At 36.3% G+C, this 144179-nt stretch overlaps 4 protein-coding genes and 1 long non-coding RNA gene across 7 annotated transcripts; 4 read left to right on the forward strand and 1 right to left on the reverse strand.

The window, feature by feature from the left end:
• Positions 1-11462: 11462 nt before the first annotated feature.
• On the forward strand, positions 11463-42168 carry LOC134529726 (histone acetyltransferase KAT8-like). Of its 2 annotated transcripts, none has more exons than XM_063364108.1 (8): positions 11463-11861; positions 19899-20010; positions 22568-22712; positions 23101-23319; positions 24650-24880; positions 25630-25874; positions 30769-31001; positions 36292-42168. In XM_063364108.1, the coding sequence occupies exons 1-7, from the start codon at positions 11630-11632 to the stop codon at positions 30986-30988; spliced, it is 1404 nt and encodes a 467-aa protein (XP_063220178.1). In that variant the 5' UTR covers positions 11463-11629; the 3' UTR covers positions 30989-31001; positions 36292-42168. The 2 variants fall into 2 exon arrangements, with proteins under 2 accessions (XP_063220178.1, XP_063220179.1); XM_063364109.1 differs by lacking the exon at positions 11463-11861 and adding an exon at positions 13224-15095.
• A 12338-nt stretch (positions 42169-54506) lies between these two features.
• Positions 54507-102206, forward strand: LOC134529728 (histone acetyltransferase KAT8-like). The gene is made up of 8 exons (XM_063364111.1): positions 54507-54884; positions 61188-61299; positions 65986-66130; positions 71117-71335; positions 76275-76505; positions 77259-77503; positions 81594-81824; positions 94965-102206. The coding sequence occupies exons 1-7, from the start codon at positions 54653-54655 to the stop codon at positions 81820-81822; spliced, it is 1413 nt and encodes a 470-aa protein (XP_063220181.1). The 5' UTR covers positions 54507-54652; the 3' UTR covers positions 81823-81824; positions 94965-102206.
• LOC134529727 (uncharacterized) lies at positions 71816-75443 on the forward strand. The gene is made up of 2 exons (XM_063364110.1): positions 71816-72357; positions 73063-75443. The coding sequence occupies exon 2, from the start codon at positions 73074-73076 to the stop codon at positions 74808-74810; it is 1737 nt and encodes a 578-aa protein (XP_063220180.1). The 5' UTR covers positions 71816-72357; positions 73063-73073; the 3' UTR covers positions 74811-75443.
• A 5974-nt stretch (positions 102207-108180) lies between the features above and the next one.
• Positions 108181-117829, reverse strand: LOC134529730 (uncharacterized). 2 transcript variants are annotated; one of them, XR_010074683.1, is made up of 3 exons: positions 117550-117829; positions 113329-115657; positions 108181-112420 (listed from the first exon to the last, which is right to left on the reverse strand). XR_010074683.1 is itself a non-coding variant. In XM_063364112.1 (2 exons), the coding sequence occupies exons 1-2, from the start codon at positions 117801-117803 to the stop codon at positions 114628-114630; spliced, it is 1284 nt and encodes a 427-aa protein (XP_063220182.1). In that variant the 5' UTR covers positions 117804-117829; the 3' UTR covers positions 108181-114627. The 2 variants fall into 2 exon arrangements, 1 of the variants encoding a protein (XP_063220182.1); XM_063364112.1 differs by having other exon boundaries at positions 108181-115657.
• A 14401-nt stretch (positions 117830-132230) lies between these two features.
• LOC134529731 (uncharacterized) lies at positions 132231-138118 on the forward strand. The gene is made up of 2 exons (XR_010074684.1): positions 132231-132368; positions 137216-138118. It is a non-coding gene; the product is annotated as an uncharacterized LOC134529731 (long non-coding RNA).
• Positions 138119-144179: the final 6061 nt, after the last annotated feature.

The raw sequence follows: 144179 nt of genomic DNA on the forward strand, positions 1-144179 counted from the left end.
GTTCAACCTGTTTAGTTGATATTAGATTTTCCAGTTTTATTTCGGGTGATTTCAGTGACAAAAAAAAACAAGAAGTAAAAATGTAAGTTAAAACAATTTTAATGTACAGGTTGAGTTGTGAATATATAAATGTAATATAATTTTAAAAAGACCACTTCCTGCCTTTTTATTTTTTAAAGCTTATATTCTGGATACTAATTCGCTTTTGATTGTACCATTTGATTTTAGTTATTTATATATTGACGAATAGAATGAATTGACGTGTCCCGGCACCGTGACTGGTGCTGGAGAGGCTGTAGGTGGGGGTGAAAAACCCCTGGGGCTGGATGTCCTCAGTCGTTACTGCCGACCAGCTCCTGGAGTCGGGCAGCGAGTCTGGCTGAGAGGGGCTGTGGTAGAGGTGGGTCGCAGAGTATCAACCTGATACTTTGTCACTGATACGCGCCTGTATCAGGTACTTCAAACGAGTACACTATTCAAGTATCAAGTACTTTAGTATCAGTGTAGAATTCGCCTTGAACAACACCACGGCCAATGTGCGCAGAACCCGATCGCAGATGACGGTCACTTGGGCGGAGCTTGTAAAAAGGGGAGGGAGCGGAACGACGAATAAGGGATAAAGAAGGTAAAGAATGTAGGGGAGGAAGCGCAGGGGAAGGTGTTGAAGGAGAGGCGCAGAGCGAAATTGTTACGAGTCGTTTTGTTTATTGTCCCACATCAAAGTACGCTCAGTGCGCAGTGCGTGCACCGTCTCGTTCAATAATAACCCTAATGAAATTTTAATATTAAAAAGTACATTAATACAATATATAGTATTTATATTTGTGCACTTAACAACTATGAAAATGCAAATAAATTCTCAGTTGACCCTAATAACAGATGTAATCAACATATGGACTTTCTTTTTTGAAAACAATTAGTAACTAGTGTTTTCATACATTAAAAATTTACGATTTTATCAAAAATTAAAAATAAAAAACAGATAGGTACATTAGTGAGCATACTATATCAATAGACATTTGAGTTACATCAGGCAGATAGCAGTGCCAATATCGATAAAAAAAACACTTTGCAAGTTCAGTCACTATTTAACAAATAGTATTGCATTATAACTCAATTTTACACTTAGCAAACTCATTATTTTCCGTAAAAAAAAAATCCACACAAATGAAGCCTTTTTCCTGCACTTATCCATTCCTTATTTTACTATAAAGATACTAACTACAGAGCATGACAGCCCGCAACAATGTACCTACGTGGTAATAGACGGCCAGGACGAACTGCAGTGAATGTTGAACTGATTGATACTGGCTGCATTTAGGCGGGCATGAGCGTAACAGAGGTAGAGTATTACCGGGCGTGATAAATAATGTATCAGAGACACCGATACCTTTTTACGCTGGTGATGACGGCACGGAGGATGTGTAACCTGTAACGAGAATGCTGATACCTTGTTGCTTCCTGGGAATGCTACTGCTCTATCTGATACAGAAGTATCAGATACTTGTAACTAGTACATTACTGTATCAGTATCAAGTTGGAACAGATACCTAAAATTGCTATAACAACCCACCTCTAGGTTGTGGCCGACCCTTTTACTGGACATGGCGAGGTGTAGAAGGGGAGTTCCCGCAGGCTCCTAGAAGGCTGCTCCAGGGGAGAGAATCTAATGTAAATTCCCGAAGGCTGCCCCAGAGGGAAAGCATTCTAGAGCCAGCTCCCAAAGGCTGTTCCAGAGAAGGTAGTGAGAGCAATAAATTTTCCACTGCAATTCTCACTGCATCAAGTTTAATAGTCATAACCTTGATGTGAAGCACTGGCTTAGTCGCCGTTTCTTCATATGCTCGGCCGGGAGCGTGTGACAGTGATACCAGGAACTATTATGTTCCCATAACTCGCTATGTGGGAAGTCAATTCAAGATTGCGACCCCATCACTTTATTCGAATCATTAGAAACGACGGCGGGGCGCGAAGTGTGCGATTTTAAGATTAATAGTGGCTCACGGTCCTGCAAGTAGTTAAGTGAGGGATGGACGATATACATCGATGTATTTTAAACACTCGATGTATCGTATTGAACCGATGTATTGTTAACACTTCAGCATCGAATATATATCGATGTTTTTTATTCGATGCATTGAATACGCAAATTAAAACCAAAACAATATGGCCGACTGTGTTTCTGCTGTGTAATAATATGGGACCTAAAAAAAAGTTCAGTTTGGCAGTTCTTTAATAAAATTGATGATAATAAATCGAAATGCAAACTATATCAAAAGGATATCAAGTCTGCCGGAAATACGACGAACTTAATTGGGCATATTCGTAATGTTCATAAGGCTGCTTAGCTCTTAATTCAGCCGAAACAAAATACATTTAATTCAGTTAATAAAACAGAAGAAGAAATATCGAATCCTCCAAATGCCAAGGATATGCCTAATAATAAAATTGATGTTGGTGTACCTACTTCAATCTAAACCAATTCCTTCTACAAGTGGCAGTGGCAATTAAAGTTCCTGTAAGCCGTTAAAGGAAACCTTAAATGAAATTATTGATTCGGACTTAGACGAAAACGTCATCCCTTTAAAACGCCAAAAAACAATACAGGCCGCCTTTAAAGATATTTCCTCTTACTCCGAATCTGGAGCGAAGATAAGGAAACTGAACAACTGTTTATTATTCATGATTTGCAAAGACCATCAGCCTTTCTCAATTATTGAAAACAAAGGCTCCAGAACTCTAATGAAAACAGTTGCTCCTCAATATAAACTCCCGAGTTGAACAACTCAAAGATGCTGGCTGGACGAAAAATATGAAGCAATTTCAGAAACAATTAAAAAAAATGCTGTCCTCTATGGAAGACATAACCTTTACAACGGATATTTGGTCGGATATCTTAAACATGAAACGTTTTTTGAGCATTACAGCGCATTTCGGTCACTTTAGGCGTGTACGAATTGGATGAAAGACATACATCAGATTATCTTTCTGAAATTCTGTTAAAGGCTGACGCCGTCCCCGCTACCTCTGACTATTTAGACGTGATTTTTGCTTGGGTTCGTGATCTCAGGGAAGGTTCGGCCTTGTGGCTAGAGGTAGGGGTTAACGCAGTAGGGCCCCCCGAGCTGTTATGGCCACTTGAGATGCCTGAATAATAACACAAAGTTTCTGGAAGATATTTGGTGAATTTAATACAGCACAGCCCAATACATATTGCTGCCCGTTCTGGCCGTAACAGTTTGCCCGACGCGACTAGTCACACGCGCAGCTCACTTCCTCAGTGGCGGCTCACGATTTTAATGCGCGTGAGGGGCGGACTTGTACACGTGATGCGATAGTTACAAAAATACACTCTGACATAACGAACGATATCTTGACGAACAATACACTTCACTATTACCTAACACTTTGACATCGTACGGCCGAAGGCCACCCCAAAGCCCGACCTGCACCCACCAGTACTCGGCCCCGCTAACGGAAAGCACCCCAAGCCATGGCCCACCTGAGTCAAGTGAGCGGACCGCAGCCAAAGGTAGAGAATAGCGAACCATTTTAATTACGAATGCAATGCACTCCCCGTGCCTACAAAATTCCCCACACAATAATAAAGTAATCAAAAACAAATAAAAGCCCCTAATTAATAGAGTGCGACGTAGGAGTGCCCGGGTCACTCACGTGTAGTTTTCTACTAAAACAGCTGTGAGTGCAACCCTTGCAGCCTTCAGCCTAAATTCAGTAGTGAAACGTGTGACGTAACGCAAACCGCCCCAAATTAGCATTATCATTCGCCACTGGAGTAGTTATCAAGAAACAGACAGTCTCCAGCTTGACTCTAATATTCAAACTTATTTTAGACAAACTTATTAAATGGCAATTCTAAAACATATATAGATATTATGTTAAACATTAAGTTTTACTGTATGAATTAAGAGCCACTTGCTTTTTATTATTAATGTACTTTTTTACGAATAACGGAACTTTAGAAACTCTGGCGCGACAGGGAGCTCACCCCTCCCCTCGCACCAGGGCTAGACGCGAGTACAGTGCGACTCGCGGACAGGGACGGACGCACGTCCCACGGGGAGCCAGCATCTCTTTGTTTCACCGAACGTCCATCTGGTAATTATAGTCACAACCAAAACCTTTTTTTAAATACTCCCCGTGTGCGCCCGGTCCTTTTCCAGAGTAGGGCCTAACCTAGCCGCGTCAATTTAACACGCCCCACACAAAGCATTACGTGGGGCCGTGCAGTATACGGTACGGGCTGTCTCCCTCCACCCCAGAACTTTAGTTAATCGCCCAGTGCACAAGCACAGGCTACATCCAAGCTTAAACGTGTCTTTAATTTAGTAGCGAGCCGCGGTCCACACATGTGGGCCCGCGCGTCGCAAGTCACCGATTACGATATTAGCCGATGCTAATCGAACACTCTCCCTCAACTGCGACTGGCGTGAGGACTTAATAAGTAAACACACGTAGAGGCACGCAGGTGTCCCTCTCAGATAACGTGTGCAGTGTAATCGTGTACGTAAAAGCACCACAGAGTGCCGTTTGGTCAAGTGTAATTGTAATAATAGTGTAATAAAAACTTCTACGTGTTCCGACGCCTCATTGGCAGTCATGTACCGCCGAGTAGACCTCGCGCCCAATGTAATGACCCAGTGTAAATCGTGAACAATAAAACGTCCACCCCGCACCTCCCGTGCGCGACGTGCGACCCGTAGAACAACCAGAACAGTGTATGTAAATTAACCTAAACAACCAAACCTAATCAGGAAACAAATTCCAGAACCGCCGACGGTTCTAACAGACCACGCTTGGGCAACGCACCCACGACCATCACACGGTTAGACACCGAGCTAGCCTGGCGCCCTCCCGGAACAGAAATCTCTAAGAAAGCCAGCCACCCCGCTAGGACCTGCGCCCGACCTCGAACACGAGACCGCGGCGGACGGCAACTTAATAAACTGGGCTAGTGACACGTAGGCCCGTGTCTCCGGCGACTCTACGTGATACCTAGATGTGTCCCAGGGACTGATTCGTTATTACGTTCGATGGCACGTGTCGCCTGCTGGCTGCCCCGTGCGGGCCAAAACTAAGTAGCCCGTAGTCTAAGTTGGGGCGTGAAGCGCCGACGTAAATTCTCGTAAACTTCCCACAGTACTTACGTATGATATAGAACACTTATCTTGGAGCACTGATTTAATTAAGTTAAATACCTCATGGGCTACCACTGCGACGAGTGTGCCGGCCTATGGCATCGTGACTGCACCAACGAGTGTGAAGGGACTTTGCGGCGCGAGCCCTTCACCTTCACGTGCGCGCGATGTACCGCAGAACGAGCCACCCAGGTGCAGTATTCGGCAGCGACGCTAATAATTCCTCCCCTAATATACGCCGCGAAAATTCACGACATCGAGACACCACTCACGCTGACGCATGACGTATCACGAACGCACGTCCCGACGACATTCGCACCGTCATGTACAATGTTCCAGTCACCTACCGTCCCGATGCCGACGCTCGGCTTCCTAACGCCAGCAATCCCGCTCCCACCGCCTCCTGTCCCGGAGCCACCAACCTCGGCATCCCTCGTAGACCTGACGTCTCCCGACCCAAGTCCGGAAACACCGTCACCAGCGAGACCACGCTTCATCGACCTGACGCCACTCACGCCGACGCACTACGCCTCACATAGGACGCCTTCCGTCCCGACGCCTACGCTCGTCACCCTCTCGCCGACAATCCTGCTCCCTCCGCCTCCGGGCCCAAAGCCACCAGCTTCAACACCCCTAGTAGACCTGACGCCACTCAACATGACTGTGACGACGCTTGACCCGCCGAAGCCGACCGAACGACGCACGACGCCGACCATCCCACCGCAGTCTGTCATGACGTCTCGAACCCGCCTCGTGTCGGAGACACCTCACGACGCCGGGATGGCCTCACCACCGCACCTGACCACCGTCACAGTGCCGCAAAGGACCATTCCGACGCAACCCGCGTCATCTCCAAAACACGCCTCATCTGGTACGCCACCAGACTCGACACCGACACGTCGCACCACACCGTCGCCACGCCTAGCTTCAAAGTCATGCAGCCGTCCTCACTGCCACATGAGTACGCGGTCTCAAAAGGGACGCTGGACAACGCAACGCCCAGGGCCACGACGCCGAGATGCCTGTGCGAGGCCCCACCGCCTGGATTCGCCCCGCGGTGCCCGCCTGGCTTCGAGGCTCAGTCGATACAACCCGCCAGAACGAAACAGACGCGCACGTTGCTAACGCTGTCTTTGTCACCACCTGAGGCGACATCAGGAACGCCCGAGGCGCCACGACGCCACCCCTCGGCCGGCCTGCCACAGCAGCCGCCGAGGCGACTTGTACTCAAGCCACCACAGCCGCCACGACGCCACCCCTCGGCCGGCCTGCCACAGCAGCCGCCGAGGCGACGCGCACCCTGGCCCCCAAAGCCACCGCGCCACCACACCGTGACGTCACCGCGGTTACCGGGTCGCCTGAGCTCCCTGCATCTGCCTGACGCAATGCAGGTCGACACCACGGTACCTGGACGCCCAACCGCCCCACCACCGCACGTGACCGTCACTCAGACGATGACACCTGTCATCCCTCTGGCACGACGGGCCGCGAAACGCCCGCATGTCGGCAAGGCTGAGCCGGGCCGTGCCGAGCGCCGCCCGCGCTTGCTGCCTGCCTGCCGAGAGCCACCTGACCTTGGTCGCCGCCGCCCCTGCCGGCCGGCACCCTGGCCACCACAGCACCGCCGCACGCTGCGAGACACCGCAGCCACACTCGGAACAACTGTCACCCCCCGAGAACGAGTCCGGGGAGGTGCTTAGGGCACAACCGCAGAACGACCACGCCGACACCACCCCCATGGTGACGGAACTGGACGACGAGGACGAGGAGGCCTCTACTCCAAACCCGCCCGGTACACCGGAACAAGAGAGGAGGCTGTACCCATCCACGCCGTACCAGATGCTGAGGGACGACGTCAACAGGCCAGCACCTGGGTGTTCGACGTGGGACGACCTGGGCCCAGGACGCAGAGCCTACCAGCTGCGGCCATCACGGACACCGCTGAAGCGGTGCTGCTGCCGAAGCTAGGGGCGCCCTCACGTGCTGGAGACACTCGCGGCACAAGGTCGGGCTTCTCGAGGGGGGGCGTTTGACATCGTACGGCCGAAGGCCACCCCAAAGCCCGACCTGCACCCGCCAGTACTCGGCTCCGCTAACGGAAAGCACCCCTAGCCATGGCCCACCTGAGTCAAGTGAGCGGACCGCAGCCCAAGGTAGAGAATAGCGAACCATTTTAATTACGAATGCAACGCACTCCCCGTGCCTACAAAATTCCCCACACAATAATAAAGTAATCAAAAACAAACAAAAGCCCCTAATTAATAGAGTGCGACGTAGGAGTTCCCAGGTCACTCACGTGTAGTTTTCTACTAAAACAGCTGTGAGTGCAACCCTTGCGGCCTTCAGCCTAAATTCAGTAGTGAAACGTGTGACATAACGCAAACCGCCCCAAATTAGCATTATCATTCGCCACTGGAGTAGTTATCAAGAAACAGACAGTCTCCAGCTTGACTCTAATATTCAAACTTATTTTAGACAAACTTATTAAATGGCAATTCTAAAACATATATAGATATTAAGTTAATCATTAAGTTTTACTGTATGAATTAAGAGCCACTTGCTTTTTATTATTAATGTACTTTTTTACGAATAACGGAACTTTAGAAACTCTGGCGCGACAGGGAGCACACCCCTCCCCTCGCACCAGGGCTAGACGCGAGTACAGCGCGACTCGTGGACCGGGACGGACGCACGTCCCACGGGGAGCCAGCATCTCTTTGTTTCACCGAACGTCCATCTGGTAATTATAGTCACAACCAAAACCTTTTTTTAAATACTCCCCGTGTGCGCCCGGTCCTTTTCCAGTGTAGGGCCTAACCTAGCCACGTCAATTTAACACGCCCCACACAAAGCATTACGTGGGGCCGTGCAGTATACGGTACGGGCCATCTCCCTCCACCCCAGAACTTTAGTTAATCGCCCAGTGCACAAGCACAGGCTACATCCAAGCTTAAACGTGTCTTTAATTTAGTAGCGAGCCGCGGTCCACACATGTGGGCCCGCGCGTCGCAAGTCACCGATTACGATATTAGCCGATGCTAATCAACACTCTCCCTCAACTGCGACTTGCGTGAGGACTTAATAAGTAAACACACGTAGAGGCACGCAGGTGTCCCTCTCAGATAACGTGTGCAGTGTAATCGTGTACGCAAAAGCACCACAGAGTGCCGTTTTGTCAAGTGTAATTGTAATAATAGTGTAATCAAAACTTCTACGTGTTCCGACGCCTCATTGGCAGTCATGTACCGCCGAGTAGACCTCGCGCCCAATGTAATGACCCAGTGTAAATCGTGAACAATAAAACGTCCACCCCGCACCTCCCGTGCGCGACGTGCGACCCGTAGAACAACCAGAACAGTGTATGTAAATTAACCTAAACAACCCAACCTAATCAGGAAAAAAATTCCATCACCGCCGACGGTTCTAGCGGACCACGCTGGGACAACGAACCCACGACCATCACACGGTTAGACACCGAGCTAGCCTGGCGCCATCCCTGAACAGAAATCTCTAAGAAAGCCAGCCACCCCGCTAGGACTTGCGCCCGACCTCGAACACGAGACCGCGGCGTACGGCAACTTAATAAACTGGGCTAGTCACATGTAGGCCCATGTCTCTGGCGACTCTACATGATACCTAGATGTGTCCCATGGACTGATTCGTTATTACGTTCGATGGCACGTGTCGCCTGCTGGCTGCCCCGTGCGGGCCAAAACTAAGTAGCCCGTAGGCTAAGTTGGGGCGTGAAGCGCCGACGTAAATTCTCGTAAACTTCCCACAGTACTTACGTATGACGTAGAACACTCATCTTGGAGCACTGATTTAATTAAGTTAAATACCTCATGGTAGATTGAGGCCGACCGCGGAACTGTACGTAAAAGTTTGAAAAGATATTACACTATTGAAAATTACATGTCGGTGAAAGCAAAGGTTGATGGTTCCGCGTTGCGTGCAGGCTGCCGGCCTGTTCAAGCTCCGGAAGGCCACTGACGGTGTCGCCGCGCGCGACCCCTCTCCCCCGCCAGCCCTCCCGCGGAAACGTGTGAATTTCGCGGGAAACTGAACCGTTTAATAAAACCTGTGAAAAAATATACATAAATTAATTTTTTGTAGTGCGGCGGAGAGATATGCCTCACCCGGCCGAATCCTTCCGCCGGCGCAGCACTCGTTGCATGGCGTTCGCCTCGTCGCACGCACTACACTTTGCTGCGCGCACGGGCGCGTTCGGTGCACACGCTTTTGCGAGACGTTGATGAGGCATAGCGGTCTATGCGACATAGAGGAGCATTGGCGGTCGGCGTCAAGGCTTGCCAAGACTGGAAAATAGATCAAGAGAATGTGACAGCTGTTGTTACTGGCAACACAGCGAATATAGTTAAGGCGGCCTACTTAGCGTTCGGTAGAAGGAAACACATCCCATGTTTCGCCCATACTTTGAATTTGGTGGCTGAAAGCACAATAATATGTACTGAGTAGAGAAACATTGTTTCTAAAGTAAAAAAAAATAGTAACTTGGTTCAAACAGAGTTGCATTGCTAGTGATGAGTTGCGTAAAGCTGCGACTGCGGAGTCTCCTGTTGGGACAAAATTAATACAAAGTGTGGACACTCGTTGGAACAGTTCATATTACATGTTACAAAGATTTTTATAACTCCGTAGTGTCATAAATGATATTCTCTTCTGCGACCCTAGAGCACCTGCAATACTCAGTGCATCAGAAATATCTACTGTATCATCTGTCATTGTGGTGAATGGGTCCAATAGAACATGTGACTGTTTTTGCTATCGCAAGTATTTTAGATCCACGGTTTAAAAAGATGCACTTCAATGATGCGATAGCTTGTTCGATTGCTGTTTCGAAAATTAAAGATTTAATGAAAAAGAATTTGCAAAGCAGTGAAGAAACTGATTCCGATTCTCACAAGTCCGATAAAAATTAACAGACCTTTTCATTATGGAGTGATCACCATAAGTTAGTGCATCATAACTGGAAAGTTAACAAATCTGAAGATGTTTTGTCTGACGAACATTCAGTTTATCTCAGAGTTCCTGTTGAAAGACTGAACGAAAATCCGTTAGAAATATGGAGGGATTATAAAATACAATTCTCAAAGCTGTACAAAATAGCTTTTAAGTATTTAACAATTGTTGGCACATCTGTCCCTTCAGAAAGACTCTTTTCACAGGCAGGGCTAGTTTTGACTGAGCAAAGAAACCGATTAAAGGGAAAAAATATTAATTAAACTTTTGTTTTTACATATCATTGAAAAAAAAAATATTGGAATATGTAAAGAAAATAAAGCTGTGTTGGCTGTGTGATTGTGAATTTTAATACATATTTTTCCTTGTACTTACCTAGTTTTCTTTAAGGCCTAAACATGTCATTTAGAAAACAATCGATGTTTTAGAAACATCGATGTATGTATTTCTCAATACATCGTATTAACATCGATGCAAATGATCGATGCATTACATCGGAAAAAACATCGATGTACATTTTAAATGTCCATCCCTAAGTTAAGTGGCTGTCGCTGTGGTGCTTGGCTTTAATTTATTTAGTGTAGTTGTCAGGAGAGGGGAAGGTCACCCTTTCCCCCTCAGTTAGGTGGCTGACTGATGTATGAAGGTGTCGTGATGTCTGTATTTAGAGGCTTGTAAAGTGTAGTGTCAAGGGTGGCCTAGTTGGTTTCGTTGTGTGAGTGTGGTGTTAGGCTCCAAGGCCGCGCAAGGCAGCGCAGTGGCCTCCAAGCAGGTATGTGCCCAGCCAGTCACCGGGAGCCATACGGTCGTGCATAGTGTGAGGTCCCGCTGTGGGAGGTGGGTTTGCTGGGCGGGCGACTGCATGGGATTCTGTTAGTCTGCTCCCGCAAACAGCCAGGTAGCACTGGTTAATTAAACTTATACCTAGCTTAAATAGAACTCCTCCATACACTAGTCACTGATACAAGCGATTTATATTCTACACACAGGTCATCATTTGTCCTCCCCAGTAACCCGCAAACAAGGAAACTATTTAATTATTACACACATAGCACTGACACGCATCTTACATTGTACATTAATAAAAAAAATACATACGCACTGTTATAAATGTCAATAATGCTTGATGCTATCTATGTATGAGTTGCGGCACCACTCGTCACCTATACCCCAAGGCTGGTGTAGAGAAGCCTGTGGGATATGGCTTTCTTTGAGAGACGGCCATGTTGGTTTCAGAGGGAGGAAGCCGAGGCCAAATGCAGGACACGACCGTTTCTATATAGTTATGCTATGATATGTTCCTTCTTGACTCTTTTCTATCCTTGCTTGGTTGTTTTTAATACCTGTTGAATCTCTGAATTCGTCGTTATTAGTACACAACATGTTTCTTGTTTTTATTTTGTTCAAGTGCATTTAAATTACTGCTTTACTGAACGGCAGTTTTGAAATTAAATGTAAAATTACTGACGTTACCGACTAAAATTGTCAGAATGTCAGAAATGTTTGTGTTAAAGCCGTTGGATGGAAGTGACCAAGAGTTGTTTGAAGATTCGTTAGGTTTAGATGATAATTTAATGAGAAAACAAGAAAACAGAAACTTTAATATTATGAGTGACCCTAAAGTTGACGGGGACAATGAAGACGACGAGTTTATTAATGGAATCGAAGCACTGGTAGACATCGGTGAACATTATTTGGTTAAAAGACCCGATGACACATGGCGTAAGTAGTAAGCGTAAAAATGGTTATTGTTGAGAGGGACTTTCAAGTGAAAAAAAAAAAATTCAAGAATTGTTTGTTGAATATGTAGTTGGGCGGTATTTGCGAACAAAAAATTTAAAAATCCGAAAATACCTTTATTTTATGCTCTTCAACGTCCTCTTTTCATTAAAAGTGGCGGAGGTAAGAAATTCCAAATACTTTAGGAGATATCGAATTTTTAAATTTCATCATATGTAGTTGAGCGGTATTTCCGAAAAAAAAATGGTAAATATTTACAATCGCGGTAGATGCCAATAAAAATGCTAAAAATCTGAAAATACTTTTATTCTGTGCCCTTTCACTTCCTCTTTTCAAATCAACCGGCGGAGGTAAGAAATTCCAAATACTTTAGGAGATATCGAATTTTTTAATTTCATCATATGTAGATTCGCGGTATATGCCAAAAAAAAATGCTAAACATCTGAAAATACCTTTATTATATGCTCTTTAACTTCCTCTTTTCATTAAAAGCGGCGGAGATTAGAAATTCCAAATACTTTAGGAGATATCGAATTTTTAAATTTCAGCACAAAACCAGCGCATTCCTGTGGCGTGCGTGCACCATTGTTTCTTGTTTACGTACGAGTATCTATTTTTTTTATTGGATAATGATGTCACGTGATAGTTCGTGATAGGCCAGAATTCAAATGAACTAATACGTGATTATTTAGTTCAATTATTGTTTAAAACTGTGTTTAATTACCGCCTCCAACTTACGTGAGTTTTTAACGTTTCTAATTTTAAAGTCTTATTTGTTATTTTGATATTGTTGCGCAAGTAATAAGTAACAAAAAAAATTACGTGAGTTGTTACTGTACATCCTTTGTTACGGGTTTGTTAGGTAAGGTCAGTTACATTATAAATAATTTAAAACTAACGAATAATTAAAATTAATTCACATTATTTTTAATATCACCTTAGTTTTAAAGTATTTATAATGTAACTGACCTGACCTAATCGACCATTTTAGTTTACTGTTCACCCTCTGTCCGGGTTTGTTTGGTCAGGTCAGTTACATTATAAATATTTTAAAACTAAACAGCCATTAAAATTAATTCACAAAATAATTTTTAATGTCGGCTTAGTTTGAAAGTATTAATAATGTAACTGACCTGACCTAATCAACCATTTTATTAATTACGCATTCACGATTCACGTATTCACGTACACGGCAAAATAACAAAAATGGCGCCGCTCGAATGGTTCCACAGGTCTTGTATTGCAAAATTTAAAAATTCGATATCTCCTAAAGTATTTGGAATTTCTTATCTCCGCCGCTTTTAATGAAAAGAGGAAGTTGAAGAGCATATGATAAAGGTATTTTAGGATTTTTTACATTTTTTTGGGCATCTACCGCGACTCTACATATCATGAAATTAAAAAATTCGATATCTCCTAAAGTATTTGGAGTTTCTTATCTCCGCCGGTTGATTTGAAAAGAGGAAGTGAAAGTGCATAGAATAAAAGTATTTTCGGATTTTTAGCATTATTTTTGGCATCTACCGCGATTGTAAATATTTACCAAAAAAATGTTAAAGATCCGAAAATACCTTTATTATATGCTCTTCAACTTCCTCTTTTCATTAAAACCGGCGGAGATAAGAAATTCCAAATACTTTAGGAGATATCGAATTTTTAAATTTCATCACAATACCAGTGCCGTGATGTGGCGGTTAACATTGTTTCTTGTTTACGTACGAGGTACGAGTATCTACTTTTTTTATTGGATAATGATGTCGCGTGATTGTTCGTGATAGGCCAGAATTCAAACGAACCAATACGTGATTATTTAGTTCATTTATTGTTTAAAACGGTGTTTAATTACCGCCTCCAATTTAGGTGAGTTTTTAACGTTTCTAATTTTAAAGTCTTATTTGTGTTTTTGATATTGTTGCGCAAGTAATAAGTAACAAAAAAAAATTTACGTGAGTTGTTACTGTGCATCCTTTGTTACGGGTTTGTTAGGTAAGGTCAGTTACATTATAAATAATTTAAAACTAAAGAATAATTATAATTAATTCACATTATTTTTAATGTCGGCTTAGTTTGAAAGTATTAATAATGTAACTGACCTGACCTAATCAACCATTTTATTAATTACGCATTGACGATTCACGTATTCACGAACACACGGCAAAATAACAAAAATGGCGTCGCTCGAATGGTTCCACAGGTCTTGTATTGCAAAATTAAAAAAATTCGATATCTCCTAAAGTATTTGGAATTTCTTATCTCTGCCGCTTTTAATGAAAAGAGGAAGTTGAAGAGCATATAATCAAGTTATTTTCGGATTTTTAACATTTATTTTCGCAATACCGCTCAACTACATATGATGAAATTTAAAAATTCGATATCTCCTAAAGTATTTGGAATTTCTTACCTCCGCCACTTTTAATGAAAAGAGGACGTTGAAGAGCATAAAATAAAGGTATTTTCGGATTTTTAACATTTTTTTTCGCAATTACCGCCCAACTACATATTTACCAATTGTTTCTTTTAGCATTACGTAATAGTGTAGCTTGATTGTTCTGAAAAATATCGTTTTTGATTTCAACTGGGTTCTAAAAAAATCCCACTACTGGGAATGCGGTAAATATGTATTTGAGCGGTATTTGCGAAAAAAAAATGTTAAAAATCTGAGAATACTTTTATTATATGCTTTTTAAATTCCTCTTTTCATTAAAGCCGGCGGAGATAAGAAATTCCAAATACTTTAGCAGATATCGCCGTTCTTAATTTTGCTATAGAAGATCTGTGTAATCATTCGACAGATGCCATTTTTGTTATTTTGCCGTGAGTTTTTGAATGCCTAATTAATTAATATGGTGGATGAGGTGAGGTCAGTTACATTATGGATACTTTGAAACTAAGGTGACATTAAAAATAATGTGAATTAATTTTAATTATTCTTAAGTTTTAAATTATTTATAATGTAACTGACCTGACCTAACCAACCGGGACAAAGGATGGACAGTAGGAACTCACGTAGTTTTTTTAAAATTATTACTTGCGCAACAATATTCAAATAACAAAGAAAACATTAAAATTTGAAACGTTAAAAACTTACCTAAGTTAGAGGAGGCTATAATTCCTTTGCCATTAGTAGAAAATGATGAAGTAGTTCACCTACATCGCGGAAAAAAAAATTCATACACGTAAACAAGAAACAATGGTGTATGCCGCATGAATGCACAGGTTTGGTGATGAAATTAAAAAATTTGTTATCTCCTAAAGTATTTGGAATTTCTTATCTCCGTCGGGTTTAATGAAAACAGGAAGTTAAAGAGCATAGAATAAAAGTATTTTCGGAATTTTTAAATTTTATTTAACAAATATTGCCCAACTATGAAAATTAAAAAATTCGAAATCTCCTAAATTATTTGGAATTTCTTATCTCCGCCAGCTTTAATGAAAAGATGAATTTAAAGAGCATATAATAAAAGTATTTTCAGATTTTTAACATTTTTTTTTCGCAAATACCGCTCAACTACATATTTACCGGCTTATCTGTGTGGGGGTAATTTTTGGTGATATTCTACCAGAGGGGCTTTTACGTAAAGTAAAAATAAAAATCTGAAAATATGATTTTCGAACACTAGAGATGTTTCCATATTAACGCTGAAAACTGTGTTTCTAAATTCTAACTGGTTTATTAGAAACCACTGTTAATAGGTTACATTGCTTTACCTCATTAAAGATGCAGCCACTATTTTTTGCATTCCCTTGTGGGTAGGTGTGTAGGTATATATGATTTGGATAAATTGATTTAATTTTTGAAAATGGTCAGTTACGTAAGGTTAGCAACATCAAAAAAATACTTCAAAACAATGTGGATGTTTGGGTTAGTATAGCTACATTAAAACTACTTTGAAAACATGTGGACAGTTTTTGACAATTATGTAAACTGACACATAAAAGGTCATGTCAAGGGTTGATGCTGGGTTTGGATGCACAGTTGGGATTCACATTATTATTATTTTTTAGTTATCATTTACGTTACATTGTGTGATGCTATCCTAATCAAAAATATACACGTCTTTATGAGTGGAAATCCACAGGATCAGCAATGCAATTAAAACATATACAAGAGTGGCCGCTTCACTGCATAGTTGTCAAATGTGAACTACAAACAGTAATTTCTGAGAAACCAATAAGAATTAAGAATCACTGTTTACAGGGTAAATAGGGAAACATCTTTAGTAGAAACATTAAAATTTCATTATAATTGCAATACCATTGTAATATTAACTGCTGAGATTTTTAAAGTAATACCAATATTGACTAAAGATCTCGTAAACAAACACACAAACCCACACGCAAAAACAATAAATGGCGAAGGCATTATCATGCATAGGTATTGTAATGTCTCTTAATGCAATGTAAAAAATAATAATAATAAAATTCAGAAAATACTTTTTTTCAGGAACTATAGATGTTCCTGTATTTACTTTGAAAACAGCATCTATATAATCCAACTGGTTTCTGAGAAATCACAGTTTATAGCTTATGCATTGATGCTGCTTTCGCCATTGTTTTTTAACGTTCTTATTCCCGGAAAATCACAGAATCGTCAAACATAACATTCACAACAGTCTATTCTAAGGCCGCGTTTGTGCATGATCAGTATAAATATTACAAATATGTTACATAGTGAGAAGGTCGTTTATATTTGGTTAGATCCGTTAAAAATACTTCTAAATATTGTGGACGGTTAGCTAGGTTAGTATAGGTATATTATAAATACTGTAAAACATTTTTAATGGTTGCTTAAGAATGGCAACAAAGAGTAGCAACCTATTCACTCAAGTCCATTCAAGGGCCCAAATAGTTTCTAAGTTCACTGCTCGCACGAGCAACTTCAGTAGCACATATTACAGGGTAAAAAAACAAAAGATTTTCATGTCATCTTTCACCTTTCATAGACTTATGTGACGGAGAAACTAGAATAGTCAACATATATTAAAAAAAACTTTAAAAAAGTGTGGATGGTTAATTAGGTTATAGCTACATTAAAAAGATTGTGAAATCATGTGAATGATTGGTTAGGTTGTAGCATTAGAAGACCCTGCCTTTGCCAGGTTTTAAAATAATTTTGAGAAATAAATATTATACTTTGTCATTCAGAGAGGATTCAACTGATTTTGTAGTTGTTTTTTTTATTTTTATTTTTTATTTATTATGAATGTTGCAGGTTAGGTCGTCTTCTAGCCGGGCCGATCTGAGTTGTAATAAGGTTAGGATAGCTACGTCTCAAATTGGTAATTCCTAAGCAACCATTAAAAATATTTGACAGTATTTTTAATGTAGCTCTACTAACATAATCAACCATTCACAATGTTTTAAAGTATTTTTTAATGTAGCTAACCTAACACAATTGACCATTCTCAATATTTGACTTAAGTTTTCCAAAACATAATCACACAGACCCACATGGTAAAGCAAAAAATTGTGGTGACCGCGTCAATGCATAGGTATTGTAATGTATACTTTAAACGGTTATATTTCTTCAAAACCAGTAGAAATTTAGAAATGCTGTTTTCAAGGTAGAGGAATGTCCTAAGTGTTCGAAAGAATTATTATCTAAATTTAATTATTATATGTATGGAAAAGCCATGACAAGAGAAATTTACCTTTATTAATAATAATAAATATAATAAAAGTTCCATACTATATATCCTTGTTGATCCATTGATCTTGATGGCATGATCTGATATGATTAATCCTGTGGTACATGTCACTTCTGTTTTATTTAAGTACGTCGAAAGATCCTGGACCTAACAAAACTTGTGTTATAATACTGAAATATGATTATAAGTAGAATACAAAAGAAAAAAATTCCACAATACCTGACATAATTTGTTTGTATTGTGATATTCTTTTTGGATCTTTCGACGTACTAAATTAAAACAGCAAGCATCAAGTATCACAGGGTCATGTCATCAGAATCAAGAAATAAATTTGTATTCATGATGCAGAACTTTTTTGAAGTCAAAACTGGTCATGTGATGGTTATTAAGTGACGTAACAAAGATACTTGCTGCAAATTTCAAATAAATAGCTTACCCCTTAATTTCACTCGACTTTATGGCCCTGCCCAATATCTTATTTCTCAGAACTATATTGAATGAATATGAGAAATAGATTGATATAAAATTGCAGAAGTATATTTTTTATGCAACAGGTTCTGATTTCAAGGTCCCTGCTATAATTAAGGCAAGCTGTTTGGAAGCACAGTAGGAATTCACGTATGGTGGCGGCCATTGTACTGTGAAGGGAAACTTGTTAAAACGGTTGTCTTTATAGCAGCAATCAAGGAAACGTGTTTTAAATTATGTACAAAACTATTTTCATTATTTTTAAAACATCACACTTGACACAAGTTGTACCAAAACATAAAACACTCATAGTTAATATGGTGCTTATCCTATACTGACTTGAACACACCTCTTTACCTATAAATATTCTGCAAATAAAATTGAAATAACCACCTCAAAGGACAAAAAAAAAAAAGCTAAAACGAATGATTTCTAAAGTTTTTTTGCAGAAGCTTCTGAACTATACATTTGGCCAGGGGAATTGTGCGGTAAAATTTATCAAAAAATAAGAAAATTGTAATGCATGAATTATTATAATTGCTGCAGCATAGGTTAAAGTTTGGAGTCCAGCTTTTCCATTAAAAAATAATAATTTGAAAAATTAATTTTTCTATCACTATTATTGTTCCTATTTTCTTCTTAAAACTATGTTTTTGAATTTATACTTAATTCTAAAATACTCAATATTGGAGGGAATTGAAGTAAAGGAAAATTAAGTATGGGATAGAAAAATTTAGGTGGGCCGTATAGGTTCAGTTTTTTTTCTGGTCGTGCTGAAACCAATGTCTGATTACACACACATCAAGCATGATCACATTTTTTTGCCTCAAACATGTAGAAGACAATGCATGTCGCCTCGCATCATGGCTTCGCTTGAAGGTCTTTGGTGGACTCTGGCTCCTCCACAGTACAGAGACTTTTCTCTAGATGCACTCCATTGTCTTTATCAGTCACTATAACACTTCTACAAACTGAGGTTGCCCGTCGGGTAAATGGAATGTGCTTGCTCTGTGCTCTAGCATTTGGAAAGATAGCCCTCTGCTGCTGATATTTTTTCATTGCTCCCATAGCTCTCACAATATTTTCAATCCTCTTGATCTGCTCTTTTTTTTTCAACTTGCAGTTTTCTTTGGTTCTGAACGTATTTACGTAGAATATACTAGTATTGCAAAATTTGGAATTTTCAATTCTGCAAATTGTTGGTTATTGTTGTTATAAACAATATTGGTTCAGGGCTTACCAACGACATCTCCATCTGCGTCGTAGCTTCTCAAGGTCATGAGATACAAAGGTATGAGTACCCCTTTATGACAGTGATGTAAGAAAATTACCTTAATAAAATTCAGAAGATACTTTTTTCGAAAACTAGAGGTGTTCCTGTATTTATCTTTGAAAACACCTTCTTTATAATCTAACTGGTTTCTGAGAAATCACAGTTTATTGCTTACATTATAATACTTCTGCTATGATGCAGCTTTCACCATTGTTTTTTAACGTTCTTATACACAGAGAATCACAGAATTGGCAAACCTAACATTCACAATACAGTCTATTCCAGGGCCGCATTTGTGCATGTTTGGTATAAATATTACAATAATAAAAGTGTACCACTATTGAAATAATGGCTTGAAATGTTTACAGTGTGTTTAATATTTTTTCATGTGTTTCCAATTTCAGTCTTTATTTCATACAAGTTTTCTTTCTATATGTAGCCATTTTGTTATAATAGGTTTTTATTGTGTAACTTGTACAAGCATCTATATACATGAAATAGTGATTGTTAAGGCTACCCTAAATTATTTTACATTGTATGTTTTAATGTGTACAGTATTCATTGTAAAATAACTTATGTACTTGTAAAGTTGCATGGATTATAAACCTTCCTTTTTAATTCTTACTTCAGAGTCAGCTGAAGTGATTCAGAAAAGATACATTAAACCTGATGGCCATTGGGAATATTATGTCCATTACGAAGGTTTTGATCGCCGTCTGGATGAATGGGTTACCCGAGACAGGTATGTATTTTGTGTCTTCGCATGCTACAACAATACTTAAACAAATAATGGAAATTTAATACTTGGTCCGTAAAATTGACTTGATCTCGTACCCATGTCTTATAATTGAAGTAGTTAATATGATGGTGTATTGCAGTTGTAGGGAAATATTTATGGTATTTTCTGTTTGTTGATGGTTTGTCCAAATATCATTGAATTAAGGAAGTTTTTTTTGACATTTAATTTAAAGTAGCACTATATAGTATAGCATCATATAGTAATGAACGATTCATAGGTTACATTAGCGACAAGAAATACTTAAAAATATTGTGGATAGTTGGTTGGGTGAGTATAGCTACATTAAAAATACTGTAAAATCTTGTTACTTTAGGTTAGCAATGTTAAAAATACTTAAAAATAATGTGGGTGGTTGTTTGGGTTAGTATAGCTACATTAAAAATTATGTAAATTCATGTAAACGTTTGGCTAGGTCAGGATATCTACATCTTAATTTCATAAATCCTAAGCAACCATAAGAAATATTTTATAGTATTTTTAATGTATTTATACTAACCCAACTAACCATACACAATATTTGAAGTTCTTCAGAACAAACACACAATCCGACACGGTTAAACAATTAATGGCGGCGACAGCAGTAATAATACACAGATATTGAAATGTGAGCTAAAAAATGGGATTTCTCAGAAACTATTAGGATTTTATTAACATTGTTTTCAGGGTTAATACAGGAACGCCTCTAGTATTGGGAAGTGGTATTTTTATAAATTTATTTTTACACTGCGGAAAAGTAGCTACATAAGATTTTACTGGTATTTTCCACAGGAAGAGGGTTCTCCATTGAATGGGTCTGTCCCACAGAAAGGGGATTTACAATACAGTCAGGAATTTCCCACAAAATAGGATTTTTTTAAAAATTATTATTACATATGTTTCCTCTTTTTTGTTACACTTTTGACTACAATTTACTAATTAATTTTAGACGAGTATTAGCCTGGCTATTATTTACATCTTATTCATATAATTTAAATGATAAGATCTTGATTAGTATATAATTATTTGTTCCTGTGTCAAAGGAAATATAAATAGCAAAGTATTATTGTTATTAGAGTGGAATTAGACCTTTAAACTAAATTTATTAAGATATTCTATTTAAAAATACTTTTAAAAAAATCCTTGATTTAAAAACCATGTGCAAAACCGTTGTTTAAACCACTGTGATTTAATTCAGCCAACCCTGCTAATTTCTAATTAAGAGTTTAAAACTTGAAAGAAAAAAAAGGTTAAAACATGCAGCGCGACCTCACATGGCAACGTCCAAGCGACGACTGACAAGAAAAAAAAACACAAAGTATTGTTACGATCGCGCTGGGCTGCAGTGCTTGGCATTGCCGCGCTCATACGGCCTGTCTGCGCCCCCTTCCACCTGCATCCTCTCCCTGGTATCTCGTGTCATATTATCGCGCGACATCCTGACCGTCGCAGCGCGCACCTGCCTCAGATCGAGTTACTTAAAAGAGGCCGCACTGCGGAATAAAAGGACCCAGACATGTTTATCGGCGCGTTTTGTGGGAACCCGATGCTTGTTGCGTTTATCGGCGTTCTTTGAGCAGCCGCCGCGTCCTTCGACAGGACTTACGACGCGTTTCTGGACATTTCGACGGCGAAGGTCGCGCAATATCTCGGAGACATGCCCGATTGTTCTGGACAGGAACCCAAGGGCTATATAAAGAGGTTGGGCCGACCTTCGAGTCAGTCAGAGTCTGAGTGGGGAGTTCTCCCGCGGCAGAGTTTCCGGGCGATAGTGCCGCGGGTGCGGCAGAGTGGCGAAGTCCTTGGACGAAGGTTCCAGGGCAGGGAGTGAGTGAGTTCAGTGGAGTCGGGAGTTTCTGGGCGATAGAGTCGCGGGCGCGGCGGAGTCCCAAGTGAAGTTGCGAGCGAGTCGTCGTGTGGGATCTCGGCGAAGAGTGTGACCGCGGCGGCGGAGTGCGGCGACGGAGTCCCGCGGCGGAGACCCAGGAGGGGTGCTGCGGCGAGAGTTGCGCCGGAAGTGCGGCCCAGCGAGGTGTGTGGAACGAGTGACTGGGGAATAGACATTTCTTTAAGTGTAGTTAATTATTTGCCATCTTAGAAGATTAATTGTAAGTGACAAGTAGTGGTGATAAATAAAACTGTGTGTGTAATAAAAATCTTTAATTGGGCTATCCTTTACAAACCCGCAGGTAAATCGTAACAGTATCAATGGGAACTTCCCCAAAAAGCTGCTTTCCTGTGGGCTACAAATACTTTTCTTACAATTACTACTCTCTGAGTTCCCAGTCAGAGAGCTCTCCTACTGTCTGTCCTAGCAAATGTCTCCATCTCCAACACAGGCAGGATGCAATAAAATATTGTCTATAATTTCGGCACAACGCATCTTTTGTTCTTTATTTTACAGACACCAAATGAATGGATATATAATGTAAAATACATGTTTTTGTTAACTAGCAGTAATTAATTTGAAACTTTTTAATTGCCTTCTTTGCATAAAACTCATTTTTTTGTTGTTGTTTTTTAGGATTATGTGCTCTCAGTTTGAAATGGCAGAGCATGATTGTACAAATGCTCAGAGGCTCATCTCTGGAGACGCAAATGATAAATCAGATAGGAAAATTACAAGAAACCAGAAGCGTAGGCATGATGAAATCAATCACGTCCAATTGGTATGTCTACTTGTTATGATTTTAATTATATATGTTTTTTTTAAATATTTGAATAATATCTGTTTTCATTAATCACTGTTATTTTTTTATTGTTTGAATAATGTTATTGAAATACCTTAATTAAATGCCTTGAAGCATTAAACATTTAATTTTATGTTAGAACATTAAAAATAAATTATCTTTACTCAAACTACAACTCTTAAAGGGAATAACGATACACTTATTCTTAAATAATTTTCATTTTACTGTGCAGGGATTATCTAACATTTGGGAAAAAATTTCACTTTCACAGAGAAGTAATTGTATTTTTTGTTTAAGTACTAGTCAAGTTTTATTCCTGCGCTAATCCTAAACTTTTTTAATTCTTCTAATATATGTCTATTTTTAGACATATGCAGAGATGGACCCAACAACTGCTGCTTTAGAGAAAGAGCATGAAGCAATTACCAAAGTGAAATACATTGATAAATTACAGTTTGGTCGCTACGAGATAGATACGTGGTACTTTAGTCCTTATCCGGAAGAATATGGAAAACAGCCCAAACTGTGGATATGTGAATACTGTTTGAAGTACATGCGTCTGGAAAAGACATGCAGGTACCACTTGGTAAGTGTAATGTTTTATTGTTGGCGGCAAATATTGTAAACCGTCAAAATTCACAGCAAAGTTTATTTAACATTGCTGTGTTTGAACTTGCAGTTTATTTATTTGGGAACTGTTATAAAAGCTAAATAAAAGTCCATTGTGTGTACTCTTACAGCAGCTTTTTAGCCTATATTGTAATGTAAATAAGATTCACGAGTTCATCTCTGTTTGTGTGTCTGGGGGTTGAGTGATGCTTGTGCGTGGAATAGATTGTTGGTCAAGACGTTCATGCCTCTTCAGTGATAGTCGTCTGGCCTTGTTCAAGGGAGCCAGAACTGATGCAGTTATGTTGTGTATTAAATAATATTGGATAATTTTGCTGTACCATGTTTGTAATGTTTTGGAACTCGCTGTAATGTTCCACTCTTCCAAAGGAGATGGTGATTTTAAGAGGATATAAATGGGGAGAATTTATTTATTTTTCAACCTTTGTGGAGATGCCAGCGCTCAGTTCATTGCCCACTCCCGATACTGTCACCCCGTATAATTCAACTTTTTATTTTGTGCCTTGTTCTGTAGAACGATGGTACGCCAGTTTGCAGCGCTGCAGGGTTTTCAAGAGGTCAGAAGAGAGAGCGTTCCTCCAGGAAGCGAGATGGTTGTATCGGTCTGGAGTTAGGCTAGTGATAGGGTTTGTAATAGGCACTAGAGTACAGGAAATGCATTAAGCAAACCGAGTGTAGAGTCTGTAGGCCCTCGAGACCTACCGATGTTCGCAGTGGGGTGGATGCTTGCGAGGGAGGTCCTAGGTTCGACCCTCGGGTAGACCTACAGCGACTAGATAGAAGATAAGCTGAAGATAAGCAAGAATAAATATGAATGTCCTTGGAAATACCTGATGTATTAATTGAAATAAACCATGATTAACTCCAAAGAATCCTGTCAAGCCGGCGAAAAGTATGAATATCACAAACCCAGCCCCCCCCCCCCCCTCTCCCTCCCCTCTACTTGTATCCGTAGTCAGCCTTCCTTATGTCCCGTTTACATACGGTCCATTTAACACTGATTGTGTGCAAAGATTACAATATATTTTAGTAATATGTACTGTTAGTTTAGGTTTTAGGGATAGAAATTCAAGAATTTTGAAAATTACTTTATGGGGTAATTTTACTGCAATCCAAACCCTGACGTAACAAAATCCCACTTACATTGTTATATTTGAAACCTTAAGTCTGATTTGTAAAAAATTCATTATTTGAAAAACAACTCATTCTAATAGTTTGATTTTTCTATTAAATATTGTAGTAGTTTTTTCTTACAGTTTTGTAAGCTAAGCATTCTTTTGTTACAGAGTGAGTGTACTTGGCGCCAACCTCGCGGTAAGGAGATATATCGTAAAGGTACTTTGTCTGTCTGGGAAGTAGATGGCAAAGACCACAAAGTTTACACCCAGAATTTGTGTCTATTGGCAAAGCTTTTCTTGGACCACAAGACACTCTATTTTGATGTTGAGCCCTTCATGTTTTACATATTGTGTGAAGTGGACAAACAGGGTGCTCATCTAGTAGGTTACTTCTCTAAGGTGCGTGTCAGTTTACTCCATAAGGTCTGTTATTTTAATTATTAGGAGCTCTTAATCCTCTAAAATTGAAGTAGTGGTAAAGGTAACTTTGCAATTTTTATTTTGTACTATTTCACTGCAATTAATTAAAATGTGCTAAACTGTATATTGTTGTTTGTATGTTTACTTTTTTTTATTTGGAGTAGGTCAATAGCTAAATTGCCAGTGTGTAGTTGCTACTGCTTGTGTGTTTGGGGGGAAAAAAATTGTTACCTCAAACCCAAAATAATAAAATGCATGGCGAAAAAATTTTTGGCATTTGTACTCTGCACATCTACGTTCCAGTATTTAATGCTTTTCAACAGTATTTATTTCAGTTTATTAGAATTTACTATTTTATTTAATTTTTAATACTAGAACTTATAAGCTATAGTCAACAACATGAACATCCATTATGACCAAGCTGTAAACTGCAATAAATTTTATTTATAAATACATCAAACACAGTTTTTCATTATTATTTTTTTGCAACTTTTATTACTTATTCATAGGCTTGAAGATAATTTTGTCAATAGCAGCATGATATTGACAGTAAATCATAATATAAAATATAAGTTATTGCTTATAAATTTTTATTTTTTGATTTTTGTATATGAAAAGGTTTATAAGTGTGTGTATAAATGTGTTATAAAGTTAGAGTGTTGAAATTTATTTCTCCATATGTGTAATCCCTTAAAAATTAAATTAATTTTTGTTTTTGGTTTTTATAGGAAAAAGAGTCCCCTGATGGAAATAATGTTGCTTGTATTATGATACTGCCACCTTACCAGCGATTGGGATATGGGAAATTCTTGATTGCATTCAGTTATGAGTTATCAAAACTAGAATGCACTGTTGGTAGTCCTGAGAAGCCATTATCAGATCTTGGCAAGTTGAGTTATCGTTCCTATTGGTCATGGGTGTTGCTTGACATTCTCAGGGACTTTAGAGGAACTGTGTCCATCAAAGCTCTCAGGTAAATGCTGTTGGTGTGGAAAAATATATTATTAGATTTAGGTTTGTGCTTTTGTGAATATACAGATGAAAGAATTACAGATGTGCATGTGTGCAGTCCAGCTAATCTGTACATTTCATTTTTGCTTTTTTTTTTTATCAGATATACATTGATTTTGTAATGCCACTTGTTCTGTTATGTGGTTATTTGGAATGGGTATAGACAGCTATTTTTTAAGTGGAAATTTGTGCAGTTATTCAAAGGAACTATGTACAGAATTTGATTCCAAAATTTTTAGCTGGAATGCACTAAAAATATCTAAACCATGTAACAGAAAGCAATTATTATCTTTGAATACACAAAGTTTTCTTTAGACAACCGTTAGTTTTGTGAAGGGTAAATTTGTGTTTTCTTAAATGGTGATACGGAAATAATTGTATGATGTTTATCATTACTTCATTACTTTAGAAACTTGAAACTTCTTAATCTGTAGCAAAGCATAATTCATCAAAATATAAGTGAATACAGCAAAATTTAAATAATATCACAGAACAGAATGATGGCAAGCAAGGAAGCAGCAGAGATCTTAGCAGTAGGCTTAATATAAAACAATAAATACCCTACAAAAGAAACAGTGAAATTAAATTTAAAAAAAAATATATCATTATGATAATGAATGAGGATAAAGAAAATATATATCTTAGTTATAAAATAAAAATTACAGTTAGTATATTTTAAATAAGTACACCAATCCCTCACCACGCATGACTTCAGATAGCGCATATTTACTTAGCGTGATGATAATTTTACTCCCCTAGTCTTGAATACCGTATCAGTAGAGATGGTGATTTATAGCATTTAAAATAATGACATTTAGCATTTTGAATTTGAAATTTAGCATTTTGTAGCATTTAAAAAACACAATTTAGCCAATTCTCTCATTTTACATTACTGAAGAAAGGTATATTTTTATAAAAAAGAAACTGTTGCTTGCCGTTTTTCTGACTTATTTCCTTCAACCGACTTCTCGGTGATATTTTTTTTTTTTTTTTTTTTTTTTTTTTTTTGCAGTTTGATGTCCCTCAGATTTAATGTGCTTTTCAAGTAAATCTTTTTTTTCCCATTCCAGATGGCGATTACATAAATTAAAATTGCGCATTAAAATATTCGTATCACTTTCCTTTAACTGTTCACTTTTGTATTCATTTATGCGATTGCGAATGGAAATGACGTTTTGTCCCATTTTTACCACGAGAAATAACAGTATACAACACATTCACGAGTATGCACGTATTTGTAAACACGCAACATTCCACAGACTACACAAGAACACGGCTTTCACGTGAAACACAGCCAGAAAATGGGACTTACAATTGTTAGCGCAACGAAGCAGAGATGTCGCAATATGGTAGCCTAAAAACTTGTACTCTGCAAGATGACGGAAAATCTTCCAGCTAGTTGTTCTTTGCTTTGTTTACAATCGCGAGGCACGGATGGCCATTCTACATTCAATATTTACGAACAATAGTAGTTGTGCTGAATACACCATAAAATGATGGTTTCTTTTGATACTGAACTGAAACAAAATACAATCAGTAAATAAATTGTGTAGAGTGAAGACGAATCTACGTTTTTTACCTTGATTTCGCATTTATCTCGGAATAGTCTAGATTTAGCATTTTATAGCGAAAAAAAATATAATTTAGCATATTTTAGCATCTATTTAGCAAAAACTAAAAATCACCATCCCTACGTATCAGTAAATTTCTGTTAGCAGGAAATCACCACAGGCAATAAAAAATTTGGGTATGACACCACGAAGTCTGCTTCAACTCAGTAAACAACAGATGTACCATTACATACAATTAGCATACAGTTAGAATGCCCATGTATATCTGACTACGCTATCGGCTGTTGTACAAACATCAGCTATGGCAAGATCAGTTGCGGCTATTTGGTGTAAAGGACGAAATGTTTTTGCGTTGGCCGTACCGTTGTTACCTGGCTACAGACCGCTCCGTGATGAACTTCAGTCTAGTCAGTGGCTGGTAACTGTACATTTTCAAGCACCTGCAGTTGGAATCATGGCTTCCAAGTGAGAGTGTAATGCTTCGTGTTCAAGTATTTGAGACAAAACTAGAAGTATTACGACATTAAGAATAACATGAAGGCCACAGTTATGTTGGTTTTACTTTAGTTTTAAGCAAGTTAACTGTGTGTACAATCGTGCATATCATAAATAAGGACTCTATCAAACGTTTATATAAATCAGCAGGAATATGTTTGACATTAGACACCGGAACAGAAATGAACAGATGATTCATGTAGAAAAGGTTGAATGAATGGTGTATTGTAAAAAAATTGTGTCCTAAAAGGTGATACGCAAATAAGCACTTTAATTTTGAAGTACATAACCACCTGCCCTCCATTAACGCAGTAACGTATTTGTCATAAAGGATTTATGATAGGCTTATAAAGATAAATGGCGTGACGTATTTGTCGTTGAGTGTTATTCTATGCATTTATATTACGTGAAGAATATTTTCCCTACACATGTAGGAGTACTATAAGTTAATTAACCTTTGCTATTTATGGAGAATAATGCTTTAGAATACACATTGTCGAATAACACAAACATTTTGAAAAACAAGAGTCGTGCTAAGTGAGGGATTGGTTTACCAAGAATATAGATGGAAATTGACTTTAAATGTATTACAGCAAAAAAAATTAACCAGAAAAAAGTCTTTGTTGTATGACACTGGATCTTTGTTGTCTTTGATTACAAAGCACCCTGTCTAGATCTTCTTTCTCTTTTTTCTCTAGACAGAGAACTACCAACATTCAATGAGAAAAAAAGCTGAAAAAGATTTGCATTACATAGAGTAACAGCTCATAATGTTCCTGTATGGAACTGTTGTTACTTCTAATCAAAACAGAAATAAATTGTAATATTGTTATTGAAATTAAAATTTATTCTTCTCTTTACACAATTAAAATTGAAAACAAACCAAGGAGGAGGGTACCTGCCCTAACCTAACATCAAATAACCTAACTAAACTCACTGGGCTACTAAATTCATTACTGTCAGCAATTTGCAAACTATATCACAAACATCATAACCTTTTATATTATGAAAATAATTATACTCTTATGTCAGCAAAGAGAGAACAATGCCACATTAGTCATAAACTACTTAACATCTTAAATATAATAAATTATAGTAAACCTAATCTTCTGACTTGCAATCAGAAAAAATATGAATGATACTAAATACTTAACTACATGACTGATGACTTTTGGTCCTATGGCCCTCCAGATGATCAGGCCTGCATCACAACATGACGCGATGACAAATGACACACCATCATCATCATTATTATTATCGTTGTCGTCATTTTCGTCATCTCCCCAAAAGCCTACAACATCCTCCGCAACAACCATCCGAACAACAACCAAGAGGCCTATAAATATTCTCAAAAGGAATGTACTTAGCTCAATGTTTAATGATTTCAGCTGCCTCCATTGGCTGGATGTGCATAATTCCACCAAGATTTCTGGTCGACTCGTTCAACATGCACACACTGCCTTCTGTTCTGGTCGAGCCATTGCGCCTGCTTACGTGACACCGGACCCGCTAATCAATCAGTGCCCGATTTCTTGGCGTGACCACTGTTCAACCACCTTGCGTACAGGTCAGCTGGACTAAGATGAACCACCTCGCTCAAGGCTGCAGGGACTTACACAGGTTGTCAGCTGAAACCTTTTCCCCCTGCCTTCGCAGCACGCCGGCACATGCATACGGGTAGCACCGCCTTGTTGTTGACTTCATAAATTCCCTACGATATCTCAATATAAACATATATTTTTGTCAATTTTCCTGACTGATCAGTCAGAACTGATGGACTGATGAACTGATAGCTTTCCATCAAATTGAACTGTGGGCTCGAGGGAACTCAGCTCGAGAGAACTGTCGTGTGTGGGGACAGCGTCTCGCCAGTCCAAGCAGTGAGTCCATCAGTCTCAGCTGGTTGTCGTGGCAGACATCTTTGTTTACACTTTTTGCTTTTTTTGCTTTGTATAATTAATTGTGGAACTCCAACTGCAGCATGCAATGTTTCTTCCATATTCTACGATGAAAGGATACATCAGACAGCAACACCAAAACTGATCGTGTGGGAGGAGGCTTCAGTTCAATCCTAACTGTGGTTTGGACTGTTTGGTACGACTTGAGCATGTGGACTGATTGTGTTTGGACTGAGCAGTCCGAACTGGGAGCTGGACTGATCTTGTGTTGGGGGGCCTTAACTTTTTATTTCTGGCATTCCATTAAATCATATAATATGCTTGAACAGATCCAACATCTTAATATTAAATTCTAAAAGGCGAAACCAAGATGGCAACTTTCGGCTCCGTCTCCATAAATGTTTTTGATGAAATACAACAAGAAGATGCATTATTTCCCAATTAACATTTAAAATTTCCTTTACAGCATACATTGTTTCAGATTTATTTTTAAATGTTTTCTGATTTTAGAGAAAATTAATTTTTCAAAAACATTACATAGTTGTGTCTGAAACTTCCGTCTCTATATCTGGCAACAGTGAGCACTAAGTATTTGCTGTTCCTGAACGATATTGGGTATCAATTGCATTATATGACATAATATTGACGTCAGCCGGGGTCCACTACAAGTAGCCTCGGGTAAGCAGCTATGTCCTCAATAGGTATATAACAATACCATATTTTTTAAATCTCTCTTATAAACATGTGTTATGAAAATCCTGGGTCATCCTCTATCACATACAACATATCCTAACATTTGATGTTTTAGAACACTAATTTTTCTTTTTATTCTTTTCTATGGATAGTTGAAACTATGAGAGTGTAATACTCACTAAAGTTGTTATTTTGGCAGTGAAATGACGAGCATCGCGCAGACAGACATCATCTACGCCCTGCAGTCGATGAACATGGTAAAGTACTGGAAAGGGCAGCATGTGATCTGTGTCACACCCAAGCTCATTGAGGAGTACATAAAGACTTCACAGTTAAAAAGTCCAAGGATGACTGTTGATGTGTCGTGTCTTCGATGGAGCCCACCGAAGAAAGTGCAAGTGAAATTGGGCAAGAAGTGATGTGTTTGTAAAGGTAAACATTACATTGCTAATGGTATTAATATGAAAGCAAGTGCATTAATAAGAGTTATAAATATAATCAATAGATATTTAGTTACACCATGCAAACTTAATCTTAAATTAATTTATTTATATATTTTAAATGGTATCTGATTGGCATCTATTTGGTTTTTTTGGCACAACACAGAGCCCATCCGGGTAGTAAAAATTTTCTTTATTCCTCCACTTGAGATGTAGGATTTCACACAGAAAATCCGCAGTTCAGAAATGCACCTTATTTCACCATTTGAAAATGGGCCTATCGCTATACTAGATGCACACAAAGGATGACTTTCTGTTTCCCAATACAGTACAACCCGGTTATAACATTCCCGTTTTTAACATTTTCCCGCCTATAACACCATAATTTCATGGTCCCGTCATTTCTCCATTTATCACAATGCTTTAATTTCCCGCCTGTAACAATATTAACATTTCTACATTCCCGCCTTTAACGTTCAAATTTGCTTTGATAACTGCCACAATTTTCAGTATCTCTTCCTTCAAAGTCATAATTTAGAGCAAAAACATAGCTAGAAAATACAACACGCATATACAAACATCAGATGTTTACATTTGTGTAGTTCACCATAGACGTGGTACACACGCACTAAACAACTTGCACCGGATCAACTATCAATATGGCGTCCTGTTCGCACATGTTAGCCTTTGACTTGTTCCGTTATACTTATGATGCACATTTTGTGCACTGATACATGGTCGGAAACAGTGCTACTGTATTCTATGGTGCTGGTTTTTGTTTCAAAGGTTTAACACCTTGAGATGGTTAAATGTTCTATGGATATATTCACGGCTTTTGTTTGTGGTTAACCTTTACCGTAATTTTTTTTTTCACTTACTTATTGTAGTCACGGTCGTATTTAATTAAAATACGCAGTATTGAAATTTTATTCAGGTTATTGTACGGCTAAGATGGCCGATAAATATAAACGAAAATCATATTCTGTAGCTGAAAAAATTCAGTTTATTAACTAGTGGACAGGAACCCCAACAAAACGCGTGTTGTGATTGCAAAAGAGTTGAATATTTCTGTTTGTGTCTGAACTGTATCGTACAACACTTTTTTTAGCATATTATTAGGTATTATCTATAAATAAAATTAACCAATTTTCCACTCTATTGCTGTACTTAGTGTATTACTCCTGTATTGTGTTGTTTTACCTATACTCTTTAAATTAATCAATCGACACGTAATTTATACAAAGTGAAGATGTAATTTTATGATTTCCTGCTTATAACATTTTCCTGCTTATAACATTTTTTTAAGTTGGTCCCTTGGAGAATGTTATAACAGGGTTGTACTGTAATATGAATAAATAAAAATGTAGATGTTCATACAATTAAATGATGCCAATCAGGAATCTTTGTTACGGCATATTGCCTCTGTAGCCATGAATCTTTGTTACATGTGTAAGCACTTTGTTTTGAAAACAGTTACTGCGTAGCATACCTCAACTTTCCATTATCTTGTCCATCCTGATTTTTTTAAAAATTACATCCTAATTTTCTATTCGAAACATATTGCCCCTTTCGCATTATCACCCGGATGAATATGGTCCTTAATCAAATGCATTATATTTAAAGCTTTATAATTCTTTTGGTGTATGTAAAAAAGAACTCAAATAACCACAAAAACTTGTTGCAAACCTTTGTGATGGAGTTGATTGAAGAGTCCTTCTTGTGTTAAAGTTCTGGATATTGTATGGATAAGTGTCAGGGTGGCTACAGGCAAGGCCATTCATTGACAGCTCGATAAGCATTTTTAGGTTTTTACCTATTGTACCTTTTTTTTTTTTTTTTTTGAGGCCTTGTAATTAGTAACATGCAGTTTTCCCCAAACGTACTGAAGAATAATTGTAGACAACACATTCATCCTTATCGCAAAACCTAATATGCAGATTCAGCTATTGTTGTTGAGAAATTTTATTCATACTCTCATCTATCCAGCTACGACACACTTGCAATTTTTTATATGCTCATCAAGCAGGTGACTAAAATATGGTGCTAAACTATGAAAAATTGTGTAGGCTATCTTAGTTCATTGCGTTTGGTGTTTGAAGTTATTTCATAAACTACAGTCTAAAAAATATTGTTGTACTAGAGTAAATGTAGTAAAACATTCTATTTTTAATAAAATAATTTTGAAAGACTTAGGAAAAAAACCCAGTATTTGACTTCGTGAGGATTGGATCTGGGAAAGCCAGGAAAAATCAGTGCATTGTATTACTGATTAGAATCTGCACCAACTAGATGGAGGAGTTCAAGCAGTTAAAATCACAAATCCCATCCTGCATTCAGCGCGATATAACTATTCTTATTATGTGAATAGCATGGAGGAATAAAGGAAAATTTACCAATTGCAATTAAATGCAGCAAAAGAGAAGAAACGCTGTGCTAGGGAGATAAGGTAACTAATAGGTAAAAAAAATTTAACTGCTCAGTGAAGTAAATAAAGAAATAGAATTATATCATGAGCACATAACAGCACTGTCAAATGATTAAACGTAGTAATAGTTTTGTAAACTTGTCATTTATTAGCAAAATATTTTCTTAAACAATATATTGTGTGTACATACGTAACATTTAACTTAATATTCTATTCCTTGGAAGTGAGGGACTAAAATATTCTTCAATTTTGTGTATTGAAGTGTAAAATCACAAAAACTGTGAGAAATATTTGGATGCTTTAAAACTAACTTTTAAAATAAAATGTGCTGAAAATGTGTGTATCAGATGCAAAAGTACGTATGTGCCTAAATATACTTAAATTTTACTCCTAATGTCTTCTGGGAATATCTTATATGAATATGTATAGTGACAAGAAGCGTTTCTGAGAGATTAAAAACTTAAGAGAAAGTCTTGCGGTGGTTTTGAATGTAATATATGCATGACATTGAGAATGAAACAGGCTTTATAATTAATTGAAGGTAAAACCTGGAAATAACCAGGAATTTAGAAATCCGTGTAGAATGGCTACCCTAGAGCTCGTCTGTTTACAATCAAGAATCTCCCAAATCTCTTATAGGGATCCATTCTTAAGGACGGGGTGCAACTATTAAGGGTAACCTGTGTTCATCATGGCACGTAAGGGTGATATTTACACCCTTCTTGGTCATCACAAGCCCTCCTTCTACTGCAGCAATGATCATATTGCAGGGGCCTTGGAAAAACAAAATATTTCTGGTAGAAGGGTACTGCAGAATCGATGAATACTGTAATAGAGGGAAAATCTTTTTAAAAGAGAGAGCTACTGAAGTTATATAAGCTTGGAAAGCTGAATGTTATATGACTAGACCTGGTAAGCTACTCTCTCTGAATTTATTATTAAAAATCCTATTTTACTTTACAGGATTTTTTTCATAGGACTTGGTGTGATAAATTAAAATTTTTTTAAATATACAATACATCATATAAACCAATCCCAACATCTGGATGCTGTAAGCAGTGTTATTGTTTATGCAGACGTTAGTACCTTGGTTTTATCAAACACTCTTGTATAGGTGAACATTGAAGTGCTTTATCCACTGCAGCAAAACACACTTACAGCTATTGCCATGGCACATTTTAATTGTTGAAATTATCACTAAGTACTACTACATCTAGGCATTCAAACATTTCCTTGAAACTTAAGCATTCAATGAATGCAGAAACCTTGTGTCCTGGGCAGTTGCAACAAGAAGATTTTGATTCTCAATAAAAGGTCATCAAATATCCATTACGTCAGAAGAAAATTTATATATAACTAGAGAGTTGAACCACCTTATATTTTGATAAAGGGAAGGTGGTGTTCTTTTAAGTTTTTTTTAGTAGTGAGAAGAACTCTGTAAAATAAAACCACACATACTGGAATTTCAGTTCCCTGTCAAATAGTTATTTGATATTTTGCCTAATTGCCATTCTTAATACTGATCTTCGTGCATTGAATATCACCCTTAGGAATCAAGCCTGTAGGTGACGAATGAATTCTATCTAAATTTTAATTAGGAGTCATTTCGAAAAATATTTTTGGGTGATATTTTAAACATTAAAAAAAAGTCATATGTAAATTTTTAATATCTGTTTTGAATAAGCATTTAAGTACTTAATAAACCTTTACCAAAAAAATTATTGTGCATTGATATTTTTGATGGAATATGTCATTAAAATTATATAATGAAAAGTAATAGTATCTCTATATTATTGAAGGATTAAAATATGGGGGAATGACATACAATCTCTATGCCACAGCCTCCACTTTCTGTAAGTCTTTTTAGCAAAAATGTATGGCATATTTTAGTTCAAGCTTATAGTTGTTTTTGTTTGTAAGTTATTATCTCTGAATTTATATAACTATTATAAATAGTGCACCACTAGTATTTGTCATGTGAATTCAAATTCTATGTTCTCTCTTAGTTTTTGTTTTATCTTCAGCTAAAAATCAAACAGTAAACTGGTCATGTGCAGAGCTGCAACTAGAGTCTCTGGCACCCGGGGCATGAATTGATTCAAGCGCCCCCCCCCCCCCCCCCTCTTTTTTGGCACATACCACACCAATAAAGCGGAAAAGGGGGGGGGGGGGTCCGGGAGCCTTCCCACGGAAAAATTGTGTTATTTAAGCTTTTTCCATACCTAGATGTAACAGTTTCTGTGCTACTGTAACTTCCATGTATGAACCCACTACAAGTTGTAGTAGGAATTACAATGCAATCCGGCGATTTCGGCGCCCCCACAGCTATGCGCCCGGGGCGTATGCCCCGCTTGCGCCCCCCTAGTTGCGGCCCTGGTCATGTGAAGCAATCCTGTGTTTGTATCTAAAAAAAAACTTTATTTTTTTAATTTAAATTTTTATATTTGTGTGTGTTATTCTTTGAGATACAACCACTGATGTAATCTCATGCTTATATTTCTGCTTATTATCTTTTTTTTCTTTTTTTTTTGTGCATTTAAAAAATAGCAATCTGCATTTTTTAACACTAATAGCTGAAAATCCAATTTTATATATTTTAATTGGTGTACCAATTGCTTCATGTGTATATAGTAGTAAGTTTTAAGACTAATTAGTGCTTGTTAAATTTACATTTACTATCAAGTAATTGACAAAATGTATCCAAGAGACACTACTGTCTTGGCCTCTAATTGTCTTTGTATAGCCAACACAATTAAATATTAGTTGCACATTTTGGTTTAAAATGTTCTAAATGTTATTTTTTAATATATCTATTTAACAAACAAACTAATTTGTTTAATATTTTTATTTTTTCCAGACTTTATTATCTGCATTTACAAGAGAGAAAATGCTGTGAACGAGGAAGATTACAACTGCACAGTTTTTACCAGTCTGTAAATTTTTATACTTTTACATTTGCATTTCAGGATTTTATTGAAGTTTATGAAGCTGTGAGCTTATTGTTTTCACAGGTTTTATGCATAACCATATATTCATGATGGTATTTAAAGTAAAATCTAAGTCAAAGAGATTTTAAAATGTTGGTTAAAAAATAGATTTGGTAAAAGTTCTGTACCATGTATCCAAATACATCCTTTGATCCTTATGGCATTATCCTGTCTGTATACATTAATTCTGTGGTACATGTTGCTTGCTGCTTTAATTTAGTACATCAAAAGATCCTGGACATAACAAAAAACTTGGGATGAAACAATTAATAATGATTGTGAAATGCATACAAAAGAAAATATTTCCACATGCACTAATGACATAATGTATTTTGTGTTGTGATATACCTGTTCTTCTTATGTCCAGGTTCTTTTGACATACTAAATTAAAACATAGAGCATTATGTACCACAGGATCAAAATGTACTGTATCAAGCCATTAGGATCGAAAGATAATATTGGGTATGTGATACTATATAATTACAGTAGATGTTAATACTAATTGTGCACAAGTCATAAAACTTAATATTTAATATAGCCTCTATGTTTTTTTACCAAATGTGCCAGATACATAATAAATAATTTCTTTAATGAAATAGGTCAGTAAAGAGTTTTATATTAGTTGTTCTAGAAGTTAAGTCTGTATTTTTTTGTTCATTAAAGGGGCTGGAACTTGCATGTTCTGACAGTCAATCAGTAGCGTTTTTAGACTATAGCGGCAAGATAGATGATTGTTAATTTTGTTATTAAAGAGTTGCAATTTATGCAAGTGAAGATGTTAAGTTGTTTTATCTATAATGTATTTTACAGTGGGAGCTGCAAGCTAACGTAAATTAGTTAAAAGGTGCTAAAAAGATACTACTGAAAAGGAAGTCAATAATGTGTTGCCTTAAATTCATCATGTGAAATTCTTTGTGAGAAATGTTCTAAAATGCTGTTGTAATTTTCTTTTTTGGTAAATCAACAAAATTGTAATAATATTTATTGAAATGGGGTTTCAAAATATGCTATCCTAAGTTAAATTCCTCTTTCTTCTTACAGTTGGTAAAAAGTATGCTATAATCAATTTCTCACAGTGAAAATACTAAGCTGTACAAAAGTCGAGTTAACCTATATTTTGTTTGAATTTGCTCGTAAGCCATTTTATATAAAGTTTCATATTTTAGTAATAAGTGTGTTCTTAATTTTGGGATCTTTGTAATATTTTGTAAGTAAATATTATTTTAAGCTCTAGTGTCTGTAAGGTATCTCTCCTTTGACCAATTTAGGATAATAGACATATGACAGTCTCACAAGTGGTCCACTTACAGATAAAACCTTTTCTGTAAAAACATATTTCAACATGACTTTTATAAGTAACTGGCTGATAAAAGGTGTTAAACTGAATTCACAAAGATCTGCAAATGTATTTTAGAAGCTTTGTGTAGGGTTATCTGGGGATGATGTAAAAACTAACCTATTCTAAAAGCATCCATGCCCAAAGTGGGATTTGTTTCCTAATTTATCTTTTCCTTGGGCAATGAAATCTTTTATATTCAATGTATGAAATTAAACTTAGCATTGTTTGCTAATATAATGTGATCTTTCTACTAAGGCATTGTGTGACTCCAAACTATAGTTATGGTGGCTACTAGAGGTTCGTAGAAAGAATGTTTGAAATTAAAGTCACTTGGGTTTCCATTACTGTTTGACAGTTCCTTCTTATGTGCCATATAGCAGCTATAGTATATTCTGAACATAATGTACAACAAATGGTCCATTCATTTTGTGGTATAGATACGTTAAAAACAGGTTTGGCTCCAGGAAGATGTTTTAGGAAGAGTTTTTGTAGGAAGAAAGGATACATATTAGAAATAGGTATAAGAATGCTTACAAATTTATGGTGTCAAATACTGAACTTTCAATGTTTAATACAAATTTTATAGTTTTATGCAACTTTTAATGAAATAAATGTTTATCATGTGAATTAAGGTATTTTAAGTAAATGTTACCATGCCCTCAAAAATAAAGTATTATAATAGAATTCAGGCTGGACAGAGTTTTTGGCCTCCCCACACCTTGGTTCAATAGAAAATGTTTTAAATTTAGCTTAAAAATTTTAATATATTTTTATATCAGGTCTAAATAAAAATAGTAAATATGTCAGCAGAGAGCCAAGTTGCAATTAGGTGCCAGAAATCCTCATTTTTAAATTTTTAATATAATTTTAGTGTTTACAATTAAATGGTAACTTATTTGATAAATTTCTAATGGCAGGTCAGTTAGGTGTAAAATGTTTTGTGCTTTGTTGTCCAAATTAATTTTTTTAGAAACTTATAATAAGATATAAAATAAAATGCTTTTATTAAATGACGAAACTAGTCTCACCTCTAGCTGAACCAAGTAACAATTTTTTTTATAGAATATTTTGATGAAAATTAAAGTATATTCTTGTTTATTACAAAATACACTAATTTCTAGTTTTTACAATGTTAGAGGGTTAAACTAAAAATATGTGTTCAGCTGACTCTTCACACCATTATTATAAAAAATTTTATGAATTCTTCTATTTTTTTTATTCCATACTTACATTGCTAACACTTCTCTTCCAGTAACTGCTTTCTTTTATTAATTTATAAGAAATTGGAATGACTTATTGTTTTAATTTTTTCATTGGCTTGTGCATGGTTATCACATATTTCATTTCCATGAGTTCATTGTGCTATGCACGTTACTGCGCAGTTAAGTCAGCAGTAGTGTTTTAATTGTTTCCAATATTTGGTTGGTAGGATCTTAATTTTAAAAAAAAATATATTGTGTTTGCTCTATAATTTTTATGTTTTATTGTATCTGAGACTAAATATTCATTTCATAAAATACTAGCATTGATCGTCATATAAGCCTCTCCTTCACTCACACACATTTCTCCTAATCAGCTCCATGAAATGCCTTTAGTTAATTCCAATAAATTCTGTCAAATAAGTCATTATATTAAAAAATTGCTTCCATATATTTTGAAATAATCCAAACTAACATAAAAGATTGTCCTGTCTCGAACTACGTTCATCCACAATAGCACACAAAATCTGGTGGTATTTTATCTTAAATGCTTTGGTCGGCATGTACAGTCATGGCTTGAAAAAAAGGAATTCATTACTCCATTAGCTTAGTATACAAAGTTTGTGGTTTGATTATCTGCCTGGCTGTGCAAGTCTGCTTTAATGTACTGTACTTTTTATGGAAGAAAGTACTGACCAAGTTTAAATAAATGAAACTACAATACCTAATCATTAAAATTCTAATTTAGAAGTTAAAAGTATGTGTTGTAAGTTATTTTTTATTTGTTATTAATAGTTTTTACTAAATTTTAACTGATCAAATACCATAAATTGGTGTTTGTTTTATTTTTCTTGTACAACACAAGTTGAGTTTGTAAAACAATTCGTTTTTGTTTGTTTTTAGATGATTTTACAGTTGAGTTGTAGAATTACATAGACCACTGGTTTTGAGAGTTACGTCATATTGTTTTATCTTAGGAGTTAAATTTTTTTTTAAATGGAGCTGTGAAATATGTGAATTTTCTTTTGAAGATTTGTTGCTTTATTGTATGCAAGGTATATAAAAAATGTATTGTTATGGAAGCTAGTAAGTTTTGTAGTGAAGCAGTTGGAAGATAAGTCTGTATTGTTGTGTGTCAAGTCATCTACTATGTATGTCCCTTTAGATTTATTTGAGATTTAGTGTACTTACACTTTTGATATATTCTAGTACAACATAGTTTTTTGCCAATTTTTTTTATCGATGGTTATAGATCCTTGAAATTGTTTTAAAAATAAGGTTTTGAACTTGTGGAAGAAATTCATTTATTCATGAGATAAAACTATGATAGTGAAATCAGTAAAATTTTCAAGCTTTTCTGCGGGACATTATTTTTATTTTTAAACCAAATTCATTTTTAAAATAATCTTATTTTAGCTTTGTGTGAGAATGTTATGACTTTTAATAGAGTCTATTTTTAATATGCCTCAAGTTATTAGACATTTTGTGCTCATCACAGTTTCAATATGGATAATATTTATTTGTTAAATCACATTTTACATTTCACTAAGATCAAGTATTTTATTTAAGTACATGTAGTATGTATTAGTATTGTGTCCCTGTTTAGGCAGGATTAAAAAGACCTTTTTTGCTACTTGTTTGGAAAATTGGTGTTACATTTTCATGTACAACAACATTCTGTAAAATGTTTTTATTTTTGTTTCTCAAGCACAGTTTTCAGATAATTTTATAAGGAAATCATTTACTAGCTACAACAAATGTCTTTCAGTTGTGACAATAGGTCCAAAGAGATTCAGGATAATTCTGATAGGATTTTGTTATTGTTTCCATTAAAGTTCAATCAACAGGGATCTATTGTGGGTAAGTTATCTAATCATTATGGTTAACCTCCAATAATACACCCGTGTATGTTTTTAGGTGTTTCTGTTGACAGAACAAACATTCACTAAAGTAGCAATTGTACAACCCTCACTTTACTATCATTGCAAGTTTTTATTGCCTTTAAATGTTTCATTTGCTACTGAATAATATTCAACCTGTCAGCACTTACTCTAACTAAAATGCCTGAAATACAATTTTTTGGAGTGTAGCTTTGGTAACTTTTAAACCTACTGTAATCCTCTTAATAATTGGTTTTAATATATTCATAAATTGCATGTAAATTATTCAGGATTTTAATTTTTAGTATGTCAGCAGGTTTTTCATCAAAATCTTAATCAATTTTGAACTAGAATATGAAAATATATGCGTGGACTTCACCTAATTTATTAGATAGGCTTATATGGCCATTGTAACAAACTACTACTTGACTTAAGAGTTAGATATCCATCGATACATCAATACGTTCACAGACCCTGCTTAAACCTCGAAGTCATAAAGTATGTACCTCCAGAAAATTGTGAAAATTTTTAAAATCTGTTTACTGAAATTTAATGTGAATTTGTAATATTCAACCTAAAGTTATATTGTTAATGCAATTAATATTAATTATTACAGTAAAATTGTTTTGACAAGTACTCTTGTGACAGGCCAATACACTGTGTTGATGGTGTTATTATTTTTTTTTAGGTAGGCCACCAAATTTTAATAACAAAAATGATTTTTTTTGGATTAATTGAAATATCCAAAACACAGTGACATATAGGAAAGAAGTTTGCACAGCATTATGTTAAACATTATTTTTGGAGTAGTAGATAGTGATCCAATTAATGTTCCAAGTTTAAAATTTTTGGGATATCTAGGTGTAAAATCAGCTTTAGGCATTTATTTTACGGTAATATATTGAGGGGGGTCTTTTTCAACATTTATTAAAAAAATTAAATGTAGAAATTGATTTTAAGTAGCCTATAGTTCATGATTACTATTATAAATGAATTAAAACTTGAATTATCAATCAATTTGCTCTTGAAAAAAATTTCCGTAAGCACCTGCTATTCTGCAACCATTGAAGTAAAAGAAGTAAAAAAAATTCACATAATTTCAACTAAACCTTAAAGTATATGATGTTGACACTTTTTGATTTGAATAGTTTGTAAATATTAGTTCTTAGTTAGAATTGCCTTTTTTTTTTTTTTTACCAAGCTCTTAGGATGTAAGTAATGTATTTGTAAGAAAAAATATCAGATTGTACATTTGTAATGCAATATGTGATTTTTTTGTAAGTGCAAAAAACTGTGATAAGTATTTTGCAATAAATTGTGAACCTTTTAGACTAGTGTTTTTGATAATAGTATTTTTTTTTTCCTTTCATAACCTTTGCCAGAAGAAAAAAAAATTAATGTTGCTACTGACAGAGAGAAGTTAGTAAAGTAAATAAAATCTTCAATGACTTTTTGAAATCACTGTAACACCAGCTTTTACTTGCAAAAATTCTTGATTATTGTTTCTAAATATGCATGATAAGTAGAGACCGGAAAAATTCGCGAATTCATTTTGCGATAGGCTGAAATACAAATAGTTATTCCTCAGTGCTGCCTCTGCTATTGGTTCACAACTCACCTGGATGACTCTGGGCCAATGAGAAACACCCTACCAAAGCTTTATCGAATCACAGGCTGCTACGTTGGGACGTCTCACAAGACAGCAGCCAATGAGTGGGTGACATTTGACCGAAAATACGTAGAACTATGGATTTCATCCTACAGGTCATTGAACCCGCGAATTTTTCCAGTCTCTAATGATAAGAAATGGAAATACCACTCTAGTCCAAATATATGTATTTTAATGACCGGAGCCATTAATGAAATTGACCTGTTTAAAAATCAGAAATTACAAATTAAACCAAAACACAACTTTTTTTTTGATCAGATGTATGCCTTCTACAGGAATAAGACATTCCACACAATTAAAAATAATATAGAGCTTCTTGGTTTTTTGTTAAGTGATGTATCTGTTGGCTGTATGTAAGAGGGGAGGTAATAAGGCCCAGGTACGCTATCCCTCATGACTCCAAAAATATAAAATTGAAAATTAATTAGGCTTGTTTGTTAAATGTTGCCTAAAAATTGTGCTGACTTCTCTATATAATTGTCATGTTTTTTTGTTTTGTCTATTGTGAACTGGTGGTTTTTTTCTCTGACCTGTTTAAATCGCTTTCAGAGTCAGTAAAATCGTATTTAGCTATTTTACATTACTAATAAATAATTGTACTTAAAAAAGTCTGCTCACCAATCACTTGCACTTAAAAATGTTTATTCGTAAGTCATTCAATATCTGTCGAGTTCCACAGTTCGTACTCCTCAGTGGAGCTAGGCTTGACAGTGATTTTGCCCCTTACCTGAAGCCTGTCCAAACACACACAACCTCGCGCCACGCAGTCGCACTCTCGCGGTCCCGTCGCTCTTCGTCGCCCCACTTCCAAGGTGTCTCCCACCTTCTTCCTCGCTATCGCACTTCCCTTCACTTGCGGAACTCTCGGAACTCCCACGGAGGTCGGCATCATCGCTTATATACCCGTGGCGTCCTTCTCGAAGGGGGGAGAGTGGCTGTGACGAGTCGCGTCATCCCGGGTCTACCCAACTCCCGAAACACCCAGAACAGTGATACTTTTTCATGCCACTCCTCGCGGCGGTCTATGTAAGCCCAGAATTCCCAGGTCGCTAGAAGTAGACAATAGCCCGAGGCGGGACTGTGCTTGGACCCTTGTAATCCAGCCAGGCACACGTGTCATGCCTAACATCAACGGATGGCGCATGACGTCAGTGGTCGTGCGGGACCGAAAGCCAGCTCCGAACCTGTCCACCACTAGTAATGCAAGATTTCAAATTCTGTATACATACTTAGCTTATTGACACAGGAATGTTACACTTTCATTATCAGTGTTAATTTTTTTATTTTCTGGTTGTAATTACCTTTTCAGTTTTTGTATTCAAAATTAGTGATGTTCGGATACTTGAGCCATTTGCCTTCCTCAGTCAGGAATACTGAGCGAACAGGAGTGCTGGAAAGGAGTACTGGTGGCACAAAACAGCATAACAGTTAAACTTAACCATGTACGGAAATACTGAAGACGGTGATTGTGTACCCACATCTTACTACCACCAACAGAATAAATTTTATTTTTTCTTTTTATTAGAAATTTCTTACTAGCTAGCAGATATCAAATAATAAATAACACTTTCTAATACCCCCCTGATTTTTTATTAGCACAACTGTGTGGTAAGATGGTCCCTGCGTAAAAAAAAACTCTACACAAGTGGATTTTATGATTGTGAAAAACCATTAACTCAGTATTTACTTTAAGGATAACCTAAGTTTAAGCATTTTCTTGCTGAGTGTATGTTTGGGATAAGTTGATGAAATGGCAGTAGGTGTTAAATATGCTACACCTGATTCCTATCAACTGATTTTGCTGTCCTATCCGTGACCTATCTGTTCCCCTAATTCTGTCTAGATGGAGGATCCGCGCCTGGTGTCAGTAACTCGTATATATTTAATTTTGTTAATATCAGAGGATGTATCATAAATACATCATGTCAACCATTTTGGCCTCTGCCGACACTGTAACACAGTCGGTACTATCTTCTTCCTGAGTGTGCATTGCAGCCCTACACCATCTATGGGAAATACAGTGTCCCCAGACAGGAAGCCTACAACTCACATAGTTTCGGTTCCCTGCAAGAATTTCCAAAGATTTCCGAAGTTTTGCGTTTTGGTATTAACGCCACTTCAGCCGCTAAATCAGAAGTTTCCAATGAAAACAAGCATGTTGTGACTAACCTAGCCTAACCCTTCGATTTTTTTAATTTCAATTTTTGAGAGAAATCCGAAGTTGCACGAACGTGGTAGGGAACCGAAACTACGTGAGTTGTAGGCTTCCCGTCCCCAGACACCCACAGATGACAGTTGTATATATTAATGAACATCATGGGAGATTGCCTTGTAAAATCAACTGCAGTTAGGGACAATGACTGCAAAATTAACATGGGTTTTAATTAGTTTTATATTTGTGTATAAAGGTACTGCCGTCACCCGACCTCTGATTAAGGCCCGGGAGGTACCTGACGGGTGCTACGGGCATCGTGGTGCTGCTGATGTCCGGGGGGCGCCAGGCTAGTGCGATACTCGGCCGTTGATGGTGGGTCGTGGGTACTCTGCCCCTGCATGGCCCGCCAGGAATGCGGCTTGAAACCTATCCTGAGTTGCGGCGCTCTGCCGTGTGGAGGACGGAAGGGTGCAGAATGACGGTAGACGACACAGTTTGTAGTAAACGGGGTTTAATTCACGTACTTTCCGGTGGTACGTGTGGGTACCTTGTACGCCCTACACGTACACTACGCAGTACAAAGTCGCTACACAAACCATGCTAATGAGCTGTGCGGCATCTACGCCGTATTACATTTACAGTTTAAAACAAAACACAACACTACAACAACCCGGCAGTCTGACGGGTACATGATTAATGTTTGCTGGAGACGGCCAGCGCCGAGAGTTAACGAGTCTGGGAGGGCTCGACGAGCGTGACCCTAAATTAGCGATAACATTTACGTGACGTTGGAGCCGGCAGGCGTATGCGCGGCGAATTAGCTAAAAACACTGTGGCTGGAGTCGGCCAGTACCGTAGTGGCGTGATCCGCGACGCGGTGCGGAATCACTAATAAGACGGTCGGGATAGGCCCGGCTCCGCGGAATACACGCCTAGTCGACGTGAGCAGCAGCGAATTAGAAGGTTACATGATTACATTACTTACAGAAGGAGCGGTCGGTGAGCACAAAGGTGAATGCTGCTTACGGACGAACACGTCTTGACCCGGCGCGGAGTGATTGGAGACTGCCGAACATGGCCGCCTCAGGAGGGGGGGGGGGGGGGGGGGGAACTTTCCCTTCCCCTGTGAGACGGCGCCAAAAACTTATAATATATTAATTGGTTGAATTATAACACAAAAACACATTCCAGGAAACTTAAATAAAATCTAGCACCTGGTAATTGGGTGCTTAAGGCTTAACAGCTGTTTTGTATTATTTAAAGATTTGAAATGTCGCACCAAGTTGGCGACTGTGAATATAGTTTCAAATTGTCTCCGTGTAAATTGTTTAGGTTGGATTTCTCCTAACCTGACTTGATCAGGTTCACGGGCACTGTAATTAAGGCCAGTGGCCGCGGCGACTGTTAAATTAAGTTCGTTGCCCACTCCGTGTGTGCGGTGCTCGCACGGATTACCTACGACGCACTTGCTCAATGCCTATGAATAATTACTATTGTTGAAGTGTCTCATTTATTGACTGTTTTATGAAGTCGAGTACCCGGGGTTTTGTGTCCTGAAGTTTATTCGAGTTTATTGAGGTCACGCCCGGGGCGCTCGTTTGACTCATTCCTGCTGGGCTAGGGGCGCGCTCCAAAAACGGGATCCGGTACCGGCGGTGCGGAGCACGGGCTTAGAGGCCATGGTCGGTACGACGTCAGTACAATGCTCAAATCCTTTATGTATATGTGATGTGTAAATGCAGAGTACAGACCATTGTAGCAATCTAGTAGAAATAAGACACGAAAAAAAATTGGTTGTCTGTAAAGTCGGTTTACGGACGATAGTTTAACGTGACAACATCAAAACAAAACATTGATGAAATGAATGCATACTTTTATGAATCAAATTGAAACATTTTTATTGAATTATCAGAATTTTGTATAGATACAAAGGAGGAGTGAAATGAAATCTACAATTTAATTGATACCAAAACTTTTATTTGCACTCATTAATTCAAATATGTTTATTAATTTAACGAAGAGATTATTTTAACTATAACTTTTGTACATGTTTGCTATTTAACTTCTTCCAATCTGTGTTATTCTGTTAAGGATGGGACGATGATAGGAAAAGTAGGAAACGAATGAGAGTGTTTCAAGTTTAATGTGCCTTGAAAAAAATCAAATCGATGGTTGTTCCAGTCGAGTGGAAGAGAGATAGATGCGGCGCAAGTGTACAATGAGCGTAACAGGACAAAGTGTAACGGTACAGTGTGTATAATGTGATGCCGTCCCCGCTGCCTGTCTTAAAATGACTGAATTTAAATTACGTGGATAAGAATTCTGACTCGAGGGCGGGGTTCTTTGCCTCGTGGCTGCAGGCAGGGACGCGTCGACAATGGCCTACCCCCCCCCCCCCCCAAGGGCTATTTTGGCCACCCAGGACGCCGTAGTCAATAAAAACACACATAAAGGAAACTGGATTTGTTAATAAGTCACACGATACGGTACTTCACCCTGTACAGTACATCTTCACGTAACTGGCTGTATCATCGTCTATCTTTTCATCTCCGCACACACGGCCCTCGATTGGCGGTACTGATTCACGTCTAATGGAATTCCGGAGGACTACCACACCGATGGTCGCAGGCTATCCTGAGATTGACGATGATGACTATGAAGGCATGTGGCATATTTAGCTGTTAAGAAGTGGTAGTCCGGACGGTGAGATACAAGGATAGTTCACTAGTCACTTATTAAATGGTTTAGACAAAACACTTGACGTCGACCCAAGTGTCGACCCAGCTCTCACAGCCCGTTATGCCACGCCAACGCCTTTTCCTGCCCTGTGTTGCCTGTGCACCGATTGTGTTGTGCGGCTTGAGGCGGGGGGGGGGGGGGGGAGACAGATTCAACGCCAGGGGAAATCAACTGTAAAATACATAAGGACCAGACGTGACTTATTATTGTAAATATTCATTAACATTCTTTTATTGTAAATAGTTGATTTTATTATTTGAAGTTGTATGTGTTATTAGTTTTATTTGCTCACCGGGCGCCAAGGCCGTGGCTTCCGCCAGTGACCAATGAGCGTGTTCTGCGGGCTCGGGGAGAGGATAGAGACACGGGCGCTCGGGCGCACCAGGCGGGGAAGGAGGGAGTCGTCAGTCAGACGCGAGAGGCAGCGGTCGCGGAAGCGGGCTGCTCCGCGCTAGTGGCAAGGGAGTCGGCAGCTGGACGCGAGAGACAGCAGACGTGTCTGCAACGTCGCTCCGGGACGGTGAGATTGGCATGAGTGCGGTGTCTTGCTGTAGTTCCAGACTTTGCCGAGGAGAAGGGATTTCAGTTTTTGCAGTCGCCTTGTCATTCAGTCGAGTTTGTCACCTCGTCATTCAGTCGCATTTTTCATCTTGTCATTTTTCTCACATGTGTGCTTCTCTGGAGTTTTGCGAGTCGCGGAGTATTTTTGTAAACTGGATATTTGCCATCGCGTGTACTGTGTTTTTACGTATCATTCTGGACATTGTGTTGTCCAGTCAGACAGTCATCTTATTGCACGAGTCATAGCGAATTCAAGTCTTTGCTGCGTGGGTAATACTCGTCACGGGCGGGACGTCCCGTATTTTTCAGTACAATATAAGTGCGCGGAACCGGGCTTCGCCCAATAGAAATAGTCACAGGCGGAAACGCGGCAGCCCCATGTAAAGGGTTCATCTTACCATGCTTAAAGAACCAGGAAACTGTATTTGAGTTGTGTTAATTTTAATTCTGGAGACTAAGTCCCTTGGCCACGCGGCCCGAACCCCCTCTACCGAACCCTGAGTAGCCGGCCAAATAGTATCATTTCAGGGACTAGTCTACCAGCCGACGACACACTGAAATTAAACACTACACATGGCTGATGGTGGAAACTAATACTAACATTTAAACGATAGAAATTACGTAGTACTCAAACGACTCGTAGTCGAGTCACAAACATTTAATTAAAAACCACGCGACACGTCGTAGGTTGATTTAGGGCTGGCCGGGCAGCGGATGAAAAACGATTTCGAAAGTTACCTATTGAAGCTACGTGCTGGATTTGGCGCGAAGGTTGCAGGCACCCCGTGCGCTTAGCTGCCAGCCCTGGTGAGCGCTGGATGGCGACTGACGATTCTCCTAGGCAACCAGGCTAGGGAGGGGGCGATCTCCCACGGAAAGTGACGGAGCGCGGGAAGATAATGCCGGCCAGTTTTGTATACCAAAAGCATTTCCATTTACATTATTAATTATTAAGGAATATTAGATACATCAAAAGTTTTAGTTAATGTTTGTAATTATTATTGCATATGCACTGTCTCTCCATTGCGCATTGCCACACCCGGCCGGGCGCTTTGAACACACAGCCGGCCATGACTTAAGTCATGCCGTTCGAGGCAATGCCCCCCCCCCTCCCTATTCTGCAAGCGCGGGAGTGTTCGTAGCACTGGCCCTAATTCAAGTGTTGAGGACACATAACGGCCTGTGCTCTCAGAGGGAGCACCGACGGCAGCGTCAAACGGGACAATCAGTCATCCATTTTCGTGCATGCAGCCTGCGTTCATCGATATATTAGATGTCACGTCAAACAACTTGGGTTTTAATACTGTTTCCCCCCCTCTCTCTCTCTCTTCCTGTCCTTAGTGGTGGCGACACTTCGGGAACTGCTCCCAAAATACTCCTCTAGTAGCGACTCTTCGGGAATCACCATCTAATTCCTTTGGGTGGTGACTCTTCGGGGACCACCACCACATCTCTACTGGCAGCAAACCTTCTTAAGCCACCCCAGTATTTCCCCTCTTCCCAGTATTTCCCTTCTTCCCTTCTAAACCTTTCCACTTGTGACAAGTCCTGAATTGGTATGTCAAATGAAATTTATGGTGTGAATCTGTCCTGGAACACATTTTTTACGTACTCTTTAATTATTTTAACAAGAAATAATTGCAACTTAAAAAGTAAGCCTACTTGAGAATATTAGAATAATACCATTTAATTTGTGCGATGGTGATGCTGTATCTAAGATTTTGGCTTTAACAAATGTATCGATGTTTGCCAACATCTGTTAGAATACATTGAAACCAGTTTATAGCCTAACGCAGGACACTTTATGGAAACTGTTGCCGATTTTATTCCTTACTGGGATTCGGTTTGGACATGTTCTGGAATACGACCATCGAATTAGGTTATGGTAGTATCCCAACAAGGCAGTGCTTATTCGCTATCATACCCGAACTTCTTGGACCTTTTCTTTAAATGGTTCTCTGTGTTTTTGTATATTACTCTAAAAAGATATTCCATTAAAGGTAAATATTTGTCTTTTTATCAGAAAAACAAGTTACCAATTTGGAAGTAGTTATATAAACTATTTTTTAGCTAAATGTGCACGGAATTGGTGAAGACATATTGAGCCATAAATTTTCATATTCTCCTGGCTGACCTTTAGACTTAGCATAATTAAAATAAATATTTTAAGTATTTTTTTCTGTAGCCTGTTACAGCCTATCAAAATTTTATCCCAGTATTGTACTCTCCTACTTAATTTTGTCTCTGGCTGTTTCATCCACGGGCTCCCACATCACTCAGATCCTGATTAAGCAGGCGCCTCATGTCTCCCCGCTCCTCTGCACGTACGCAAGTGAAACTTCGCGCCCCTTCAGTGCTCCGTGCACGTCCTGCCACATGCTACCTTAGCTTCCGTCAACTCTCTTAGGCACACCCGTAGCTCAAGCTACAGTTGACCGAAGCAACTTTGGTTAGGTTCGCCGGCACAGGTTACGGTCGGTCCCGACACGCCTCGGGAGTCCTGTAGGCGGCCTTTCCCACTATGCGGCACTACCCCCATCCCCTTCCCTTTTCCACCTCTATCTATTCCAGATCCATCCACCTGGATAAACTCCCTCCTGGTCTCTATAACAGACCCAGGCTGGCGAACGGACAGCTTGCGCCATCTCTGGGCGGCATGGTGAACTAAATTACCTTCTCATAGGTGTCAGAGCGAGTGCTCTAGCGGCTGCGACCCTATTTAATCTAAGTTCCTTTCCTCCCCGACAGAGCTCGCACCAAGAGGGCTCCATAGGGTACAAGCTTTCGCTAGTTCTCCCCCACCCCCCGTGGATTCTTCGTACCAACACAGTCAGTTCCTGTTGTCCCCAACATAGCGCTCTGCTTTGCACCTCTGAGGCCCCTTTAAGTTAGGCAATTAGTCCTCTTCATATCTTTTTTTTGGAGGGCGGAGCAAGTAGTCCGCCGGGCTTATTCTAGCCAATCAGAGGCCATTTCTCCCACTCCTAAAGACTCCGGGCCTCTCGCTCGAATTTAAACACATGTCGCCTGGAAGAGAGAGAGATTCTTCCTTCGGCGGTCACCATGAAAGCATCTCGCGTTGGAGCTGCATCGCCCGCGCCTTTTACATATTTAGCCGCCGCAACCTAGTTAAGAGATGTGATCTCTCAAGTTCGGGAGTGTTCCCTAACATATATATTTTTTATTCTTCTGGTTGGCTATTTGCCATTAGTTTAGCCAAGTAGTAATTTCGTATAATGTCTCGCGACGGTTCACCACGACTACCCTCACCGCCTCCCTTCGGGGATTGAGTTCACTTCTCTTCACTTCACTCCAACCCCATATCGGTAAGTAGAAAAGTCAACGTCCTGTTTGACTATTGCTGCCTCCCCGTTATCCTTTTGCCCTAACTTAATTAGTTTACTCTTTTTGACCACTGGATTCCCTTTTGGTTCCAGTGGGGTTCAAGACTTGGTTCAAGAAATGTTTCAAGACTCAAGTGAAGTTTCCTTTCAAGACTTAGTATACCAAATTTACGCCGACCCTTCGGAGATTGAAGCCCAGAACCTCCTTATCATGCTCCACCAGTGAACAGTCCACTATGGAACATTTTGAATACGTACTCCAGCACCAATCAGAGCAATTAAAGTTTTTATTATCATTAAATTTTTCAAGATTAAATTTATTATGGTTTTTATCATTTATAAAATGTATAATAAAATTGTAATTAATGACTTCAAATGCCCAGGACCCCTTTAAAATAATTAATTATTAATGCCAATAATTGTAATTTTGTAATTTCTAAGAACATCAAAATAATATAATGTAGTGACGTCGACCCAAGTGTCTCCTCGGCTCCTTCAGGCCGTTATGCCTCGTCAACGTCCTCCCTTGCAATACTAGTGCACCGACTGTGAAGTGCGGCGAGTAGGGACGCACCCGCGTGCGCCCTAGCATGCCAGTGGGCTTCTTTTTGTGTTGTAAATAATTATGCTTATTATGTATTTTTAAATGGTCATGAGCCTCAACAATTGTGTATATTTTGTAACGTAACAAAACTCTCATGTCTGAAACACTGTGTAAATACTTCGCTTGTCATTTAATCGTAACTAATTAATTCATTTGTAAATTCGCTTTTTAATTAATTACTCACTAAGTTGTGTTAATAATTCTGTGATTTTTCTCAAGTGCTTATGCCATGCTTGTAATGTAATCGCAGCCTGGCGATCGCGGGACGGGCCTCTCCCACGCCGGCCGATTTCCCCTCCCCTCCTCCACGGCCCGCTAGCGGGCGGAGGAGTGCAGTGGTGTTCTGGACGAGATAGAGAGCAGACGTGCACGCCGCTCCGTGCTGCTCGTGAGGCGCGTTTTCTCATCTCGCAGTTCGCCGACAGTGAAACATCACGGGTCGTCTCTGCAGCTGAGCTGCATTCGTTGTATCACTGGCCGTATTCAGGTTTACGAGTTTTTCCGGGACGTCACCAGCCAAACGTCATAGGCCGTGTACGCGCATCTACGTACCACCGAACCTCTCAGTCAGTACGAATACTCATAGGACCTTATTCCTCTTACATGACGGACCGCGCACGCGCTGTGCATCATTACAGAACAATCGTCACCGACGAGAGCTACATGGGCAAAACAGGACAATTTCGCAAACAGGAAATCAGGGACCTAAAGCCGAGGGACGTCAGTAGATTTGAATTAAAAATAAATAGAATAAACTTTAAGCAAACATATTTGTTTTTCACTTCTATTATGTGACGCCGACCGCCAATGCTCCTCTATGTCGCATAGACCGCTATGCCTCATCAACGTCTCCTAGAAGCGTGTGCACCGAACGCGCCCGTGCGCGCAGCTAAGTGTAGTGCGTGCGTCGAGGCGATCGCCGTGCAACGAGTGCTGCGCCGGCGGAAGGATCCGGCCGGGTGTGGCATATCCTTCCGCCGCACTACAACAAATTATTATAATTATGTTTTTCCACAGGATTTTATTAAACATTATTTTTTATTAATTAATAATTAAGTCTTTGCAAAATCATGTTTCAATGTGCGATTTGTCCCGAACCTGGCCGGTTCAGTTTCCCGCGAAATTCACACGTTTCCGCGGGAGGGCTGGCGGGGGAGGGAAGTCGTGCGCGGCGACACCTGCAGTGTCCTTCGAGAGCTCAACCAGGCCGGCAGCCTGCGCGCAACGCGGAACCTTCAACCTTTGCATTCACCGACATGTAGTTTTCCATAGTGTAATTTCTTTTCAACCTTTTGTATAGTTCCGCGGTCGGCCTAAATTTACCATGAGGTACTTAACTTAATTCAATCAGTGCTCCGAGATGAGTGTTTTACGTCATACGTAAGTACTGTGGGGAGAGTATGTGTTTGTACGTCGGCGCTTCACGCCCAACCTAGCCTACAGGCTACTTAGTTTTGGCCCGCACGGGGCAGCCAGCAGGCAACACGTGCCATCCAACTTAATAACGATTCAGTCCCTGGGACACACCTAGTCACCACGTAGAGTCACCGGAGACACGGGCCTACGTGTTGCTAGCCCAGTTTATCCAGAGCTAGGTATTAGTGTAGTGTATTGTGCTTCAAAATATCGTGTGCCATGTCAGTGTCTTTTGTAACTTTCGCGTCACGTATACGAGTCTGCCCCTCACGCGCATAAGAATCGTGAGCCGCCACTGAGGAAGTGAGCTGCGCGTGTGACTAGTCGCGTCGGGCAAACCGTTACGGCCAGAACGGGCAGCACCATGTATTGGGCTGTGCCGTATTAAATTCACCAACTATCTGAAGAGGTTTTGTGTTATTATTCAGGCGTCCCGAGTGGCCTCAACAGCTCGGGGGGCCCTACTGCGTTGACCCCTACCTCTAGCCACAAGGCCGAACCTTCCCTGAGAACACGAACCTAACAAAATCACGTCTATATAATCGGAGGTAGCGGGGACGGCGTCATATGATCCTCCTTCCTAATTCCCATAGTGAGTAATAACTAATATTTTGTTGTTGATCCCTTGTGTCCTCTGAGTAAACGGTAGTTACTGTTTCGCCCACTTGATGCAGCTTCCATAAGTTTCATAACTATAGATAAAGTTTCTTTATTTATACAAGGGGCACAATATTTGCCTTAATTCTATTTTGATATTCCGGGTTAATTTTGTAAATGATGAATTATTGAACTTAAATTTTATAAGAAACCCATTTTTTTTTAGAATAGGAATTGGTGTATAAAATAAAGTTTATTCTTGGGTTTGTTCAACTTCTTAAATTGATATTAGATTTTACAGATTTATTTCTGGTGATTTCAGTGAAAACAAAATAAGAAGGAAATATGTAAGTTAAAACAATTATAATGTTCATGTTGATTTGTGTATATATAAATGTATATTAATTTAAATAAGACGACTTCCTTTCTTTTTATTTTTAAAGCATATTCTGGATACTAATTTGCCTTTTGATCGTACCATTTGATTTTAGGTATTTATATATTAACGAATATTATGTTTATATATAGTTACTCTATGACATGCTCCTTCTGGACTGTTTTATATCTTTGGTGTTTTTTTACCTGTTGAATCTTTGAATTCGTCGCTGTTAGTACACAGAATATTTCTTGTTTTTAGTTTGTTAAAGTGCATTTAAATTACTGCTTACGGAACGGCAGTTTTGTAATTGAATGTATAATTTCTGACGTCGCTGACAAAAATTGTCAGAATGTCAGAAATGTTTGTGTTAAAGCAGTTGGAAGGAAGTGACCAAGAGTTGTTTGAAGATTCGTTAGTTTTAGATGATAGTTCAATGAAAAAACAAGAAAACAGAAACTTCAGTATTATGAGTGACTCTAAAGTTGACGGGGGCAATGAAGACGACGACTTGATGAATGGAATCGAAGCACTGGTAGAAATCGGTGAACATTATCTGGTTAAAAGACCCGATGACACATGGCGTAAGTAGTAAGTGTAAAAATGGTTATTGTTGACGAGAGGGACTTTCACGTGAAAAAAAAAATAATTCGAAAATTGTTTCTTTTAGAATTACGTAATAGTGTAGCTTGATTGTTCTGCAAAATGTCGTTTTAGAATTCCAACTGGGTTCTGAAAAAATCTCAGTACTGGGAATGCCGCTGAAGTTCAGGGAAAGTTAACATTTCTATTTGGAGGCTTTTGCGGGGGGAAAAAAAATATATTAATTGTTAGGGTTATCTGTGTGGGGGTAATTTTTGGTGATATTCTACCAGAGGGGCTTTTAAGTAAAGTAAAAATAAAAATCTGAAAATACGATTTTCGAACAATAGAGATGTTTCCATATTAACGCTGAAAACGGTGTTTCCAAATTCTAACTGGTTTATTAGAAACCATTGTTAATAGGATACATTGCTTTACCTGTGCATTGAAGATGCCGCCACTATTTTTTGCATTCCATTGTGGGTAGGTGTGTATATATGATTTGGATAAATTGATTTAATTTTTGAAAATGGTCAGTTACGTTAGGTTAGCAACATAAAAACAATACTTTAAAACAATGTGGATGTTTGGGTTAGTATAGCTACATTAAAACTACTTTGAAATCATGTGGACAGTTTTTGACAATTATGTAAACTGACACATAAAAGGTCATGTCAAGGGTTGATGCTGGGTTTGGGTGCTTAGTTGGGACTCACATTATTATTATTTTTTAGTTATAATTTACGTTACTCTGTGTTACGTTATCCAAATCAAATATATACTTGTCTTTATGTGTGGAAATCCACAGGATCAGCAATGCAATTAAAACATATACAAGAGTGGCCGCTTCACTGCATTGTTGTCAAATGTGAACTACAAACAGTAATTTCTGAGAAACCAATAGGAATAAAGAATTACTGTTTACAGGGTAAATAGAGAAAAATCTTTAGTAGAAACATTACAATTTCATTATAATTGCAATACCATTGTAATATTAACTGCTGTGATTGTTAAAGTAAAACCTATATTGACTAAAGATCTCGTAAACAAACACACAGATCCACACGGAAAAACAATAAATGGCGAAGGCATTATCATGCACAGGTATTGTAATGTGCAATGTAAAAAATAACCATAATAAAATTCAGAAAATACTTTTTTTCAGGAACTATAGACGTTCCTGTATTTATCTTGAAAACAGCATCTATGTATTCCAACTGGTTTCTGAGAAATCACAGTTTATAGCTTATGCATTGATGTAGCTTTCGCCATTGTTTTTTAACGTTCTATTTCCGGAAAATCACAGAATCGTCAAACATAACATTTACAACAGTCTATTCCAAGGCCGCGTTTGTGCATGATCAGTATAAATATTAGAAATATGTTACATTGTGAGAAGGTCGTTTATATTTGGTTAGATCTGTTAAAAATACTTCTAAATATTGTGGACGGTTAGCTAGGTTAGTATAGGTACATTATAAATATTGTAAAACATTTTTAATGGTTGCTTAAGAATGGCAACAAAGAGTAGCAACCTATTCACTCAAGTCCATTCAAGGGCCCGAATAGTTTCTAAGTTCACCGCTCGCACGAGCAACTTCAGTAGCACATATTACAGGGTAAAAAAACAAAAGATTTTCATGTCATCTTTCACCTTTAATAGACTTATGTGACGGAGAAACTAGAATAGTCAACATATATTAAAAATACTTTTAAAAAGTGTGGATTGTTAATTAGGTTATTGCTACATAAAAAATTGTGAAATCATGTGAATGATTGGTTAGTTTGTAACATTAGAAGACCCTGCCTTCCCCAGTTTTTAAAATAATTTTGAGAAATAAATATTATACTTTGTCATTCAGAGAGGATTCAACTGAATCTGTAGTTTTTCCTTTTTTTTTTTATTTATGTTTTATGAATGTTGAAGGTTAGGTGATATTCTAGCCGGGCCGATCTGAGTTGTAATAAGGTTAGGATAGGTAGCTACTTCTTAAATTTGTAATTTCTAAGCAACCAAAAAAAATATTTGACAGTATTTTTAATGTAGCTATACTAACATAATTAACCATTCACAATGTTTTAAAGTATTTTTTAATGTAGCTAACCTAACACAATTGATCATTCTCAATATTTGATGTAAGTTTTCCAAAACATAATCACACAGACCCACACGGTAAAGCAAAAAATTGCGCTGACCCCGTTAAAGCACAGGTATTGTTATGTATAATTTGTATTATTTTTTTAAATTAAACATTTTATTTTTTATCTTGTTAATTAGCATCATTAGTTTTAATAGTATGTTGAGCAGCTTGTTAATTTTTACTGCAGTCTCTAATTACAACTATAGGTTATATTTTATATTTTATGAACCGCTTACCTTTGTTGAATTGTACCTCTACCATGGGGCACATTTCAACAGGTGGTGGGGTACCTTTCAACAAATAAATAATATTTGTTTTTACTTTCAAATCAATAAAACATTTATTGGAATAAGTAAGTCAAATAAGCTAATATATTTATAACAATATACAAATGCAACAAAATAAAAAATATAAATAAAATTAATATATAGCCTATGGTTAAATCATCTTATTCACTTAAAGCATAACATTTATGTTTTACATTATTTTCTTTTTAACTGAAGGTAAGTTTACAGCAAATGCCATAGAAGAAATAGCTCGAGATGTTCCTCCACTCATGATTGGCTGCGGGAGTTTCATCATGTCACTTCTGTCAACAATGTAATATCATCTTTTTCGGGGAAATAAAATTTCTACGAGTCTTCATTCCTTTGCATGAGTCTAACTTTGTAATTGTTTTCTTCTTGGTCTTCTACTTGCCCTACAAATAGGACTTTGTACTTCTTTCCTGCAAAAGAAACTAGCACAAAATCATTTATTTGAATTACTGTATCATTATTTTCCAAATATACATTTTCTTCAAACTCTGATGTGGAAATCAAAAGTTGATCTATATATCTTTACAATCAGACTCGTCTTGCAAAAGAATTTCACTACCTTCACTATCACAAGATTCGTCATTGAAACATTTTCTTGCAGGCTTGTGTTTTCCAGTTTTGATTATTTTCTCTAATTACATTTTCTTTGTGCCTAATTTTGACTTCTTTTCTAACTTTTTCATTGTTTCCTCTTCAACTCTGTTTTTTTTCCAGTAAGTATTGATTACTTCTTTTTCTTTCTTCCTCCAATTTTTCTTCTTGGTTCTGCTTTTGGAAAAGGCCAAACATCTTCAGGTGTCAGAATTCCTTCAGGTCTACTTGTGTTTCTTTCACAGTGTTTTGATTTTTCTGGTGTGAAGTTTGAAACAGCAGAATCGTCTTAAGACGAGACACTTGCCAAGTAGGCTACATGTTGCTTTAAAAGCTGATGTGATGTTTTAGGAGTAAATGAAGCAATATATGCTGTGTTCGTCAAAGCAGCTAGGTTATGAATGGTTACTGTTTTGCCAGGATTTGATAACCGCCAATCATTTTCTGCAATTTTCAGTTTTGATTTAAATGGTCAATTTAGTTATAATGTAAACACACAGTTAATCCATTATTGTTTAACCCTAATTTTGATATTTTATTTTAATTTTGAGTTGGAATACTGAGGAAACAAAAGGTATAAGTATTAACATTACATAGGCTACACATGCCTAATATTTTAATGATAGTTAACCTTATTTAGGCGTAGCATTTTATTATGGGCCTAGGCATATTGAACTCTACAAAAAGGCTGTAATAGTCCTATGTTATTGCTTAAATGAACCATATACATGTAAAGGGGTACATTTCAACAATGTTGAAATCCACCCCCAGCAGTTTGTGTATATCTGCCCCATGAGCAATCATTGAAGTTATAGTAAAGTTACTACTTTTAGAAACTGTTTTTAAAGATGTTCATATTATTTTTAGATGCAGAAATTCTTATTTAATTGGGTAAATAAATCCTACTTACATCCATCAAAGTAGAGACTGTAAAATGCAGTGCTGAAAACAATAATCACTTTTTACTTTGCAACACATAAAACAGTGTTTACTGAATCACAAAGCACTTATGAAAAGAAATGGAGGGAAATCCATTGCTAGCTGCTGTTCTGTTGTGGAACTTGATTAGTTTCCCATTAACCAATCAAAACAAGGCTCCATTGGTATAAAATTCAAGCTGTTGAAAGGTAATACCTGACATAATTTGTTTGTATTGTGATATTTTTTTGGCCAAGATCTTTTGATGTACTAAATTAAAACAGCAAGCATCAAGTATCACAGGGCCATGTCATCAGAATCAAGAAATAAATTTGGATTCATGATGCAGAACATTTTTCAAGTCAAAACTTGTCCCGTGATGGTTATTAAGTGACGTAACAAAGATACTTGCTGCAAATTTCAAATAAATAGCTTACCCCTTAATTTCACTTGACTTCATGGCCCTGCCCAATATCTTATTTTTAGAATTATATGAATGAAAATGAGATATAGATTGATATTAAATTGCTATAAGTATCTTTTTTATGCAACAGGTTCTGATTTAAAGGTCCCTGTTATTATTAAGGCAAGCTGTTTGGAAACACAGTAGGAATTCACGTATGGTGGCGGCCATTGTACTGTGAAGGGAAACTAGTTAAAATGGTTGTCTTTATAGCAGCAATCAAGGAAACGTGTGTTAAATAAACTATTTTCATTATTTTTAAAACATCACACTTGACATAAGTAGTACCATAACATAAAAGACTCACAGTTAATATGGTGCTTATCCTATTCTGACTTGAACACACCTCTTTACCTATAAATATTTTGCAAATAAAATTGAAATAACTACCACAAAGACCAAAAAAGCTGAAACGATGGATTTCGAAAGTTTTTTTGCAGAAACTTCTAAACTAGACATTTAGCCAGGGGAATTGTGCGGTGAAATTTATTAAAAAGTAAGAAAATTGTAATGTATGAATTATTATAATTGCTGCAGCATAGGTTAAAGTTACGGGGGTCCAGCTTTTCATTGAAAAATAATAAATTGAAAATGTAATTTTTTTAGCACTATTTATGTTCCTTATTTTCTTCTTAAAACTGTGTTTTTGAATTTATACTTAATTCTAAAATACTCAATATTGGAGGGAATTGAAGTCAAGGAAAATTAAGTATAGGATAGAATAATTTAGGTGGGCCGTATAGGTTCAGTTTTTTTTTCTGGTCGTGCTGAAACCTATGTCTGATTACACACACACATCAAGCATGATCACATTTTTTTGCCTCAAACAACATGTAGAAGACAATGCATGCCGCCTCGCATCATGGCTTCGCTTGAAGATTTTTGGTCGACTTGGCTCCTTCACAGTACAGAGACTTTTCTCTAGATGCACTCCATTGTCTTTATCAGTCACTATAACACTTCTACAAACTGAAGTTGCCCGTCAGGTAAATGGAATGTGCTTGCTGTGTGCTCTAGCATTTGGAAAGATAGCCCTCTGCTGCTGATATTTTTTCATTGCTCCCATAGCTCTCACAATATTTTCTATCCTCTTGATCTGCTCTTTTTTTTTCAACTTGCAGTTTTCTTTGGTTCTGAACGTATTTACGTAGAATATACTAGTATTGCAAAATTTGGAAGTTTCAATTCTGCAAATTGTTGGTTATTGTTGTTATAAACAATATTGGTTCAGGGCTTACCAACGACACCTTCATCTGCGTCGTAGCTTCTCAAGGTCATGAGATACAAAGGTATGAGTACCCCTTTATGACAGTGATGTAAGAAAATTACCTTAATAAAATTCAGAAGATACTTTTTTCGAAAACTAGAGGTGTTCCTGTATTTATCTTGAAAACAGCATTTTTATAATGTAACTGGTTTCTGAGTAATCGCAGTTTATAGCTGACATTATAATACTTCTGCTATAATGTTCTTATACACGGAGAATCACAGAATCGGCAAACCTAACATTCACAATACAGTCTATTCCAGGGCCGCATTTGTGCACGTTTGGTATAAATATTACAATAATATAAGTGTACCACTATTGAAATAATGGCTTGAAATGTTTACAGTGTGTTTAATATTTTTTCATATGTTTCCAATTTCAGCCTTTATTTCATACAAGTTTTCTTTCTATATGTAGCCATTTTGTTTTAATAGGTTTTTATTGTGTAACTTGTACAAGCATCTATATACATGAAATAGTGATTGTTAAGGCTACCCTAAATTATTTTACATTGTATGTTTTAATGTGTACAGTATTCATTGTAAAATAACTTATGTACTTGTAAAGTTGCATGGATTATAAACCTTCCTTTGTAATTCTTACTTCAGAGTCAGCTGAAGTGATTCAGAAAAGATACATCAAACCTGATGGCCATTGGGAATATTATGTCCATTACGAAGGTTTTGATCGCCGTCTGGATGAATGGGTTACCCGAGACAGGTATGTATTTTGTGTCTTCGCATGCTACAACAATACTTAAACAAATAATGGAAATTTAATACTTGGTCCGTAAAATTGACTTGATCTCGTACCCATGTCTTATAATTGAAGTAGTTAATATGATGGTGTATTGCAGTTGTAGGGAAATATTTATGGTATTTTCTGTTTGTTGATGGTTTGTCCAAATATCATTGAATTAAGGAAGTTTTTTTTTGACATTTAATTTAAAGTAGCACTATATAGTATAGCATCATATAGTAATGAACGATTCATAGGTTACGTTAGCGACAAGAATACTTAAAAATATTGTGGACATGGTTGGGTTAGTATAGCTACATTAAAAATACTGTAAAATCTTGTTACTTTAGGTTAGCAATGTTAAAAATACTTAAAAATAATGTGGGCTGTTGTTTGCGTTAGTATAAGTACATTAAAAATTATGTAAATTCATGTAAACTGTTGGTTAGGTCAGGATATCTACATCTTAATTTCATAAATCCTAAGCAACTATAAGAAATATATTATAGTATTTTTAATGTATTTATACTAACCCAACCAACCATACACAATATTTGAAGTTCTTCAGAACAAACACACAAACTGACACGGTTAAACAATTAATGGCGGCGACAGCAGTAATAATTCACAGATATTGAAATGTGAGCTAAAAAATGGGATTTCTCAGAAACTAGTAGGATTTTATTAACATTGTTTTCAGGGTAAATACAGGAACGTCTCTAGTGTTGGGAAATGGTATTTTCATAAATTTATTTTTACACTGCGGAAAAGCAGCTACATAAGATTTTACTGGTATTTTCCCACAGGAAGAGGGTTCTCCATTGAATGGGTCTGTCCCACAGAAAGGGGATTTACAATACAGTCAGGGATTTTCCACAAAATAGGATAGACCCTTGAATGGCGCGACCTATCATCACAACATTCAAATGACTGACGATGCTACGCAACTGCCTATAGCCATGCAGGGCAACCACGTGCCCTCACAGACCAATCACAACACAACTCTTACATACAAGGACACAACAATAGACAAATTACACTACCCTCACATCAAAGTGTTTCTGTAAAAACAAACACAATATTACAAAGTTTTTTCTGATTGTCTGTCACCGAACCCTGATAAATTTACAGCCTCCCATGGGAGCTAACACCTGCCGATTTTCCTATCATGAGAACTACATACGGATGTTACCAGAAAGTAACGGTAACTGATCAACTTTCTGAAAAATTGGCTTTGCTGTGTCGCGTACCTGTCTTTTGTCTTTTCTTTTACCAAAAAAATACCAAACATTTTATAAATGTGATAAAAACTTGCAAATGAATCCACACACATAAATAAGCAACATTTAAATGAACTAAAATACTGAAAATCATGCTTATATAAGTAGTAACCTAGTCAGTCTTGTGAAAATCTCTAAAAATATATTTCATTTGCTTTTCCTAAATAAAATAACTAAATAACACAATTAATTTCAAGTATATTAAGAATGATTATATACCAATATAAAACTATGTGCTATGACCGTGCCCAACATAATCAGCTGATGTATTACATTACTGAAACAGCCAGACCTGCCAACATTCAAATTTAAAAAATCATGAGGTCCTCGATAAAAATTTTCAGGCCCATAAATACAGGTTAGATATAAAAACAAACAAATGAGAATCTTTAAATTTAAGTGACATACCTGTACATATGTTACATGGTCTCTGCTTCAAAATTTATTTTAACAAATTATAGGTTGCAGATTTAATTTAGTTGAACATAATTTAGCGCTGTCGTGTAGTGATCATGCAGGGCCGCAACTAAAAAGATGTAAAATAACATTCTGCTCATGTAACACTATTATCACTGTTCACAGCAAAATTAATTTTTTTTATTGGAACACTTCACGTGTTAGTTGTGTTTTTTTGTAGCTACATGTTTCACAATGTCTCCTCTTCCACTATGCGAGATAGAAAAATCAGCACGGCACACGCTACTAAACGCAAAATTGCTTCCTTTACGTGACTCGAGTATTGATGGAAACTCGTTACTGTAAGATTTCGTAAAACTTGTTTTGTAACTTTTACAAACAAAATCTTGGGGCCCCGAAAAATCGTGAGGAAACGCTATTTTGGCGTGAGGGCGTGAGATGGACCTTAAAATCGTGAGTCTCACACCAAAATCGTGAGAGTTGGCAGGTCTGAAACACAAACATTATGTCATAAAAATATTCTGAAAAATAGGGAAAGACAGTGGCCTGCAGTGCCAAAACATATTCAGGCCATTGTTTACGAAATAACCTGCTCCAACATTCGTTAACAAATCAAAAATGGAATTGAGAGATTTTTGAAGTGAAACTTCTTTGCTGAGGAGGCTACAATTGTCAAGCGTTACGAAAATTCTGATTGCTTGAGGGGATTAGTTAGGTACGTGGTGGGGGAACCGGTAGAGCAGGAGAGAGCGTCAGCAGCGACGCCACTCCAATGCATGCACTAGCGGTCGAGTGGGAAGACGGAATGGAGGGGGTGGGGGAATAAGTACGTAAAGTAGCATGCTACATGCTAGTTGTAACAGCCGGTTGGGGAGACGGCAGGGGAAAGGTAGAAATGACGCAGCAGTGATGCCACGGAATTCTCATAACACTGGTTGTGTTTGTATACTCCTGAGTTTTGTAACTACTGATTGATGCTACTTTATTTCTTTTATTTAATTTAAAGTACCTTGAATGTATTTATTCATGTGGAAAAGAGTTATTGATTGGTACATTGACTTTATAAATATCATTCATTTTTATGTGATTATTGTTATTTAAAATGTAAAAAATACTTTGAGACTTAGAGGTTAGCTTTATAAGTGTAATTTTGTTCAATTGGAGTGTTTTTTGTTCTTTCATTTTATCAGCTGGACGTTGCTGTTTAACATCATGCCTAAAAATAATATTACATTTGATATCATACCAGCATCCTTACTATTCTTAATTATATCTCTTATTCAATAAAAAATACGAATAATTTTTCTGTCTCCCTAATAAGCAAGTGTCACTTCTCTTGGAAGTGCACACTTTTATTTCCATCAGATTTATAAATAAAATTTTTAAGTATAATGTTTATTATAATTTCTTTTGTTCATTCACTGTGATCTATATTGTTACAGTTGGGTAAAACAGTTCTGGAAAGGATAGCCCAATTAATCAACCATTTATAATTTATCAGCCTAATTTTTACACTTTCATAAGTTCACTATTCATTCTCCCCACTGGAGCTTATTTGCAAGTTCCTCTTGTTACCTATCATAAATCCAGTTGGCTTTATCTCTGTATGGTCTTACCAGGAATCCTGTCAAGCCTGGATACCATGGTGTACACAGTTTTGAGGAACCACATGTCACCAAGTTGATATGTTTTCACTCCTGCAACCACCATTTCTTCTGTTGGTTCTGATCCTATCTGTCAGGACCATCTATAAAGGTGGCTGTTATGAAACACATTGCCAAGTAACAAAAATGTTTGAAGCACCAGAGAACAAAGTTGGGATTTCGACATAGTGTTAGGCAATAGAGGTAACGAGAGAAATTTGTTTTGCCCCATTATTTTTGGCCCTAGACTTTATTTTTCTTTTATCAAAAGAATCTGGACATTTATGTTAGTAATACAAAATTTAACATTGCTTTTTATCATAGTAAGTATCATCGTTTTATGCTCCATAAAAATGGAATTTAGAAACTATCATCATATTAACTTGGACCAAATAATAGAATGAAATAAAGGTAAAAATAAGTTGGTAAAATAATGCAATTGTGAAAGAAAAAAAACCTAAAGGTCAACAAACCAGACCGATTTCAAAAAATTTGTATCAGTATTCATTTGAATGCATCTGCTAATACAATGAGTAGTGCTTTGATACTGAACTGCTTATAGAACTCTAGTAAATTTATTAAGCATGAAAAATTTAATTTCCTTCACTGCCATAATCTTTTACAGTTCAAAATAAAAGTTACTAACAAAATTCTGGCAAAAAATGTCACTACTATGGAGGGAAATTTTAAGTCTTAGCCAGAAAGTGTTTTTTCCTCATTGTGAATAATTTTTTTTAAGAATTTCACTTGCCTTGTCATAATTCTCGGAGACTTTTAACCCACAATCCATTTTGATCAGCAAAAGTATCACAAGAAACTTTATTAACATTTTTGAGTTTTGTAACCAATATTCTCTACGATTGTCTGCAGTTAAAAATTTTTCCGAGTTTGATTATAATTGTCTCTTTGTCAGACGTAGTTTTAGAAGACACCTTGTACACATAAAGGTTCATGGGAATAAACTAATGTCATCTCTCTTATCAAACAAACTTAGTAGACAGTTCACTATCATGGCAAGTTGCCAACTTTATTTATCTAGATTTTTTTTTAAGAAATGTGACATGACAAATTGGTTATAGTGACAAGGACATAAAAGAGTGAGGACTACCAACAAGACAATCTGGATAGTGCTGTTTGACAAACTGAGAAATTGGAATGGTGTTACATGGCATAAGTTTGTGAATAAAACCCCTGACCTGTAATATACTTTTGATAGTTTGGAATTAGCCACTTGGTGGATATATAATGTTTAATACATGTTGTTGTTAACTAGCAGTAATTATTTTGAAACTTTGCATTAAACTCTTGTTTTTGTTGTTGTTTTTTAGGATTATGTGCTCTCAGTTTGAAATGGCAGAGCATGATTGTACAAATGCTCAGAGGCTCATCTCTGGAGACGCAAATGAGAAATCAGATAGGAAAATGACAAGAAACCAGAAGCGTAGGCATGATGAAATCAATCACGTCCAATTAGTATGTCTACTTTAATTATATATGTATTTTTTAAATATTTCAATAATATCTGTTATGAAAAATCACTTATGTTTGTTTATTGTTGATATAATGTTCTTAAAATACCTTAATGATTGCTTAAACCTTAAATTATTTATCTTATGTTAGGACATTTAAAATAAATGAATTTTATTCAAACTACTACTTTTATAGTGGATAATGATACGGTTATACTTAAGTTTTTTTTTCCTAAAGATTATCTAACAGCTGGGAAGAAATTACACTTTCACAGAAATATAATTGGATTTTTTGGTTAAGAGTTAGTCAAGTTTTTTTTTCTTGCACTAATTCTAATCATTTTTATTTCTTCTAAATCCAATGGTATAGCAACCCCTTAAGTGCCAAGATGTTTTTATCAGTTCAAATAACATTATGACTACAAACATTTTCATAATTTCTTAACCAGTATTCAGATACTATTAAAATAGGTTTGTCTTCTCAACTACCTACAAAATTGAGACTGCAATGAAATCTAAATTTGTTGGTGCTGGTGTGAAGCCAATACCAACATCTAAGCTGCAAGTGTGGGCAAGTGCTAGTTCAGTATTTTTTAGTCTGCAATTTAAACAATTTGTTTCTTAAACATTTGGCCTATATTTGAACATTTGTAAAAAACAGCTCAGAAATTTCCATCGCTATAAAAGTTGATTTTACTTCTGTGATTCCAGCAGTACGTACATAAAAATCATAAACTAATGTGTATTACTGCCTTGATGCCACTAAAAATCTTGAATATATCTATGCATGAATTTGTAATTTCTACTATTTCATCATCACAATAGTAAGTTTAACATGTTAAACAGCTTTATTTCTCTTTTTAAACTTGAAACATCCTTATATAATTCTTTGAAGTGAAGTATTTGTTTATCTGGCTGCAAAATGCAGCCATGTCTTTCTTTGATGTTGTATTTTTTTCCTTTTGCAACAATTTTTGCATGCAGCAGCATTATATATATATATATATATATATATATATATATATATATATATATATATATATATATATATATATATATATATATATATGCGCTATAGACAAAAGTTGTTTATCCACATTGTAACTAAGTAAACAAAAATTTACCTAACAGTACATTCTAAGACAGCTGTATACTTAGCTCAGCTTATTGTGAGAAAGATCCAAGTACTAGAATGATAGATATGTGCAGCAATGTCACAAAAACTGTGATAGAGTTGTTTTGATTATTGCACGAGAAGTCTCTGCTCACATTCACCTTCAGTGACTGTTGTGATACAGTGTGTTTTCCCAGGGTTCTCTTGTTTCCCCTATACATTCTGTCACTTCATCTTACTGTCTCTGATGTCCTTAATGTAAAAAATATGTTGAACCCAAACTCATTCATTTAATCATCAAGTGTCTTTTATATGGAAATGTTTAATTTTTTTATTTGTATCTGAAAGAATTTCACAGGGATTTACTTATAAATTTAACACACTACCTCCGTTGCATTAGTTGTTGTGTTGCAAATACTTTCAGCAGATATTTACTATGTAATGTGGAGGGTGTAAAAAGCTGTGCAAGTAGTAGTAATAATAATAATAATAATAATAATAATGAACACTTGCAGCAAAGTAATGCCACGAAAATTCAGTAGTCAACTTTCCATTAGAGACTGAACCTTATGCAAGGTTTGCAATAGTATGTTGCCTCCATCTGTCATCTGTCCTTCAACACGCAGAGCGATTTACGATACTCTACACGTCATTAAAGTTTTTCAAATCGGTGCTGACAACTGATGATTACATTAATATTGGGAAAAATTTATCTTTAAAGGTAGATTAGTTTTATGTTCATGTAAGCTTATGTAAAATTATACCCAATAGTTTTCACAGTTTTTTTTTTTTTTCCCTAGTTACCCTAGTAATTTATATGTTTAAAAACACTTTCGTGTTTTGATATACGTGTGTTTCAAACATTATTCTTCAAAATACAGTAAACTCTCGATTATCCGTGTTAATTGGGACCTTCCGATGTCCGGATAATTGAATGCCCATAAAAAAAACAGGATAATCCATTTCACCACTTAAAAATGGTGTATTTACTGGCAAAAGAGTGTCTCTTCAGTAGAATTCTATGAGTACAAGCAAAGGCTTTGTATACGGTGTCCCAGCTTATTGAACCGTAAACAATACTGGCACTGTGTTGCCGCCATCCTCCTCCTGTCCCCTTTATTGCTACGGGAGGGAGAGCGGCGGCAGTCCCAACTCAGCATCTCCCTCCACCCTTTTAACGACCTATTATCCGGGTCACTACAAAATAAGTGTCTGAACCACAGCACAATATTATACACCTTTTTTTCCCCCTTCCAGCTATTGCATTTTATTTTTCTACCCCACGCGACAATATATTGTTTCTTGTTAATTCTGCCTATTAAAATTAGGATGCACTTTATAGTCATAACTACGAGTAAGGGATACTGCGAGACCTTCGAAGTTACGAGAGTTTTGAAATGCACCGTCAGTTTGACTACGTAAATATTAATCCTAAACTAATCTGGTTATTACGAGTGCTTCCTTGTTGGCTCTTTCATAAGAAAGAGTGATTTAAATGGCATCTTCAAACAAGGAAAAATACCGTTAGTTGGAAGGAAAAAAAGGTTCACGCAGTAAACAAAGGCTGCAAAGCGAGAGAGGGCCGTGGCTATGCTGGCGCCGGGGCTGTGGACCATGACTCACAGCTAGCTGTCGAGAAAGAATGAAGGCTGTTGTTGGGTGGGGGTGTGGGGGGAGGAAAGGGTGTCTGGTGGCGAACAACATGCTCCCTTTCTCTCTGTCACTCTCTCTCTCTCTCTCTCTCTCTCGGTGGTTTCAAGAAGCCCTCCCTTTCCCATTGTGTTACTGGCTGCTTTATTAATGTCTTGCACGGTTTGGATTCCAATTTCATATTCCTGTGCTAATTTTGCGGTAGTTTTTTCCTTTTTTTAACCTGTTCACAACTTCTAACTTCTCTGCTATTTGCTATTGTCAGCACTTTACGTTTACTTTTACCAGACATGATTACAAAAACAAACGCTTGGGGGGGAGTTGAGCCGGAAGCAGCAGTCAAGGCATTCCTTTTTGGTTTAAAGTGTGACAAATTGATGGGTGAAGGTGGCGAGGGAACGATGGTCTGACACAGCAGTAAAAAAAAAAGCGCAGCGCAGTCGCAGCGTAGCTACACCCCGTCATTTTTTTTACAACTTCATAAAAAAATCAAGCACGGATAACCCGAAAACCGGATAATCGAGAGTTTACGTTTACTGTATATTCAAATACAATCTAAACAAAGTGCAAAGCCTTCTAAGATAATAAAAGTGGAAAGGAATCACCTTTCAAAAATTTTGGAAGCTGTCATCATTAAAAAATTTTAACTGGCCAAGTTTTTGATGAACAGAATTTACGGGCATTTTGATTAGTTGCAGGTCACATGATTAAAAGATGTCAAATGACTTCTTTTAACAGTTTTCATAATGTCCTGTATCAGCTACATTAAAAATATTAAATTGGCTTTAAATATAATTAATACTAAATAAATGTGAGTTACATATAAAATAATTAATTTTAACCAGAAAATTAATCTTTTAAATGCTAAAATTAAATTGCTACAAAAAATTAAAACTGAAATTATTTATACTTTATACAGAAAAACACTACTATACATACAACCAATTGTAGTGTTTGGAAACTCACCTGAACTATTTATTGATGTAATTTCTTATGGAAGTTGAGGTAGAGTATATACATGCTTTTTCTGAACCATACCTACAATGCCTGGTAGCTAATTCTGTACTTATAATAAGACAAAATCATGTTAAAAATTTTGGTTGGAAGTAATTACTAAGCGAGTTATGCACAATAATTATAATTTTTTGTAAATTTTTTTAATTATGGAAAACTATTTGCAGGTAAGCTAAAAATGGTGTAATAATGTTCCATGTAACTGATATATTGTCCCCTTCATTAATGAACTTCGGTTGCCCAACCTTTTTTACAAGTAATTTAACATCACTAAGCAATAAGGAAAAAGTTGTACATGTATTTTCGTTTTATGTTCTTGTAAGTGATCACCTGCAAGATTCTCTCTTTTTTTTTTTGAAACAGCCTCTATGAGTCACTTAAAACTCATCTGGAAACATCTTGTTTCCTTCCTAAGGATAGTGTCCACACTTGGAAATAGGTCTGAAATTTCAAAATCTATTTGAAATCAAACCAAATTTGCTGGATTGTGTTTTATGGTTCAGAGCTCCTAAACCTACTGGGGTCTTGGAGCCATGACCGCTGATGTGTTGTGCTCGTGTGGCGAGGGTCGTGGTTTAGAATTTATGAGCACTGAGTCTGTATCCAAGTGGTTCGGAATATGTTATAATCTTGTGGAGGCCCTGATGCCATAAGCCCTCTGCATAGCTGTGCGATGCAAACCCTGTCAAATAAGACTTCTTCATAGTAAAAAACCATTAACAAATATTTCTTTGCTTTAAAAAAACAACATAGTCTTATCTTTTTGCGAACAAAAATTGTGACTTCCATTTGATGCCATTGAATTTAGAAGTGTGAATTATAAATAAATTCACTTCTGCTAGTGCAAATGCATAGGATGCACTGTTTTAGCATAAATTGCATACAAACATTTCAGCAACAGAGGTACAATACTAGGGATGTACACACTCATTCATTTTGTTCCAAGACTGTCATGTACAAAGGACTGAACAAAGGCTAGTGTTTAGTATGCCTTTTTTATGTCTCAAATGACTTTGTTTTGAACAATATGCTAAGCCTGAATTAAAAAAAAATATTCTTGTCAATATAAAAAGTAGTGGTTAGCTGTTAGGGTAAATAAATTAAAAGTAGGCCTAACAAAAATGCTAAAATTTATTAATGAGAAGTGCCTGCAAGTTTTGATGTTGTCCTGCTTGCCTATATTTTCTTCTAATAGCTCTATATATTTTTTAGACATATGCAGAGATGGACCCAACAACTGCTGCTTTAGAGAAAGAGCATGAAGCAATTACCAAAGTGAAATACATTGATAAAATACATTTTGGTTACTACGAGATAGATACGTGGTACTTCAGTCCCTATCCTGAAGAGTATGGAAAACAGCCTAAACTGTGGATATGTGAATACTGTTTGAAGTACATGCGTCTGGAAAAGACATACAGGTACCACTTGGTAAGTGTAATGTTTTATTGTTGGCGGCGAATATTTTAAACAATCGAAATTCACAGCAAAGTCCTTGGAAATACCTGATATATTAATTGAAAGACACCATGATTAACTCCAAAGAAACCTGTCAAGCAGGTGAAAAGTATGAATATCACAAACCCAGCCCCCTCCTCTCCATCCCCTCTGCTTGTATCCGTAGTCAGCCTTCCTTATGTCTTGTTTCCCTATGGTCCATGTAACACTGGTGGTGTGCAGACATTACAATATCATATTTTAGTACAGGGTGTCTAGCGACCGGGAAAACCGGGAAAACCGGGAATTGTCAGGGAATTTTGAGTGTCAGGGAAATGTCAGGGAAAAGTCAGGGAATTTTTAAAAAACACCTGGAATTTTTTTTTTGCTGTAGCTTTAAAATAGTTTAGGTATCTCACGGAAGATTAGTTTTAAACATTTCTGCTGTCACGGTAATTTACTTATAATTATTGACATTTCGAAGAAACTACACTTTTCAAAGTAGCTTTGTTTTACGTTGGATGTTACCGTCTGCAAAACAGTTGTTTTCTTTTTCGATAACATCGAGGTTAGACTTCTAAGATAGATCGCAATATAGTTTATATCGATTTATCGACTGCGTGTTATACCTTCTACATCTCGGTTTGTTTTCGGTTGTTTTGGTCGTTTCCTGGCTAGCCAAGCCACGCCGTCACAATTTTTAGCTTGCATTTATTGTACTTGTTTCTTTCGTTTTATTTATTGTGGTTATTTATTTTGGTGAATTGAGGTTACGTACTTATAGTCATGCATTGATAATTATCTTGTTACTTTCTATCTAGGCGGCAACTACAACCCAGTGCGTTAAAATGCTACGGTTTTTCTCCATGCTTTCGGTCTTAAAAATGATTTCGTAAATTTTTTTTGTTATTGTTTATATATCTTTTTATTCGTGTTATAAACCTGGATCGTTACGGAGGCCTAATGGTAGTTAATTATACTTAGTTTCTCGACGATCTGCTTTGTTTATTTAACAGGTAAGTGAGCATTATCTGTATTTCTGTATGTGTGTGATTTCACAGAACCTTTTCAATTAATTAGGTTATGAAGTAAATACCGGTAGTTATAATAATCACGTCAGTATGACGTCATTTTAATCTTTTTAGGTTATGAATGCAATTATTTTTTTGTTTGTAAACAGTTATTTTGCATGATGGCCTACTGGATTATGTTTAACTGGAGATCAAATTATTTTTAAACCGTGAGAATGGGTGGGTTTTTCCAAAAGTGAAAATTTTTTTTATAACTTACCTATTGTTCTTAGAACAACACATAACCTAACATACTTAAATGATATTGCAAAGTACCATCAGGTAAAAAATGAAACCTTATTTAAATTAACTGTAGGCTATTTTGGACTGTAATTATCAACAAAGAACTTTTTTTTTGCTGTGAAGGTACAAACCTTTTTTAAATTATAGCTGTGATTAAGTTTGTGATGCAGGCTGCCTGTGAATATACACTTGATACAGGAATAATATATAACTTTTAATAAGGTTATGTTAATTCAGCTGTTACACTCATGAAGTAGGCACTAACCAGTAAGGATGTAGTATGTTGATAAGATTGCAGATATTTGATAGGGTTTTGGTTACTCTGTATCAACTCAAAATGTACTTTCTGTATGTAAGCTGTAATTTTTAGAAAAAGTATTCATTTTTAACATCTGTGTTTGTTCCCAGCTCAAGGTGTCATGCCGCCTTCAAAATTTAGAAAAACGGTATTCAGAGCTGAATGGAGCCAGGACCCAATGTATGCGTGGGTGAAGGGTATTGAAATAAATCCCTATTCTGCATGGTGTGATGTGTGCAAGCAAAAGTTTGAGCTTAGCAACATGGGGAAACAAGCTCTCACAAGTCATGCGTCTGGGGCTAAGCATAGAAAAAGATTACAGGCAGCCAGTAAATCGGTCCCAATTACAATTTTTTGCAAGACAGGGCTATCAAAAACAACTTCGCAAGTAAAGTCAACAGATGTACCTGAAGTATCATCAGAATCTATTCAGAATTCATCAGTTTCTGAGGGTTCAAAGTTATCACCATCACCTAATGTACTGAAGTTGTTAGAAAATGCAGTTGCTGGCTCAGCATGCTCATGTATTTGCACATGCACATCTGTAGAAAAGAAATCAAAGTTATTGAAAACATATTTGTTGAATGATAATGTGACAAGAGCAGAGGTCATGTGGTGTTTGTTTTGTGTAACATCACATAACTCGTTACGGAATGCTGAAAGTAGTGTTTCAATCCAGCGCAAGATGTACCCTGACAGCAATATTGCAGCAAAAATGAAATTGAGCAAAGCAAAAGTATCTTACACTATTGTTCATGGCTTGGCGCCACAACTCGAGCGAGATCTAAAAGCTGCTATATCAAATTGTTCACATATTGTCATCGGTTTTGATGAAAGTTTAAATAAGGTTGTGCAAAAACAGCAGATGGATTTAACGGTGCGGTATTGGGACGATGTCAAGAATGTGACTTGTACTCGCTACTTAACCTCTGTTTTCTTGGGTCACTCAACTGCAGCAGATTTACTTTATGCATTCAAAAGTGCGTTAACTTCTGCTCTTTTACACAAGATACTTCAAGTGTCTATGGATGGTCCGAATGTGAACTTACGCTTTTTAAAAGATCTAAGAGAAGATTTAAAAGAAGGCCGTCCACATGAAGGTGTAATTTTGGATATTGGCACTTGTGGTCTGCATTCATTGCACTGTGCTTTCAAGACAGCAATGAAAGGAACAGAATGGGAAATTATTCCATTTTTACGTGCAATTCACAATCTTTTTTACAATATCCCTAGTCGTCGTGCAGATTTTATCCGCATAACAGGATCAGATTTGTTTCCTTTGAAATTTTGTGCAGTTCGTTGGTTAGATAATGTGTGTGTAGCAAACAGAGCCTTGAAATTACTGCCCTATTTGCTCAAATACATTCAGTCACTTTGTTCAAAGTCTGAACCAAAGTGTGCAAGCTTTATGGTAGTTAAGAATGCTCTTCGTGATAAATTGCTTGGTCCTAAACTTGCATTTTTTTCATCTGTGGCATCTGAAATTGAACCTTTTCTGAAAGAATTTCAGACCGATAAACCAATGGCTCCTTTTCTTTATTCAGATTTTTGTGCTGTTGTTAAAAATCTTATGATAAGGTTTGTCAAACCTGAAGTAATTGAATCAAAACCCTTGTCTGCGATTGATTTATCAGGAACAAATCTTATGTCTCACAAAAATGTTGACCTGGGTTTTGGAACAAAAGCAGAATTGCGTTCTGAAAAGAACTTAACACAGAAAGACATTGAGTTATTCAAGCATGAATGTTCTAAGTGCCTACAAGAACTTGTGAAGAAGATTTTGAATCGCTCTCCACTTACTCTCAGTTTGACTAGGAGCATTTCATTCATTGACCCTTCAGTAGTTTGTATGCAATAACTGGATTTCTGGAGTGCAAGCTGATAAAATTTGTAGAGAATTCAAGCAAGTGTGTGCTGTAAAGTTAGTGCAAGAAAATGTGAAGATATACACACGCAGTAAATTTCGCCTTGATCAGTTTTGGTTTGATCAGTTGAAAATTTGTTCATTTGAGGAAACAAAAAATTTGGCATCTTTCCTGAAGATGATTTTCATCTTTTCACATGGCAATGCTGCTCTGGAAAGAGGATTTTCTGTGAACAAGGAATGTCTGGTGGAAAATCAACAAGAAATATCTCTCGTAGCTCAAAGGAGAATTCATGATAGTGTCTCTGCAGCTGGGGGAATTGATGATTTCCCTGTAACAAAGCAGCTTATACATGCAGCTCGTAATGCACACTCCAACTTTAAAGACTATTTGCAAAAGCAGAAGGAGCTTTCTCAAGAAAAAGCAGAAACTAACATCTTGAAACGTAAAATTGCTGCTGAACTTGCAGAGCTTCAGGCAAGAAAAAAGAAAATTTTAGAAGATGCCCAAAATGAAAGTGCAATTCTTGATTCTCGAATAGAAGCTCTTAAAACGTAGTGCAGTGATAATAGACCCCATTTTGTAGTGTTTAGGCCTACTAAATTCAATCATTATTTTCACAAAAAGACCTAAGTTATTAATATTTATGCTATAATTTTATATTTCTTTAAGATCCATGTCATATATGTTTATATTCATTTATATGTACGTACAGCTACAATTTACTATATAGAAGTTTTTTTTAAGATTAATGATGCAATTTTGTGAATTTGAAGACTGTGTTTGGAGACTGGAAACTGTTTTTGAGACAGGATTTGAAGGTTAATTGTGTATCATATTCTTATAAGCAGAACACATCTTGACATTTGGATAGTTTTATTGTGACTGAATGTAGCACTTCAATAAAGAGGTGAGTCTAAACTTTTTGAGCAATGAAAATTTAAATTTAATTAGAATACATATGTCTGTGTGTCTGTCTTAACATTGTGTATCGTAAGTCTGTGTGCATGGTTCATAAAATAATTGAGAACCAAAATCAAGTAATACTACTGTATTTAAGTTGGCGAGTTAATTGTTTTCACATGTGGTATTTATTATTATTTTTAAGTATGTCTGGAAAATTTTCAATTAGTCTGGAAAACCTGGAAATGTCAGGGAATTTTAAAAATGCTTGGCACTAGACACCCTGTAGTAATATGTACTGTTAGTTTAAGTTTTAAGGATACAAATTCAAGAATTTTGAAGATTACTTTATGGGGTAATTTATACTGCAATCCAAACCCTGACGTAACAAAATCCCACTTACATTGTTATATTTAAAAACTTTTGTCTGATTAGTAAAAAATTAATTATTTGAAAAGCAACTAATCCTTGGATAGAGTATTATTGATTTTCTTTGTAAACATTGTAGTATTTTGTTCTTACGGTTTTTTTAGTTAAGCATTATTTTGTTACAGCGTGAGTGTACTTGGCGCCAACCTCGCGGTAAGGAGATATATCGTAAAGGTACTCTGTCTGTCTGGGAAGTAGATGGCAAAGACCACAAAGTTTACACCCAGAATTTGTGTCTATTGGCAAAGCTTTTCTTGGACCACAAGACACTCTATTTTGATGTTGAGCCCTTCATGTTTTACATATTGTGTGAAGTGGACAAACAGGGTGCTCATCTAGTAGGTTACTTCTCTAAGGTGCGTGTCAGTTTACTCCATAAGGTCTGTTATTTTAATTATTAGAAGCTCTTAATCCTCTAAAATTGAAGTAGTGGTAAAGGTAACTTTGCAATTTTTATTTTGTACTATTTCACTGCAATTAATTAAAATGTGCTAAACTGTATATTGTTTGTATGTTGTTTTTTTTATATTTGATATAGGTCAATAGATAAATTGCCAGTGTGTAGTTGCTACTGCTTGTGTGTTTGGGGAAAAAAAAATTGTTACCACAAACCCAAAATAATAAAATGCATGGCGAAAAATTTTTTGACATTTGCACTCTGCAAATCTAAGATCAAGTATTTAATGCTTTTCAACAGTATTTATTTCAGTTTATTACAATTTATGATTTTATTTAATTTTTAATACTAGAACTTATAAGCTATAGTGAACAACATGAACACCCATTATGACCAAGCTGTAAACTGCAATAAATTTTAATTATAAATACATCAAACACAGTTTTTCATTATTATTATCATTTTTTTTTGCCACTTTTAGTGCATATTCATAGGCTTGAAGATGATTTTGTCAATAGCAACATGATATTGACAGTAAATCATAATATGAAATATAAGTTATTGCTTATAATTTTTATTTTTTGTTTTTTGTGTAAGCAAATGTTTATAAGTGTGTGTATAAATGTGTTATAAAGTTAGGGTGTTGAAATTTATTTCTCCATATGTGTAATTCCTTAAAAATTATATTAATTTTGTTTGTTTTTTTTTATAGGAAAAAGAGTCCCATGAAGGAAATAATGTTGCTTGTATTATGACACTGCCACCTTACCAGCGATTGGGATATGGGAAATTCTTGATTGCATTCAGTTATGAGTTATCAAAACTAGAATGCACTGTTGGTAGTCCTGAGAAGCCATTATCAGATCTTGGCAAGTTGAGTTATCGTTCCTATTGGTCATGGGTGTTGCTTGACATTCTCAGGGACTTTAGAGGAACTGTGTCCATCAAAGCTCTCAGGTAAATGCTGTTGGTGTGGAAAAATATATTATTAGATTTAGGTTTGTGCTTTTGTGAATATACAGATGAAAGAATTACAGATGTGCATGTGTGCAGTCCAGCTAATCTGTACATTTCATTTTTGTGTTGTTTTTTTTATCAGTATTACTTTAATTTTGTAATGCCACTTGTTCTGTTATGTGGTTATTTGGAATAAGTACAGACAGCTATTTTTAAGTGGAAAATTGTACAGTTATTGAAAGGAATGATGTACAGAATTTTATTCCCAAAATGTTTATCTGGAATGCACTAAAAATATCTAAACCATGTAGCAGAAAGCAAATATTATCTTTGAATACACAAAGTTTTCTTTAGACAACCGTTAGTTTTGTGAAGGGTAAATTTGTGTTTTCTTAAATAGTGATACGGAAATAATTGTATGATGTTTATCATTACTTCGTTACTTTAGAAACTTGAAACTTCTTAATCTGTAGCAAAGCATAATTCATCAAAATAAAAGTGAATACTGCAAAATTTAAATAATATTACAGAACAGATTGATGGCAAGCAAGGAAGCAGCAGAGATCTTAGCAGTAGGCTCAGTATAAAACCAAAATACCGTACAAAAGAAACAGTGAACTTAAATTTTAAAAAAAATTATATCATTATGGTAATGAACGCAGATAAAGAAAATATATCTTAGTAATAAAATAAAAATCACAGTTAGTATATTTTAAAAAAGTACACCAATCCCTCACCAAGCACGACTTCAGATAGCGCATATTTATTTAGCGCAATGTTAATTTTACTGCTCTAGTCTTGAATACCGTATCAGTAAATTTCTGTTAGCAGGAAATCACCACAGGCAAAAAAAAATTTGGCCATGACACCACGAAGTCTGCTTCACTCAGTGAACAACAGATGTACTATGACATACAGTTAGCATATAGTTTGAATGCCTATGTATATCTGACTACGCTATCGGCTGTTGTACAAACATCAGCTATGGCAAGTTTAGTTGCTGCTATTGGGTGTAAAGGACCAAATGTGTTTGCGTCTGGCCGTACCGTTGTTACCCGGCCACAGACCTCTCCGTGATGAACTTCAGTCTAACCAGTGGCTGGTAACTGTACATTTTCAAGCACCGGCAGTTGGAATCATGGCTTCCAAGTGAGAGCGTAATGCTTCGTGTTCAAGTATTTGAGACAAAACTAGAAGTATTACGGCATTAAGAATAACATGAAGGCCACAGTTATGTTGGTTTTACTTTAGTTTTAAGCAAGTTAACTGTTTGTACAATCTTACATATCATAAATAAGGACTCTATCAAACGTTTATATAAATCTTATGGTTTTGGTTGTACTAGCAGGAATATGTTTGACATTAGACATCGGAACAGAAATGAACAGATGATTCACGTAGAAACGGTTGTTGAATGAATGGTGTAATGTAAAAAAATTGTGTCCTTAAAGGTGATACGCAAATAAGCACTTTAATTTTGAAGTACATAACCACCTACCCTCCATTAACGCAGTAACGTATTTGTCATAAAGGATTTGATGATAGGCTTATAAAGATAAATGGCGTGGCGTATTTATCGTGAGTGTTATTCTATGCATTTATATTACGTGAAGAATATTTCCGTACACATTTCGGAGTACTATAAGTTAATTTACTTTTGCTATTTATGGAGAATAAAGCTTTAGAATACACATTTTCGAATAACAGAAACATTTTTAAAAACATTAGTCGTGCTAAGTGAGGGATTGGTTTACCTAGAATATTGATGAAAATTGACTTAAAAAAAATATTACAGCAAAAACAATTAACCAGAAAAAAGTCTATGTTGTATGCCACTGGATCTTTGTTGTCTTTGATTACAAAGCACCCTGTGTAGATCTTCTTTCTCTTTTTTCTCTAGACACAGTACTACCAACATCCAATGAGACAACAGCTGAAAAAGATTTGCGTTCCATAGAGTAACAGCTCATAATGTTCCTGTATGGAACTGTTGTTACTTCTGTCCAAAACAGAATATAAATTGAAATATTGTTTTTGAAATTAAAACTTTTATACTTCTCTTTACACAATTAAAATTGAAAACAAACCAAGGAGGAGGGTACTTTCCCTAACCTGTCATCAAATGACCTAACTAAACTTACTGGGCCTACTAAATTAATTACTGTCAGCAATTCACAAACTATATCAGAAACAGTATTTACTATCTGAACCTTTTATATTATGAAAATAATTATACTCTTATGTCAGCAGAGAGAAAACAATGCCACAGTAGTCACAAACTACTTAACATCTTAAATATAATAAAGTAAACCTCATCTTCTGACTTGCAACCAGAAAAAATATAAATGATACTAGATACTTAGCTACATGACTTATGAATTTTGGTCATATGGCCCTCCAGATGATCAGGCCTGCGTCACAACATGACACGACATAAAAAGACACATCATCATCGTCGTCGTTGTCGTCATCTCCCCAAAAGCCTACAACATCCTCCGCAACAACCATCCGAACAACAACTAAGAGGCCTATGAATATTCTTAAAAGGAATGCACTTAGCTCAATGTCAGCTGCCTCCATTGGCTAGATGTGCATAATTGCACCAAGATTTCTGGTCGACTCATTCAACATGCACACACTGCCTTCTGTTCTGGTCGAGCCATTGCGCCTGCTTACGTGACACCGGACCCGCTAATCAATCAGTGCCCGATTTCTTGGCGTGACCACTGTTCAACCACCTTGCGTACAGGTCAGCTGGACTAAGATGAACCACCTCGCTCAAGGCTGCAGGGACTTACACAGGTTGTCAGCTGAAACCTTTTCCCCCTGCCTTCGCAGCACGCCGGCACATGCATACGGGTAGCACCGCCTTGTTGTTGACTTCATAAATTCCCTACGATATCTCAATATAAAGATATATTTTTGACAATTTGGCTGACTTATCAGTCAGAACTGATGGACTGATGAACTGATAGCTTTCCATCAAATTGAACTGTGGGCTCGAGGGAACTCAGCTCGAGAGAACTGTCGTGTGTGGGGACAGCGTCTCGCCAGTCCAAGCAGTGAGTCCATCAGTCTCAGCTGGTTGTCGTGGCAGACATCTTTGTTTACACTTTTTGCTTTTTTTGCTTTGTATAATTAATTGTGGAACTCCAACTGCAGCATGCAATGTTTCTTCCATATTCTACGATGAAACAATACATCAGACAGCAACAGCAACACCAACACCAAGTCTGATTGTGTGGGGGGAGGCTTCAGTTTAGTCCTAACTGTAGTTTGGACTGTTTGGTACGACTTGAGCATGTGGACTGATTGTGTTTGGACTGAGCAGTCCGAACTGGGAGCTGGACTGATCTTGTGTTGGGGGGCCTTAACTTTTTATTTCTGGCATTCCATTAAATCATATAATATGCTTGAACAGATACAACATCTTAATATTAAATTCTAAAAGGTGAAACCAAGATGGCAACATTCGGCTCCGTCTCCATAATTTTTTTTGATGAAATACAACAATAAGATGCATTATTTCCCAATTATCATTTTAATTCCTTTTACAGCATACACTGTTTCAGATTTATTTTTAAATGTTTTATGACCTTAGAGAAACTTAATTTTTCAAATACATTACATAGTTGTGTCTAAAACTTCCATTCCTATATCTGGCAACAGTGCACACTGAAACAAGGATAGCGCTTATGACATAAATTGTGTATTGGAAAGAGAGAGTGAATATCCATTACACTGCACACTGCAAACTAAGGATTGCACATGCTCTACAGATATGAAATTTTTATTGGGTTGTGTTATGTATATGTATCGTAAATAATTTTGCTCTTATTAGGAATAAACAGCAGTGCTGTGGAAATAATATGTATCTACTGGTATTTTCAAAAGAAAAAAGTAATTATTATGTTTAAAAATTGAGGAAAATGTAAAAAGGAAGGGTGGAAAAAATTCCATATTTAGCTATATAAAAAATTAGCGAGGATTTTCAGTATTCACAGTATTTTCAATATTTTTTTTGTATTCTTCTCTATGGATAGTTGAAACTATGAGAGTGTAAAATTCACTAAAGTTGTTATTTTGGCAGTGAAATGACGAGCATCGCGCAGACAGACATCATCTACGCCCTGCAGTCGATGAACATGGTAAAGTACTGGAAAGGGCAGCATGTGATCTGTGTCACACACAAGATCGTTGAGGAGTACATAAAGACTTCACAGTTAAAAGGTCCAAGGATGACTGTTGATGTGTCGTGTCTTCGATGGAGCCCACCGAAGAAAGTACAAGTGAAATTGGGCAAGAAGTGGTGTTTGTAAAGGTAAACATTACATTGTTAATGGTATTAATCTTTTATTTATGTGCCATCCTAGCACTATCAGGGATTACATAAGTTCTCCCTATTTTTGTGACCCATTAATAGTTTTAGGTTAGAATTGGAAGTGACAAATGTGTGTAGCATTTTGTTATTGTGAATTTAGATTAAATTAATCATATAAGCTGCTCCCTGATTAACCTACTGGCATGAAAGTAAGTGCATTAATAAGAGTTATAAATATAATTAATAGATATTTTGTTACTACAAGCAAACTTAATCTTAAATTATTTTATTTATATATTTTAAATGGTATCTGAGTGGCATCTATTTGGTTTTTCTTGGCACAACACAGAGCCCATCCGGGTAGTAAAAATTTTCTTTATTCCTCCACTTGAGATCTAGTACTTGACACAGAAAATCCGCAGTTCAGAAATGCACCTTATTTAACAATTTGAAAATGGGCCTATCTTAATACTAGATGCACTGAAAGGATGCCTATCTGTTTCCCAATAATATGAATAAATAAAAATGCTGATATTTCTACAATTTAATGATGTCAATCAGGAATCTTCGTTACAGCATATTACCTCTGTAGCCATGATTCTTTGTTACGTGTGTAAGCACTTTGTTTTGAAAACAGTTACTGCGTAGCATACCTCAACATTCCATTATCTTGACCATCCTGATTTTTAAAAAACATACATCCTAATTTTCTATTCTAAACACATTGCCCCTTTTGCATTATACCCCAGATAAATATGGTCCTTAATCAAATGCATTATGCTTAAAGCTTTATAATTTTTTTGGTATATTCACAGTGTATGTAAAAAGCTCATATAACTACAAAAACTTGTTACAAACCTTTGTGATGGAGTTGATTGAAGAGTCCTTCCTGTGTTAAAGTTCTGGATATTGTATGGATAAGTGTCAGGATGGCTACAGGCAGGGCCATTCATTGACAGCTCAATAAGCATTTTCAGGTTTTCACTTATTGTGCGAGTTCAAGCAGTTAAAATCACAAATCCCATCCTGCATGCAGCGCGATATACCTATTCTTATTATGTGAATAGCATGGAGGAATAAAGGAAAATTTACCAATTTCAATTAAATGCAGCAAAAGTCAAGAAACACTGTGCTAGGGAGATAAGGTAACTAATAGGTAAAAAATTTTTAACTGCTCAGTGAAGTAAATAAAGAAATAGAATTAATTCATGAGCACATAACAGCACTGTCAAATGATTAAACATAGTAATAGTTTTGTAAACTTGTCATTTATTAGCAAAATATTTTCTTAAACAATATATTGTGTGTACATATATCATATTTAACTTAATATTCTATTCCTTGGAAGTGAGGGACAAAAATATTTTTCAATTTTGTGTATTGAAGTGTAAAATCACAAAAACTGTGAGAAATATTTGGATGCTTTAAAACTAACTTTTAAAATAAAATGTGCTGAAAATGAATGTATCAGATGCAAAAGTATAGGGTAATTATAAAGTCCGTGAAACATTTCAAAAAATCGGTACAGTGAAGTGGCTAAGAATTATGTAACAAATTATATACCACGTGAAAGAAAAACTCTCAAAGTTTTTTTTTTCCACTAGTTATAAAGGTTCTATGTGTTCACCTTGCGTCACACGACACACATCTAATAGATAGTCCAATTCTGCCCATACCCGACCCAGAATATCAGGAGTGATGGTAAGAGCAGCTGCTACGATGCAGTGTCTCAATTTGTCAAGGTTCTATGGTACAGGTGGAACATAAACACTATCCTTGATGTATCCCCACAAGAATAAATCGCAAGGTGTCAAGTCCGGTGATCGTGGTGGCCACGGGAGTAGCACTTGTCATGCGGCCGCCCCACGGCCCATCCAGCGATGTGGCAATGTCTCATTCAGATAATCTCGTACCACATTGTGGTAATGAGGTGGAGCACCATCTTGTTGGAAGATGAAGTCCCTGCTATCAGCTTCAAGTTGTGGCATAAGCCACAATTGCAGCATGTCGAGGTAGGTGATACCAGTGACAGTTCTCTCAGCAAAGAAGAAGGGGCCATAAACTGTCTTGTTTGACATGGCACAGACCACGTTAACTTTTGGCGAATCTCTGACGTGTTCGAGAGTTGCATGTGGATTCTCTGTCTCCTATATGCATGTGTTGTGTCGGTTGACTCTTCCTGACAGATGAAAAGTAGCTTCGTCACTGAAGATTAATTTGCTTGAAAAGTCATCGTCTTCATGACGGTTCTACATGACAATGCAGAACTGCAGTCGGAGCAATTTGTCATCATGGCTGATGGCTTGCAGAAGCTGCAATTTGTACGGCTTCACTCTTAATCGCTTACGAAGAATTTTCCACACTGTTGGCTGAGGGATGTTCAATTCTGCACTAGCCCCATAAGTTGACTTCTTGGGACTCCGCACCATCACGTCCCGTACACAATCCACTGTCTGTTGTGACACGCCTGGCCGACCCGACCGTTTTGCATCGCACAAACAGCCGTCTTCCTCGAATTTCTTGTAACACTTCATTATCGACTCCCGCTCTGAAACGGCTGTGATTAAACAAGAACTCATCTCAATAAAAGAAAGTTTGTTTGTAATAAATAAAAGTGAGATATCTTATAGTCAGGCTTTAATGAAGTCTTCGAGCGACAAAAAAACTGAACGTGTAGCAGCACAGAGCGTCTCGGGTAACGGGCGTCCGTCCAGTGACCTACTTCCGACGCAGCGAGAAAAAAAGCGATGTCACCAAAAACAACCACACCAACCAACATGCTGACTCTGACGGCTTCACCGTTGTCCAAAATGCACGAAAATCCAAAATGAATGTGAATACAGAATCCAAGCTTGAGCCGGAAAGAAAGAAAACACCGATGCAATGGGAATAAGGAATATTCCCACCCTTAAAACGGTCGTCAAGCCTGTTCCGAGAAGAACAAAAGCACTGTTTGTTACTCGTTTTGATCCTTCTGTTCAAGCAAACGAGATAGTTGACTATATAACTAATGAACTCAATCTTTCACATGTTAAGATAGTGAAACTTAGAACCAAATTTGATTCTTACGCTTCGTTTCACATAGTAGTACTTGAAGAAGATTTTAATAGAATAAATAACATAGTATTCTGGCCGAGTGGGTGCTTAATCAGTCCCTTCTACGGTAAACTCCACCCGGAACAAATTACTACCAGTGACTCTACATCAAATAATTCCGTCAGCACTGATAAGACTGTCATCCCCATGAAGCCCTTATCAGCTGGTGTCACTGCAACGAACCTGTCTCCGGTGCCAGGAGGAGCACCGTAATTGGTTTTCGTGCACCCTATTTCAAAGGAATTGGAAATTTTTTATCAAAACGTCCGTGGTCTAAGAACTAAATCAAAAGAATTCTATGAAAACATTATTATCTCTAATTATGATTTTATCTGTCTAACTGAAACCTGGTTCAACGATGTTAGCATTAATTCCCACTACTTCACAGACCAATACTCAATCTACAGAAATGATAGAGACGCCTTGCTGACTTCTAAAGATCATGGTGGCGGTGTTTTGATAGCAGTCAATAAGTTTAAATTCACTTCTATTCAGCCTATTGTTAACCTGGACCACCCCGGAATTGAATCTGTTTGGTTAAAAGTTAAAATGTCTCAGAATAAATCCTTTATAATTGGCAATATATATTTACCACCCCAAACATCACCAAATATTTATTCATCTTATTTTGAGATTTTATAAGATAAACTGGCTGCTTATCAAGATGAGTTAGTGCTACTTGGTGATTTTAACGTCCCAGGTGTTGATTGGACCAATAATCTAACTACCAACATCGTGCACACGCACATCAAGACTAAAGCACAATATCTTATAAACTTTATATCTAGTCTTGGTCTATTTCAGTATAATACAATCTTATCATCCAAAAATCTCTTAGATCTTTGTTTTACAAACATCTCGCAATGTTCAGTATCTCATGCGGATGAAGCACTTGTCACTGAAGACCCATATCATCCTGCCTTAATTATAAAAATAATATCTGACAGCATTCCTTATGTGGTCAGTTCTACTAGAGTCTCTAGGTCCTATATAAATGGTGACTATCTTGGTCTTTACAATGCTGTTAAAAACTATGAATCTACTGATGTTAACTATCTTGTTGATCAATTAACTACTTTTATATGTCACAATATTAATGAATTCATCCCCGTTTTCATTAGCAAACCATCTAAATACCCTGTTTGGTTTTCAAAAGACTTAATTCAAGCTTTAAAATCCAAGAAACATTTTCACAAACTTTACAGAAGAAACAAAAATATGTACTATTATACTAAATTTTCATTCTTTCGAAAACAAACCAAATATCTTATCAAGCGTGATAAAATAAATTGGACCAGAACCACTAACAATAATATCAAGAACAACCCTAAGAAGTTTTGGCGCTATGTCAAATTAATAAAAAATGGTTATCATGAACAGCATTCGTTAAAAGTTAATGATGTTGTATCTAGTGATCCAGTGGTGTTGACTAATGTATTTGCTGAATACTTTTCAAGTGTTTATGTGTCCTCTAATGTCAATTACCAAGTTCCCACCTTAAATTCATTCCTTGATACAATATCTGTTCCCTCTGTTTCTGACAGCCTTGTGCTTTGGGGCATAAGGGCTCTAAAACCCTCAATGTCTACAGGACCCGACGGGATTCCTAATTTTATTCTGAAAGACTGTTCAAATTTATTAGTACCCCTATTAAAACATTTATTTAATACTAGTTTAAGAACCCAAGTTTTTCCAAATAAATGGAAAATTGCAAAGGTCATTCCAATTCATAAAAACGGTAGCAAATTAAATGTGGTTAACTATAGACCAATATCACTATTAAATGGTCTCTCTAAAATTTTTGAAAAAATAGTTTTTAAAATCACTAATTTCCAACTAAAAAATCGTTTATCTAGTAATCAACATGGCTTTAGATCAGGAATGACCACAGCCACCAATCTAATTACTTTCCTCAATCCTATTTTTAATGAAGTCATTAGCAGGGGTCAGGTAGATGCCTGCTATTTTGATCTTGCTAAAGCTTTCGATACTGTAAACCATTCATTACTATTAGGCAAGTTACATAATTTCGGTCTTAGTGACAATTATGTTAATTGGTTTTCTAGCTACCTTAAAAATCGAACTTTTTTTGTATCTATCAACAACTCCAATTCTTCAAATTTTATAGCTAGTTCTGGAGTTCCTCAAGGTGGTACCTTGTCTCCTTTACTTTTTAACATATTTATTGATGATATTACTCAAATTCTGAATCATTCTTCTGGCACACTATTCGCAGATGATCTAAAAACAAGTAGAAAAATTTTCTCTTTTAATGACTGTTTATTATTAAAAACTGACATTAATGAAATTAATAACTGGTGTAAAGCTAATCTTGTGACCCTCAACAAAGGCAAAACAAAAATAATATCCTTTACCAGAAAATACCGTCCTATCAAATACGATTATAAATTGGGCAACACCTTAATTCAGAAATCCTCTTCTCTCAAAGATTTAGGTATAATTCTAGATTCTAAATTGTTCTTTCACCAACATGTTCAACATTTAATTTCTAGTTCCCAAAGAACATTAGCTTTAATTAAATATGTCACATGTTATGCTACCAAAACTGATTCTATCCTCTCACTTTATTTAGCATTAATTAGGTTAAAACTAGAATACTGCTCAGTAATTTGGAACAACATCAATATGTGCGATAATATTAAAATCGAAAATATACAGAATAAATTAATAAATATTATTAATCAAAAACAACTTCCTCTACCCAATCTGATATCTCTCTCAAGTCGAAGAGAATTACTTGACTTTATTTTTATTAAAAAATGTTATACTAACAAATTAAACTGTAAATATATACTTGACAACACCGGTTTAAGAGTACCTCCTTTTAACAGTCGTTTAACTTCCACTTTATGTACAGTTAACAGAAATAATGATATTATCTTTAGGCTAATAACCAATTTTAATAAATTTGATAAAGACTTCAATTATTTTCCTTAGTTCCTAATGATCATATGTGTTTTAGTTCTGTATTGTCTAGATTGTAACGTTTGAATTTTGTTTTATTGTCTTTCGTTATGTGTGTTTTGTTTTTATATGTATTATATTCTATTGTTTTGTGTTTTTCATTTATGTTTATTATTGTGAGTGTATATGTACCTAATTGTGTGCCAACCATTAAAGGCTTTGTCCTGTTGGTTGGCATGTTACAATTACAAATAAAAAAAATAAATAAAATAAAATTATGCTATTGTAAACTGGTGATGTTTTGTTAAACTTGCCACGGAAAGCTCTTTGGAAACTCACTACCGATACGCTACGAGCGTATTCAAGCACACAAAAGGCTTTCTCTGCCTGGTTCGCAGCCATTTTGAGCAACTGCATGCACTAGCGCCCCTGTCGGTTGTTTTTTAAAATAGCTTTTTGGCGCTACATTCAAAAAAATTTTGAGAGTTCTTTTACGCTGTATACAATTTGTTACGTTATTTTTTCCATTTCGCTGTACCGATTTTATGAAATGTTTCACGGACTTTATAATTACCCTGTATGTATGTGCCTAAATATACTTAAATTTTACTCCTAATGTCTTCTTGGAATATCTTATATGAATATGTATAGTGACAGGAAGCGTTTCTAAGAGATTAAAAACTTAAGAGAAAGTCTTACGGTGGTTTTGAATGTAATATATGCATGACATTGAGAATGAAACAGGCTTTATAATTAATTGAAGGTAAAACCTGGAAATAACCAGGAATTTAGAAATCCGTGTAGAATGGCTACCCTAGAGCTCGTCTGTTTACAATCAAGAATCTCCCAAATCTCTTATAGGGATCCATTCTTAAGGATGGGGTGCAACTGTTATGGGTAACCTGTGTTCATCATGGCACGTAAGGGTGATATTTACACCCTTCTTGGTCATCACAAGCCCTCCTTCCACTGCAGCAATGATCATATTGCAGGGGCCTTGGAAAAACAAAATATTTCTGGTAGAAGGGTACTGCAGAATCGATGAATACTGTAGTAGAGGGAAAATCTTTTTAAAAGAGAGCTACTGAAGTTGTATAAGCTTGGAAAGCTGAATGTTATACGACTAGACCTGGTAAGCTACTCTCTCTGAATTGATTATTAAAATTCCTATTTTACTTTACAGGATTTTTTTCATAGGACTTGGTGTGATAAATTAAACTTTTTTTAAATATACAATACATCATATAAACCAATCCCAACATCTGGATGCTGTAAGCAGTGTTATATTTTATGCAGACTTTAGTACCTTGGTTTTATCAAACACTCTTGTATAGGTGAACCTTGAAGTGCTTTATCCACTGCAGCAAAACACACTTACAGCTATTGCCATGGCACATTTTAATTGTTGAAATTATCACTAAGTACTACTACATCTAGGCATTCAAACATTTCCTTGAAACTTAAGCATTCAATGAATGCAGAAACCTTTTGTCCTGGGCAGTTGCAACAAGAAGATTATGTTTGGTTATTATTCTCAATAAAGGTCATCAAATATCCATTACATCAGAAGAAAATTTATATACAACTAGAGAGTTGAACCACCTATTATTTTGATGAAGGGATGGTAGTGTTCTTTTAAGTTTTTTTTTTAATAGTGTGAAGAACTCTGTAGAATAAAACCACATATACTGGAATTTCAGTTCACTGGCAAATAATTATTTGATATTTTGCCTAATTGCCATTCTTAATACTGATCTTCATGCATTGAATATCACCATTAAGAATCAAGCCTGTAGGGACGTATGAATTCTATCTAAATTTCCACTAAGAGTCATTTCACAAAATATTTTTGGGTGATATTTTAAACACAAAAAAAAAGTCATATTTAAATTTTTAATATCTGTTTTAAATAAGCATTGAAGTACTTAATAAACTTTTACCAATAAAATTATTGTGCATTGTTATTTTTGATGGAATATGTCATTAAAATTATATTATGAAAAGTAATAGGATCTTTATATTATTGAAGGAATTGTAGCTGCGCAAGAGGGTCACAACTGAAAACGGTAAAAAACAACAAGGGGTCTTTACAGTAAGGCCCACAGCAGTGGTGTGCTAGTGCTGCAAGAAATAATGTCAATCATACTCAAAATAACAATTTATTTATAAAAATATAGAGGCGAAACATACATATACATAAGTCGTTCACTAGCAATTACTAAGCATTCCTTGTGCATTCCCGCAGGAATCATTCATCAGGTTACAATAATGTTGAGATTAAATGGGCAAACTGGCGACGCGTTTGACGTAGCACAAACCATATGGGCCGCTAGGCTAGGTAAAGTGAAGCTGAAGATCGTTGGCGGAAGTCGGGCACAGCAAGCAAGGAAGGGTAACGGAAAAAGGATGGCGTGCCAAACTAAAAAAAAAAAAAAGAGAGGGAGCCCCAACACCATGCACAAATCCAACAAATACAAAGTGCAAATACAAATTTCAAACACAAGTTCCTAGGAACACAAACATTTAACAACAGGCCAATAGGCTAATCTCATAATAATAGGTACAACAACAAAGATATAATACTGCAACTGGATATAATACTGCAAACAACTTACAACAAACCCATAAAAAACCATTTAACAAAAGGTTTCACCTGGGTTACATGAGCCTTTCGAAATTTAAATTTGCGCCTACAGCACCTTAACAAAAGGGTGTTGGCAACCAAAAACTTGTCGATACAATAAGGCCCCTCATAAGGAGAAAGTAACTTCACATTCAATTGATCAGCCAACTTAGGCAATTTAAACGCTCTACAAAGGACTAAATCCCCAATCTTATAACCATGAGGTGCTCTAGCCTTATTATACTTGTCAGAAACGGCCTTACGGGCCTTATGAATGTTACAGGAAACCGTGTCGAGTACACGTTCCAATGCCTGGGTGTCCAGGCTGGTGTCGAGGGACGGCAAGCCCCACTGCGCTACTCTGCTTTGGCAGTGGTTTTGCTGTGTTTTGCTTGTTTTCTTTCATGACCATGTGCGGCTCGGGAGTCAGTTGGATCTACCGGCTTCACCGCGACATAGTAAGCTCACGGCCTAGGAACGGGATTGAAGGTGGAAAACCAGTAGCTGAATGAAGAGCCGAATTAAGTCCGACATTAATATACTCCAGATCTGTATCCCAAAGAGTCTGATCAGACCGGTAGAAGGAAATCAGGATGCTTTTGAGAACCTTATTTTGCCGCTCCACCACATTGCCCTGCGGAAAATAAGCTGAACTATAAATAGGTTTAACAGCCCATTCAAAAAGGAAATTCTTATAGATAGTAGACTGAAAATACGGGGCATTGTCAGAAACGATCATACATGGAGGACCAAACAACTTAAAAACCTCTTCCTTAAGCACCTTAACGATAGTGGCTGGCAGCCTTCATGTTTCTAAGAGGTAATAAAATAACAAATTTTGTGAAAATATCCAAAACAACAAGCAAACATACATTACCCTTCTTAGAACGGGTCAGAGGACCAAAAATATCAACATGTAAGACATGCCAGGGCGCAACAGGAGGATCAACAACATACAAACCCACCTTAGAATTATGCGGCGGCTAAGAAATCTGGCAGTCAAGAAAAGATCGAACAAAGCTCCGAACATCAGCATGAAGCTTGGGCCAAAACAGGTGCGCTGAAATTCTGCGAAATGTTTTATCACAGTCCTCAGTCACATGTCCAAACACGCAACAGTTTGCACAGCGAGCGCGAGTGAATGTTGGAGCACCCTGTACTGGCTGCGTAGAAGTGGCAACAGCGCCGCCAGTCAAACGCCGGCCCGGCTGGGTAGTGTCAAGAGGCGGGGCAGACGGGTGGCCACCTGGGGGAATTACACCAGCCGCGCCGCCGGCAGGGAAGTGCGCACGCGACCCACTGTGGTGGCGAACGCCGCGCACATGAGCTGTCATGAAGGCGAGGCTGACGACTATTATCTTCATGCGTGCGTAAAACACGAGCGTCAGCATCGTGTGTATCACTGCCACGAAAATCTGAAGTAACCTGTAAGCTGTGAAATCCCCTGTCACGAACACGTGACACGGACATAGACCGAGGGGGAGGCGAGAACTCAGCCTCGTATTTAGGCACCGCTAATAACCACGCCTCTACCTCACTACCCCAAGCACACAAAGCATCAAAGTTGGTAGGTGGAGCTAACATACCACAGTGGGTGAGCACATGGGGCGCAAAGTTGGCTAAAATAAGCTGTACTAACTCAGGCTCGGCGATGTCAATTTCCAAAACATCGGCATAGGAAACAACCTCATCAATGTAATGAGTGACTGACTCATTAGGACGCTGAAACCTGAACATCAAATCGCGCTTACACGCGTCCATGACGCGCGGCGGACACACAGCACAAAGTACCGATGTCTTAAAAGTATGAAAATCTACCTTCTGTACGATAGCCTCTGTTAACCTAGACATATACACACCAGTACACTTACTAAGCAGAGCCTTCATAAAGGCGCCAGCTGACACCAAATTCAATTTAGCGAGGTGCTCAGCCTGTAGAAAAAAATCTAGAATAGGCCTAGGCTCACTACCACTCAACACAGGAAGGGATTTGAGAACAGAGAAAAACAGTTTTTGAGAAAAGGAATTATCGGGAGCCGGACTTACTTCCAGTGTGGGCTGCGCCGTCGGAACACAAGACGAGACGTCACTGACCTCGCGTATGAATTGAACGAGCCGGGCACGCATGTCAGCCACGGTGTCGCTCGCCGAGGCAGGCAGCTGGTTCTCCTTGAGATACCGTATCAGCTCGTCGCGGTGAAGCCGGTAGATCCAACTGTCTCCCGAGCCGCTCATGATCATGAAAGAAAACAAGCAAACACAGCAAAACCACTGCCGAAGCAGAGTAGCGCAGTTGTTGTAGCCGGGCAATAGGGTCACAACTGAAAACGGTAAAAAGCAACAAGGGGTATTTACAGTAAGGCCCACAGCAGTGGTGTGCTAGTGCTGCAAGAAATAATGTCAATCGTACGCAAAATAACAATTTATTTATAAAAATATAGAGGCGAAACATACATATACAACATAAGTCGTTCACTAGCAATTACTAAGCATTCCTTGTGCATTCCCGCGGGAATCATTCATACAGGTTACAATAATGTTGAGATTAAATGGGCAAACTGGCGACGCGTTTGACGTAGCACAAATCATATGGGCTGCTTGGCTAAAAGCAACAGAAAGAAATAAATTACAATTACTATTATGACGCGGCTTGACAAGAAGTGTCCAAAACCATCGTGGCGTGCCCATATACAACCGCAGAAAAGAAATATTACACAAGCTACAAATAGTACTCGGCGTGAGCAAACGAAACTAAGGCAAAGAACTAAATCAAGAAATGACCTGAGGGGTCCAAGATGGCTTACAGACATTACAAATCATGGCAAAAATGCAAATGTGAAAGCGCGGCCACAACGCGCAGGCAAGAATAAGAGAACATACTAATTACAGAAGCTAAGTTTCACAGCCGAGTACATACCGCAACGCGACGCCAGCCCAAGTGACAGCCTTCGAGTCAGACGACCGAGAGACTGCGATGAATGGCCTGGGTGCCGGGTTTATATAGGCCGGAAACAACACACGTCAGAGCGCGCTGGTGGCGCGGCGGGGAAGGGAGGAAGAGGGGGGGTAGGAGGGGAGGTTTGGTGAGGAAGGGGAAAGGAGGAATAGGGAGGGGAAAGGAGAGGAAGGAATGCTGTGCAGTGCCCGCACTGCTTCAGAATAAAATATGGGGGAATGACATGCAATCACTAGGCCACAGCCTCCACTTTCTGTAAGTCTATTTAGCAAAAATGTATGTCAGTTTTTAGTTCAAGCTTATAGTTGTTTTTGTTTGTAAGTTATTATCTCTGAGTTTATATAACTATTATAAATAGTGCACCACTAGTATTTGTCATATGTGAATTCAAATTCTATGTTCTCTCTTAGTTTTTGTTTTGTCTTCAGCTAAAAATCAAACAGTAAACTGGTCATGTGAAGCAATCCTGTGTTTGTTTCTAACAAAACTTTTTTTTAAAATTAAAACCTTTATATTTGTGTGTGTTATTCTTTGAGATACAACCACTGATGTAACCTCATGCTTATATTTCTACTTATTATCTTCTTGTTTATCTTCTTTTTTGTGCATTTAAAAATAGCAATCTTGATTTTTTAATTATCTTTGAAAGATTTGTGCAATGGAAGTGCATGGTTGATGTAAGCTTTAGGACATACGCCATTGCTTAGCACATGTATGTCTATAGAAGAAAACTTCAAAAAAACACAAATTTCTGTTTCTGTTTTAGAAAACTGTTGTGTTTGTTTCGTCTTTTCGTTTGGTCGTGTTTTTGTCTCGTTTTGACTGTTGTGCTGAATTTTTTTTGGGTTCAATATTTTTGTTCTATCATTTGTGGGTTTTTTTTTTCGTTTCTCTTTTTGTTTTTTGGAAAACTATTGTGTTTGTTTCATATTTTTGTTTTGCTGTGTTTTTGTCTCGTTTCAAGTGTTGTGCTGAATTTTTTGGGTTCGGTATTTTAGTGCTGTCATCATTTGTGGGGATTTTTTTCGTTCTGTTAGTCCATTTTTCTTTATTTTTCTTTGTTTTTCTTTTTTTGTTTGTTGACCATATTCCTGTTGTGGAGTATTGTGTGGCGTTAAATCCTGACAACAGCAATTTTTTGCTTAATTTGTGTTTTTGTCATTTGTGTTTTTTTAAGTTTTCTTCTACAGACATACATGTTTAAGCAATGGCGTATTTCCAAAAGCTTACATCAAGTCGTGCATTTTTTAACACTAATAGCTGAAAATCCAATTTTATAAATTTTAATTGGTGTACTAATTTCTTCATGTGTATGTAGTCATAAGTTTTAACACTTACTAGTGCTTGTTAACTTTACATTTACTATCAAGTAATTGACCAAATATATCCAAGAGACACTGCTGTCATGGCCTCTAATTGTCTTTGTATAGCCAACACAAAAAAATATTAGTTGCACATTTTGGTTTAAAATGTTTTAAATGTTATTTTTTAATATATCTATTTAACAAACTAATTTGTTTAATATTTTAATTTTTTTCAGACTTTATTATCTGCATTTACAAGCGAGAAAATGCTGTGAACGGAGAAGATTACAACAGTGCTTAGTTTTTACCAGTCTGTTAATTTTTATACTTTTACATTTACAGGATTTTATTGAAGATATGAAGCTGTGAGCTTATTGTTTTTACAGGTTTTATGCATAACCATATATTCATGATGGTATTTAAAGTAAAATCTAAGTCAAAGAGATATTTAAATTTTGGTTCAAAAATAGATTTGGTAAAAGTTCTGTACCACATATCCAAGTACATCCCTTGATCCTTATGGCATGATCCTGTCTGTGTACATTAATCCTGTGGTACATGTTGCTTGCTGCTTTAATTTAGTACATCAAAAGATCCTGGACATAACAAAAACTTGTGATAAAACAATTAATTATGATTGTGAAATGCATACAAAAGAAAATATTTCCACATGCACCAATGACATAATGTATTTTGTGTTTTGATATACCTGTTCTTCTTATGTCCAGGTTCTTTTGACATACCAAATTAAAACATTGAGCATTATGTACCACAGTATCAAAATGTACAGTATCAAGCCATTAGGATCAAAAGATAATATTGGGTATGTGATACTATATAATTACAGTAGATTTTAATACTAATTGTGCACAAGTCATAAATATTAATATTTAATATAGTCTATGTTTTTTTACCAAAAGTGCCAAATACATAATAAATAATTTATTTTAAAGTAGGTCAGTTAAGAGTTTTATATTAGTTGTTCTAGAAGTTAAGTCTGTATTTTTTTGTTCATTAAGGGGGCTGGAACTTGCATGTTCTGACAGTCAATCAGTAGCGTTTTTAGACTATAGCGGCAAGATAGATGATTGTTAATTTTGTTATTAAAGAGTTGCAATTTATGCAAGTGAAGATGTTAAGTTGTTTTATCTATAATGTATTTTACAGTGGGAGCTGCAAGGTAACGTAAATTAGTTACAAAGGTGCTAAAAAGATACTACTGAAAAGGAAGTCAATAATGTGTTGCCTTAAATTCATCGTGTGACATTCCTTGTGAGAAATGTTCTAAAATGCTGTTGTAATTTTTTTTGTGGTAAACCAACAAAATTGTAATAATATTTATTGAAATGGGGTTTCAAAATATGCCATCCTAAGTTAAATTCCTCTTTCAGCTTACAGTTTGTAAAAATTATGCTATAATCAATTTCTCACAGTGAAAATACTAAGCTGTACAAAAGTCGAGTTTACCTATATTTTGTTTGAATTTGCTCGTAAGCCATTTTATATAAAGTTTCATATTTTAGTAATAAGTATGTTCTTAATTTTGGGATCTTTGAAATATTTTGTAAGTAAATATTATTTTAAGCTCTAGTATTTTTAGGGTATAACTCCTTTGACCAATTAGGATAATAGACATAGACAGTCTCACAAGTGGTCCACTTGCAGATAAAACCTTTTCTGTAAAAACATATTTCAACATGCCTTTTATAAGTAACTGGCTGATAAAAGGTGTTAAACTATATTCACAAAGATCTGCAAATGTATTTTAGAAGTTTCGTGTACTGTGGCCGGCAGTTATCTTGGCGTCTGAGCTCCCTAGTCCTGTCTGTAGGGGAGGGGAGGGCGAAGAGAAAGCGATACCCTATTGTCAAGGTCAGCGGCCAGGTTTGTACTAGCAGAACAGAAAACATTCAGCGCGTGACTTCCTACACTACGTAAGTCTGTATCCACGCCCATGGGGGCCCCAGGGCAGTAAGGCCTTTTGGCTAAGAGCGCTGGGTTACCAAACCAAAAGTGAGAAATCTTATGAATTGTACTTGTACTACATAAGTGTAACATTGTGTAAATTGCAGTGGTTGTGCTCGAATATTTGTACTCATCTGTCAGGAAAAGTAACAAACTATTATCTAAACCTGCAACGTTTTACTTTGTCCCATCAAATATACTTACGGTGTCTGCTAATTATTATGCTAACCAAAATTAATTGAAATGTTGTTAACTCAGTAACTAGCGAAAACCAGACACTATTTATTTTGGAAAACTAGGTCACTTAGTATGTAAAATAAATTTAAAACTATGCTTCTCAATTCATTGTGTTCTCAAAGTTATTTTTAAAAAAAGTCTGACAAGGAAAAGCAAACGACCAAAACATTACGCAATTGTAGTTCTCCGCGCGAAAGCTATCTCACAGTTGATGACGCAGGAACCAGTTTAGCCCTTATCGTTCTCCGGTTTCCGTACCTAAAACGTGCCATTTAGCGCTGGATTTACATTTAACTAAAATGGAGCTTGTTATGTTATATTTGCTGCTTTAACTTCATGTCAGTCGTTTAGGAAACACCTGACTACCAACATTAATGGCATTTAAAAAATGCTTGTGTATGTGTGGCTTTATATTTTAATGCACCTTTAATCAATTATTTATTATAAATATAAATACAATTTGCATTGTACTTCCACTTAAGAATGCATATTATAACTTTCAAAACCTCATATATATTATATGATTTGTTTAATGTAAGTGTGAAGTTCTCTTTCCATAATAATCAATTGTATTAGGTGACGAAAAACAAAATTAAGTTAAAATTAATTACTATTATTACTATTCGATTGTCAGCATTCATAGTGTACAAACAATGCAGAACATATAACTTACAATGTTAAACATTCCATTTAAGCCACTTTTGCGCTTTTTTGGAGTAATAGCAACTTATACCATAGAATAAACGGTTTTTATTATTTCCCGCTCTCCGCTATTTATCACTTTGCCGCGTCTCTGCGAGCTGCCACCTTCGCCTTCCATTTTAGGGTATACACTGAAGGGCGATATTTTCCTAACAGCCACTACACGGCTCTCGGCTACGTGTCGCCTGCTTACCCCCTCTTCTTTCTCCGGTCCCGCTGTCCCCGCCCCCCGCGCTGAGAGACGCCAAGATATCTGCCGGGCACAGTAGGGTTATCTGGGGATGATGTAAAAACTAACCTATTCTAAAAGCATCCATGCCCAAAGTGGGATTTGTGTCCTAATTTATCTTTTCCTTGGGCGATGAAATCTTTTATATTCAATGTATGAAATTAAACTTAGCATTGTTTGCTAATATAATGTGATCTTTCTACTAAGGCATTGTGTGACTCCAAACTATAGTTATGGTGGCTACTAGAGGTTCGTAGAAAGAATGTTTGAAATTAAAGTCACTTGGGTTTCCATTACTGTTTGACAGTTCCTTCTTATGTGCCATATAGCAGCTATAGTATATTCTGAACATAATGTACAACAAATGGTCCATTCATTTTGTGGTATAGATACGTTCAAAACAGGTTTGGCTCCAGGAAGATGTTTTAGGAAGAGTTTTTGTAGGAAGAAAGGATACATGTTAGAAATAGGTATAAGAATGCTTACAAATTTATGGTGTCAAATACTGAACTATCAATGTTTCATACAAATTTTATAGTTTTATGCAACTTTTAATGAAAGAAATGTTTATCATGTGAATTAAGGTATTTTAAGTAAATGTTACCATGCCCTCAAAAATAAAATATTATAATAGAATTCAGGCTCAACAGAGTTTTTTGCCCTCCACCCCCTGGTGCCATGCTTGGTTCAATAGAAAATGTTTTAAATTTAGCTTAAAAATTTTAATACATTTTTATATCAGGTCTAAATAAAAATAGTAAATATGTCAACAGAGAACCAAGTTTCAATTAGGTGCCAGAAATCCTCATTTTTAAATTTTTAATATAATTATAGTGTTTACAATTTAATGGTATTTGGTAAATTTCAAATGGCAGGTCAATTAGGTGTATCTTTTTTGTGCTTTGTTGTCCAAATTTATTTTTTAGAAACTTATAATAAGATATAATAAAATGTAATGTTTTTAGTATATGACAAACTAGTCTCACCTCTAGCTGAACCAAGTAACAATTTTTTTATAGAATATTTTGATGAAAATTAAAGTATATTCTTGTTTATTACAAAATACACTAATTTATAGTTTTTACAATGTTAGAGGGTTAAACTAAAAATATGTATTCAGCTGACTCTTCACACCATTATTATAAATTTTTTTATGAATTCTTCTATTTTTTTTATTCCATACTTACATTGCTAACACTTCTCTTCCAGTAACTGTTTTCTTTTATTAATTTATAAGAAATTGGAATCACTTATTCTTTTAATTTTTTCATTGGCTTGTGCATGTTTATCACATTTATTTCATTTCCATGAGTTCAAAGTGTGATGCACTTCACTGCACAGCTAAGCCAGCAGTAGTGTTTTAATTGTTTCCAATATTTGGTTGGTAGGATCTTAATTTTTAAAAAAATATTATGTTTGCTCTATATTTTTTTTTATTGTATCTGAGACTAAATATTCTTTTCATAAAATACTAGCACTGATCATCATATAAGCCTCTCCTTCACTCACACACATTTCTCCTAATCAGCTCCATGAAATGCCTTTAGTTAATTCCAATAAATTCTGTAAAATAAGTCATTATATTAAAAATTGCTTCCATATGTTTTGAAATAATCCAAACTAACATAAAAGATTGTCCTGTCTCGAACTACGTTCATCCACAATAGCACACAAAATCTGGTGGTATTTTATCTTAAATGCTTTGGTCGGCATGTACAGTCATGGCTTGAAAAAAAGGAATTCATTACTCCATTAGCTTAGTATACAAAGTTTGTGGTTTGATTATCTATGCCTGGCTGTGCAAGTCTGCTTTAAATGTACTGTACTTTTTATGGAAGAAAGTATTGCCCAAGTTTAATTAAGTAAAACTACAATAATCATTAAAATTCTATGTTAGCAGTTGAAAGTATTTGTGTTTTAACTTATTTTTTTTTTTTTGGTGGTTTATAATTGTTAATCCTAAATTTGAACTGAATCAAATACCATTAAAATGTGTTTTTTTTCCCCTCTTGTACAACACAAGTTGTGTTTGTAAATCATAATTATTTTTTTTTGTTTTTAGATTAATTTTTACAGTTGAGTTTTATAATCACATAGACCACTGGTTTTGAGAGTTAGTCATATTGTTTTATCTTAGGAGTTGAATTTTTTTTTTAATTGAGCTGTGAAAAAAAAATTTGTTTGAAGATTTGTTGCTTTAATGTATGCAAAATGTATTGTTATGGAAGCTAGTAAGTTTTGTAGTGAAGCAGTTGGAAGATAAGTCTGTATTGTTGTGTGTCAAGTCATCTACTATGTATGTCCCTTTAGGTTTATTTGAGATTTAGTGTACTTACTCTTTTTATATATTCTAGGACAACATAGTTTTTTGCCGATTTTTTTTATCAATGGTTGTAGAGCGATAGATCTTTGAAAATGTTTTTAAAATAAGGTTTTGAACTTGTGTAAGGAATTCATTTATTCATGAGATAAAACTATGATAGTGAAATAGGTATAATATTCAAGCTTTTCTGCAGGGCATTAATTTTATTTTCAAACCAAATTAAAATTTTAAATATTTTTAATTTTGCTTTGTGTGGGATAATTATGTCTTTTAATAGGGTCTATTTTTAATATGCCTCAAGTTATTGAACATTTTGTGCTCATCACAGTTTCAATATGAATAATATTTATTTGCGAAATCACATTTTACATTTCACTAAGATTCGGTATTTTATTTAAGTACATGCAGTATGTGTTAGTATAGTGTCCCTGTTTAGGCAGGATTAAAAAAGATATTTTTTGCTTCTTGTTTAGTAAATTGGTGTTACATTTTCATGTACAACAATATTCTGTAAAATGTGTATCTTTCGTTTCTTAAGCATAGTTTTCAGATATTTTTAGAAGGAAATCATTTACTAGCTACAACAAATGTCTTTCAGTTGTGACAATATGTCCAAAGAGATTCAGGATAATTCTGATAGGATTATGTTATTGTTTCCAGTAAAGTTCAATCAACAGGAATCTCTTGTGGGTAAGTTATCTAATCATTAATTTTAACCTCTTATAATACACTTGTGAATGTTTTTAGGTGTTGCTAATAACAGAATAAACATTCACTAAAGTATCAATTGTACAACCCTCACTTTACTGTCATTGCAAGTTTTTTATTGCCTTTAAATTTTTCATTTGCAACAGAAGAATTTTCACCCTGTCATCACTTCCTCTAACTAAATTGCCTGAAATACAATTTTTTTGAGTGTAGCTTTGGTAACTTTTAAACCTACTGTAAACTCCTTAATAATTGGTTTTAAGATATGCATAAATTGCGTGTAAATTATTCAGGATTTTAATTTTTAGTATGTCAGTAGTTTTTTTTAATCAAAATCTTAACCAATTTTGAACTAGAATATGAAAATATATGCGTGGACTTCACCTAATTTATTAGATAGGCTTTTATGGCCATTGTAACAAACTACTACTTGACTTCTGAGTTAGCTATCCATCGACACATCGATATGTTCACAGACCCTGTTTCAACCTCGAAGCCATAAAGTATGTACCTCCAGAAAATTGCGAAAATTTTTAAAATCTGTTTACTGAAATTTAATGTGAATTTGTAATATTCAACCTAATGTTTTGTTGTTAATGCAGTTAATATTAATTATTACAGTAAAATTGTTTTGACAAGTACTCTTGTGACAGGCCAATACACTGTGTTGATGGTTTTTTTTTTAGGTAGGCCACCAAATTTTAATAACAAAAATGATTTTTTGGATTAATTGAAATATCCAAAACACAGTGACATAGGAAAGAAGTTTGCACAGCATTATGTTAAACATTATTTTTGGAGTAGTAGATAGTGATCCAATTAATGTTCCAAGTTTCAAATTTTTGGGATATCTAGGTGAAAAATCAGCTTTACACAATTATTTTACGAAATATATTGAGGAGGGTCTTTTTCAACATTTATTAAATAAATTAAATGTAGAAATGGATTTTAAGTATAGTTCAAGATTACTATTATAAATGAAATAAAAACTTTAATTATCAATCAATTAGCTCTTGAAAAAAATTTCCGTAAGCACCTGCTATTCTGCAACCATTGAAGTAAAGGAAGTAAAAAAAAGTTCACATAATTTCAACTAAATCTTAAAGTATATGATGTTGATACTTTTTGATTTGAATAGTTCGTAAACATTAGTTCCTAGTTATGTCAGTAGCCTTTTTTTACCAAGCTCTTAGGATGTAAGTAATGTTTTTGTAAGGAAGAATATCATATTGTACATTTGTAATGCAATATGTGATTTTTTTGTAAGTGCAAAAAACTGTGATAAATATTTTGCAATAAATTGTGAACCTTTTAGACAAGTGTTTTTAATAATAGTTTTTTTTTCATTACTTTTGCCAGAAGATAATACAATTAATGTTGCTACTGACAGATAGATGTTATCTCCATTAGCTATGCAAATTTTTATGTTCATCACGGACCTAACATAAACCAGATGAAGGTACTGGAGACATAATATGTCCAGTAAGTTTTGACTAATTAAGGAGTGGGTGGCATCAGAGTCCAAAAGAGCAGGAAATCATTTTTTCAAATGTTACTCAATATTATCAAACACCCTGCCGTTGGCATTACGAATCCCCTGAGTGCGACAGCCAACCACATGCCCAGTCATTTCAATTATTCCCAGATAAATAGTGCGGTAATGTCCTGTGTGTTTATAGTGAAAACATTTGCATTGTAATATGTCTAAGGCCAGTTGCGCACACTTGGATGTCAAGTGGCCATACACACAACAGTTAGTGCATTTGAACCTGGCTGTTTCAGCCGAGGGAGCATTAAGCGGCACCGAGTCAGGACCAGTTACACTCGAAGCAGTGACAGGCGAGCGAACACCAATAGGCTGAGTTAAGGTAGGTTCACACCTAGGGGTGCCGACAAAACCTTACTGCATGTCAAAGGTCAGAAATGCTCTATGGGTTGGGCGATTTGTGTCCTTAATGGCCAAAAAATCCTTAATTTTTTTCTGTTAAGAAGTGTACTCTAGGTCCTCACTCTACTTCCGGAGAGCCTCCAAACTTCGCACTATTTTGTAACATCAAAGGCGACACATTTCCCAGAATGACCTGCACCAGCTCGGGCTCCAGCAAACCCAGTTCAAAAATACCATTTATGAGACAACAGAATTCACAAACTGAAGTAGAGGCTCTTTAGGGCCCTGAAAACAGAATGCATGGTCTCTTTTGCATGTCTCTAAAACCCGGGGAGAACGTACAAATTGCAGAAAACATTTTGTTAACTGATCCAAGACATGACCCTTTGCAGTAGAGTCAGTTAAGATCTGCAAATAGATATCACGACAGATACTTAACAACGCCTTTATGATTTCACCTGACTGAAGAGCTTCAGGCTCACAACCCGACATTACCCTTAAGGGGTGGTAACGCCTGAAAGGAGGAGAAAACAATTTCAAGCTAAAATGAGTATTGGTAGGACTCACGGAGGCAGGGAGCTGCCGTTGCTGGACGATTTCCAACGACTTGCCGCACATAGCCGACCAACATCGCCCTTAGTTGGACTCGCTGAAGTCGATGGAATTCTCGCTCAAATGCTCCTAGAGATCTACACGCTTCAATTTGTATATACATGCGTTAGCGGGTGTCCCCATGTAGTATGAAACAAAAATTGAAACACATCAGAATCAGAAAATGTCACCAGAGTAGCACAGAGTTAAAGGGGGCCAGGTTCGTTTTCTACCAAGTAACCTCCAGTTCAACACTCAATTAAACTAACGTAGTTTCCTCTATTCTGTAATAGAGACAGAATTGTTAAGTGTGTTTCGAATAATGATGGACTACAAGTGTAATAACATAATAAATGACAAAAGAAAGAAGGCATTGTATAAAAAGGTCTGCAAATTATTTATGAAATTATTTTTTTCTGATTTAAGATATAACCAGTCAACACAATTCCATGCATTTGTCAGGTACATAAATTTAAAGTGTAAAAAACAAAAAAAAATAAAGTTATCAAACAGGGCCACAAAATTTAAGAAGATAAACATAAGAGCCCAGATTAAATTCCATTTTATCCAGCACAATCGTACACGAAGTAACATGATAGCAAGGATACAATCTCTAATAAGAATAAAAGTAACCAGATAAGTATTGATATGGACTGTCTAAAAATGCCATACCAATTACAATGGCATACACTAAACATTAATTTATAGCTACAATATTTTCATATGCCTAAGGAACATTATCAAAATATTAATGCATTATGCCCCTGAATATATGACAAGAAAATACCAAAAATTACACAGATGTAAAATCCCAGGGCAAAAATGGTTTACAAATGAGTAGAAATTTGTTTAGATAAAAGGCAAAGCAAGCCTCGCGAGGCCAAACATAGCAGGCGGTATAGTCAAATGGAAACCTGTACACACGTTATACAAATATGTCAACATTTATGAGGCTAAGATGTCTCACAGAGAAATGAAAATGGGAAGAAACCATGAAGCAGAAAATACTGTGCCCAGTGAGTTTTAAGGAAGGGTTCCTAGCACAATTAAATGAAATCAGTTAGATTGCAGGACTGTGTGGATTCACTGAAGGACAGTCACTCATACATGGTGCTACCATAGCACCCAGCCCATTATGTTGCTTTGACGGAGCACGGCCCTATGCTCTGGTCAACAAGAGAGTTCTAGTCATGACCGCTGATACTATTGCGGTTTTGACTGTATAGCGGAGAGAAAGTCAGCAGGTGGCAAAGCATGGTTACTGATGCGGAAACACTTAAGAGTTCGGTATGTGGCGCACATTATTACAGGATGAATACACGACATGGGACAATCAACACTACAAAAGACACTAAATTTTCTACGACTCTGGTTTAGGTCACGTACGCGATGGCTATGTGATCAGCACTGCGCGTGTTGTAAAGATTCAGTTCGCTAAGTAGAATACTGACACACCGGTGTTGCGGTACAGTATGAGACTAATGTCTGCTCTTAAGCATGAGGAACCATTTTGTACACTTTAATGGCCATAAAAAGAAACAAATGCAACTTAAAAATTATTTCAGAAAATTAGAAGAATACCATTTAATTTATGCCATGGTGCTGCTGTCTCTAACATGTTTGCCTTTACAATTGTATCGATGGTTGGTAAACATCCACTAAAATGCATTTGACGCCAGCCGCCGATGCTCCCTCTGGGTCGCACAGGCTGTTACGTCCCAACAACACTTACTCGTAAGTGCAACGAACACACCCGCGCGTGATGTCTGCCGTGTGAGTTAAAGTGCGCCGCGACGAACAGCAAGTCGACTACAGCGCCCAGCCAGATGTGGCAATGTGCTAGTGTGTAATTATCGAATTTAACAACTAAGTCCAAAACTGGTCGGGGCTGTTTTCCCGCGCTACACCAGTCTTGGCGCGAGGTCGCGCGGCACACTAGCGCTAGTTGCCTTCCGGCGCTCACCAGGGACGGTCTCTCTGCGCCCATCGCGTAGACATCATCGCGCCAAAACCAGCATTTAGGCGACGTGGCATAAGAGCATCCTAAGTAATGACTTTTGTATTCGTAATCCAGCCGCGTCATGGCAGGCTACAGTAACTTTCATGTTTTAGCGTTTATTATCAAGTTAGGCTTTTCTAGGTTCATAGGTTATTTAACATTATTATATTTCATTTGTGTTATGTGCTTATAATCCAGCCGCGTCACGGCAGTCATCAGTAACAGTCACGCCTCGCAGTATATTTTTCACGTACATCTAAACGTATTTGCAATCCATCATGAACTTTGACTTATTAATGAATGTAGTTGCATTCCTGTTTAAGAACTGTTGATTGTGTACTTTTGCCATTTCATATTCAATGGCAGTCATAATGTAAATTTAGTTGCAACTTTTCAGTGCTGCAGTGGTTCGCCGCGGCCTTAGTTTTGTCAGTGCCGGCTTCATGATAGAACTTCTACACGCGTTTGCCGCCTAACCTGTTTGCGCGCAACGTCGGTGTGTTAAACCGACCGTGTAGAGACAGCCTGACAACAGACTCGGCCAGGGTTGGACCAGCAAGTGTATTGACGACAATCGTCGTGCCCTCCTAGACGTAGAGGCCGTACCTGTCCACCGCCGTGTGCCTAAGGGAGGCACCTGTCCTACTTGTGCAGCACAGTGCAGTGTAGTGTTTAGATCAGGGACGCACCCGCGTGCTCCCTACATCTGAGTAAGGACCGTTCATGGACGGCCACGTATTTGTGTTATGTTATGTATTTTATTTTGTAATTCATAATTGATATTGTATTTGTATTTTTATAATTAATGGTATAATGTTATCTCAGTGCTTGTGTTTTAGTTTGTATACCCGCCGCCTGGCCTGCCACGAGCTCGTGTTCTCCTGCGCTGGTCTTCTTTCCCACCCCCCCTCTCCTCCAACCACGTGTAGCGGCACGCGCGGGCGGGCGGAGAGCTCAGACGCTGTCTAGCTGCCGCACGTAGGAGACCTGCGTCGCTCCGCTCCGCAAGAAGTCACTCGTCACGAACACATCACGTATGGTCGAGTATCGTGCTCAGCTTATCATATCACGGGCTGTCATCAGCTGCCCTACAGCACCGCATTTTAGTTATTATTATTAGGGAGTCCGGGTCGTGGTGTGGAAGAAACGTCCGTCTCACGACGTGGTCGGCCAGGCTGTGATAGGCTTTCCCTTAATAAATCTCGTCTACGAAACCGGGCAAGACGTCTTTTTCCTATCGCCTTCGAAAACATCTCCAACTTCTCCTGAACTCCTTTCCCTGTCCCACATATTCCGGTCCCGGCCACGTTAGGCCTGAACTCGCCACTCTCCGGCTGGAGCTACTCGGGCAAAAACGACTTTCACAGGGCGAGCTTCGTCGGGGACTGAGGGACTTAGGGCCGAAGGGACGACAGTATCAAACTTTAATAAAGTGCAGTGACTTTTCAGTCAGTTTACTTTTATTTCAAGGCGTCCTGGGTGGCCTGAACAGCCCAGGTAGTTCACGTGGATGACGCACTCCTGTCTGCAGCCACGAGGTCGAACCCCCACCCTCCCTCCCAACAACTAGATCAGTTTCAATTCAATATTTATTCAAAACTTCATCAGGCAGCGGGAGTGGCGTCACATTGAAACAAGTTTATAGCCTTATGCATGGCACAATTTATTGAAACAGTTGCCGATTTGATTCTTTATTTGGATTCGTTTAGGACACATTCTGGAAATACTGCCTACGAATTAGGATATGGGTGTATGCCAACAAGGCATTGCTTATTACATACCTTACACCAAAGACTATATAGGAGAAGACCGGTAAGTCAATGCTTTATCTATGTACCCAGATTAAAACGTGCGACTTTACTGCCATCTACTGGATGTCCAAACAATCTGCGAGCGCATTCTAGCGGTACCTAACTGAACTAGCTACATCAGCTACGGCCAGGCGGGACTTTTAAAAATACGGCGGTAAATTTGAATGTATGAATTAATTTTAAGATGTTTTTAATGCTGTTAATGCTATTTATTGCCAGTGTTGTTCTATAAACATTTTAATAACACGTATAAAAATTAACTGTACAATAAAAATGGTGAAACACATGGTATAATAAAGGAATCTGTACAGTGGAAGACATTACATTTTGTGTACCAATATTTACACCAGTTAAATTCTCTGTCAATTATTAAAGACGTTCTACAACTTCTCAGCCTTGAAATAGATTTAACAGCATTAAAATATAAATGAAAATGAATATTTTGTGGAGATTAATAAACCAGTTAAGCCCTGAAAGTGAAGCAGCTAGAAATACTTATTAAATTAAATATTAGCTGAGATGATTGTACACATACATAACATTTATTGGTGTGTCCAGTGATGTGAAATGTATAATGGAGTTTTTTTTTCCCAATAAGAGTAATGGGCCCAGTGGCATTAACTGCTCTGAATTTAAATTCTCTGATGTAGCGATGCATTACCAGAACTGATACAGAACACAAAATCATTTGCGTTAATTCACATTGCAGTAGCACAACCACTTCCACAACAGTTTTTACAAATGTGCTCCTCAATGAATGCAGTAGGTCAGTGCTGGAGATTGGCAGATGCATTAAGATAAAGGTGTGGCTCACAGTTAATAGCAAGCAGCTAACAGCACTGCCACCAGAGCTCCATTTGATAATGTAGAGAAATGTAAAATTGATTTATACTGTACACATTGAAATCAGCAGATAAGTGTTCACCTGATGATTAGAACTCTTTAAGGGATACTCTTTCCCATAAAAATAAAACTGAAACAAATAAACATCCAAATATGTATATTAATCAGGTAAATTTATTTCAGACACATGTTTGTTAATACAATTTTACATACATTAACTCAATATTTTATTCATACCATACTATCTTCATGGCACAGTTAATCGATGCAGTGGATTGAAAAGGATTTTGGCCTTTGCCTGACGATTTTTCCATGAAAAATTATGCACACCAAAATTCTGTTATGAGTTGCAAAAGAAAATATCTGTAAAAAAAATTAAACTCAAACGACAAAGAACTACATCAATCAATGTTCATAGAATATTTTCAATACAACTGATTACAATCATTTGTACAAGTGGAAGCATTACACAATTGCAAAAAAAAAAAAGTCTCTAATTTATTAACTAAGCCAAAATAATTTAAAAAAAAAAAAAACTTTTTTTTAAATGGCAGCAGCAATGTATATAGATTTTAACAAATAAAAATGTTACAATAAATTAAAATTTTTCACAAATACATATTATTAATATTTCTTGATTGTTACCAAAGATCCATTTGTGATATTTAATGGGAATTTTGACATAGTTACCAAAAAAAAATTTATCCTGTAATCAACCATAAGGATATGTAAATGAGAATGGATTTGATGGAATAGAAACCTTTGAACCAAACATTTTTACATATAAAATTTTGTTTTCCTTAAAATCATAAAATGACTTAAGATGATGTTAATTTTGTAGGTAATAAATTAAATTAGTTTGAAAGTCAGGTCATGTTCTTTTATTGTGGAAGAAATATATTTTTTTTTTTTATAATATGAAGTTTCACAGAACAAGTTAATTTAAAACAAAACACATTCAAAAAACACACATACATGTGCTTTTACTCTTTTGTATGCATATGCACTAGCACGAAATGTAAATTATGCTAAGTTACAGAAGAAAAATGTGAAACAACTTTTGAGAATGGATATACAATACGCTCTACGGTCTGGCAAGATGTTTTATATCAAGGAAGGAATATTAAATTTACAATTTTTAAAAATTGATTACATGTTAATTTAGGTATTTTTATCTTGAATCTTTTTTTTGCAAAGCAGTTCTGAAATGCCTTAAATAAAAAGTAGAAAGAAATAAATGTGCAATAAAAATGGTCAAAGTTATGTACAGTAGAGGGCCCCTTAATCCGAACTAATTGGGACCGAACCCTGTTCGGATTAGCGAAAATTCGGATTAGGCGGAATTTTCTTATATAATGCCATTTATGGTCTTTATGAGGCGTGGGCTACCTATTTAACATCTGATGTGTCAAATATTAAAGATCAGACACAAAACACACCTTTATTATTTAGCGTATTTAGCATAATATAAATACGTAAATATTTAAGTACTATGTACGTAATCATATTTTTTTCTTTTTAGTTGAAGGAGAAATAGATAAATCATAATTTTCTTATGTGCATATTAATAAACGTAAGACATTACTTGAAAAAAACTTGTTTTTATTTGCTTTTCAAGGTTCATAATTGTTATAAAAATATTTCTTTTTTCGTCCTAGCCCTGTTCGGATTAGGCGGAATTTCGGATTAGCGGGACTCTACTGTATACACAAACATTATAAAATGTACCCCCACCTCAAATTTCAGACAGATCCCTGTGTGATTATTATACCATATTACTATTGTACAGATTGTATTTTTTCCCCCTCAAATTTTCTGCACAAAGACTTGACCTAGTAAAGTATTTGTCTCATTCTGAAAAATGATTTAAGATAAATTTCATTATGTTCATATTGATAAAATCTGCACCATTAATACTGTGAAGTTATATGTTCTGTCCAGTTTTAAAAGCTTTGCATAAATTATATAGCTTAAAAAAAACATTAAATGTTTTATAATATTAAAATTATGCTAGACTTACCAGCAACTACTCCCATATTAATTATCATTGTAATGAATGCATTCACATACTATTCAACTGCTTACACACATGAAGTGGAAAAATAGTTTTGTCTACATAATATGTAAATATATTAAAAAATACTGCAATAGTAATAAAGGACCAGTGCTCAAACATACACAGCAATAATTTGACATTATGACAGAGACATAGCCACTTTCACAGCAATTTTTACTTAATGTACTCCTTGAATGTAATGATGTGATGGAGTTTGGCAGACACATTAAGGAAATGCAGACCACTGATTGCACAACCACTATAGTTGGTGAAGAAAAGTACACGTAAGTTCCACTAACAACATTGATATTAGCAGATCATTAGTATTCACTTGAGGATTTGTACACTGGTAGACTGTTGGAGACTTTCCTTCAATACAAACTGCATGACGCAAATGAATTGTTGACATCAGCATTCTGTTATTATTAAAAAAAGAAAAAAGAAAATGTCTGTAAAAAGTAAAACTCAAATGGCAGCCATGACATTTGTAAATTTTAATTCATTTAATTTTTCCAATTCAACTGATCATGATCACCACTCATTTTTGGTACAAAAATTTCCTGGTATAAAAATTTCCAACATTAGTTACCTACAAATCCCTATTGTAATTGAATAATTCTAAAATCATAACCACTTATTGATTTACCGTATCCCATGAGAACAAAGTGAACAAACATCTGTCTTTTTCCCATTATAAGAACACATACGGAAACTGTCAAAATCCTGCATACAAAAAAGAAGTATAAAAATTTGGTACCACCCCCATCCTTCCTTTTACCAAAACAAATAACAATCTCAGGAAACATAATTGCAGCTTCTAAATAACTACAAACATAACAATATAGTTATGAAAATAATATTGCAATAGATAAAATACTGATAAATGCATTTATATAAAAATATTCTACCTAATAACCTGAAGAATTTGTAAAAACATAGTACAATGCCTTTACTGCATATAATAAATATAAAAATTAGTTACAAGAGTATTTCAAATGCTAAAAAAATTAATGAACTAAACTAGGTCACCATGACATTCAACCAAATAATCAGCTGATCTATTGTACAACTGGAAAACACTCGTGAAAAGCTGGGGAGGTCAGGGGCCCTCCAACACCACTCTCTATCAACTATCAGCCATTTAACATACTGAACAGAGAATCAATAATCAAAATTACTTGTGTGTTAATATGCTAATTTTTCTGTACTGCTGTTTACTCTTCTTTGTTGCAATCAATTTTCTATTCATACGTTTGCACCACCAGCGCACCGAGATTTCTGCAGCTGCTTTTACAATACCCTTTTGAAGATAATCTGAATGTTGTTCGCAGGCAGTCTCTTCAAGCCATGGCATACTAACAATATCCAGAACATGCTGAGATAGTGACAGCAAAAGATTATCAATGTGGCAGTTGACAACCATGAATTCTTCAAATATATTTGCAAACTTTGCAACAAAAGTGACCAAGTTCTTAGAGGGTTAGGTCAGACTGTCAGACACACTTGAATAATCTTTGAAACTTACACCAGTATTACAAAAATCAATGTTACTTCCTAACAAACACACTTTACACTTGTCACACTTAACTTTCTCCAACAGCTTGTGGGCAATAAACCCTGCAACATATGCTGATGACAGAATGGATGCATCTCCTGTTTCAACTGCACAGTCAATTCCATTTACAGCACTGTGTAACATATCTGATGTAAGTTTTGTATAGTCACAAGTTGAATCTTGTTCACTTCCTTGACATTCAGATACAAAGAAACACCGCAAATCATTTAAAATATTGGCATCATCCTTTCGGCAGTTACCCAAGAAACTCTTGAAAGCCAATCCATTAACAATGGCAGTTTTCAAAGCAGCAGCAAACTGAACACAAGTTGGATTGGTGTTTGCACCACAATACGAACGAATCGACCCAAAAAGATTTTAGAGTGGATCTTGATTAAGTGCTCGCAGCTGCAAATAGCTGAAGCCTGCTTCTGATACAACATTCCAAACATTGATGACTGCATTGATGGACGTTATCCAACCCCACTGTGAAGGTGGATGTGAGACAGTGCATCGTTTCTTACCTGGTCTCAATGGTGGTGGTTTTTGTTTTCTCTCACGCCTTAACCTCCGGTCAGCAACAGGATCAGTGCAAAACTGCCAGTTGTGGATGAGGCTTTTAGCTTTTTCTTGCCAATACTCTAAATGTGGACTTGACTCCGACAAGCAGCACCTGAGGGGCTTGCCAGCGTCGGGATATCTGTCAGAACCGTTGGAACTGTCGAACAATTCATCGACATCAGCTACAAACGATGCTGTCACAGTAGCTTCTGGAGGAAGTATATCTGAAAGAGAACACAATCAGTATTACTTCTATGAAACATGTACAATGTATATGTACAAACAAGGGTTGCCACCTAAAAAAAATATGTAAATATATATATGTTTATTTTTTAAAATTTCTAGTAATTACTTTACTGAAAGTTGTTTACCAGTTTAATGGTTACTTAGTTTAATGATTAGTTAGGTTAGCAACCTTAAAAAGCTACGAAACTGTGAAAGTGTTTGGTTAGGTTAGTTACATTAAAGATTTTTTTTTTTTAACTGGTAATAGTTTGTTATTTTAGGTCAGCTACATTTCAAGTACTGTGAAAAAAAGGTGAAAGTTAGACGTGTTTGTAAAAATTCCTGACATTTGTTATTCTTAACCTATAGGCAAAACAGGATCATAAAACATCCCTTATCATAATTCTAGTCCCAACATTTTTTTTATTCGTATTCTGAAATCAAAAAGATATCAGATGCTAAGACATCAACTATCAGAGTCTTACTATTACATTTGAGGAGGTACATTCTTTACAGTAGCAAATTACCAAATTAATGTTAAATCTGACACAAGTGCCACATGGCTAAACAAACATAAAACAGGCAGCTTATGTTTTACTGTAAAATAGCCTAGGTGGAAAAAAAAAAATTCAAATGCTATTCTTGGGAATTTTACAGCCTACAGAGTAAATTATATTGACATACTAATATGTGTGAAATATAAAATGTTCATTTTTAAAAATTGCTTGCAAGAACACAGTCCTGATGTGAGGCTTAGGTAAGGATGGCATAATGTTTCACAAATATAAAATGACTGCTGCTGTCATCAATTAATTTCCAGATAAATTAATAAATAAGCTGAAGCCTTGCTACCCATTAAATTTACATTACCAGATTCAGAATATAGAAAGAAATATTTGATACCCACCTCTACTGACAAAACTGTGGATAGCTGCTGCAACAGTGTGACTCATGACTTGGGCTGCTGTCGATACCTTCATTCGCTCACTTGAAGTTGGAGCCAGATGTCCTTCAGTAACTTTTGGTGCTAGTCTGAAAATTGATTTCTTGTCTTCCTCGTACATTTTTTCAATGTGTTCCCACCTGGCAGCACCAGTGATTGGTATCTCCCCACGAACATTCACACCCCTCACTATGTGTGAAAGAAACATGTTCCTAGTACATTTCAATAGATGTGGCGGATCAAAAACAACAGCAATCTCATGTCCAATGAAATGAAACACTGGGTCTGGAAATTTTGCTCCAAGCTGCTGACACATTGTTGGTGCCCATGTCACAAATTGTGGCAACAATATTTAAACCAACTGCGAAACAGCAAGCTAGTACTTCTTCAACTGCAGCTTTCAGTTTTCCACCTTTCATGCCACCATGTGTGAAATAACAGGCAACTGGCTGTTTCCACTTCTTCCTTAGACCTCGTAACATGAACACCATAGCATAGTTTGCCCAATCAGCACATCGAGAGCTGCCACTGTTAACAAATCCCACAATTTTGTCCTCTTTAGGGCAATATTGAACGTGTTCTTTCAAAGACATTTCATCGAACATTAATGCACAATAACAGACCTGCCAACATTCAAATTTAAAAAATCATGAGGTCCTCGATAAAAATTTTCTGGCCCATAAATACATGTTAGATATAAAAAACAACAAATGAGAATCTTTAAATTTAAGTGACATACCTGTACATAAATTTACATGGTCTCTGCATCAAAATTTATTTCAACAAATTATAGGTTGCAGATTTAATTTAGTTGAACATAATTTAGCGCTGTCGTGTAGTGATCATGCAGGGCCGCAACTAAAAAAGATGTAAAATAACATTCTGCTCGTGTAACACTATTATCACTGTTCACAGCAAAATTTAATTTTTTATTGGAAGCAATACACTTCATGTGTTAGTTGTGTTTTTTTTAGCGACATGTTTCACAATGTCTCCACTTCCACTATGCGAGATAGAAAAATCAGCACGGCACACGCTACAAAACGCAAAATTGCTTCCTTTACGTGACTCGAGTATTGATGGAAACTCGTTACTGTAAGCTTTCGTAAAACTTGTTTTGTAACTTTTACAAACAAAATCTCGGGGCCCCGAAAAATCGTGAGGAAACACTATTTTGGTGTGGGGGCGTGAGATGGACCTTAAAATCGTGAGCCTCACACCAAAATCGTGAGAGTTGGCAGGTCTGCAATAACGATCTGGAGACTAAAGTGATGAAACAATTTCTTTGATGAGGAGCATTACTCGGTTGTCAACACCACACTTGAAGGGTACAGCATTCAGCAAGTTCAATAATGATTTCTTGGATGGCAAAACAAGCATGCGTCGAAGAAGAGAGTAACACGAAGGGCTCCTTTTGTAAATGGAAATAGCTAAAATCTTCTCATCTACTGTCCAACGTCTTCCTTGGGGTTTCATATTTTTGAAGCGTAGCTGTGATGCTAGGAGATGATAGGCTGCAGGTGACATATTCTTGAGCTCTCTAAGCTGAAGGTCAGCTGCCTTATCTACAGTTTCACGAAAAGTCAAATTCTGTTTTCTTAGTTGTTTGCAAACACGTTTCATGGCTTTCACTTTCCCTTGAACTTGTCTTAGTATTTTCTGTTTCTTTGGTGTCAACATAGACATCCTTGAAACACCGTAGGTTTTCAGAAGAGTTGTTCCTGTACATTTTTTGCTCTTAACGTACAGTGGTGTCTGAACTGATTCAACTGTTGTATCAATCAATTGCACAGCTAGTTCTTCTGAGACCTCATCTCTACTGGTGGAGCACATTACAGGATCTGTCATTTGCAGTCTGCAACGTGCTTTCGGTGGACGTACAGGTGTAGATGATGTAGACGGCAAGAACATACTGTTGTTGACAAATGCATTAAAGGAGTCAGAATTAGTACTCTTCTCTACATTTGGCAAAGTAGAAATTTTTGAATAAGCATGCTTAACAGGCAGAACATGTGGTGAGGATGGAGACAAAGTTGTCTGGTACTGGAAAACTGATGGCTGCACCACACTTTCAGTTGTTACTTTTAGCGATAAAGATGAGGCAAGCGCTGCATCAAAAACTGAGGGCAAAACATGGTGGTTTAATTTTTCCTTCTTTTCATTCACAAAATCTGAATCAATGAAGTGATTTGCACAAATGAACTTTGATGAATATGTAAGTGCTTCATTTGGATCACTGATGGAAGGAATGCCAGCTGCAAATTTCGAGACAGCAGAAAGCCATTTCATCAACCTGAAACAGAAAAGATAATAACCATTAGACAAAAAAAATTTGAAGCAATTTTCTCACAATATAGAAAATTTTAAACCTAATATATGTCCATACATAAAGATACAAAAAATAACCAAAAAAATAACACTAGCTTACTAAAGCTACATTTCCCAATAAATTATTGTGGGTGTACTTTTACAACTTTTATGCTCTGAAATCAAATACCGGTTATTTTCTGATGTTGTGGCTGTTCCACAAATTAAAAACAAAAGTAAGATTCTTTCTTTGAACACCAGAAATGGATCAGAATTTACCTTGAAAAGAGAACTCATAAGAATAAGGTAAATATTTACAATCGCGGTAGATGCCAAAAAAAATGCTAAAAATCCGAAAATACTTTTATTCTATTCTCTTTCACTTCCTCTTTTCAAATCAACCGGCGGAGATAAGAAATTCCAAATATTTTATGAGATATCGAATTTTTTAATTTCATGATATGTAGAGTCGCGGTAGATGCCAAAAAAAAATGTAAAAAATCCTAAAATACCTTTATCATATGCTCTTCAACTTCCTCTTTTCATTAAAAGCGGCGGAGATAAGAAATTCCAAATACTTTAGGAGATATAGAATTTTTTTAATTTTGCAATACAAGACCTGTGGAACCATTTGAGCGGCGCCATTTTTGTTATTTTGCCGTGTGTTCGTGAATACGTGAATCGTGAATGCGTAATTAATAAAATGGTTGATTAGGTCAGGTCAGTTACATTATTAATACTTTCAAACTAAGCCGACATTAAAAATTATTTTGTGAATTAATTTTAATGGATGTTTAGTTTTAAAATATTTATAATGTAACTGACCTGACCAAACAAACCCGGACAGAGGGTGAACAGTAAACTAAAATGGTCGATTAGGTCAGGTCAGTTACATTACAAATACTTTCAAACTAAGGTGATATTAAAAATAATGTGAATTAATTTTAATTATTCTTTAGTTTTAAATTATTTATAATGTAACTGACCTTACCTAACAAACCCGTAACAAAGGATGTACAGTAACAACTCACGTAAATTTTTTTGTTACTTATTACTTGCGCAACAATATCAAAATAACAAATAAGACTTTAAAATTAGAAACGTTAAAAACTCACGTAAGTTGGAGGCGGTAATTAAACACCGTTTTAAACAATAATTGAACTAAATAATCACGTATTAGTTCATTTGAATTCTGGCCTATCACGAACAATCACGTGACATCATTATCCAATAAAAAAATATAGATACTCGTACGTAAACAAGAAACAATGGTGCACGCACGCCACAGGAATGCGCTGGTTTTGTGCTGAAATTTAAAAATTCGATATCTCCTAAAGTATTTGGAATTTCTAATCTCCGCCGCTTTTAATGAAAATAGGAAGTTGAAGAGCATATAATAAAGGTATTTTCAGATGTTTAGCATTTTTTTTGGCATATACCGCGACTCTACATATGATGAAATTAAAAAATTCGATATCTCCTAAAGTATTTGGAATTTCTTACCTCCGCCGGTTGTTTTGAAAAGAGGAAGTGAAGGGGCACAGAATAAAAGTATTTTCAGATTTTTAGCATTTTTTTTGGCATCTACCGCGATTGTAAATATTTACCAAGAATAATATAAGTTTCTAAGAAATCACTGTCTACAACTTGCATTGTAGCATTTGTTTGCGTGCTTAAGTTTTTTTTTTTTCTCTGCGTAAAACTTAAAAACACGATCCTTGAATTTTTCGTCAATTCCTCAAATTACTACGATCAACGAAATTTCGTGCTGATGAATTCACTTTTAAAAATAATTTAAAAATATAATAATAATAATAATAATAATATAGGCGCATTTTAGTAAAATCCACTAGTCATAAAAGCATGTATCATGCTTACTTTTCTGGAGCCCTTGACAGTCTGAAGACGAAGACATCTGGGTTGACATGAACATTATTCGCACATGCCGTCTCAAAACATCGATGACTATTCTTTGCCATGATAATGGCAGGTTTAAGAACAAAGTTAATACTTTCTATAAATTTAAATAACAACATAATACCCGCCAAAATTACCCAGAAACACACCAAAAAAATTGCCACAACAAAGCAAACAGGATCTACGTAAACAAAACCGGAGTCAAAATTATGCATTTGGACAGCAACAGCTACAGACGCACACATACAATGCGGCCATGACAGTTTTCGCGTTTCAAAAACATTTACCCAATCATAAAATAGACAAAATGTAAGCCAAAATACAACTACGAAGTCATAAAGGCAAAACGTAAGGCTAGTTAATAATATTAAAAAAAAAGTAAATTTTTATACGTAAAGTTAAAATTATTTAAAAGTCAAATATTATATATATTTCAAAAACAGGTATTATATTATAACAACTCCAGGACTCATACCAAGTATTGGCCGAACATCAGCCATGTACCAAATGAAAGCTGTAACATTTCTTAACAAAACATAGTTTTCAGAATTTTTGTCTGGGCCGACACTTTTAATGCCGACGGACAGCAACAAGATCGCGCGCCCATTTTTCCTTGCAGGCAATAGCTTCACCCGCCCATTACAGGCCCTGAAAAAACCATTTTATTTCTCCGTTTAAAACTGAAATATAAAAATCCAACTACAAGGTCCTAAACGCAAGATATGATGCTTTGTATTTAACTAAAAAAATAGTATTTATTAATAGAATTCTTTAAATTATATAAGGTCAAAAAAGGTACATATTTAAAAAACTTGCATTTTATAAAAACGACTCCAGGACTCATACCAAGTATTGGCCGAATATCAGCCATGTACCAAATGAAAGCTGTAACATTTCTTAATAAAATATACTAATCATAATTTTTGTCTGGGCCGACACTTTTAATGCCGACGGACAGCAACAAGATCGCGCGCCCAGTTTTCCTTGCAGGCAATAGCTTCACCCGCCCATTACAGGCCCTGAAAAAAACATTTTATTTCTCCGTTTAAAACTGAAATATAAAAATCCAACTACAAGGTTTTAAACGCAAGATATGATGCTTTGTATTTAACTAAAAAAAATTCTATTTATTAATAGTATTTTTTAAATTATATAAGGTCAAAAAAGGTACATAATTCAAAAACTTGTATTATATTAAAACGACTCCAGGACTCATACCAAGTATTGGCCGAACATCAGCCATGTACCAAATGAAAGCTGTAACATTTCTTAACAAAAAATACTTTGCAGAATTTTTATCTGGGCCGACACTTTTAATGCCGACGGACAGCAACAAGATCGCGCGCCCAGTTTTCCTTGCAGGCAATAGCTTCACCCGCCCATTACAGGCCCTGAAAAAACCATTTTATTTCTCCGTTTAAAACTGAAATATAAAAATCCAACTACAAGGTCCTAAACGCAAGATAGAACGCTTTGTATTTAACTAAAAAAATAGAATTTATTAATAGTATTCTTTAAATTATATAAGGTCAAAAAAAGGTACATATTTCAAAAACTTGCATTTTATAAAAACGACTCCAGGACTCATACTAAGTATTGGCCGAACATCAGCCATGTACCAAATGAAAGCTGTAACATTTCTTAACAAAAAATACTTTTCAGAATTTTTGTCTGGGCCGACACTTTTAATTCAGACGGACAGCAACAAGATCGCGCGCTCAGTTTTCTTTGCAGGCAATAGCTTCACCCGCCCATTACAGGCCCTGAAAAAACCATTTTATTTCTCCGTTCAGAAACTGAAATAATAAATTCCAACTACGGGATCCTAAACTAAATGTGTAAGGCTTGTTATTTAACTAATTAAATTAGTATTCTTAAAAGTATTTTTTTATATATTTAAGGTCTAACAAGGTACATATTTCAAAAACTGCCATTATATGATAACGAGTCTAGGACTGATAGCAAGTATTGGTCGAACATCAGCCATGTATCAAATGAATGCTGAAATCTTTCTTAAGAAAATATTCCTATCATAATTTTTTACTGGGCCGACACTTTTAATGCCGTCGTACCTAAACAAGTTCACACGCCCTGTTTTCCTTGCAGGCAATAGCTTCACCCGACAAATATGTTGATATTTTTATTTATTTCATTATATTTGAACCACTATTATAGATTTTATTATTTATTGCATACTTAATTATTGTATATACGTTTTTGATATGTCTTACTAATTCTGCAAGGGGTGGAAAATTTTCAATCTGCGCTGCCATCGGAAGAGGACATGTTGTGGAGCTGCTCCAAGGGTTTATGACGAGCGCAACGACCCGACCTTTCAAAGTATAAAGAAAGGTTTCGTTTCTGCTAGGACGCTCAGGCTATAAAAGTGTCAACTCATCTATAAACTTATAGTCACCCGACTTGGCTACACCCGGGAAGCTAAATTCCCTATAGCCTTCTTGTCGTCGGGCGTACATTCGCAAGTTTTCCTTGCAGGCAATAGCTTCACCCGCCCATTACAGGCCCTGAAAAAAACATTTTATTTCTCCGTTTAAAACTGAAATATAAAAATCCAACTACAAGGTTTTAAACGCAAGATATGATGCTTTGTATTTAACTAAAAAAAATTCTATTTATTAATAGTATTTTTTAAATTATATAAGGTCAAAAAAGGTACATAATTCAAAAACTTGTATTATATTAAAACGACTCCAGGACTCATACCAAGTATTGGCCGAACATCAGCCATGTACCAAATGAAAGCTGTAACATTTCTTAACAAAAAATACTTTTCAGAATTTTTATCTGGGCCGACACTTTTAATGCCGACGGACAGCAACAAGATCGCGCGCCCAGTTTTCCTTGCAGGCAATAGCTTCACCCGCCCATTACAGGCCCTGAAAAAACCATTTTATTTCTCCGTTTAAAACTGAAATATAAAAATCCAACTACAAGGTCCTAAACGCAAGATAGAACGCTTTGTATTTAACTAAAAAAATAGAATTTATTAATAGTATTCTTTAAATTATATAAGGTCAAAAAAAGGTACATATTTCAAAAACTTGCATTTTATAAAAACGACTCCAGGACTCATACTAAGTATTGGCCGAACATCAGCCATGTACCAAATGAAAGCTGTAACATTTCTTAACAAAAAATACTTTTCAGAATTTTTGTCTGGGCCGACACTTTTAATTCAGACGGACAGCAACAAGATCGCGCGCTCAGTTTTCTTTGCAGGCAATAGCTTCACCCGCCCATTACAGGCCCTGAAAAAACCATTTTATTTCTCCGTTCAGAAACTGAAATAATAAATTACAACTACGGGATACTAAACTAAATGTGTAAGGCTTGTTATTTAACTAATTAAATTAGTATTCTTAAAAGTATTTTTTTATATATTTAAGGTCTAACAAGGTACATATTTCAAAAACTGCCATTATATGATAACGAGTCTAGGACTGATAGCAAGTATTGGTCGAACATCAGCCATGTATCAAATGAATGCTGAAATCTTTCTTAAGAAAATATTCCTATCATAATTTTTTACTGGGCCGACACTTTTAATGCCGTCATACCTAAACAAGTTCACACGCCCTGTTTTCCTTGCAGGCAATAGCTTCACCCGACAAATATGTTGATATTTTTATTTATTTTATTATATTTGAACCACTATTATAGATTTTATTATTTATTGCATACTTAATTATTGTATATACGTTTTTGATATGTCTTACTAATTCTGCAAGGGGTGGAAAATTTTCAATCTGCGCTGCCATCGGAAGAGGACGTGTTGTGGAGCTGCTCCAAGGGTTTATGACGAGCGCAACGACCCGACCTTTCAAAGTATAAAGAAAGGTTTCGTTTCTGCTAAGACGCTCAGGCTATAAAAGTGTCAACTCATCTATAAACTTATAGTCACCCGACTTGGCTACACCCGGGAAGCTAACATCCCTATAGCCTTCTTGTCGTCGGGCGTACATTCGCAAGTTTTCCTTGCAGGCAATAGCTTCACCCGCCCATTACAGGCCCTGAAAAAAACATTTTATTTCTCCGTTTAAAACTGAAATATAAAAATCCAACTACAAGGTTTTAAACGCAAGATATGATGCTTTGTATTTAACTAAAAAAAATTCTATTTATTAATAGTATTTTTTAAATTATATAAGGTCATAAAAGGTACATAATTCAAAAACTTGTATTATATTAAAACGACTCCAGGACTCATACCAAGTATTGGCCGAACATCAGCCATGTACCAAATGAAAGCTGTAACATTTCTTAACAAAAAATACTTTTCAGAATTTTTATCTGGGCCGACACTTTTAATGCCGATGGACAGCAACAAGATCGCGCGCCCAGTTTTCCTTGCAGGCAATAGCTTCACCCGCCCATTACAGGCTCTGAAAAAACCATTTTATTTCTCCGTTTAAAACTGAAATAAAAAATCCAACTACAAGGTCCTAAACGCAAGATATGACGCTTTGTATTTAACTAAAAAAAATTGTATTTATTAATAGTATTCTTTAAATTATATAAGGTCAAAAAAGGTACATATTTCAAAAACTTGCATTATATTAAAACGACTCCAGGACTCATACCAAGTATTGGCCGAACATCAGCCATTTACCAAATGAAAGCTGTAACATTTCTTAACAAAAAATACTTTTCAGAATTTTTGTCTGGGCCGACACTTTTAATGCCGACGGACAGCAACAAGATCGCGCGCCCAGTTTTCCTTGCAGGCAATAGCTTCACCCGCCCATTACAGGCCCTGAAAAAACCATTTTATTTCTCCGTTTAAAACTGAAATATAAAAATCCAACTACAAGGTCCTAAACGCAAGATAGAACGCTTTGTATTTAACTAAAAAAATAGAATTTATTAATAGTATTCTTTAAATTATATAAGGTCAAAAAAAGGTACATATTTCAAAAACTTGCATTTTATAAAAACGACTCCAGGACTCATACTAAGTATTGGCCGAACATCAGCCATGTACCAAATGAAAGCTGTAACATTTCTTAACAAAAAATACTTTTCAGAATTTTTGTCTGGGCCGACACTTTTAATGCCGACGGACAGCAACAAGATCGCGCGCCCAGTTTTCCTTGCAGGCAATAGCTTCACCCGCCCATTACAGGCCCTGAAAAAACCATTTTATTTCTCCGTTTAAAACTGAAATATAAAAATCCAACTACAAGGTCCTAAACGCAAGATAGAACGCTTTGTATTTAACTAAAAAAATAGAATTTATTAATAGTATTCTTTAAATTATATAAGGTCAAAAAAAGGTACATATTTCAAAAACTTGCATTTTATAAAAACGACTCCAGGACTCATACTAAGTATTGGCCGAACATCAGCCATGTACCAAATGAAAGCTGTAACATTTCTTAACAAAAAATACTTTTCAGAATTTTTGTCTGGGCCGACACTTTTAATTCAGACGGACAGCAACAAGATCGCGCGCTCAGTTTTCTTTGCAGGCAATAGCTTCACCCGCCCATTACAGGCCCTGAAAAAACCATTTTATTTCTCCGTTCAGAAACTGAAATAATAAATTCCAACTACGGGATCCTAAACTAAATGTGTAAGGCTTGTTATTTAACTAATTAAATTACTATTCTTAAAAGTATTTTTTTATATATTTAAGGTCTAACAAGGTACATATTTCAAAAACTGCCATTATATGATAACGAGTCTATGACTGATAGCAAGTATTGGTCGAACATCAGCAATGTATCAAATGAATGCTGAAATCTTTCTTATGAAAATATTCCTATCATAATTTTTTACTGGGCCGACACTTTTAATGCCGTCGTACCTAAACAAGTTCACACGCCCTGTTTTCACCCGACAAATATGTTGATATTTTTATTTATTTCATTATATTTGAACCACTATTATAGATTTTATTATTTATTGCATACTTAATTATTGTATATACGTTTTTGATATGTCTTACTAATTCTGCAAGGGGTGGAAAATTTTCAATCTGCTCTGCCATCGGAAGAGGACGTGTTGTGGAGCTGCTCCAAGGGTTTATGACGAGCGCAACGACCCGACCTTTTAAAGTATAAAGAAAGGTTTCGTTTCTGCTAAGACGCTCAGGCTATAAAAGTGTCAACTCATCTATAAACTTATAGTCACCCGACTTGGCTACACCCGGGAAGCTAACATCCCTATAGCCTTCTTGTCGTCGGGCGTACATTCGCTAGCTTCGCTCGCGCGTGCTGTCCGCCGGGAGTGCCCTGCGTCCTTTGGGAATCACCTAAGGCGGGCAGTTCAATGAAGGGTGAGTTGATGCGGGAACCGTAGCGTTTACTCACGGCATGCGCGGGGTGTGTCGCCCTGCCCAGGCCCTTGTCTAGGAAATACAAAAAGAATCACAAATCTGTGAAAAATTTGTCCAAAGCTGAATTTCTGCCAATTGTTAGAGTTGACTATGCTTAATAACATACCTGAAGTTTACCGTTGTAGACCTTATGCGTATCACCGAAAACGTGCAGTTAAGTCCTAGAAGTTAGAGTCTTACAGCAGTCCATTAAAATGATTCCCGTTTACGCAGTTAATAACGTAGACTCTCTGTAAGTGCATAAAAATAATCCAGAAACACTATTCAACACGATCACGTTAAAAAAAATTCAATGTTGAATAAAAAGATGAAACAAAGTCGATAACGTTATTGATTATGTTTTTTTTTTAAACATTCATTGAAATAAAAGTATGATTTACATACAAAACAAGGGTCCAATGTGAAAATCTTCTGTATAGATGTTTTTGCTAACTTATTCAGCTTTAAGGCGGTATAACTATTATAGTCTAGCGCAATTAGTTGAATCGCTAGAATAGCCTAATCGTCGGCGTGTGTGCCGTCCTGCGGCGGTGCTTTGGTCGCAGCAAGCCGGCGCGACGAGCGTTGCACGCGACCTTCATGGCCAAGTTTCAAAGTTCCGAAGATTTAGTTTAGGGATTGCTGCAGATATGTTACGTTTATTCGATTTAACAAAAAATCAGTTAAATTATCGCAAATAAGGTAATAATCTAATATTTTTTCTTAAGTTATGATGGCTCCATAAAGTTGCAATAAACAATTTTGTTAGAACTTGTCAACAGGAACACCCAAAAATACCAAGTTTAACAATTATGTATACAAATATCTAAAAAAAATTGGGAAAGCTTTCCTTCTCATAAAGAACGATTTAAGCTTTTATTTTTTATTTGACTAAATCTGTTTGAAATGGTAAAATCGAAACACTAATGAACTTTAAAGTAATAACTCTAGGCATCGGACGCATGACGTCACATTGGAGATGAGGCACAATATCAATATTTGAGAGCATGTTTTCAGTTCGTAAACGTAAAAAAAAAAAATGCTTTAGTAAAGACTGAAAAACCAGATTAGAAAAACTAAGTAAAGAATTTAAAATTAATACCATTACTAATCAACAAATAAATATATGATAGTTATTGTCTTATTCTATCACTTCAGTAACGTAATCTATTTTTTATCCAGGCTTCATGGTCTGTTAGAAACAAAACATTTACAGTTTTCATAGCGCCCATAAAGTTTTGTGGTTTTTATCTTAGGTAAATATTTTCATTCTGATGTATTGTAATAAAATCAAATAAACTTTTGCATCTACTTACATTAGTTAATTGGAGGAATTTACTAGCGATTTTTATCATTATTTTTAATATCTTTGTTGCCTGTGACTAAAACACTCCAACACAAACGACTTTAGCATGAAGCCTAGAGCAGTACACATTGCGACGCTCTAACGGCTCTAGCGACCCAATAGGTTATTGTAGACAACTAAATATATACCATTTAAAAACTAATAAATATCAAGAAACTTAATTTAAAAGACTTTCAAGTTCCTGTAGTTTATATATATATATATATATATATATATATATATATATATATATATATATATATATTAATTCCTGCGATTTTGTAAAAAAAAAACATTTCGCAAAATTTTGTTGACACAACTTTCTTATTTTGCATTATATATATATATATATATATATATATATATATATTAATTCCTACGATTTTGTAAAAAATATAATGCAAAATAAGAAAGTTGTATCAACAAAATTTTGCGAAATGATTTTTTTTTACAAAATAGCAGGAATTAATATATATATATATATATATATATATATATATATATATATATATATACACACACACACACTTCTAAACTGTAAAAAGTATAAAAGATTTTGAAAACTAATTTTATTTGATAACTGAGAAGATACAATAATAAAAACGTTTGTAGAATTCATATTTGTAGAGCGCAACAAGGAGCTAAGATTTAGGACATAACCGCTAGTTTTCTGAGTGATGCACAAGGTATGGGGCGATAAACTGTTGATATGTTACTACAGAACGTTGATTCTAACTGTACTAAATAAATTCAGCGTTTATGTTTTTTTATATTAAAAGTGTTAGTTTCCTAAGAGCTAAATTCACCGCAGCCCAAGTACCTTCAGCACCTCCCGCAGTAGAATAGGCCTACACATTACGACGCTCGGAACGCTTCAGCGCCAGCGGGCAGATCAATGGAGTCACTCTCTTAAGCAATATACCATTTGTTAAAGCTTAAAAAATATGCAACTTCGTTGGTTTAAATGAATTTTACGTGGGGCCTTTCATGTTTATGTAATTGTATTTTTATTTTCTTAAATTAAAAAAAAATTGGTTGTCTGTAAAGTCGGTTTATGGACGATAGTTTAACGTGACGTCATAACAAAATATTTATGAAATGATTGCATACTTTTATGAATAAAATTGAATCAATTTTATTGAATTATCACTATTTTGTATTGATACAAAGAAGGAGTGAAATGAAATCTACTACCTATTTAATGAAAATATATTTAATCTTTATAAATGTGTTTGTTTTTAACAATTGAAGTTAAGTTCCTAGAACATTTTGGGCTTCATTATGAGATTATACTATAGAAATTGCATTTACAAAATTTATTTTTGTGGGTCAATGCAAGAAATTGTAACTTAGGCCTTAACTGCACGATTTTGGTACAACGCACAGGGTTTGCAGCGGTAAACTTTTGATATGTTACTAAGAAATATTGATACTGCTGCTGTACAAAATTTCAGGTTTTATGTAATTTTCCATATGTTAAAAAACTTAGTTTCCTAAGACCTAAATTTGTTCCAACCCGAGCGACTTAAGCACCCACACGGTAGGATACACACTACGACGCTCGGAACCTTTCAGAGGCCCGGTCAGTTGAGTCAGAGAATTAACCAATATACCATTTTACAGCTTTAAAAATATGCAACAACGTTTGTAAAAGTGATTATTACGGCGGACCATATATCTTTATGTTAATCGTGTTTTTAATTCTTTTGTTGTGAATAAAAGACACTTCTTATTACTTCATCGATTAATATCGTACCTTTAGTATTAACATTTTGAAAATGTTTTAACATAAATGTGTAAAATGGCGTTTTTAGATTATTTGGATGCATTTACGGAGAGTCTACGTTAATAACTGCGTATACGCGAATCATTTTAATGAACTGCTGTAAGTCGCTGCCATCTAGGACTTAACAGCACGTTTTCGGTGATACGTACAAGGTCTACAGCAGTAAACTTTCGGTATGTTATTAAGCATAGTAGGCTCTACCACTGTGCAAAAATTCAGCTTTGGGCAAATTTTTTACAGATTGAAAGCTTTGTTTCCTGGACGACTCGGGGTGCTCGCCTCGCAACAAGAACCGGGGGCGACAGCTGCAGGCACTCTGGAGCCGGGGGCGCCCGCCCGGGCTGTGTGCCTGCGGGGAGGGCGAAGAGGCAGTCAGTCACGCCCTGGAGGTTTCCAATACAGGAGCTCTTTGTTGGGAACATAGTGAATACCAACTCGCGGACAATCTGGCGGAAGTCGCTGTTGTATCGTCGGCCCTGAGAAGATCAGTGGAAGCCGATTTTTCAAGTCGATAATGGGAAAGGAACGAGAATATTATAATAATTCAAATTTGACAAAAAGTTGCGTGTAAAACGTTACACTACCAAAGCGTTGTGCTCTTATTTATGACAACTTGGTATTGTTCTACGTGGTGAGAACAAAACATGCAACACGCTTTGTTGCTAGTAAGACGAGAGTCGTAGCGCCAAGGTGCCATCCTTCAGGACGCGGTTCAGGTGTATAAAACATTTTCTGCCGTTGCGATAGTTCACTGTTATTCTATTTGAAAACGGGAAAACTTCTATTGCTGCCTATTCGAAGACTTAACTTTGCTATTGCAATTAAAGCTAACGATAATTAGATAAAATAACTTTTAACTCTAAAAATAGTAGCTAGAGTATGAGTCAAAATGCTGTCAGTCAGTGTTGTTATGTAACAGATACCTAACATTTTATTCATACATGATAATCAAAATATGTAGTTTCATTGTTTTTCTAAAGTATTATCCCTAAAGTCTCCTACAGATACAATTGGATCATAGTGCTCCATTAATGAGGAAATAATTATTTTCTTTATTTTGGTGAATACATGTGATGACAAAATTAAAATTTTTAAGTGAAATAAGTATAAATACTGCTAAGAGTAAAAGAAGTTTTATGGATTACTTAGATGCTTTGTGCGTTTCCTTTTTTTTTTCTTAACCTAACTAAAACCAAATGTATTTGGGAGGGTCTGGGTTAGGGAGAGACCTAGGTCCGTCTCAGGCCGAAGCCTATACGCTCTAATCATGCAGGGGTTAGCCATGCAGGAGAGGTCGCATGCATCATGTGCTAGGAGGGAATTGGTCAGCCATGGCCACCATTGGTGCCATGACATACTCCCCTCACTGACTACTCTAGACTAACACTAGATAAGGTGGGCCCAGGTGAAGCCTCTATTGACAGAGGGAAAACCCTGGGCTCTTTCATGCTGGATGCAAAATTAATGTATTAATTAACAAGCAGGTTGGTTACGGGAACAGAAGGGTTGTTCTGGAAGAAGAGTTGGACAGAGTAAAAAAGCACTACTAAGCGAAGGTGGTGAGCTTGGACAGTTTGGTCCGTTTTCCCGCCATGATGCCAGCCAGCACACATTCTTAAACTAGAAATATCAGTATGAATGTGTACATGTGTATGGGATTATTCTTGGGCGCTTCGCCATTCAGGGTCTCAGGAGACCAAAAAAGTGGAAAATCAGACGATAATTCAAGCCCTGCTGGGCCGAAACACGACAGTATTTTTCGCCTACACGGAAGGACCTACAGGGAGGGCTGCGTCGGTGTTGGGCGTTGTATGTCAATTAGAACCATATTATACTTAATAATACTTAATACTATGAGCTGCCAGCTTAGGATTGCAAGAACTGTGCTTTTTCGCTCCGCGCGCATTGGCCGGCAGTCTGCGCGGCCAATCACGCGCGACTAGGGCGGCCGGTGGGCAAGGAGCGATTTCAACCGCTTATATTTTTGTCTTACGTCCGGATCAAAATTTCCGAGCGATAAAACATGTGGGTTTTAACTATTTACGCATTTATCGTAAAATGTTTCTGGGGTTCGAATGTAAAAGTCTTGCAAAGTTTCCGTGTCCGTTTCACAATGCAAGGCTTCTGTAGGGTAATACATTGGAGCGTCTGTAGCTATTCGAATACATTAATTCTGAATTCGCTGCAGCTTTAATAAATGTGTTTTCGCAGTGGTTGCCCAGACTGGGGCTGCGTACGTAATAATAGGGTGAATCAGTGTTTTGTAGAGCAGTAAATAGTTCGTTACTGTGCCTCCACATCGCCTGCTCATTACTGGATATAGTGAGCTTAGTCTAACCTCAGCTTGAATTCTCTAGGCATCTATATGATGGTGCCAGAGAAGCTTCCTGTCCATGTGGACGCCTAGATATTTTACGACGTCCTTGTGTGGGATTTGTTCGCCAAACAAACGTATTTATGGCCTGTGTTCTACAGGTGGAAGATTTCCGCGAGTAAACACAATAGCTTCGGACATCGTTGTGTTCACTTTGCTAAACCAGGTCGTACACCATTGCTAGCACACAGCTAATGCATCCGTTTTTTTTCCTAGCCTAATTTAATCTAAGCTAATGCAGTCTGGTAGTGGCTAGGTGAAGTGTGTATGATCTGCTATACAGAAACGTGTCGTTTGCATAGCACATAGCAGCCTAACTTCACTAGGCGGTGTTCGGGGCGTGGCAAATCTCTAGAAGGCTATATATGTTAAATAGAACAGGGCCTAGAATACTGCCCTGTGGTACGCCTGCTCTTATTTGTTTGATGTCAGACATAGTTCTTTAAGTTGATACTGTAAACGTTCTGTCTTCTAGGTAGGACGCGACTAGCTTGGTATAGCAGACCAGGAAATTAGTTTGATATAGTTTGTATAGATTAGCCCCGCGTGATAAACTCTGTCGAAGGCTTTTTCTACGTCTAAAAACGTCGCAACTACATAATCTTTTACGTTGAAGGCGCTTGTTATCTCTTCAGTGAGGCGTATGAGTTGGTGCACTGTCGAGTGATTACTGCGAAAAATCGAATGGCCTAAGTGTACAGGCCTGCCCGATCCGCGGACGAATATTTTCACGTTCTGCGCGCATACTTTTCGTTGGTGATACTGCCGACGAGCGCGGGTTTGAATGGTAGTTTGATGATATGAATTGACAAACTGCTAGACTGTGTGTAATATAGTTACCCAAATAACACTAAAACAACAAAAATGAATTAAATAATAAATAACCATCTCTTTTAAAACTATAACGTGTCAGAACTGAGTGTAATTGTGCAAACAAAGACTAATTTTAGCAAAGATTATTGCACAAAGTAAGGGAGGTAGGGTTATATGAATGGTCAAAATAAGTTTTTATAGCAACTGATCTTGAGAAAATGATTTTTTTGTTTGTGTAGGCCTCAACTTTGACAGCTGAGTAAAGTTTATTTAAACAAAGGCACAGCATTTCAATAAGTGTTTTATTTTTTAATGAATTTTTGAATTATAACCTTGTCACAAATTTTTATGTAGGATACATACAGATGCAAGTTTATTATAAACTGAACTATTAGTATTAATGTTTATACGTTTCATTTAGAAAATAAATTTAGCTCATATTGTTACATGAATTAATATATCTGATACGCTTACTTGCGTTATTAAAATAACTTGCATTAACTTCGGAACAATTGTAACGTGTCCCAAATTTTCGGTTGTAAACGCAAACCAAATATTTTCAGTTAGTTATATTATTAATTTATGTCATGTTATGTTGATAGAACTAACAAAAAACGGCGAAATATAAATTCAAATTTTTGATATTCGTGCTTTATTGTTTGGCTATTTATTTTGGCAATTTTTCATAGTTTAAGCACTTATGAAAATATTTACATAAAATTCTTATAAATGTTTTTTGAGATTCTTTAATTATGTGTGATTATTCTGCTAATAGTTGTTGAGATAATTGAGGTAGATTACCGGTATTTTACCATTGGTTTTGTATTTTGTATTACGTTAGCTACTTTTAAAATACTTTTAAGTCATTTGGATGGTTGGTTAAGTTTTGTTAGCTTAATTTAAAACATTGTTTAATCGTGTGAATGGCTGGAGGGATAAGGTAATTTAATTTCGAACACTGTTCAATTATTTGAATGATTGGTTGTATACAATATTCATTTAAAATACTGTACATTGGTGTAAATGTTTGGGTAAGTTACGTTAGCCACATTAAAAATACTTAACGGCGTTCTTCGGGATAGGCGTTATTCAAAAAACCATTAAATGTTCTTAATGGAGAACCTTCTCTAGAAAATTAGCATTACTTGAAATAGGGATAACAATCTGCAGGTAGAGAAGTAAAGATTGTGTTAGGTAAGTTCCGGGAAGAGGAGTGGCAGATTTTTCATTTAAAACTGCAGAATAAAAAGTACGAATTTTTGAAAAATTTAAATATTTAAGCTTTGTGAAACGATTAATAACCATGCAACATTTTTAAATAATAAAATTAATATTACAAGAGTGACATATTTTTAATTAAATAATCTTTATTTTTGAAATAAATGCTTTTTTTTTTCGGATGAGGTTGTACTAACCAGCGAAATGATTTTTTTTCCGTATCTAAACTACCACGTTATTATTTTCCTGCATAGTATTTTGTTAGTACAATATATAGTACACAATATATAGTGCACAAAATAATTTATTACGGTTGTGGCAAACAACAGTTAACTGGTGTCACTGCTACAAAAGTTTAACATTATTTAGCCAAACTTGTGTTGTGAATGTATTACACTGAAATAAATAATAAAATCACTTCAGGCTATATAAAAAAAGATTGTCAAAATTAAATGATATCGTAGCTTTCGTCCATTCGAAACCTAAATTGGGCGGAGACAAAACAAAATACAGAAAAAAACTTATTTTGTAATAAATGAGGCAATAAAATTAGTTATAGGTATCTAATTTCTTGTTTTATTTACTTGAATGGAAATAAATTTGCCATTAGAATCATCATTTGTTGATAACCGCCGTTCTAACAAAATGTAAAACTCAGATTAACGTATATTTCCGTATACATAGCCTACTTTAGCAAAATATCTCCAGAGTGACGTCACAAATTGCTAGCCAGTGACAGAGAAAGGTGCGCAAAAGGATACCTATATAACTTCACGATGATTCACCCGTTATGTTCACAGTTGACAGAACAGAAGAACGAATGAATATCAAGCAATGATTTGTGTAACATTTTCTTAAGTGTTATGAGTACGTAATAAATATTCTCGCAGAAACTGTATGGTGTTATGTAGGCTTAAGTATCTATTTATTCGATTTTTTATTTATTAGAAAACAATTTGATCCGATTTCCGCATAGGTAGTTGAGAAGTGTAATTAGGATAAGAAATTTTAAGCTCAATATTGTGCTAAAACAGATTAAGATAAATTGTAATTGGAACCGAATTAGGGGTCCATATGTAAAAATACAAATGTTTGTTAAGTGACACAATATTTCTGTAAACCTTTGTGTTCTGTACCATTACAAGAAGGAACAACCATATTTCTATACATTTGAGAATAATAACAGTAGTATTACAGAATTATTTTTATTTGGTTTCATATAGAACTTCTATAAGCACTCGAACTATGGTCAATGGACTGGGAATGTTGCGTTTAATGCCGATTATAATTTGTTGTGTTTGTTGCCAGCCAAACTTGTTTAACTATATTGTCGCGTAGCTCAAAATTATCATTAATTTATTTAATTAGTTTATTTGTTGAAAATACAATTTTTAAATTCTTTTCGCTAGTTCGGGACTTGGTTTCCCTCACGCTAAGATGGGGTAACACCTTTGTTGGATTTGGGTTTGCGGGGGGGGCTGGAAGAGTGCGAGTCTTGCACGTCTTTGTCTGGGAACGCAGGCGTGACCGCGTTTCAGCCAGGCCAGCTGACACGTTGTTTGCTGCAGTTCCGGAGAAACGCGGCGCAGACTTGTTTGTCGTTTTTTTTTGAGGCCAGCTGAGAGCGCAGATTGTGCGCAGTCGCCGTGCGCAGGCGAGTGTCGCAATCTAGCGGCCGGTTTTCTGACTACGTGGGCAACCTGGCGCGGCCGACCGCGCGGCCGGCTTGTTGTAATAACTTTACGTGTTTGTAAAACACAGGAAAACTTCCCGTCAGGATGTTTTCCCCGTAGGGGTTTTGCGGCCAAGAAAATAGCTTAAAAGAGATGTAAAATGTTTTCGCGGGGCGGTAATCCTGTGGAAGGCTGTCATGCTGCCCGGCCGCGCGGCGACTTGGTAATGGTTAGGTGAGTGCTATCGGAAATGGCGCCTGAGTGATGCCGGACTCTTAGCCTTCAGTGTTTCTTCGTAGTTAACTTTAAAAATTCTCGTTTGGTGTATTATTTGCTCTTATAAATAATTTGTTCTTAGAAACTTAGTGGTTTTAACGTGTAATACGTTGAGCACTACCGTTCCCTTTTTATTTTCAAGTATAACTCGGTAATTTGTTTGCATCACGATCCTTGTCTTTTCATGTAAATGATGACGTTATAAACTTAAACTAAATAATTTCTAAAATCCGTTTCAAGGTAGTGGATGTTCTTAATAAATTTTAAAAATGAAGTTGTGGAAGAGCTAATGAAGCTTGGTATCACTGGGTGGCCTGGAGGAAATTATTACGATTATGTTAATGTGTTAGTACTACTAAGAAAATCTTATATATGGTTTATTGTTTTTCTGTCGGAATATCTATAAGGCTGGTAGCGGACATGGAAGGTGCCTCATTATTTGTCAGCTTTATTTAATTGTTATAAATAAATGTGATTGTTCTATTGTTTTTAGGTTACTCTTATTTTTTTCTCAGTATCCTGATTTTCTATTCTTGTATAAGAATACACCTACTAAGATTCAATCCTCAGTGAGATGCTCTATGGCTAGTTAATGTTTTGAGTTTCTTATGTTCAGAGCTACATTTTTGAAGAATTGAACCCCCCCTCTGAAAGTGAGACGTGACAAATGGTGGAGATCGCCGGTTAGTAGGTATAAAGAATGTTGGGATACTGAAAAATAAATTAAGATAAGAGTGTTAGGTGTGGTCTAACATTTTGATTTATTTTAGTGAAGAAGAAGAGCATGCAGTGCAGCTGGTGTATTAAGATTGATGTGTTTATAGGATTAATTGTGTAATGATAATAAAATTTATTTTAGGTTATTTCAGGAAACCAGTGGGAGACCAGGGATGGCTGTATTTGTCTAACAATAATTAATTTAAGGTGAAATGTGAAATGTATGCTTAAGTTAAGGACTAATGAAAATAATTTAAGGTGGAGTCTATTAGGGATGGCTAGTAAATACACAATTGAAATATTGGATGACAAAGTAAAAAACCCTGAGAACAGTGATAGTAGTTCTTCGTCAGATGTTGAATATTGCAGATGAGTTACGAGTTTAGTTTTTGAATAGTTACTTGTTTTAAGAATCTTTAAAAGTTATTTTTGTGTTGATACCTGGTATGACCCTCCTTGGTTAGTTGTGTTGATCTATGTTGATCTCATGAATACTTCTTGATAAACACATGAAAATACGTCATTAACTTAAGTAAGATAATTTAATTGTTTGATTTGTTCACTATTATTTTGATGTTTGAGAGTTTTTTTTTAGTTGTTTGTAATTGTATGACTCCTGATGCTGCTCATGTATTTTGTGTAGGAATGGTGTCGTGTACCGTGGATGACGAGCAGTTGGGATGAACGACGTCGGGATGAACCGGCTGGGAGAGGCAGAAGTTGGAGTGGGGTGTGATTCTGCAGCTCACAGTTCCGCTGGCTGTTCCTGTCTCTGCCCTGAGTTGGTGCATCTCTTCGCCGTATCCCTCCTGGCTGCTTGCTGTCCCAAGCAGTGCTAACATGTGAAATTTTGTAAAACACATTTGTCCTCCGAGAGGAAATTGTCAATAAGTGCTAGTAGAACTTAGAGTTGGTATTTATACCTAAACAACAACCACTGTAATCACTAATTTAAATTTGTAACTGGATCACATAGAAATGATAGGGACAATTGGTTTTTTTTTTTTTGAAGCAAACTTAAATATTCCCCAAGCATTGTTGTAAGCTTGTGGGGCACAAGCTCCTGCCGCCCGGGGTGATGTCGCGTAGCTCAAAATTATCATTAATTTATTTAATTAGTTTATTTGTTGAAAATACAATTTTTAAATTCTTTTCGCTAGTTCGGGACTTGGTTTCCCTCACGCTAAGATGGGGTAACACCTTTGTTGGATTTGGGTTTGCGGGGGGGCTGGAAGAGTGCGAGTCTTGCACGTCTTTGTCTGGGAACGCAGGCGTGACCGCGTTTCAGCCAGGCCAGCTGACACGTTGTTTGCTGCAGTTCCGGAGAAACGCGGCGCAGACTTGTTTGTCGTTTTTTTTTGAGGCCAGCTGAGAGCGCAGATTGTGCGCAGTCGCCGTGCGCAGGCGAGTGTCGCAATCTAGCGGCCGGTTTTCTGACTACGTGGGCAACCTGGCGCGGCCGACCGCGCGGCCGGCTTGTTGTAATAACTTTACGTGTTTGTAAAACACAGGAAAACTTCCCGTCAGGATGTTTTCCCCGTAGGGGTTTTGCGGCCAAGAAAATAGCTTAAAAGAGATGTAAAATGTTTTCGCGGGGCGGTAATCCTGTGGAAGGCTGTCATGCTGCCCGGCCGCGCGGCGACTTGGTAATGGTTAGGTGAGTGCTATCGGAAATGGCGCCTGAGTGATGCCGGACTCTTAGCCTTCAGTGTTTCTTCGTAGTTAACTTTAAAAATTCTCGTTTGGTGTATTATTTGCTCTTATAAATAATTTGTTCTTAGAAACTTAGTGGTTTTAACGTGTAATACGTTGAGCACTACCGTTCCCTTTTTATTTTCAAGTATAACTCGGTAATTTGTTTGCATCACGATCCTTGTCTTTTCATGTAAATGATGACGTTATAAACTTAAACTAAATAATTTCTAAAATCCGTTTCAAGGTAGTGGATGTTCTTAATAAATTTTAAAAATGAAGTTGTGGAAGAGCTAATGAAGCTTGGTATCACTGGGTGGCCTGGAGGAAATTATTACGATTATGTTAATGTGTTAGTACTACTAAGAAAATCTTATATATGGTTTATTGTTTTTCTGTCGGAATATCTATAAGGCTGGTAGCGGACATGGAAGGTGCCTCATTATTTGTCAGCTTTATTTAATTGTTATAAATAAATGTGATTGTTCTATTGTTTTTAGGTTACTCTTATTTTTTTCTCAGTATCCTGATTTTCTATTCTTGTATAAGAATACACCTACTAAGATTCAATCCTCAGTGAGATGCTCTATGGCTAGTTAATGTTTTGAGTTTCTTATGTTCAGAGCTACATTTTTGAAGAATTGAACCCCCCCTCTGAAAGTGAGACGTGACAATATGATAGAACCTTACACTTAGTACGCGTGGTTTCCAAGTGATGTTATGTTCTCTGGATTATGTAATTACAGTTTCCCTTATACGAATGTACCGAACAAATATAAAGTGTTGTGGTGTATACCACCATTGAAATATAAGAAACCTCTTAGTTAACACTAGGAAAATAACAAATGCAAGTGACAAGTAGCTCATTTGACATTGAACAAGAGGATCGTTCCAAAGAGAGGTTGCACCCTCCTTCCTGAGCGAGCCTTTTGTGACGTTGCAAGTTGTTTCTTGTTTCATTACAAAGAAAAATTGAAAAAGTAAGCCATAAATTGCACCATTTTAAAACATATTTGCAACATTGCAAATAATTGCTTGAATATCTTTCACACTTGGGGTTGGCTAATGACTAAATTTCGAATAAAATTTTCTATTTACTCATTGATATAACGTTACGTTAACCATACAAGCACATTTGTTGAAATGCAGCATGTACTTTGTATGGTGTACAATTAACAGCATCTTTCATGTACTTTATTTTAATAATTCTTGGGAATTTTTTTTCCAGAACTAATTGATATGTTCTCGCCCCTTAAATACAGGTAACGAGATGCTGGCCCGTTACCATCACATGCAAGGTCTCAATAGTATATAAACAACATTATTCTAATGTATTGTTATTGTGGTGACTAGCGAATGAATGCAGCAGATTCCAACTCTTCAGAATTGTTTCCAGTAGACGCAGCGTCGCACTGCGTGGCTGCGACTGGTTGATAATCGCTGGCTCCTCTGTGACATTGTGGGCATTGGTGAATCAAGCTTGTCGTGAATGTCAGTGCGCTTGCAAACTGACTCCCCTGCTGCAGCTCATACACCGGTCGTCACTGGATTCTGATGTACTTTGTAATAATTAAGATAGTTTCTGAACCAGAACAGTTGATAAGCTACGGTCCTGAATCAAAAAAGGTAAATTTAAAATGTGTCGTAACTTTATCTTTGAGCCTCATTTGGAAAATGTTAACATACTCACCTTTCATTGTTAGGTACATATTTTTTTACACAATCCCGCATAACCCTGCAAGTTATAAAAATTCTTCCAATGTATAAATTTCCCAATTACATACATATTGATAATGCCGAATGTGGACTTATATATACACACACGCATACTTACACATATATGTATAATAATTGAAAGAAAATGTTTGCTTCAATGTCTCCCCTATAAATAATTAATGAATTACCGATATGATTAAATATCCGTGTTCTTAGTGGATATAACTAGGAAAATCTGCATAATTTGTATGTATTTTTGTAGTTATTAAAAAAGTACAATTAAACTTACAATATTATGAATTGTCATACCTCTAATGTTAAATTTTACTCTTGTACAGATAGCACACTGTATCTAAGTAACATAATTAAGATGTCACAGATATAATAATTAATACTTACTAATTTTATTCGACAATGTGTTTCCGATTCATTTGACTTGTTGCAAATGGGTTATAAATTAAGTATAACTCCAGAGACGTACCAAATTAGGTTACCTTGAAAAACTCATGACGTCAGCGTGTATGGTTTATGTGTTAGGGAAAATTTATTCAAATACTGTGTATTAAAAAAGTGCATGACATGGTATATTATTGTTTTATTTTGAAACAATTAACCCCAATTATTACGAACAACATGGTAATATGCTTAAAAAATGTGTGAACTCTGGAGTGTATGAGAAGTTATTTCCAGGCCGGCCGTCAAATCGTCCGGTTTTAGGATCGAATATAAATGACAGACACTGCGACTATCATCCCTTTTCTACGTGAGTCTAAAGCCAGCCAGGAGCGTGGAGAAACCCCCCTGAACAGCCTGACTCGAATGACAATTGAAATGTTTTCCTAACCTAAATTAAACTAAGCTAAAGTGTGTGGGAAAGAAGCCAGTTTAAGGTAGGACCTAGGCGTGTCTCAGGGCAATCCCTATACACTAAAATAAATACCAATTATTTAAGATAATACAAAGCATCATATATTGCGTTTAGGACCTTGTAGTTGGATTTTTATATTTCAGGTTTAAACGGAGAAATAAAATGGTTTTTTCATGGCCTGTAATGGGCGGGTGAAGCTATTGCCTGCAAGGAAAACTGGGCGCGCGATCTTGTTGCTGTCCGTCGGCATTAAAAGTGTCGGCCCAGACAAAAATTCTGAACAGTAAATTTTGTTAAGTAAGGTGACTGCTTTCATTTGGTATATGGCTGATGTTCGGCCAATACTTGGTATCAGTACTGAAGTCGTTTTAATATAATGCAAGTTTTTGAAATATATACCTTTTTTGACCTTAAATAATTTTAATAATACTATTAACAAATACTAAGTTTTTAAATTAAATACATAGCGCCATATCTTGCGTTTAGGACATTGTAGGTGGATTTTAATATTTCAGTTTTAAACAAAGAAATAAAATGGTTTTTTCAGGTCCTGAAATGGGCGGGTGAAGCTATTGCCTGCAAGTAAAACTGGGCACGCGATCTTGTTGCTGTCCTTCGGCATTAAAAGTGTCGGCCCAGACAAAAATTCTGAAAAGTATATTTTGTTAAGTAAGGTGACAGCTTTCATTTGGTATATGGCTGATGTTCGGCCAATACTTGGTATGAGTACTGGAGTCGTTTTAATATTATGCAAGTTTTTGAAATATGTACCTTTTTGACCTTAAATAATTTTAATAATACTATTAACGAATACTAAGTTTTTAAATTAAATACAAAGCGCCATATCTTGCGTTTAGGACCCTTTAGGCGGATTTTTATATTTCAGTTTTAAACAGAGAAATAAAATGGTTTTTTCAGGTCCTGTAATGGGCGGGTGAAGCTATTGCCTGCAAGTAAAACTGGGCGCGCGATCTTGTTGCTGTCCGTCGGCATTAAAAGTGTCGGCCCAGACAAAAATTCTGAACAGTATTATTTGTTAAGCAAGGTGACAGCTTTTATTTGGTATATGGCTGATGTTCGGCCAATACTTGGTATGAGTACTGGAGTCGTTTTAATATAGTGCAAGTTTTTGAAATATGTACTTTGTTTTACCTTAAATAACTTTAAATAATGTTTTTTAAAAAACAAATTTTTTAGTTTAAATAAAAAGCCTCACATCTTGTGTTTAGGACATCGTTGTTGGATTTTCATATTTTACATTTTAACAGAGAAGTAAAATGGTTTTTTCAAGGCCTGTAATGGCCGGGTGAAGCTATTGCCTGCAAGTAAAACTGGGCGCGCGATCTTGTTGCTGTATGTCGGCATTAAAAGTGTCGGCCCAGACAAAAATTCTGAACAGTATATTTTGTTAAGTAAGGTGACAGCTTTCATTTGGTATATGGCTGATATTCGGCCAATACTTGGTATGAGTACTGGAGTCGTTTTAATATAATGCAAGTTTTTGAAATATGTACCTTTTTTGACCTTAAATAATTTTAATAATACTATTAACAAATACTAAGTCTTTAAATTAAATACAAAGCGCCATATCTTGCGTTTAGGACCTTGTAGGTGGATTTTTATATTTCAGTTTTAAACAGAGAAATAAAATGGTTTTTTCAGGTCCTGTAATGGGCGGGTGAAGCTATTGCCTGCAAGGAAAACTGGGCGCGCGATATTGTTGCTGTCCGTCGGCATTAAAAGTGTCGGCCCAGACAATAATTCTGAACAGTATATTTTGTTAAGTAAGGTGACAGCTTTCATTTGGTATATGGCTGATGTTCGGCCAATACTTGGTATAAGTCTTGGAGTCGTTTTAATATAATGAAAGTTTTTGAAATATGTACTTTGTTTTACCTTAAATAACTTTAAATAATGTTTTTAAAAATACAAATTTTTTAGTTTAAATAAAAAGCCTCACATCTTGTGTTTAGGACCTCGTTGTTGGATTTTCATTCTTCACATTTAAACAGAGAAGTAAAATTGTTTTTTCAAGGCATGTAATGGGCGGGTGAAGCTATTGCCTGCAAGTAAAACTGGGCGCGCGATCTTGTTGCTGTCCGTCGGCATTAAAAGTGTCGTCCCAGACAAAAATTCTGAACAGTATATTTTGTTAAGTAAGGTGACAGTTTTCATTTGGTATATGGCTGATGTTTGGGCAATACTTGGTATGAGTACTGGAGTCGTTTTAATATAATGCAAGTTTTTGAAATATGTACCTTTTTTGACCTTAAATAATTTTAATAATACTATTAACTAATACTAAGTTTTTAAATTAAATACAAAGCGCCATGTCTTGCGTTTAGGAACTTGAGTTGGATTTTTATATTTCAGTTTAAAACAGAGAAATAAAATGGTTTTTTCAGGTCCTGTAATGGGCGGGTGAAGCTATTGCCTGCAAGGAAAACTGGGCGCGCGATCTTGTTGCTGTCCGTCGGCATTAAAAGTGTCGGCCCAGACAAAAATTATGAACAGTATATTTTGTTTAGTTAGGTGACAGCTTTCATTTGGTATATGGCTGATGTTCGGCCAATACATTGTATGAGTCCTGGAGTCGTTATAATATAATGCCATTTTCTGAAATATGAACTTTCTGTGACCTTAAATAATTTTAAAAAATGTTATTAAATTACAAATTTTTTAGCTTAAATAAAAAGCCTTATATCTTGTGTTTAGGACCTCGTTGTTGAATTTTCATATTTCACTTTTTAACGGAGAAGTAAAATGGTTTTTTCAAGGCCTGTAATGGGCGGGTGAAGCTATTGCCTGCAAGTAAAACTGGGCGCGCGATCTTGTTGCTGTCCGTCGGCATTAAAAGTGTCGGCCCAGACTAAAATTCTGAACAGTATATTTTGTTAAGTAAGGTGACAGCTTTCATTTGGTATATGGCTGATGTTTGGGCAATACTTGGTATGAGTACTGAAGTCGTTTTAATATAATGCAAGTTTTTGAAATATGTACCTTCTAGACCTTAAATAATTTTAATAATACTATTAACTAATACTAAGTTTTTAAATTAAATACAAAGCGCCATATCTTGCGTTTAGTACATTGAGGTGGATTTTTATATTTCAGTTTTAAACAGAGAAATAAAATGGTTTTTTCCGGTCCTGTAATGGGCGGGTGAAGCTATTACCTGCATGTAAAACTGGGCGCGCGATCTTGTTGCTGTCCGTCGGCATTAAAAGTGTCGGCCCAGACAAAAATTCTGAACAGTATATTTTGTTAAGTATGGTGACAGCTTTCATGTGTTATATGGCTGATGTTCGGCCAATATTTGGTATGAGTACTGGAGTCGTTTTAATATAATGCAAGTTTTTGAAATATGTACCTTTTTGACCTTAAATAATTTTAATAATACTATTAACAAATACTAAGTTTTTAAATTAAATACAAAGCGCCAATTCTTGCGTTTAGGACCCTTTAGGTGGATTTTTATATTTTAGTTTAAAACAGAGAAATAAAATGGTTTTTTCCGGTCCTGTAATGGGCGGGTGAAGCTATTGCCTGCAAGTAAAACTGGGAGCGCGATCTTGTTGCTGTCCGTCGGCATTAAAAGTGTCGGCCCAGACAAAAATTCTGAACAGTATAATTTGTTAAGTAAGGTGACAGCTTTTATTTGGTATATGGCTGATGTTCGGCCAATACTTGGTATGAGTACTGGAGTCGTTTTAATATAGTGCAAGTTTTTGAAATATGTACTTTGTTTTACCTTAAATAACTTTAAATAATGTTTTTAAAAATACAAATTTTTTTGTTTAAATAAAAAGCCTCACATCTTGTGTTTAGGATATCGTTGTTAGATTTTCATTTTTCACATTTTAACAGAGAAGTAAAATGGTTTTTTCAAGGCCTGTAATGGGCGGGTGAAGCTATTGCCTGCAAGTAAAACTGGGCGCGCGATCTTGTTGCTGTCCTTCAGCATTAAAAGTGTCGGCCCAGACAAAAATTCTGAACAGTATATTTTGTTAAGTAAGGTGACAGCTTTCATTTGGTATATGGCTGATGTTCGGCCAATACTTGGTATGAGTACTGGAGTCGTTTTAATATAATGCAAGTTTTTGAAATATGTACCTTTTTTGACCTTAAATAATTTTAATAATACTATTAACTAATACTAAGTTTTTAAATTAAATACAAAGCGCCATATCTTGCGTTTAGGACCTTGTAGTTGGATTTTTATATTTCAGTTTAAAACAGATAAATAAAATGGTTTTTTTCAGGTCCTGTAATGGGCGGGTGAAGCTATTACCTGCAAGTAAAACTGGGCGCGCGATCTTGTTGCTGTCCGTCGGCATTAAAAGTGTCGGCCCAGACAAAAATTCTGAACAGTATATTTTGTTAAGTTAGGTGACAGCTTTCATTTGGTGTATGGCTGATGTTCGGCCAATACTTGGTATGAGTACTGGAGTCGTTTTAATATAATGCAAGTTTTTGAAAAATGTACCTTTTTTGACCTTAAATAATTTTAATAATACTATTAACTAATACTAAGTTTTTAAATTAAATACAAAGCGCCATATCTTGCGTTTAGGACCTTGTAGTTGGATTTTTATATTTCAGTTTTAAACAGAGAAATAAAATGGTTTTTTCAGGTCCTGTAATGGGCGCGTGAAGCTATTGCCTGCAAGTAAAACTGGGCGCGCGATCTTTTTGCTGTCCGTCGGCATTAAGAGTGTCGGCCCAGACAAAAATTCTGAACAGTATATTTTGTTAAGTAAGGTGACAGCTATCATTTGGTATATGGCTGATGTTCGGCCAATACATGGTATGAGTCCTGTAGTCGTTATAATATAATGCCATTTTCTGAAATATGAACTTTGTGACCTTAAATAATTTAAAAAAAATGTTATTAAATTAGAAATTTTTTAGGTTAAATAAAAAGCCTTATATCTTGTGTTTAGGACCTCGTTGTTGAATTTTCATATTTCACTTTTTAACGGAGAAGTAAAATGGTTTTTTCAAGGCCTGTAATGGGCGGGTGAAGCTATTGCCTGCAAGTAAAACTGGGCGCGCGATCTTGTTGCTGTCCGTCGGCATTAAAAGTGTCGGCCCAGACTAAAATTTTGAACAGTATATATTGTTAAGTAAGGTGACAGCTTTCATTTGGTATATGGCTGATGTTCGGCCAATACTTGGTATGAGTACTGGAGTCGTTTTTTATAATGCAAGTTTTTGACATATGTACCTTGTTTGACCTTAAATAATTTTAATAATACTATTAACTAATACTAAGTTTTTAAATTAAATACAAAGCGCCATATCTGACGTTTAGGACCTTATAGGTGGATTTTTATATTTCAGTTTTAAACAGAGAAGTAAAATGGTTTTTTCAGGTCCTGTAATGGGCGGGTGAATCTATTGCCTGCAAGTAAAACTGGGCGCGCGATCGTGTTGCTGTCCGTCGGCATTAAAAGTGTCGGCCCAGACAAAAATTCTGAACAGTATATTTTGTTAAGTAAGGTGACAGCTTTCATTTGTTATATGGCTGATGTTCGGCCAATACTTGGTATGAGTACTGGAGTCGTTTTAATATAATGCAAGTTTTTGAAATATGTATCTTTTTTGACCTTAAATAATTTTAATAATACTATTAACTAATACTAAGTTTTTAAATTAAATACAAAGCGCCATATCTTGCGTTTAGGACCTTGAGGTGGATTTTTATATTTCAGTTTTAAACAGAGAAATAAAATGGTTTTTTCAGGTCCTGTAATGGGCGGGTGAAGCTATTACC

Source organism: Bacillus rossius, chromosome 2 (assembly GCF_032445375.1).
Source record: "Bacillus rossius redtenbacheri isolate Brsri chromosome 2, Brsri_v3, whole genome shotgun sequence".
In the NCBI taxonomy this organism is placed as follows: domain Eukaryota; kingdom Metazoa; phylum Arthropoda; class Insecta; order Phasmatodea; family Bacillidae; genus Bacillus; species Bacillus rossius.

Coding starts and splice junctions, on each gene's coding strand:
- LOC134529728 (XM_063364111.1), top strand. CDS start 54,653: ATGTCAGAAATGTTTGTGTTAAAGCAGTTGGAAGGAAGTGACCAAGAG. Junction 54,885..61,187: donor AAGACCCGATGACACATGGC/GTAAGTAGTAAG, acceptor TTCTTACTTCAG/AGTCAGCTGAAGTGATTCAG. Junction 61,300..65,985: donor GAATGGGTTACCCGAGACAG/GTATGTATTTTG, acceptor GTTGTTTTTTAG/GATTATGTGCTCTCAGTTTG.
- LOC134529730 (XM_063364112.1), bottom strand. CDS start 117,803: ATGCATAATTTTGACTCCGGTTTTGTTTACGTAGATCCTGTTTGCTTT. Junction 115,658..117,549: donor CTGTCAAGGGCTCCAGAAAA/GTAAGCATGATA, acceptor TTTCTGTTTCAG/GTTGATGAAATGGCTTTCTG.
- LOC134529727 (XM_063364110.1), top strand. CDS start 73,074: ATGCCGCCTTCAAAATTTAGAAAAACGGTATTCAGAGCTGAATGGAGC.
- LOC134529726 (XM_063364108.1), top strand. CDS start 11,630: ATGTCAGAAATGTTTGTGTTAAAGCCGTTGGATGGAAGTGACCAAGAG. Junction 22,713..23,100: donor AAATCAATCACGTCCAATTG/GTATGTCTACTT, acceptor GTCTATTTTTAG/ACATATGCAGAGATGGACCC. Junction 23,320..24,649: donor AGACATGCAGGTACCACTTG/GTAAGTGTAATG, acceptor CTTTTGTTACAG/AGTGAGTGTACTTGGCGCCA.